Source organism: Pinus tabuliformis, chromosome 5_2 (assembly GCF_031772625.1).
Source record: "Pinus tabuliformis cultivar Carrire ecotype Pingquan chromosome 5_2, CPIR1, whole genome shotgun sequence".
Taxonomy (NCBI): Eukaryota; Viridiplantae; Streptophyta; class Pinopsida; order Pinales; family Pinaceae; genus Pinus; species Pinus tabuliformis.
In genome coordinates, this window is record NC_142306.1 from 32,778,553 (window position 1) to 32,922,731 (window position 144,179).

The following is a 144,179-nucleotide window of genomic DNA, read 5'->3' on the forward strand; positions in this document are numbered from 1 at the left end:
AACATTAGGAAGAGGAGATTTAGGCACAAACTGTATTTCATGTTGTATTCTCTACTTATGAATAAGATTTTTGGTTTTACATAGAACTGAACAAGTTTCTATCTCTTTAAACAAACCATATTTAAGTTGAGTTGCATAACTTAAACAAGAATCATGTTGATTGTTATGTTGATCCTTTACACACATGATCACAAACCTCTTGTTTGAACTTATTAATCACTTTAGCTGATTAACATTAACTGAATTCAAGTGATTTTTGTTTTGATGTGCCCTGACAATAAATTCAACCCCATATTTCTTAAGGTGATATTTATGTTCTCTCCTGTAAAATATTGCATCACGATCATAAAGATAAGGACTTCCTAAGACAACTCCACATATCTCTACTGGAACCACATCTAATTCCACTTCATCAATGTAATTAGTTGTTATGGAAAATCTTAATTGACATTGTTTGGTGACTTTTATCTGAGTTTATTTATTTAGCCATCCCAATGGGTAAGGTCTTGGATGATTTCGTGTTTCCAAACCCAAAATTTTAACTAAATATTCAGACATTAAATTCACCTGTGATCCACTGTCAAACATTGTGTCTATCTTTGTATGCTTAGAAGTTATCCTTATGTTAAACAATTCAACTCTTTTATCCTCATATGAAGGATTTATGTTTGAATATGATGCAATAGTTTTCGAACATGAACCAGTTTCAGAAGTTTTACTTGTTGTAAGCATGGCGGTTATCCTCCTATCATCACCTGAATCTAAACCTAGATCCTGCTGGACTGTTGTAATGGCCTTCTTTTCATCCTTCCACTTAAGGAACTTTTTGGGCTTAAGTTCTGGATGAAATTTCCAGCACTTCGATTCATCATGTTCGATTCTTTGGCAATGAGAACAAGTAGGTTTTTCCTTTTGAACGATCGTTGATTTCTTTCTCTTCAAAATGTTCTTTCCGTTAATGTCGCTAGAATCTTTGGTTTCCTAATCTTTGGATGACTGCGATGAAAACTTGAATGGTCTGCCACCTAATTCAATATGTATGGGCTGAACACACACCTCATGAAAATCATTATGATTAAACATCAATAAAGTATGATCCAAATATGAATGTAAATTGCTGATGTATTTTAACAAAGTTTCATGTGTATCCAATGAAATACCAAGTGCCAATGATTTCTTTCTAAACTCCTGAGTAAACTCCTGAACACTCTACCCTTTACCTTGTCTCAGATGCTACCAATCGATAACAGCTTGCTACATGTATCCTAAAGGATAGAACTATTTCCTAAGAGATTTTAAAAACTTAGACCATGACGAGATGACTTTTACTTTACACTTTACATCTAGCCAAGTTTTACTTTCCCACCAGATTAAATTTGTTCCCCCCATTCTAAGTGTAGCTAACTAAACTTTAGTTTTATCACTAGAAATTTTTTGAATGCGACAATACACTTCTAACTGCTTTATCCGGTTATCTAGCTTTTCAGGATTCATTTCGCCATCATAAACATGTAACTCAAATTTAATGTCAAGTTTCAAAACAGATGTTTTCTTAGGTTTCTTTTCCATTTCATATTCTACACTAGAAGAAGAAGAAGAAGAAGAGGATTATGGAGATGATGGAGGTGAAGGTGGTTTATCAGTATTTCCTTTACCTTTGTCCTTCTTCAATGGTTTTGAAGAAGAAGCTACATCTCTCGCCTTCTTGTCTTCGTACAATTCTCCCAACAGCTGCTGCATAGTTAAGAATTCTTGCTGAAGCTATTCTTCACTCATCTTAGATTCAGTGTTTTCACCTACATCTGATCCTAACATGGTCAATTTCTGAATGACTTGTCGCTTTCCAATCTCTGGATTGATTTGCTCAACGATTCCTTCTCCTCGTTGTGACTTTGACCTGATAAACATTCAATGGCACATTCTACAAATGAAAATTTCTTTGATACCAAATTATATGATCTGAAATTACCATAAAACTAAAAAATGATGTAGAATTGATTATCCATTAATGACTTGAGTGTTAGTTGAAAGCACGCAAATTGAGGAAAACTAATTAATACGAAAACTTTACGATAGCTGATTAAACATAAAATCAATGCATAACAGAAGTGAAAATAGTAAAAACATAGCGATACCAGACAGAAAATTGATGACAGAGTTCGTCCCTGACGGACTACGTCTCTGGGTCCGCTTTCAAGATGGGCGATCATTTTTATTAGGAATGAGAAGAAGGTGTTTATTACACAGAGAATTGATTAGTCTGAATGTGGACGTGGGCACTTCTGACCAATTTCATCAGATAGCCCTTTGAACCAGATTTCCAACGCCACTTACAGTTCCCAATTCCCACACTATATGCTCTCGTAACACTGAAAACACAAACCGTCTATGTCCTCCAGAATCTGCATACAAAAGTCAAAAACCACTCTAATGTCTTTCAATGGAAAAATATGCCTTAAAAAGGCCTACAGGTGCATGATATCCTCCACGGGCTGATTACAAGATGAATTGGTTTCTTCATGATGAGTTTACAAAATCGGTCTAGTTGCAATTTGCCACATAGCCTAGGTTTAATGACCATTGCATTAGTTTTTTAACAAAATTCTAACAAATAACCCAACAATACATTATATTAGTCATATAACCACCAGTGATTAGATAACCGGGCATAGGAGACTACCAGCTCATGTGACTGTCGTTACAAACCACGGTTAGGGCTCCAGCAGTCCGACAACTACATACCAACTACATGGTCTACCGTCGTGTGTTCACACGCCCGCGGTTAGGACATTGCTATTAGCGTAACCTCCGACATTAACTGATACCCATTTAACCATTCATGTGAACATGATTCCACTATGGTTATAACCAGCGACTAACCCCCTGTATGCGATGAAAGCCTAATCTGTTCACATGCAAAATGTTGTGGTTATTAACCTCTGATGCAGTTACCGAACTGATTGTCGATTGATGTTAACCCGACAGTTTCCCAATGCACGTTCACATGTTGGCCTTCTTCGATGCGGTTTACCTCCGTGGTTAGGGATGATTGTGTATGTTTTATAATGTTTTGAATGTAAAATGAATAGGTTGAGAGTGTTATGGATAGGGTTAGCACTTAGGAATTTAGGTTTTAATGTTGGTTTTAATACATAGAGTTGTATTTTAGTTTTTCAACTTAGATTAGGGTTTGATGTAGCATTGGGTAGGTTAGGATTAAGGTTTTGATACATGGTTTAGAGCTTAGGTATAGATTAGGGTTTAGGTAATACATTTGTCACAATGATACAAAACCCAAAAGGATATCGTCAACATAAGAGTTTACGATGACACCCTAAATACTGAGAAGGTGAACCATATCGAACCTTCGCATCTGACGACACCCATGTTGACACATCGAACCTTTGCAATGGATGACACAACCATGTCGACACCAAATCTTGCAATTCAATCAACAAAACACATGTCTTCAACCAAATCCTCGGGAACTATCGATGACCATAAGTTGATAGACAGGTACAAACCCATATCAACTGAACGGCATGAAAAACTATTACCTAAACAACCTGATCCATAACCAACACTGTCGAACTATCGAAGCTGAACTGAAGTGATGACGACACTGAACACCTATACAATTGAATCAATGGAATCCTCCTGGATCACTAGATTTATTTCACCCTACAATGTTGTTATGTGCTTGTGTTTGTGCTATTTGTAAATCTAACACCTGTTAGATTTTGTTCACCTTGAAATGTTGTTATTGGCAACATGCATATTTTGGCTCGAAGAAATCTAGCATGCACTATATTTCCTTTTCACTACAATGTGTTTGTTGGAAATATGATTTTGTTTGTGCTAGAAGTAAATATTACCATGTGCTAGATTTCTTTTATATAGAAATGTTATAATGTGTTTTGTGTTTGTGCTAGAAGGAAATCTAGCATACATTAGATTTCTTTCACCCTTCTATGAGTTTATTGACAATGTGGTTGCATATGTGTTAGAAGGAAATATAGCGTGCACTAGATTTCTTTCACATTGCAACATTGTTGTTGGCAATTCGATAATTTGTGCTAGAAGGAAATCTAATATGCATCATATTTCCTTCACCTTACAATAATTTTATTAGCAATGTGCTTGGGATTGTGCTAAAAGGAAATCTAGTATGTGCTAGATTTATTTAGCCCTAGAATGTTATTGTTAATATGTTTGTTTTCATGCCATAACAAAATCTAGCATGCGCTAGATTCTTTAGCCCTACAATGTTTTGTTTGTGTTTGTCCTATACCAAAATCTACCGCACACCGGATTTATTTTGTCTTCCATTGGTGTTTTTGATAATGTGCTTGTTTTTGCTAGAAGTAAATCTAATATGCAGTATTTTTCTTTCACCCTACAATATTGTTGTGTGCTTGTGTTTGCGAGAGAATGAAATCTAGCATGTGTTAGATTTCATTCACCTTGAAATGTTGTTATTGGTGACATTTTTTTTATTGAGATATAAGTACAAATAGCATGTTAGACCTAATCCACCTTGCAATATTTTTATTGGAAATATGCTTATGTCTATGATAGAATAAAATCTAGCATGAGATAGATTTCTTTTACCCTACAATATTGATGTTAGCAATATGTTTCTGTATGGTGGAAGGAATTCTAACATGCGCTAAATTTATTTTGCAATGCAATATTGGTGTTAGAAACGTACTTTTTTTTGTACTAGAGTAGAATCTAGTATGTAATAGATTTCTTCTTGCACTGCAATATTGCTGTTGGTAATGTACTTGTATTTGTGTTAGAATGAAATATAACCCATATTGGATTTATTTCTCAATGTAATATTGTTGGAAATGTACTTGTGTTTGTGCTAGAAGGAATTCTATCATGTGTTGGATTCTATTTTCCCTGCAATGTTATTTTTAGCAATGTGCTTGTGTTTGTGCTAGAAGTAAATCAAGTGTCTACTAGATATCTTCCACCATGCAAAGTTGTTTTTGGCAATGTGATTGTGTTTGTGCTAGAAGAAACTCTAGAATGTGTAAGATTTGTTTCACTTTGCAATGTTTTTGTGAGTAATATGCTCCTATTTATGTTAGAAGGAAATTTAGCATGTGGTGGATTTTGTTCGCCTTAGAATATTGTTATTGGCAATGTGCTTGTGTTTGTGTTAGAAGGAAATCTAGCATGCGCTAAATTTATTTAACCATGTAATGTTTCTTCTAGAAATATGCTTATGTTTGTAGTTGAAGGAATGATATTTATTTTTATCTTTCATTTTAGGTGAAATGTTCTTTTTCGAAATGGGCTTCTACTTGTGATAGAAGGAAAGCTAGCACACATTATCTTTCCTTCATAATGAATGTTATTATTAGAAATGTGTTTGTCATTATGCTAGAAGGAATGTTAGAATGTGTTAAATTTCCTTCATGTTGCAATGTTATTGTTGAAAAATTGTTTTTGTTTGTGATAGAAGTATCTTGCATGCATTTATTTTTTTTCGTAATGCAACATTATTGTTGGAAATGTGCTTGTATTTGTGTTAGAAGGAATTATAGAATGCACTAGATTTCTTTGTTCTTGTGCCAAAAGGAAAACTATCAATACCTCACCCTCACCAAGGTTAGTTGTTAGCCTCTCTCATAAAACAATAATAAATCCAAAAATAAATAAATTAATTAAATATTACAAGTTAGCAATTTGTTCCTAACTCTTGGGTTGTTCCTCTAAGATAGGAGTTAGTTTAGGTAACTCCTATATTGGTGTGTGTCTGGTGAGAAATTATCTCAACCAAAGGAGAAATTATCTCAACCAAAGGTGTCTAAGATAGCATGCACTATCTTGAGAACATTGTCTCTCATCTATTTATTTGTAACACTATACTCAACCAATCTTAATGAAAATGAGAGAGAATACCTGAGGAAGAATGAGGCTAAAGCCTTTTCCGCCAATATTTTGTGTTTGGTTTTTATGTGTGTTTTCTGTAATCTGTTTGAGTTAATTTCATTTTTCAATATGTGGTATCAGAGCAAGGTAAAGATTAAGTGTGGCAGTCAAGAGGAGTGTGTGGAATGAATAGAAGGGCCAAGGATGGCACGCCCATTTGAATGGTGTAAATCAAGCCCAGGAAGGAGCAAGACCTTCAGTAGATAAAATGCACAAATGAGGCCTAGGAAGGAGTGAGACATTCAATAGATAAAATGCACCCAGCAGAAGGTAGTATGAAATCTGAAATCAGAGCAATTATGTTTGCATCAAGAAGTTGTACAAGGGAATCCCCATCTCTTTGGTGTGGATGTTTTAGACACTCCTCATAGATTTTGGTTTCCATGGCATTTGTTGTCGCATGTCCTAGCATGTTTTCATAATTTATGCCATTAGATACTCCATTAATAGAACCATGATTGACATCCCTTCTTTGTTGTTGAACATGTCTCTGTTGCAGTAATTGAATTTGTTGCAACTGCCGTTGTTGGTGTTGTTGTTCCCTTGCTTTCATTTGCTGCGTCTCTATGTATGAAGTTGCGACTTCTGAATGTTTTTCATTTGTCCTCCCAATAAATATATCCCAAAAACCAAACCACCATTCGAATAGAAATCCTCCCGGAGCTTAGGAAATTGTGGAAAGTAGATAATTATTGAGAGTGATCGAAGAAGCATGTAAAAGAGAGGATTTTTTTTTTATACCTGCTGCCATTATGTGAAGTTTGATCGTATATCAACCTGTCTGGAGTCACCTGTGTGGGAATGTTGTGCAGTAATGTTATTGCAGCGTGGAACTATGACGAACAAGTTGAAGCAACATTGAGATTTGTGCGTGGAAATTATAGGTTGGAGAAGTCCTGTGCATGAGCATACCTACGCAAGGATGATATCATAGTATTGTAATGAGTATTCGTGGAGTAAAGCTATGGAGAATTAAAAAATTCTGATCTGGAGCAATGAAGCTGTGGAACGTTAAAAAAATTTGCGGGCAAACTGTGCATGGCCTGTAGCTCAATCTCTTTCTGCAAGGTACGATGCAAGCTGGACTTCACCATATGCTGTCTTACGTGACTTCTCAAAATACATTTTTTTTTTAAGTTTGCTTTGAAATTTTTAAAGGAGATACGCTCATTTTTAAAGTGACTCCATTCACATTTTAATTCACCTTTTTAAAAGAATTTCATAAAATTCTATTCAATGGGAGTTTAAAAGAAATTATTGGAGTGATAAGGTGTGTTTTTATTTTGAGTGATAAGTGAGTGGAATAATAAAGGTATATTTTTTAAATGAGTGATTTTTAGGAGAGATAAGGAGTGGATAAAATTATTTATTTGTAATGGAGAAATAAGGAGTATATTTTGTAATTTTGGAGTTATAAATATTTTTGTAATTGGAGTGATAAATGAATTCATTTTTAGAGAAAAATCAATCATGTACTTCAAAGTAATATTTTATTTTGAGAGACCCAGATTCAGGTGATAACTAGGCCATTAATGGCGATTATACGGACGAGGGGCGAGAGGACTAGCCACATGGCCGCCTGTGTCCCCTCCCATGCCAACCTGAAAGAAATTCATGGTGCCCCGCAAGTGACATTAAATGGGTGCTCTGGTCGAGATTTCTCCATCATATGCATAGCAATGGCCTCCAAATACCATAACCCTGCTCCTTCTCCCCTTCTCCATAGCATTTTCCCTCCTCAGGTAGCGGAGCCTTGTTCTCGCATAGTCACTGGAAGCCACTGCTAGTTGCTTAGCTGTGTAGACCTTGGTAATGGGTATCATTTCTCCCACACTAGGCTCTGTAACCTAACTCCAACTCAGACTTCCTTCACTCATCCTCTGCTCAGCCATTCAACCAATTTCCCCACTGATAGATCTGCTTCGAATATTGCCATGGCTCGCATCCACCACTGAATGCATAGCAAGAGAGGGGGATGTCATGGTGGAGGCATCCGTCCTCCTGTGACACCCAGCCCAGAATCTGCATCCCCCTCCCCTTCCCCTGACGTGCCAAATCCTTATTGCTCCTTCTCTAGCCAATATCCTGATACCTGCAGTGGCCGAGGATGAGCTCAACTCCAAGGTGCTAGCTGAAGGGACATCACTGTCCATACAGCCAATTTTCCGCTTCCCCCTCACCTTGCTCCCCAAACAACACAATTTCGCTTCCACAGCACCCTGAATAGGCATGTTATCACTGCCACAGCCAGCATTACTTTCTCTAAGGAAAACGACCCACAGTAAGCTTCGCCAGAGAACAATGGTGAGAAACAGAGGACTGCTCAAAGGAGCAGGAGTGCCCACAACCCAGGCAAGCAGCCATTGGATGAGAATGTTTCCACCCCACATGGAAAGGATTAGGGTGGCCGCCAGCAAGCTGCTGAAGGTAGAATTGGAGACATGCAGACACCAAGAGGTAGAGCGAGAGAAACGTCGGACTCGCATGCAGTTGCAGGGAGCTCCACTGGCATTCAACCCGCTCATGGACTTCAGACTGGCACGTCAACAGAGGAGGAGGAGTGGTATCAGTACGTGTGAGTCTCATCGAGGAGGATCCTGCCCCAGATGACCTCTAGAATTGACACTTGGCAACCACGTGTCGCCCTTCTACCATCTGTGTGTTTCTTCTGCTGACTGGTTATTTTCTATTGTGATTTGTTCTGTCAAAACTTTCTTGGTTTTTTTTGCCACGTTTGATATTTTTTGGTTAAAACTGATAACCCCTATGTGGGTTTTTTCTGCCTTCATGGGCTGGTTTCCCCATAGATGGGGCAGTTGAGATATTGTTTGATAAATGATGTTCAGCACTGCTGAGGCCTGTGCCTCGTTGTAATCATATTTGGTTTCATATTAATAGAATAGTTTTACTTAGAAAAAAAAATTATTTTATTTTGAGAGAGATTTTGAGAGATTGAGTCAGTGCAGGTAATTTTTGAAGACAAGTTGCTTCAAGCATTTGTGAGCGTGACATTCTCATTGCTTCAGAAATTGAAAATGATGTACTCCAGTCATTAATAAAAACATATCATTTTGTGGTGATTGTGTCCTAGATCCGCCCGAAATTGAATAAGGGGATCTTAGGTACATGAAGAGTGTGTTGATGATGGTGCATGCTTCATGTTGTTGCTTTTTTATTTGTGTCTAGTTTTGACACATAAATGATCTCATTTAACACACATAAAGTTCAATGCAAGCAAGCACAACACTTGTAACAAAATAGCTTCAAGGAAGGATAATTAAACTCAACACATGCATCTGCACAACTACAACTCATAATCAAAGATTGTCAACATCAACATTCTACCTCAACAAGAAAATTCACTTAATCAAGTTAAAGCATTTCAAAGCAAAGTCTACATCAACATTATTGCAAACAAATTTAAGAACTTGTAAATCAAATTCCAATTGCATTGAATTGTAAGGTTGTATTCTCGATTGAAACCAACACCCACATTTTTATTTGATCAGAAGTCAAGCGCCTCAATTCTCTTAAACTTATTCAAATTAAGACATGTGAATTCCTTGTTTTATGTGAGTCATTAAAATCATTGTAAGCTTCTTGGGTGCATTTTCGACAGTGTTCGACACCCTTCCTTTAAAGCACAATCAAATGAGTCCATGAGTTTTAACTCTAAATGAAACAAACAACAAGTTCACATCTCCTGCACGTGAGCGTGAGTATTCATTCAAGCAATTTGTGTCAAAACAATACAAATTTCAAAACTTCAAGCGAGCCAAAGTGAAGTTCATTGAAACAACCATCAAAGCAACTAAACAAGTTCAACTCTAACACCAATCAAGCAAGTTGAGATCAACATCAAGTGAGCGTAGCTATTCCTTCAAGTGAGAAGGAAGTCATCAAGTAAGGCAAGTGAGCATTCACGCAAACACAATCGCCATCAAGCGAGCATGAATTCTAGAGTTTAAGCAAGAAAGTTCTACAACTCTAGCAAGTGTTTCCATCAAGTACAATAAGCAAAAAATCAAGCGAGCGTGCCATTCAAGTCCCATAGAAAGCTAAGGGTCAAGGAAAAGTTCAGGAGCCACCCAAGGAAATGGTGATATGGGATGTTATAGAGGACACAAATCCATTAAAAAAATGGGATGGGTATATTTGTAATGAAAAAGATAGAAACCCAATTGATATGCATGTAACAAGGACATATAAAAGGATTAAACGAGTTATGGCTACAATAAAATCACAAAATGTCAAACAAAAATATATGAAGCGAACGAAATTCAACTTTTGGCAGTAGATGTATGTTGTAGAAAATATTGTCTTCAACATGTGGATAGGAAGGCCATTCCGGGTTCTAGAAGGGGTATGAGACAAATAAATAAAAATGTTATTAGGGAATTTGTCTTGAATTCACTCATGTCAAACACAGTCATGTCAAAGAGCCATGTTCATGGCCTACCACCTATTGCTAGAAATGTAATGAACATGAGATTTAATGGGAATATTATCTGTAATAAAGCATGGTATAAGATACATAAGATTCCTCAAAGCACATTCTATAAATATCAACATTATTTCCAACATGGAAAGATCAAATCTATTCATGATATCACCAACACATGCAAAGCACAAGCTCGCACAGAAGCAGCCATAAAAATATTGCACAAAATTGTAATGGATAATTCAGATTTATCACCAAATAAAACACGTCAAGTTGAAGAAGATGGAACATATGCTCCTTTAAAATTTCTTCCTTCGACTTACACACAAAATTATTTGTTAAAAGAGATCAATGAGGACATTCAAAAGCTCAATTACCCATCAATATCACAGTCAACAATGAGCAAGATCTAGAATACTAAGTTACAAGATGTGGAATTTTCAAAGAACACCAAATTCAGTAAATGCAGTGAATGTATTATGTTGAAAGCACAAATGAAGTCATCAACTAGAAAAGAGTTGGAAAAAAGGCACGAGGTAGGCTCAACAAACATAACAATATTGTCATGTGTGGAAGATATTGCTATTATGCCCATAGAATTAGTTCGAAGCACTTTTGAAAGGAGTATTTTGGCATTATCCATGATAAAATGGACAAAACAAAGACTTTAATCCCAAGGCTACATGTCAAATCAAAATATATTATAGGAACAAATTTAGGTTTTCCATTGACAGGTATGCTAACACATGGGCATAAGATAGGCATTTTTGGTCATTTCTTCCTACCATTTGTACATATGGGATCATAATTTACTATTTCATCCCTTGCAAAGTGCTTAAGGGACCTTGAAGACCTACAAATGGATATGTATGGTGGTCTACTTTATGAAAGTGGAAGTTCAAGAAACCCACTTACAAATGCATTACTTGACACCTCTATTTACTCAAAAAGTCAAGTGTACAAGGATTATTTTATATCTCATGGAAGATCAAAAAATTCAAAATGTTGATTTTAAACCTCTTCCTCCACATTTGTTGTTACAATTGGACAATGTAGCAACTGATAATAAGAAACGTTATCTTTACATGTTTCTATCACTTTTAATTGCACTTGGTGTCTTCATCACTATTGAGGTTGGGTTCTTGCTTATGGGGCACACCCATGAAGACATATATGGAACCTACAGAAGAATATCTTCCAACCCAAAAAGTAAAGATATATATTCTTTACCTGAAATGATGGATACATTCCGCATGATTAAAGAAAATCAAGTGTTTCCACCTACACTTATTGACAAGGTATATGACTTCAAAAGTTTCCTTAATGGATACATCAAGGAGGGAAAAGATGCACTACTTGGACATTGTAATGTCCAATACTTACAATTTCTCGTACTCAATGATGTTTGAGCACTAAGGTACAAAGAATTAATTAGAGATATTGAGTGGTCAGAACCAGTTGAGTTATGGAATATAGATGATGAAGGTAGAACTATAATTCCCATAGGGAAGCCATCTTTCTTAGCTTCCAAACAGAATGATGTTTATTTAAAAGAACTAAAGGAAGGGATAACATCATACATAAAAATATGGAAAGACACTATCAGGAATGAGGATTCACCAATTGTTATAGAGGAATGGAAAAATAAAGTAGCATAGTGGGAAAGATTTCTTGATACATTAGATGGAATATATAATGATCATAGAATAATAGATGGAATTGATTCATCTTCTAAGGATTTCTAGCCCAAGACAAGGCACATTGTTGATGTTGATCGTAATGCACTCCATGTAATCTCAATTATTAAGGATGGAGATTTTGATAATGTGATAGATGAACTAGTATATGTTGGACCCAAATGCAACAAGCCAAAGCCAACATTCAATCTGATGATTGATGTTGAGAAATGAATGTTGTTGCTAGTTAGATTAGGAAATGAGGATGAGGGAGAGATAATTTGGATGGAAAAATCCATCTCACACATATTTAGGTATATTGAAAGTGAAAATCTTCATGTAAATGTTGATTGGTGGAAGCCTACGTCAAGGAAATACAATGGAATTTTTTAGAGCAATATTGGGTATCAAATCCTAATGACACGGAACTTGGATCTATTTCAATTAATACCATAGTGCGGGCATGGATGCCAAAGAAAGAACATTGCAAGAAGACCAAGATAAATAAATATGGTGTAGAAGTCATTCTTGATCTACTTGAGCGAATATCTTAAGATTAGGTTTATATGATTCATGAGTGTAATTTTATTTTTTGAAGGATCTATTAATATAGATTTAGACACACTTGTCAATATTTGTTGTATATCAAATATTCCCTTCATATTATTTTTGAAGGAGTTTTATATTATTTATTATTTCAATGTAATCATGTGCTGATATAAATTATATGACAGTGCCATAAAATATTTAAGTTTTCAAAGCTTTATTTGACCAACGTGACTTCTCACCATATCAAATATTCATAATCAAATTCAATAATGCACTTAAAAACATCTTCTAAACTTGGTCTATTAAAACAATACTGGAGTAGCTAATTTTTATTATATTTAACATAAACCATTTAAACACTTAATGAATAAATGCTAGACACTTGTAATAATGTTTGAAGTGAGTTTTCATTAATATTCTTTATTATAATTGATACAAATCAAATTTGTTATTTTGTTGCACTCTAATTTATAAAAAAAAAATATTTTGATCATTGAAAAACACAACTAGACTTATAAAATATTTCCTCTTATATATTTTGAAGTGGTGCCAACATTGTACTAGTATAATAAATTTGTACTCAAGGTAGGAAAAGTAGTTAGTGTTAATTTAAAATGGTCAATAATAGTAAGAAAAATAATATTAATATATTGTTAAATAACTTTATAGGTAAGAATATTTTTACAAAATCTATTATTCATGAGTCAAATTTAATACATAAATATAAATATTAATGATAATAGAAATAAGGTAAGGAATCTAAGTTTTAGATGAATGTTAATATGTTCCTTTTATTATAATATCCTTAAACATTATAGGAATAAAAACTAAACATTTGTAATAAATAGCTTAGTCAATTTTCTCTCTTTCCTCTTGTATTTGAAAATAATCAAATTGTAGTACATTTTTACTATTCTAATTCATGATTTATTTTTATCATTAAAATGATTAGTAACTGATTCGAGAGACTCATTGAGCTAAGAGGCTTATTCTATAGCCCATTATGAGGGGATGTGTAAGTTTGTCTGTCTGTATATGCCCTTTTAAAATAAAATTTATGTTCTAAATAGAAAAATAAAAAAATGAATATGTTGTAAAGTAATTAGAAGTAAAAAAAAAAATGTGTGAATTAGATGTTGAAATCCTATACTTTTCAAAAATTGTTCAGCTAGAGATTCAAATAAACTATTTGAAGATCTATGTTAACTAATTTATGTCAATATCAACTTCATATATATATATATATATATATATATATATATATATATATATATATATATATATATATATATATATATATATATATATATATATATATATATATATATATATATATATATATATATATATATATATATATATATATTATGGTTAAAAGTTTTATTTGGTCTTATATATACTCTATTTAGCATTCAAAAATGCAGTTTCAACAATGAAAAATAACACATTGTATTTTTCACTCTAAAAATGTTTGCACATGAATAAATTTGATCCCTACATCCATACTTAAGATGGATCTATCCTGGTATATATTGGACACATTACTATGAATATTTTTCATTAAATAACTTTATACTTAATATATATCTTGAATATTAATATATTATTCGTTAAGTAAGCCTCAATCAACTTATTTTTTAACACAAAAGTACAAATAATAAATCAAAATAAATTATGTTGTTACTCACATTCAACATTTAATTTGATCCTAAAAAAATATTTTCTCCTTAACTCTAAAATGGTGCAAACTTCATACAATATTATGTAATAATGATGGTGATAATGATTAGTATCATTGACTATGATCAAATATGGTATTTAATATGGAAAAAATATATTACTCAAAATAATTGCGAAATTTATTGTTATGCTCAAAAAGCATTAAAAGAAGTGTTTCCAGGTCATCATAATTTGGTTTAGCTAAAAGATCAAGAAGGTTCGTAGCATCACAAATATTTTGAAATTCAAATCCAATATGAGTATAAATTGGATGATCTATGATATTTTTTTAATCTTCATCCATATTACTAGTGTTGCAAAGGTGATAGACTTTTAAATTGTGCCAACATTGTCTTAGTGATAATCGTAACTTAACACATACAAGATATTTACTATATCAGATTAGAATTAAATGGGTTAATAATAGTAACATACACATAATTATTTTCATATATTAACCTTAACAAACTTATCTTTTAATACAAACCATAAAAAATATTTAAATAGATAATGTAAGGAATTCAAGATTAAGAAGTGAAAGATTTGCTTTTGCAAGTTTATATAAATTTGTTTTATAAAGTTTATCATGATAATTTTTCACTAAAAATGGTGACTATCTACATTAAAATTAGTGAAATAAGTGAATTTCTAATACCTCATTTTGAAAAAACTTAATCTAGTTAAATTTCTAAATTCTAGATCCACTCACTACTTCCAAATTTAATGAAATATGTGTTCTATGTTCAATTATTGACACCAAAATCAAGTACTCTACAACTTTTCTCCCTTGAACCAATGAAACAATATAAGTTAACAACAAAAAAATAATCCATCTAATGTTCATGTATCACACACCCTTACAGATATGATAAAAACATGCATTTCATAAGGCATGCTTTTAACAAAGCCTAGCATAGTTTTATTCAGCATAGCCCTTTTAATACTTGTTTGTTTCCAACCTTCTAGGCTTATAGATATCTTATTCCTATGACATAAAGAATCACACTCATTGGAATGAAAAATAATAATATAAAGCCACAACTGTCATCAACAATATTTGAAAAAAAAATAGTGAATAGGTATCTCCCTTAATTTGTTACTCACAAGGTCCAAAACATCAATACAAACACTAATTCAAGGTCATACAAGCCTATTTTAGTTACTAACCTTCATTCTCCATTACATAATGATCCTTTTTGGAAGGTGTTGTGCTCTTTTTTTTTTCTATTTATGGACTATTGTAGCTGTCTGTTAGGATAGTCACAACCTCCAAACTCTTTATCCTTCTAACTCCTCAAATGTTAACCTTTAGGTTTGTCATGATTCTTATGCATTTGAAAACCTTTCCATACCGTTGATGAGATTATTTTGGCATGTTGATGTTAAAGAATGTATTTTACTACCACATTCAACACATATGGGGCACCCTTTCACTATGAATTAATTGATGTTAATGATAGGGATCTGTAATGAAGGCATAAGATTTTACATTTGTAACCCCTATATAATTAAGGCTTGCGAGGGCTAACCCATAAATTTTTTATAATTTCTTAACTTCATGTTGATTTTTGTAGAATATTTCCCTCTTCAAAACATCTCAAATTTTCCAATCAATTAGTGCCTTGTTGTTTATCATAGGTTCAATGTTGACTGTGATAACATAGGGGGAAGAACCATGATCTTAGCACCTACAAGAATGCAAGTCGTCTTGTTACATCCAAAATTCCCTTCAAACTATTACAAAGCTTCCAATAAAGGGTAGATTAGAAGGTTTTGATGTATTTTATACTATAATAGACTCTTTAAAATGCTTTTCCAAGCCATATACTGCTAACTTGATACCCTCTCAAGATCCACACCCTTTCCTTGTGGGATGCTTTGGAATACCTTGTTTAAAATTTGAAAAATATTCCACAAATAAATCTACAAGATTAATTATTTATAGAGGAATTTTGGGTTGAGATCATGCTCATATGGGATTTCCATAAGGCACCTACTATACTAGGAATTTTTTCTCAAATTTTACATAGGCCTTCCTTTCATGTCATCAAGTATTGTTATTGTATGTGAAGACACAAATTCCTTAAGGAATGTGGTTAAGTTTTCCAAATATTTACTTCAAAATCATTTCTTATTGACACTAGTGTGGGATAATGTTCCAACGGTCCTTGACCTTCATCATGGAAAATATTCTTCATGAGGATTTTGACATGATCTTAATGGCTAGATTCAATAGTTTCCCTCAAACCTAGGTAGAAAGGCTCCTTTCTCTAATGAATAAATATTTCGTCAATATTATCTATCTAACTACCACTTATAGCATAGCCACTGCGGAATTCAAAGGATTATTTAGAACCATAGAAATTCATGACTTCTTTTTTCTACTTCAAGTGCTCATACAAGTTAAACCCTTCAAATTTTCCCCAAGCATTGAAGTAATTTTCCCTCCAATTAGTACCAACTCTACCCTACATTAGCATATTTCATTTGTATTATATTATATTACTTATAAGGTCCAAAAGGAGATGATAATAATGTTTTTCTCAATATTCACATGGATCTACTTGAATCTACTCCAAATGTTGCTTAATTTCTCATGTTTGACTTATTTTTAACACTTGCAATAACTATATTCTTTGGCTCTCACAAAAATTTCTTCTAATGCTCACACCAAGGTCTCTATCACCAACTTTTTCACTTCATGAAAAATTTTAATAGGTCTCTATTTTTGGAGTCAACAATATCCATCTTGTTATTCTCCTTAATTTTAAAATTGACAAACTTTCTCTTCATATATAGACTCATGTAGTAATTGAAATTATTGGTGTCATTTGTGTCTTAGATTGTATAGTCTCCATCTAATTCTTTGAACTTCAAGAGAGGGAGCTCCTCTAAAAGATCTTCTTGTATCATATAAATATTTAAGGACTACCTAAAATTCCTCTTCAATAAGAACTAGATCTATTGTATTGCATTTAGAATCCATGTCTTTCCCTTGTATATTTCAAAATTATCACAAACCTAGAGTGCACCTATATTCACATCCCTACTTATAGATAAGAACTCTTAAATAATTCCTCTAACATGTGCGCAAATTTATGTACCCATTGTTGAATTTAATACCCATGCGCGACCTAATAGGATTTTCATTAATCCCATGTTACACTCTCTTTGAAATACCCATGAAGAAATTTATGATATAATGACATTGTCATAATTCTTAGTATCTTCATTGTCATTTCCATCTCCATAATTATCGTAGTCATCATCATCTTTATTTGATATGATAAAATTTTATGAATATTTTATTAACCATGACTTCCAAATGCATGAAAGTCATTTTAATATCATACCTTTAATTACAATGTTTACCATATCATTTATGGGTCACCATGGCAAGGACATGGTTTAACCTAAACATGTTTCCTTAAATGTCATGGCTTGCCCACAAGCCCCCCCAACCATGATAAGGGCCTTTGAGAAGAATATTTAGTCTGCAAGTGGCATATAGTTATGATTCCATGGATTAGTGGACTTTAGATGGATCTCCTCAACAAAGACATTTTTCATGCAAGTAAACTAGGACATCATGTACTATACACTATTTCGAGGGCTCATGGAAAAATAATTGGGCCTTGATGATGACATAAAACTTATAAAAGGAATCTTAGTGTCACAAGTGGCATAGAAGACTAATTATAAATTTGGGTGCACTCATAGTGCAAAAATGATAGGTCACATGGCCCAAGGAATCATCTAGGGCTAAAAAATACTTTTTTAGGCCTTAAACACCATTTTAAAGTTTTTTAATCCACAAATTCGGCCTTAAAAAATGACATAAGTTGTCTAGAAGGGATATTTTCCTCATGAGTTTGAGTTGGATTGATTCTAATGTATAACACACTAGGGATGGGTTGTTTCACGAAACATGTGGTTCAATTTAATTGTCATTACCTTAGGCATTATGCGCTACTCTTGTGGTCTATCCATAAGGTGCCTAGTTAAGACAAAGACCTATAAAATGAGTATTTATCCCACAAGTGGAATATTGGCATGAGTATAAACCTTTGCACATTGTGTCTATGCCTCTTATAACAATTTATTGTTAAGGGAAAAAACCTAGGATCATACGCCCTATATAATGAATTTAGTTTTCATGGGAAATTTTGAGAGTCTCCACCATAATGTAGGACCTCCATAAGAAATATTTTATCCCTCAAGTGGCACACAAGATGAATTTTAAGGTTTGGTGCACCAAGGGTGGTATTTTGGCCCATGGAATCACTCGTGGCTAAAAACTAAGGGATTTGGCCCAAATGCTACTCTTAGGTTATATAGGGCATGCACTAGGTCTTAAAAAATGACACAAGATCCATAAATAATATTTGAATTTTGAGTGTGAAACTAATCTGATCCTAATGTTAGTCACACCAAGGACAAGTATTCTAACTAAATAAATTATTCAGGTATGAAAAGAAGGGCCTTATGCCATACATTCTTATGAGTGGTTTACAATATTTATTCAATGGTGTGGTGCACCAAGGATAGTTCTCCTCATCCAAGTCTTTCTTTGAAGGGAAAATCAAGGGGCTTATACAACAATGTAGTTATTCTAAGGTATGTCAAGCATGAATAGGGACATGGAATTAGAAATGTTTCCTTTAGATGTCACCTTTGGCATAAGAGTGAGATAAGATACTAATTCCAAAGGCTTGATAACAAAGAATGAATCCTCACAAGCCTATAGACCATGGACGATCAACATCTTTTTTTTCTCATTTAGAGACATATGTTTATAGCTTAGTATTCCTCAAATCATAATTTGAATTATATTATCTAGAATAGTCTGAAACATAAGTTTTTCCTATTTGGTTGAATTTTCATAATCAAGTGTTGGGAGAGGCTATGTTGTCAAAATTTCAAACCACTCATTATCCACTCCCTAGGGAACTACCAAAATATGTATGTATGAGGGTTGAACTAGATTATGAGTGTTTCTCACATGAAGATAAAAATATTCTTGAATTGTACCATAACATATGAAAAATTGTTCTAAGTATAAGAGAAGAAAATAAATGGTGGGATGGTGTCATCACACAAAAAACCATGTTTTCAAGTGGTTATGGTAGGAATTTTATGCTAATATAATAAAAGAAACGCAAAGAAATCAAGGAAGAGCTCGAATGGGTAATCCAACAACTTCAACTCAATATCTTTGATGAAGAGATTCAAGTTTTGGATACCAAACTTTGACAATATTTGACAGTATATGATATTTAAGGTGTGAAATGGGCTTAATTATGAAAAAAATATATATATATATATTGACTTGATATTATTGATTGATTGGTCCCTATCAACAAGGCTAATTTTGAAACAAGAATCTTCAATGATGCCTTGGAATTTTTGTTCTAGAGTTGTTTGCATACGAGACATGGTGAAGAAACACCCTCTTGATAGGATATTGAATTTGATGGTAAGCTTAAGTAAGTTATAGAAGAAAAATTATCTTCTTATGTACTAAGAAAATCAAATCTATCCTCATATTTATCAAGTATTGCCTTGTCGTTGGAAAAGTCAATATAAGAAAATTTTGAAATTTCTTTCTCAACAAGTCAAAAAAATACACAATCTTTGTGATCATTCTATGTAGGTTTGGAGGCCATGATGGGTAGTTTCTTTTACTAAATGTTGGGTACAACCAAAATCCCATTATTTGTTTACATGAATAATTTAAACTATATTTCAGATCTCCTAGTTATGCACATGTTTTGTTGATGATATGATGCTTGATTTACTTGTGTATTTGCCTTGTTTTGAGATCATCATATGTGTACCAAATCCCCAAGAAATGAAACATAGAGTAATAAATTATAGTGAAAAATGGGGGATCATATGTGCACATTGGCATGTTACAGGCCATTAATTTTATAACTTCTTCTCTCATTCAAAGGATTGTAGGTACAACCAAACAGGTACCTATCATATTTTTCTTCGTCGAGCAAGGGAAGTTTAGGTAGAGTGGATCAAATCTAGATATCTAGTACATCTAATAGAAAGAGATCAACTATAGGTGAGAATATCATAATAAAAATCCTTAGGCACATGTAATTTTTTCTTGCTAAAGGGTGGTCATGTTCTTATGACACTGAGAGCATAGATGATATCGAGGTTCCCTTGAGGTACAAACATCTAGTGAAACAATGGGTACCCAAGGACCTTCCTCAAGTAAAAATTATTTTTTTTTGCTCAACAAAAGGATATATCGCATTACTCCATGATTGTTACATGGTTTGGGGCTATTTTCCACGGATAGCATAAAGGTTTGTTACGATGGATTAACTCAATTGATGGAGTATGTCAGACCTGTTACCACTACAAATATTGGATGCATCTCTTCCAATATAAGCGAGTTATGTAGAGATGTGAAGTGGATATAAATTAAATATACAACTAAAAGACAACGATAAGAATAAAGGAGTTCTATGTATATTTGTAAAAGGCCAAAAAAATTGGGGAATATTGGAGGGTTTATAAACAGTACACAACCCAGGACAATAAATAAGAAATGTCCCAAAGATAAATTAGATACAACTAAAAGACAATGATAAAAATAAATGAGTTTCTGTGTATATTGATAAAAGGCCAAAAACATTGGGGAATATTGGATGGTTTATAAATAGTACACAACCCAGGACAATAAATAAGAAACATTCCAATTTCATATTTGAGGGACATGAAGGAAAATGTGTATTTGTATGCACATTAAAATCAATATCTATAGGAGAAGAGTTGTTGATCAATTACAACTTGAATCAAATAGATACAAACATTGTTATTATTCAGGCTGTATGTAATCTCTCATTAATAATTCTTATATTTTATGTTTATCATTCAAAAGAATAATAATCTTATGTAAATTTGTCACACTATTCTCAATTATATGTGCAAATTGTCACCTTCGGCGTTGTCCTCATGCTTCTTCGTTTGGGGAAATTACAACTACTATTATCCAGAATCCTAGAAATAACAAGAGGAAAAACTAGGAGATGAATAAATAAATAAGGGGGAAAACCTCCAGCCTCTACTAGTCATGTTGGGAGCAAGAAAGGGAAATATTTGATGTTTGAAAAGAAACTCTTACCTAATAATTACCTTATTAGGATGAAATCAAACATGATGGATTCATACTTGCATGTATTCCATCAACTTTATTGATGTTACCTAATAAGGTATAATTTGTTGTCCAATGTTTTAGCTATTTCCTGATCAACTTTTCTTTTCCCAGTTTCAATAGAAAGAACCCCATCAATGTGGACATAATTCTTGTAAAATATTCCTTGGAAACATATAAGAGAAAATATTGACCATTGCATAGTAATACCCATCCACATGGAACATGTTTTCTTTTACTTTGCCATACCTTGGTCTAGCAAATTGTTGACTTCTCATATAAATCCAACTAGGTCCCCATTATTATTGTTCTTCATAGGACTAGCCAACTTGGAGCATTAGTCGTGACATTCTTGACATTATAGTTAGAAAGATAATTTCACATAGCTTCTTTTGTGTCAAATTCAATCCATGTATCCATGCAATTTGTCGAAATGAGAGAAATATATTTTTTCATGTCTAGATTTAATGACATCTAGGGTATGTAAACCTTCATTGATGATATAATAATGTGTGATCTTCCATGTTTTTTATCAATGAATCAAAGTAACTCTTTTGTCAAGAATGAAATAAAGCATTCATGTTATCATTTTCATTTAATGTTCAACTCAACACATAAATACCATGTTCAAAATCCATGGCATAGATAATTGTCATGGTAACCTAGACACTTAAATGAGAAAATTGGTCTATTACTAATGTGGAGGTAAACATGAGAGAAAACAAAATAAATTATATTTATATACAGATATAATTATTCTTTAGAGTCCTCCTTTGTTGAAGATATTAACAATAACAAGTTGGATAATGAACCAAAGGCTGCACCCAATGAATGTTGAAGGAATTCAACAATTGTCTCTAACATTGTGCTATCACTAAGAAAAACACCAGTTGTGGGGGAAAAAACTAATGTAACCTCTAACCGCTTTATATTGAAAGTTGGCTCTTCAATCTAGAGAGTGATTTCTCCTTAAAAATCTACCACTCACGATCACTTTAGAAATAGTTCATTAAGATCATTTCCCATATTTAATAGAGAAGAACTAAGGTTGCTTGGACTGTAGGAAAATTCACCATTGGGCATGGAGTCTGACCCAATCAGTTTTATGTTAAACACAGGTTTAGTAAGAGAGTATAAGAAAAAGCAAGATATTAACAACTCCTTTGACAAGTTTTAGAATGCATAGAGTAGCATAATATAATAGAGAACCTCAATGACAAATTATCATTGATAACTATATTAATGTTTGGATGGAAAACATGTAATAAATACTTGAATAAACAAATCTGGAGCACACACATATGAATTCCAACTCAGAAAACTAGTATTGAAATATTGAAGAACATATAAAACTTGCAAAACATACAGCGAGTCATGAAAACATGAATGTTTACCACTGCTCACATAAATTGGCGTATAATAATATTTGATCACACACACAGACAGTACAAAAGAATTATTTTTCCAAAAAATCCCAACCCTTGGTTTTTTGTCATTATCAGGTTTATAGATTAATTACAAAACCATAACCATGTTTTCATAAAAACCTTAATTACAAATTCCAAAAATAGCTAAGTAAAACTCTTCCTAAAACTACATACATTACATTGTTCAATCATAAATCCAAAACAAAAATATCATGTATTTGAAGATCATGTTGTTGCTAGAGAACTGCTTAAAACTAAGGATCAAAGCTAGAGACTGATATCCGACCCAAATTTTCTAAAAAGCCTTACTTTATCATCATGCCCGATGTGGCAATTTATCCCATAACATTTGGTCTTGATCCACAAAAAAGGACATCTAGCAGGTAGATCCTTCCTTCAGGGTTGTATTTTCTCCACCATGCTTCTTATTACCTTAAAAAAATGATTTTCCCTCAACGCTGATAGATTCACTGGCACATCTCAAATTAGGAGAAAAATTGGGATTGTTGATGAACCAATTGTTAACACTTCATAAAAACGAAGGTAAAATTGCGCTGACAAAATAACTTTCAGTGCTCATCCAAAATGAAGAGAAGAAATGCTAACGAGTTGACTATCAACACTCCATCAAAATATTCCCAAAAACTGTTGACAAAATAAACTTTGCTATTTAAATAATTAGCTAAGTCTTCTAGCTAACTCTAACAACGTATCAACCTTTGTTTCCATTTCTTGGTTTTCATGGCCTTCATAGAAGGTTTCTTATTTTTACCCTTAGGCTTCATAGAACTTGTAAGATTTTATGTGTTTATGCTCAGATCTTTTTAAGGTGTATCATCTACCTCAATGAATTGTTTTTCCAAGCTAGGGTTTTGTATAAGCTTAAATTTTAGCTTAGGCTTGTTCAATGGTCTAGTGTGCAGCCTTCTTCCTTGATATATCTAGGCTAAAGTAGGTTCCCTCTCATCTTCTATTTTATTTGTCTCGGGCTTAGAAACTTCAACCATTGCTTCCTCTATTGGCTTAATGGTTACAATATTCTCAGGAGATGGCATCTCAGAAGAATACAAGTTCTTATTTTCCCACAATATTCCACTTCTTCTCATATAAACCCTTTCCATTGTAGTGATTAGAGGAGGAGGAGGGTTTGTCATCATACTTTTCTTATGGCTTCTATTTTAAATAAATGAAGTCCCCTGCTCTAAGTTCTAGGAGGGTTCAATGGTTTTCTTTATTCTTTCCTTCTGTCGATGGCCTTGGGTTTTGATGACACAGCCTCTGGAAAACCTTGCAAAAAGAGAAAATTCTCCCATTCCTGTTGATTTTCCTTAAATGGTTCTCAAATTGATAATTTGATTAAGACTTTGTGATAGATGAAGTGGGACGATGCATAAGGTTTTTCCCCAAATCTTGTTTCCATTTGTTTGAGACTCATTAATAAAAATAATGGATAATTCATCCTTAACTATCCATCAATGTGGGAAAGAAAATGGAAATGATACCGATTGACTTTGTTGAAGTGCCCTTCACAAGTGAGATAAGGTTGTGTAATCCATAGGATCAGGTTCCCTTCATCCTTCAACCAATCCCTTTGTACCTCTGAGTGTCATGGCCTATCCTTATATTCATCCTTTAAGAAAAAAGATAGATCAATTCCAGCCAAAATGTGGCTTTTAAAACAATTCTCTCCATCAACAGAGAGTCTTGTACCCTCTATAGCCACCTCCTCTGTGACAGGGAAGGAAACACCTCCAATAGTAACCTCCTGGTCATCAAATCCTTCAGCAAAAGATTGAGTGGCATCGTCATGGTAACACCTGTACTACAAAAATAATTCATCCCATCCAACTTCCCGAGAATTCTCTTGAACCCTTGGATATGCCTCGAGGAAATTGGGTCCCTTAGGTTCCCCTTTGTGCAAATTTTATCTTTTTCCCATAACTTCCACTGTCCATAAATGTAGGCAACAAAAACAAAATTTGGATTCAATCAAAAAAGTGCAGGATAACAAACTTTTCACCTTGGCGAATAACTCAATAAAAAGGATTGAATATGAACACATAATATTATAATTACTTACACCATCTGGAAACACTTGAGATTAGTTGTGACAGTAAATCAATCATAAATAAAAATGGTCAATTACACCATTAATCTACAATGATGATTATACTTTGGCAGTGGAAATAATCCAATGTGAAATCATGACACAACATGTTACCATTTGTTTATCCAATGCTTGCTTAATCAGGGACCTTCTCCTTTGCTAACATGTGATCTATCAGATCTTTGATTTTAACATAAAAAAAATTAATTTTTACAATTGGCATTGATAATCTAGTTGTCAATCCTTTTATTTAACATATTTAAGAATTTGCACTGATAATCCTTCTGCCAATGCCTTTATTCAATCTTTTACAATTTGTGCTAACAATCCCACTGTCAATGCCTTAAATTCTTTCAAATAATAAAAAATCACATCGTTGAACTTAGAACTATGAATCAAAACTGAGATAACAAATTGAAGCATTTTTAACTAATGTTTTTTTGTAGCAGCTATAACCACCCTCCAAAATTTCACCTTAGCTTTGTTTTGGAGCCTCCCTACCAACCTTCATAGCAGCATGTCTTTCTTTTTCAAGTACACAAGCTCCAGTGATTTTCTTGTTGAAAGATAGCATGTCGATCAAACCTTGATGCATTACCCTCACAAGTTGTTGATCCGAACTTGGTCTAGTAGTAGGCTGAGCAGATCCTTCAAGAATTTGCACAAATATGGAGGGCAACAAACCTTCCCTCCAGAAATTATGGAATTTTGACTGGCAGTGAGCAAGGCCCCAGAATTGCGCAATTCTGCTGAGCAAGTTTCACCCAGAAAATTGTGCAATCCTTCCCAGTTGGGCTGCTCAACCTATAATTTGCGCAAATCTAAGTCGCAGTCAGCTTCTCTACCCATAAATTATGCAAACCTTATGAGCAACCAGCCCAGCTCCCACCCAAAAATGCGCATTTTCTCCCAACAGTTAAGCAACCTCTTGCATGTGCAGCTGAGTTGACCGATTCCCTTCGGGAACGAAAAAAACAGACTTGCATGCATCGGCTACTTCTCCCAAGGCATCATACAAAGGCATCCATTCTTTAAGGAGCTATTTTTGGCAGTTGGAGGTTACATGCAAGGATCATTTCAGAAACATCCCACCGAGTGTCGCTTTCCCTAGATTTATGGCATGCACATAACAACATTGATTTTATCAAAACTCATGAATCGGACGCTGTAGAGCTCATTCCTCACATCAACCTTGTAGCTCTGACATCCCACATCGCATCTAGGAGTTGTCGGCACATTCAGCTCAGTTGTTTTGGGGTAAGCCCACGTTCCATGTCTTATGTTTTATTTTTGGCACTTTCTATGTTTTGCTTTGTATGAATGTTGTCTACTTGATTTCAGCGAGCACTTGCTATCATTTTGATACATACTAGCCTATACTAGCACCATTTCAATTTTCATTAACATCTTACCCCTATTGCATGCATGAAAAAAATTTTCATGAACGGTCGCTAATTCGGTGACTCACCTCACCCACGTGCATGTTGTCTTTTTTTTCTGAATCTATCATTCATCGTTTGCATGCACCATCATTCACTTATGCTTACACTCAGTATCGCCACGCATTCTCATTCACATTTGCTTTCATTTTCCTGTTGACGAGTCTGGGCAGCCTTGGCCTGGACTTTTCCTCACCAAGACTGCATTGCACAATCCAAAGAGGGAAAGCTATGCCTTCCTCTCCAGAAATGTGCAGTTATGCCCTGGAGCTGTTCTCTAGGCTTTCTTTACGCAAATATGAGGGACAGTGACTACTGGCCCAGAAAATTTGCACAATGCAGTCACTTAGCCTACAACCATTACCAGTTGAGATTGCACATTGCGCAATTCTAGTAGTCAACAGCCAAACTAGAATATGTATTGTGTAATTCTAGCAGTCAATCAGCTTCCCAGGGGCCCAAATTGTTCCTTGCATAGTTTTGGCACTCAGTTTCTCGACCTCCCAGTCGACATTGCGCAACCTTCATGATCATTCACACAGGTATATTGCAAGTCAGTTCTCAAGTTCATTTTGGTTTTCGAATAACAGATTGCTTGCCATGAGTATTGTCATATCTCCAGGTATTGCAAGTGTTCATCCTCCTCTTAGTAGTACAGGTACAATGGTTTCCAGGAGAGTAGAGACAAAGATGCCATTCAAAGCATACTTGGGGATGCAGTCAATCAAGTGTCTATGAACTTGCCTACCCATGAAGACATCAAGATGTTTGTAAACAAGAACATCAAGATATGATGGCAGTTGCATCATAGCGAGCAACATCATGAACAACAGCTGAATGTAGCATACTGAATGCAACGAATGAAAGACGAAGGTTGTTGACAACACAGAGGCGGAACAAAGTTGCAAGCTCAAGAAGATCCACTGGTGATAAAAGAAACTTTGGAGACTCAAGCTATGAGGTGATGGCGTGGCATGAAGATCACGTGAAGGAGAGAATGGAACAAAGAAGGAGTTGCATGTGTTGAAGCAGCAACTCAAGGAAGAACATGGGATGCACAGACAAGCGAATGAGTTGCAGCAGAAATAGGAATAGCAGGGGTCGCAACATGCACTCATGGATGAAACTGCACCCGTACAAGTTATAGATCCATCCAAGCAGTTGGCACTGAGTAGACATGGTGAATAGTGTTGTTGAGCACATGCAAAGGATTCAACAACATGCATGTCATTGGGCACAAGTAGGCAATCCAACCCATTCATCACACTCACCAAGGCAAAGACAATAAGGAAGCCCGACTGGAGCTGAGCATGTAGTTGACATTTGATGTGCGTGACCATCAACACACACTAGAAGATCAACACGAGCAACATGCATCAGTGTGTTTTAGAACCATAGAAATTCATGACTTCTTTTTTCTCCTTCAAGCGCTGATACAAGTTAAACCCTTCAATTTTTTCCCCAAGCATTGAAGTCATTTTCCCTCCATTTAGTACCAAATCTACCCTACATTAGCATATTTCATTTGTATTATATTATAATACTTATAAGGTCCGAAAGGAGATGATAATAATGTTTTTCTAAATATTCACATGGATCTACTTGAATCTACTCCAAATGTTGCTTAATTTCTCATGTTTGACTTATTTTTAACACTTGCATTAACTATATTCTTTGGCTCTCACAAAAATTTCTTCTAATGCTCACACCAAGGTCTCTATCACCAACTTTTTCACCTCATGAAAAATTTCAATAGGTCTCTATTTTTGTAGTCAACAATATCCATGCTATTCTCCTTAATTTTAAAATTGACAAACTTTCTCTTCATATCTAGTGTTGGGTCCCTATAATATTAAGTGATTACCCCATTACTATTGTAGTTATACCCCTTATTTATATTGTTGTGCCCCTATTACCCCCATATTGTTATTTCTGTGCCCCATAGAATCCCTCTATTGTTATTTTTGTGGCTTTATATTATTATTGTTAGGTCGGCTGGATTATATTGTGACTCCTTAGACTCCTATATATAGAAAGGAGGTTTTGTCATTTGTATCATCCAAGAATTGTTCATTTATGTAATGTAAAGGAGGTTTCCCCCTCGAAGAGGCTGAATTCTAAGGCGTGGATCTCTCCTTTCTATCTTTTTGTGAGCTGGTTTCATAACATTTGGTATCAGAGCTTTGGATTCTAGGGTTTCGCTGCTCCAAACAAGTCATCGTGGCATTTTCGCTATAACTTTTTTTCTGTGACGTTTCAGAAGTTGAAAAAAAAAACCCATTTGAGAATAATTGGTGCTGAACCTTGGGTCCAAATTTCAGAGCTTTTCACGCAATATTTGCTGAGATATGATCTGAGGAAGTTGGTCTTTTTGCAGACTCCGGAATTACACTCAAAACAGGTGACCTAGGAAAAAGCGTCATAACTTTCTTTCTGAGCATCAGATTGAAATGTCATAAGAAGGTATAGAAAGAGGACAGACTGTAGTTTCTTGTGGGTGTTTTGCAGATCCAAAGGTCGAAACAGTGACTTGTGGCACGTCGTACAAGTTCGCTCTACTGAACTAGTCTATAATCATGTCACTGTGGGAGATTTCGCATAACGCTTCCTTGGAGAATCCAATTTGGGTCAGACTTGTGGCATTAGAAAGAGGACACAGAGGGCTACTTCAGGTCACAAATTCAGAACTGGATGATACGAAATTACAGAGATACGTCAGATTCAATATCAGGCTTCTATAAAGTAAAAAAAGGTGTGTAGTTTTTTTTTAAATTTTTGTGTAAGCTTGGTTTAACGGAATTCAAAGGGCATAGTAAAGCATTATTATCGGTAACTGATGCCCCGAGGAAAGAAAATGCAAACACCTAGTAAGGAACCTGAAAGCTCTAGCATGACTCATGAAGAAGAGGAAGAAATGCTACATGATATATCAAAATTACAAGAACAAGTGCAACAAATGTCACGCTCACAAAAGCTAACAGAAGCTAAGATAAGTGGCGTGGAATCTAAGATAAATGGCGTGGAATCTAAGATAAAGGGCATGGAAGATAAGATGGAGGATTCAATGGCAAATTTGAAGATAGATTTGAAGACAGACATGGAAGAATTGAAGAAGTTGCTACAAGAAAGGGTCACTAATGGTGAAAAGGTAGTAAAGGAAACTTATGATGAGAACAAAAGAAATGTTAATCATGATTCCATAGACACTAATGTTGGATCGAAGAATCACCATATTCCAAAAATCGATATGAGGAAGTTTGATGGCAAGGATCCCGCCACATGGATATTACAGATGGAGCAATTCTTCGATCTCAATAATGTGCAAAACGCACAAAAGGTACGTATGGCAACTGTATATTTGGAACCAAATCAGTTTGTATGGTATCAATGGCTTTGCTCTCGTAAACAATTTATCACTTGGGTAATTTTTACGGAAGAATTGATAGCACATTATGAAGATACAAAAAGCAACACTTTTTTTAGCCAATTGATAAGTCTCAAACAAAAGGGTTCAGTAATGGAGCACATTGAGGAGTTCCAAAAATTGAACATAAGGGTAAAAGATATTCCAGAAGAGCATAGGATTGATGTGTTCATAGGGTCTTTAAAGGATAATATCCAACATGATGTTCGCCTTTGGGAACCTGATTCATTAGAGAAGGCATTCAGGTTAGCAAGAAAAATGGAAAGCAAAATTATGGCAACCAGGAAGCATACCACTCACAACTATAAAGACGGAAGTGTTGTTGCCCCTAGTCTTCCACAACCTATAAGGTTGACACCACAACAATTGGAAGAAAAAAGAGCAAAAGGGCTTTGTTACAGTTGTGATAGCAAATACACTAAAGGTCATAAGTGTGCTGAGAAGAAATTATTCTACATAGATTGTGAAGAGGAAGAAGAAAAGGAGCAAGAAAGGTCAAAAGAAGAAGATATACTCCAGGAACAAAGCCTAGATGAAGAACAAATAAATCCGACCATATCTTGTAATGCATTGGCGGGAATTACCACTCCTCAAACCATCAAGATAGAAGGACAAATCAAGAAGAAAAAGGTAATAGTGTTGATTGATTCAGGAAGCACCCACAATTTTATTCATTGTAGGGTAGCAAAAGAATTGAATTGCTTCCTATATCCAGCACCAGAGTGTCAAGTGATGATTGCAAATGGAGGAACAATAAATTGCTCTGGAAAGTGCCATAATATCAAGCTATCCATGGGAGAATATGTATTGACTAGCCCAATGCTTTCCATTCCAATGGGAGGTGCGGATGTTGTACTAAGAGTCCAATGGCTACAATCCTTGGGTACAATAGCTTTTAATTTTCAAGAACTTTTCATCAAATTTTCTTCGGAAGGAAAGGAAGTTGAATTAAGGGGTATTGCAGGGAAACCAGGAAAGATAATCAGCTCTCATGGTATGACAAAGCTTCTAAAAAAGGAGCAAAGAGGTGTAATTGCACAATTATGCTCGCTAGATGTTTCCACATTGGAATCATCTATTTCTCCAGATCTCCAAAAAGTCTTGGACAATCATTCCAAGGTATTTGAGACTCCCAAGGGTCTCCCACCTATGCGTGATCATGATCATGCTATTCATCTGATTCCAGGAAGTGTTCCTCCAAACATCAGGCCGTAAAGATATCCCTATGTCCAAAAAAGTGAAATTGAACGTATGGTTGCAGAAATGCTAGAGGCTGGTATAATTCAACCGAGTCAAAGTTCTTTCTCAGCTCCAGTAGTATTGGTGCACAAGAAGGATGGATCATGGCGCATGTGTCGAGATTATAGGGAGCTCAACAAGCTCACTATTAAAGATAAGTTCCCCATTCCTGTTATTGATGAATTACTGGATGAATTGCATGGATCAATTTACTTCACCAAGTTGGATCTTCGTTCGGGATATCATCAAATCAGAATGAAGATTGAAGACATTCCAAAAACGGCATTTAGAACTCATGAGGGTCATTATGAATTTTTGGTCATGCCTTTTGGCCTTACCAATGCACCTTCAACATTTCAAGGTTTGATGAATTCAATTTTCAAACATTCCTTAGAAAATTTGTGTTAGTATTTTTTGATGATATACTAATCTACAGCAAGTCTTGGAAGGATCATGTTGAACATGTTGACAAGGTGCTACAACTATTGGAGGAAAAACAATTATATGCAAAAAGATCCAAATGTTTCTTTGGAGTCCAGGAGGTGGAATATTTGGGTCATATTGTATCTCATGAAGGAGTTAAGGTAGACCCTAGCAAAATTAAAGCCATTAAGGAATGGAAAATCCCCACATCCATAAAGCATCTGCGAGGATTTCTTGGGTTGACAGGGTATTATCGCAAGTTTGTTAAGAATTATGGGAGAATAGCAGCACCTCTAACAACATTATTGAAGAAAGATTCATTTTCATGGACTCCGGAAGCAACAAAGGCCTTTGAACATCTTAAAGAGGCAATGTGCCAAGCACCGGTCTTAGCTACACCGGACTTCACAAAAACCTTTATTGTGGAATGTGATGCTTCAGGAAATGGAATTGGTGCTGTTCTAATGCAAGATGAAAGACCCATTGCTTTTGAAAGTCGTCCAATCAAGGGAAAGTTTTTAAGCAAAGCTATTTATGAGAAGGAAATGTTGGCAATACTCCATGCACTTAAGAAATGGCGACCCTACCTAATGGGAAGACACTTCAAGGTAAAAACGGATCATGATAGCCTTAAATACTTTTTAGAACAAAGATTATCCTCTGAAGAGCAACAAAAGTGGGTCACAAAGATGTTGGGTTATGACTTTGAAATCATCTACAAAAAAGGGAAGCAAAATGTGGTGGCAGATGCACTCTCAAGAAAGGATGAGGATGTGGAAGCATTGTTGTGTGCCATTTCTATTATCCAACCAGATTGGATAAACGAAGCAAGGGAGGAATGGAAGAATGAAGAAGAAGTGTGGGCACTTATTCGAAATCTACAACAAGATTCCAGTACTTCTGATACATTTAGCTGGAAAAATGATTTGTTATGGTACAAAGATCACTTATACCTCTGTAAGAATTCCCAGCTAAAACAAAAGATTCTTATGGAATTGCACACTTCTCCCTTAGGAGGGCACTCAAGATTTTTAAAAACTTACCACAGGGTTAAGAAGGAATTTTTTTGGGATGGCCTTAAATCAGATATTCAAAAGTTTGTGGTGGAATGTTTGGTTTTCCAGCAAAATAAAGTTGAAACAATTAAGACACCGGGTCTATTACAACCTTTATCCATTCCAAGCCAACATTGGGAGGAGGTTTCAATGGATTTTATCACAGGTTTACCCAAGTCTGAGGGAAAGAGTGTCATCATGGTGGTAGTTGACAGACTTACCAAGTATGCACACTTTTGTGCATTATCACATCCATTTAAAGCCAGTACAGTTTCTACTGCATTTATGGAAACAATTCAAAAGCTACATGGAAACCCAAAGATTATTGTAAGTGACAGAGATCCCATTTTCACTGGAAATTTTTGGACAGAATTATTTTCTTGTCTTGGTACTCAGTTAGCTCATAGCTCATCTTATCATCCTCAATCTGATGGGCAAACTGAGATAGTAAACAAATGTTTGGAAGGATATCTTCGTTGCTTTGTATCTGATAAACAAACACAATGGGTCAAATGGTTGCCTCTGGCTGAATGGTGGTATAACACTTCCTTCCATACAGCAACAAAAATGACCCCATTTATGGCACTTTATGGGTATCAACCACCATCCATCACATCATATTTAAGAGAAAATTCTAAGGTTTAGGCAGTGGAACATCACATCGAACATCAACAACAAGTCCTCCAACTCTTAAAGGATAACCTCGTGTTGGCACAAAATAGAATGAAACAACAGGAAGATCAACATCGCAGTGAAAGAAGTTTTGATGTAGGTGATTGGGTATTCCTACGGCTACAACCATATAAGCAAATGTCCCTAAAGCAAGCTAAGAAGGATAATAAATTATCACCAAAGTATTATGGTTCGTACAAGGTGTTGCAAAATATTGGTACTATGGCATACAAATTGGAGCTTCCTGCAGCTTCTCGATTGCACCCAGTCTTCCATGTTTCATGTTTAAAGAAGGTTATAGGTGACAAGCTCCCAATTCAGACAATATTGCCAGAACTTGATGAGGAAGGAAAATTTATATTGGAACCGAAAGCAGTCACAGAAACAAGAACTCGACAGCTACGAAATCGATCAATTTCAGAGTATCTTATCAAGTGGAAGAACTTATCCGCTGAAGATTCCACATGGGAGGATGAGAATTTTATGCAGAAGTATCCAGAACTTCTCAAGCATTGAGGACAACACTTTTTTGAAGGAGAGGGGCATGTTGGGTCCCTATAATACTAAGTGATTACCCCATTACTATTGTAGTTATACCCCTTATTTATATTGTTGTGCCCCTATTACCCCCATATTGTTATTTCTGTGCCACATAGAATCCCTCTATTGTTATTTTTGTGGCTTTATATTATTATTGTTAGGTCGGCTGGATTATATTGTGACTCCTTAGACTCCTATATATAGAAAGTAGGTTTTGTCATTTGTATCATCCAAGAATTGTTCATTTATGTAATGTAAAGGAGGTTGCCCCCTCGAAGAGGCTGAATTCTAAGGCGTGGATCTCTCTTTTCTATCTTTTTGTGAGCTGGTTTCATAACATCTAGACTCATGTAGTAATTGAAATTATTGGTGTCATTTGTGTCTTAGATTGTATAGTCTCCATCTAATTCTTTGAACTTCAAGAGATGGAGCTCCTCTACAAGATCTTCTTGTATCATATAAATATTTAAAGACTACCTAAAATTCCTCTTCAATAAGAACTAGATCTATTGTATTGCATTTAGAATCCATGTCTTTCCCTTGTATATTTCAAAATTATCATAAACCTAGAGTGCACCTATATGCACATCCCTACTTGTATATAAGAACTCTTAAATAATTTCTCTAACGTGTGCGAAAATATATGTACCCATTGTTGAATTTAATATCCATGTGTGACCTAATAGGATTTTCATTAATCCCATGTTACACTCTCTTTGAAATACCTATGAAGAAATTTATGATATAATGACATTTTCATTATTCTCAGTATCTTCATTGTCATTTCCATCTCCATAATTATCGTAGTCATCATCCTCTTTATTTGATATGATAAAATTCTATGAATATTTTATTAACCATGACTTCCAAATGCATGAAAGTCATTTACATATCATACCTTTAATTACAATGTTTACCATATCATTTATGGGTCACCATGGGAAGGACAGGGTTTAACCTAAACATGTTTCCTTAAATTTCATGGCTTGCCCACAAGCCCCCCAACCATGATAAGGGCCTTTGAGAAGAATATTTAGTCTGCAAGTGGCATATAGTTATGATTCCTTGGATTGGCAGACTTTAGATGGATCTCCTCAACAAAGACATTTTTCATGCACGTAAACTAGGAAATCATGTACTATACACTATTTCGAGGGCTCATGGAAAAATAATTGGGCCTTGATGATGACATAGAACTTATAAAAGGAATCTTTGTGTCACAAGTGGCATACAAGACTAATTATAGATTTGGGTGCAATCATGGTGCACAAATGATAGGTCTCGTGGCCCAAGGAATCATCTAGGGGTAAAAATACTTTTTTAGGCCTTAAACACCTTTTTAAAGTTTTTTAATCCACAAATTGGGTCTTAAACAATGACATAAGTTATATAGAAGTAATATTTGCCTCATGAGTTTGAGTTGGATTGATTCTAATGTATAACACACTCAGGATGGTGTTACACAAAAATATCATCACCAGGACTATTTTTAGTCAGTATGGATCTATCATCACTTGTACTATCCTCCTAAGCAAGTCTCAGACCTCAGCTCTTCAAGTCAAGCTTTGAAAATGAGAGAAAGACATTGAAAATAAAAAAAGCTCTGGTTCCACACTTTCTCTCACTGTTGCCTGCGATCCCGCACCACCTGTTCACATTACCTGCGGACCTGCCCACTCTGTCCCTAAAGGAGTGGGTGTGGACCCCTGTGCAAGTCAAAAAGGCGCAAGTTTATTCTAAAAAACTCACTTTGGGTTAATTCTAGATGATTCTAGAAGGAATTTTGACGTGGATTGTTCGCTCTTAGGTGGTTCATGCATCCCAAAAGAGAAGGAGCTAATCCCTTGATGAGAGGAGCTATCCCTTTGAAGGAGGGCTTTATCCCTTTAGAGGAGGACCTAGTAAATTCCCTCCATTGCACTATAAATTAAGGCATTGGGCTGGTTGCTAAGGAGGTTAGAAGCTGAACATTTTTTAGGGTAAATGCTGGTGGAATTGAGACTTCCTAGTTAAGCTTGAGAGGAGAGATCACATACCTTTTTGGCTTCATTGGGAAGAGAGTGAAACTTGTCAAAGTAGAGGAGACTTCTTGTTGGACCCTGGGAGGAGCTTGTACAGCATCGAGGCACAGGTTGTAAATTTCTTCTTTGATTTGAATTAATACAATCAGATTCATTTTTCTCAACAAGTTGTCTTATGTCATTTGTTTCATGAATTCCTTGATCATCATGATAGGTATGCTTTATCATATTGGCTTTTTAGGTGCTATTTAATTTGTTTGCTTGTTTGTGTTTGCAAATTCGCTACAAGGGAGCTCATTTGGATCAAAGGAGCGAGGCTTCCACAAACTTGCATTGGACCCAAGGTAGGCCTAAACCACTTGTTTGCCTTGGTTTATAATTGCATATTTAGAGAAAGATAGTTTTTGATTGGCTTGCTTGTCACTAGATATTGTTAGATTCTAGGAAGGTCTATCTTGTCCACAAGATCGACTCATTCCGTGTGACAAAATGGCGACTCCACTGGGGACTTGATTTTTTCCTTGTTTTTACTTTGACCTGAGAAACTATGTTTTTGTTTCTGTTTTTGGCTTGTTGTGTGTGGAATTGGGTAGATTTAGTAGATCTAGGATTTTTTTTGTTTTTCATAACTTTGGGAGAGGACCTCACCCTCGGCTTGGAATACAGTGCGGACCTATCCGCACTTTTTCTTTTAGCACAGAGCAGTACCGCACCTGTGTGAATGGTGGGCCTGCAGAGCCTGCTAAAATTTTGAAAAACTTAAGATTTTATCTTTCAGTCAGTTTAGTTTTTGTTTAGATGTTATTATCCCCTGCCCAGACCTGCATGTAACTTGTCAGAAGCTTTTCTTATTTTAATTCCGTTGGTGTTAGGGTTTTACGTGAAATTCCTAGATGTTTTGGTTGTCGGGCTTGGTTTTAATTTTGGTCTTGTAGTAGCTCTGAGCTTAGAAGCTGTAGAAGCCTTAAATCATCTTGGTTTTTACTGGCCTTCTTATGAGTCTGACCATTTGCAAAATCTACCTTTGTTGAGGAACCCACCTTGTGTTTTCTCTTTGCGAAACTTCGAAAAATGCTTGTGTTAAAAGTTTGGATTTCATTTTTAGAAAAGAAAACAAAAATTGGTTGTTTTTTTACTGATTTGTGATTCTGAACAAATTAGTCCTTAGTTTTTTTATAGCTAAGTAAAACATCCTTGAAAAAGACACCTTGTAAGCTTTGACTTCAAATAGTTTTTTATAGTTTATAGATCTCAAGATTAGTTATTTCCAGGGTTTTGAGTGTTTTATAAAAAATAAAAAATAAATCTCTTATGGAAAAAGTTTGTTTTTGTAGTATTTGAGTGTTTGAAAGAAAAGGAAAATTTTTGTGAAAATAACTAGTTGTCTCGTTTTGAGTGCATTGGAAAAGACAAAAAGCTCTTCTTTTAATTTGTTGGTTAAGAAATATTTGTGTTTACAAGCATTTGCATTCTCAAACTCTTTCCTAGCTAGAAGTTCATTGAAGGGAAAAGATTGCTTAATCATCTTAAGTGCATTTTTTAGTGATTTTGAGTCGAGTCTTCACACCACAAGTTTCATCTCCGCACCTCTTGACTTAAACAAAAACCAATAAAAATAAACACTTAAAGTAAAATATATCTAGTAATCTTTTTGTTTCTAGAACTCTAATACACCAACATAGCTTAGGCTATTGTCATGGAGTAGGGAGTAATTAACTCTCCAAGACAGTAAAACAAACAAGTAGTTGTATCTTACGGTAGGAGAAAAATCCAATTGGTGCATCTATGCTCTGGGAAAGCTCCTCTTAAAGGAGAAGCATGAGATCGTGCCCGAACTAGTGTGGGAATCAATCCTTCCTCATTGGGAACGACGCCAGATATTCACGTATTAAAAATGGTAAACCTTGGATTAACCATTGTCGAGGAGCCTGGGATCACTTGTTGGTAAGCCTTGGATTATGTCAAGGAGCCTTCAAGGGGATTGAGCTTGTTACTCTGCCCTTGCGTGCGTATCGGATCGTATACTGTTCCCCCAGGTATATTTGTTTCCGTTGGTAACCATAGTGACCATATTCTATAGGATTATTCCTAAGGTGACAGTGGTGGAAAGATCCCACTGTACCTGGAGCAGATGTCAGCTAGACTCACTTGGATTTTCTGGGGAGTTCTCTTCACTCGAAACAGTTTAGTGGAGGAACTTGTGCCAGTCTATTCATTAAGCAGGTTGAGGGGGTAACTGTTCCAACCGCCATTTCTATATTGAACTCTGCGATGTTGGACTTCATCACCAACTAGTGTTTTCAGTACGGAAAGTTACTGTTTGTGTGTGGTTTGATCTCCTAGATTCTTTAGGCATGTGATTCAAATTTGTTTGGTTCTTTAGAGGCTTTAGGTGGTTTTCATTGAGATTTTATTTTGTTTGCGTGTGAAGTAGTTAAAATTTTTTAATCGTGGCTGAATTACCGAGGAAGTCCCGTAGACTTTGGGGCCAACCTCCTGATTTTTCACCGAGCCAGCCTAAAGGGTTAAGAGCCCTCGTAACTCCTAGAGACAGTAGAGTTGGGTCACCTGAAGAAGGAGAGTCTTCTTTAGTGGTACATTCTGATTTTCAAGCTCTAGTAGCAGATTATAATCCACAATCTATGTCTGTTTCTGAAATTACTGGTAGCTTTTCATCTACTAGTGATATAGGTGAGGAACCTGAAATATCTGAACCTGAAAGTGAATTTGCTGCTACTCCAACATCGGGATTTACCTCTCCAACTTCTAGTGGTCCTGGTTCACCCAGGGTAGAAAGAATAATTACCCAAAATCTTCCTTCTGGACTTATAGCTATTGAAGAACTTGCTACTCTGGAAGAAGAAGTAGGCATCCCTATCCCTGAAAATCAACCTGTTATAGAACTTAGGGAGCGTGAATCAATCTTTTACAGTCCACCTAGGAGCAGTGATTGGTATCTTTCATTGACTAAATTTTTGGAAAATACGGGACTAAGTTTTTCACCACCTCGTATTCCTTATCACCCAACACCTAGAGGTTACTATCCTTCGTTAAATATGTCAAGACAGTCGTCCATGTTTTCTCAATCTCCAGAATCCTTTTTGTATGGCGGTCCTTCTATTCCCTCTCGGTATCAGTCACTTACTGGTACTTTTTCGGGAGCATCTCCTCAACCCATTGAACAAGGGTTATTAACTGGAAATAATGGTACTAAGCGGTTGAGTGTAGAAGATATTCTCATGATGTTAGGTACTATTCCTAATCCTCAACCTCAAGGTGGCCAGTTACCGCCTGGGGGGAAGCCTCAAAATCCTCAATTATCGCCTGGGGGGCAACCTCAAGCTACCCAATTTTCACCTAGGGGGCAACCTCAAGGACATTAGATACCTACGGGACAATACGTTCCTCAAGGTCAACCCCAGACTCAATATGTACCTCAAGTTCAACCCAAGTATCAATATGTACCTCAAGGTCAACCCCAGTATCAGTACGTGCCTCAGGGTTATCAACCCCAAGGTCAGTACTCGAACCAAGGTTTCCAACCACCTTCCGATCAATCATATGTTCAAGGAACTGGAAATATACCTTTGAATTATCAACCCTACCCTCAACCCGGTTATGGTCCTTAATATTCTCAACCTGTTATAGGTCCGTACCCTGAAACCGAATGTACAGTTGTCATCTCAAACTGGACAACCCTTAGTTTCTGGTTCACCCCAGCAACCTCCAGTCTACTATTCAAAATTTTGTACCTTCGGTAGTTTCTCAGCCTGGGCCTAGTACGCCGTGTACTCCGCCTCAAACGGCTACTACAACTGCTGCAACATCTGTTCAATCTACCCCACCTAATTTTGGAGTATCGACAGCTCCGGTTTCTACTATTCTTGTATCAACTCCTCAGACATCTTTACCTCAGTCTAGATCCACAATTCAAACTTCGGTTCAGATGCTTGTAGGGCAACCTGGTTCAAGAACGATTGTCACAAGTCAACCTCAATTTACTTATCAATCGTACCAGGGACAGTACCAATTTGGTCCTGCTGTGCAGCATCCAGTCTATCAGTATCAACCGTACCCTGGGTATACATATCAACAACCTCAGCAACCCCAGTACGGTCCGGTTAATCCTGGTTTTCCGGGAGGATATAATATCCCAAATGCGATCCCAATTCCTAGTTATCCTGGATATCCTCCTCCTAGGGCTGGTCTCATGACCCAGAGTTTTAGGGACCCTAATCGTGAATTACCGTTTATCGCAACTTTGAACTTGCCTGACTTGTCGCGCTTAACAAACGATCCCATTAACTGTCTTTCGTTTTGGCTGCCAATGCCGAATAAGTTGCCGAGTGATATTTCTAAGTTTGAAGGCAAATCAGGAGAGGACCCATCGAACCATGTGATGACTTATCACCTCTAGTGTGCGTCTAACTCCATTTCAGATGATTCAATCCGTTTAAGGCTTTTCCAGCGCACTCTAATTGGTCTTGCGGCCAAGTGGTACATTGAGTTACCACGAGCCACTTTTTATAACTTTATTCAGTTAGCTACTTCGTTTTTAACTCATTTTCAGTTGCCAGCCAGACATGAAAATGGCACAGAATTATTAACGTCATTAAAGTAGTCAACGTCCACTTACATTTCAGATCACATTCATGAATGGAGACGTCGATGGCGTTTAGTGAAGGTTTTTATTCCGGATCAGATCTTAGCTGAATGGTTTGTAAAATCTTTATTGCCAAAGATCACTGAGGATGTAGCTAAGGCCGGAGTCGTTACTGAGGAGCAAGTAATTGCTCAAGCACAGTACCTTGACTTAGTTTATACTCAGTCAGGTACGTTACACGAGAAAATCCCCGATCTTCCTAAGCAAAATCAAATCGCTGCAACTCCTTTAGGGTCTCATGCCGCTGATGGTATGATTGGTACGGTTAATACCAAAAGTAAGAAGAAGTCTTCCAAGAATTATTCTCCTATCATAACCTTGCCAGATTCCCCGACAGGAGATTCTTCCGTGGAAATTTCCGCCGATATTCATGTTGTAGAGTCATCTACAGCCAAATCAAAATCCGGTGGTAAGAAGAAAGGGAAGAAGAAAAATAAAACAGATAAAAATTCAAAAGAGAAACCAGAAAAAGCGGAATCAAATGATGAGAAACGAAAACCTTGTTATCCTTGTCTCATTTGTGACGAAGAGCATTTTACAAGAGACTGCCCTCATCGTGCAGAGGTTGCAAAAATAGTCAAAGGTTCCCAAAAGCTTGTTGTTTTGAAGGATCCTTTTCCAAGTCAAGACAATAAGATGATAGGTTCTTCCTCAAATGCCAATGAAGAACCCATACTGAAGATGTCCCATGTTAGGATTGCAACTCGATCGCATGATTATGGTAGTAAAAGTCCTATTGATGGTAAAGAAGCAGAATCTTCTCATTCTAACCCATCAACCTCAGCTCCCGGTTCCGATCCACTATATATCGAGAAACCTAATCCAGACTTAGTAATCAAACCACCCGCGAAGGGTATACTTCCAAAGTCAGCTTTCAATCCACATGCAAGAGCAGTTCAAAACTATAACATTGTTGAAGATTTAGTTGTTTCACCTTTAGCAATGTCGGCTTTGGAAGTGCTGCAATCATGTCCAGCACAACGTAAATTACTATTGTCGGCTATAGGAGCTGTTGACGTTCAGGACTCGCACCTTATAATTTTCGATCTAGAAAATAGTAGACCGTGCTTACCTCATCAAATGGCTTTCCAGATCCCTGTGTTAGTAAAAAATAGACCTATTTACAGGACTTTGATTGATGAGGGAGCCTCAACGTGTATTATGTCGATACAGTGTTGGAGATCGCTTGGTTCTCCATCGCTAAATCAATCCCCGGTGATTCTAAAGGCCTTTGATGGCCACGGGTTTCATCCTTTTGGCATTCTATAGGATCTACCTATAGGGGTTGAAGGAAAAAACATTAATCTAGATGTGGAGGTGGTTGATGCCCCTCTAGATTATAACCTTCTCTTGGGTTGTAGTTGGTCTTACGCTATGACAGTTGTCGTTTCATCGGCCTTTCGGCTTATAAAGTTCCCTCATAATGGAAAGATCGTAACTATAGACCAGTTGACTTACTTTTCATCCGACCCATCCTCTTCTGAAAGTATTCAGCATGTCGGTAAGACGACTATCCCGTATAAGGATGTTGGAGTAGGACTACTTAAAGATTTTAGTTTACTGGGAACTTTTCCTTTTCCTCCTATCAACACATCGCCTTCTACTGCATCCATTCATATGATTTCGTCAGACACCATTGTTTATGATGAACTTGGATCGTACCTTCTGAATCTGAGATAGACTCATTTGGTGATGTTATGCCTTTGAGTCCATACGAAATTGTGTATCAGGCTGTGCAGTCATTTTCCGACCCATCTTCAACCAAAATTGACTTAATGAATGTGGTCCATGAGGAATCACTTTTCACATCAAACTCGGATTCAACAACGTTTTCTGAATTTTTTCACACTGATGAGCAAATTCGTGAAATCCTATGTGTCGATGATTTACCATGGGAAGATCTTCATCATAGATCTTCGTTTTTACCTGAGAGTGATCGTTTTAAAAATGATTTTTCATCAATTTTTATGACTGAATATGTCAAGGAACCTCAGAATCCAATGAAAAATCCTGATTCAGAGTTAAATTTGGGAAACATTTCTCGAACTATTCCTATTGACATTTCGGTTAAGCCTGGAATTGTTGAAAACATTCATATAGGTGCCTCGTGTACAGAAGATGAAATTCAAATATATAAGGCCCTATTTCAAGAATTCCGCGACATGTTTGCCTGGTCATATGAGGAAATGCTAGGAATTGACCCCGCAATTGTTGTTCATGAAATCAAAACTTACCCGGACGCTAAACTCATCCGGAAATGTTTGCATCAGATTCACCCGAGAAAAGATATTGCTATTAAAGCAGAAGTTGAAAAATTACTCAAAGCACGTTTCATTTATCTGATTCCGTTAACGAATTGGGTATCGAATATTGTTTCGGTTAACAAAAAGCAAGGGAAAATAAGAATATGTATCGATTATAGGGACATTAATCAAGCCTATCCAAAGGACAATTACCCAACTCCCTATATCGATCAAATCATTGATGATTGTGCCGGCAGAAAAATATTATCCTTCATGGATGGTTTTTCCGGATACAATCAAATCAATATTCTACCTGCCGATCAACCAAAAACGGCTTTCATTTGTCCATGGGGGACATTTGCTTATTGTAAATTACCTTTTGGGCTCAAGAATGTCGGGGAAACTTTTCAAAGGGCCATGTCTTATGCGTTTCATGACATCAAGCACATTGTGCAACCCTATCTCGATGATTTTCCTGCTCATCATTACATCGAGCTGATCATCTCATCCATTTACGAGTAATATTTATGAGGTGTAGGCATTATCGGATTAGGTTGAATCCACACAAGTGTATTTTTTGTATAGAAACGGGTCGGTTACTGGGGTTTGTTGTTTCGAAAGCCAGCATTCGCATCGACCCCTCGAAGGTTGAAGCTATTGTCAAATTGCCTCCTCCTTCGAGTCTTCGCCAACTCCAAAGTTTGCAAAGGAAAGCAAACTTTTTACGACAATTCATTCCTAACTACAGGGAGATTACAAAGGGTTTTACCTAGTTGTTAAAACAGAATACTCCATTCTATTGGGATGAGATAGCTCATAAATCTTTTGATGCACTAAAAGACACGTTGACCAATGCACCGTTATTGCATTCTCCCAACTACAACCAAGACTACTTCTTGTATCTCGCCACCTCCCATTCCACCATTGGAATGGTGTTAGTTCAGGAAGATGAGTTCGGTACTGAACATGTGATATATCACCTTAGTTGAAATTTAAATCCAACTGAGCTAAAATACTCACATGTGGAGAAATTGGCATTGGCAGCTGTTCAAGCTGTCCAACGTTTTCGTCATTACATTTTACTACGTAAAACTACAGTAATTTTTGATTGCAACCCTATGATCTATATTTTGACCAAGAAATTGCTAGGGGGAAAGTACTCCAAATGGATTGTCATCCTACAGGAGTTCGACTTGGAATTTGAAAAGTCTAAGTCGAAGAAATCTTTAGTTTTTGCGGAGTTAATGTGTGACTTCCCGCGTGCTGACACGGAAACTATGGTGGAGGAGCCCATTGCAGAGGAATCCTTGTTTCTAATCAGAACTTTAGATCCATGGTATGGGGATATCATCATTTATCTCCAGACCCAATCCTTTTGGCCAGAAATTTCAAGGTCAGAATGTCGAAAAATACGATTCCAGTCCCAACAATTCAGAATTATTGGAGATACTCTTTATCGTCGTGGGGCGGGCTCGGTTTTTCAACGTTGTTTAACTCACGAGGAAGTTGAAAGGGTTCTAAATGACTGTCACTCTGGAGCATGTGGCGGTCATATGTATGGGTATGCCACAGCCCAAAAGATATTGCGCGCTGGCTACTTCTGGCTGTCCTTGTTTAAAGATTATATTAACGTGGTCCAAAAATGCCACAACTGCCAAATTTTTGATCGAAAGATGCATGCTCCACCTGCTCCTCTCCACCCTATAATTTCCGTCAGTCCGTTTGCAAAATGGGATATCGATTTTATTACATGTAACCCTCACTCGACAGGGGGGCATGCGTATATCATCCTTGCGGTAGATTATTTTACCAAGTGGGCCAGGGCGATGCCTACATTTCAAGCAGACGGAAAAAAAAGCTGCAATTTTCGTGTTCAATCATATAATTGCTAGGTTTGGTGTTCCACAAGCGATTATCACTGATCATGGGCGTCATTTTCGAAACGTTATGATGACTGAACTTACAGGCTAGCTTGGCTTGCGTCACGATAGTTCAACTCCTTATTATCCACAAGCTAATGGTCTAGTTGAAGCCATCAACAAAGTTCTAGTCATCATGATCTGACAGATAATCGGGATTCATCGGTCGAATTGGCATAACATGCTATTTTCAGCGCTTTGGGCATATCGAACCTCAGTAAAAATGTCAACAGGGTTCACTCCTTTCTAACTAGTTTATGGTCTGGAAGTTGTGTTACCCATTGAATGCGAAATCTCGTCATTGCAAATGGCCATCGAGTTACTTCCAGCCACTTTCGAAAAGGAAAAACGTTTGTTATACTTGACTCAACTAGATGAGAATCGACGTGATGCTGCATTGGCGATCGAAACTCATGCAAAATGTATTAAAGCTCAGTATGATCAAAATGTGACCCCTCGAAATTTTTCGGAAGGAGACCTAGTCTTATTGTACGATCAAGCTAATGATAAATTAGGCGCTGGAAAATTCGTTCCTATGTGGCATGGTCCCTTTATTGTCAAGCGAAAGCTAGCAAAAGGGGCCTATGAATTGTTAGACTTTGACGGGGACTCTTTAGGTAAACCCAGAAATGGTCTTTACCTGAAGAGGTATTATGCTTAAAAATGGGTGTGGAGATTTTTAGTTAGGTAAGTTTTCTTTCTAGCTGGTGTGTTTTAGTTTTAAAAAGTGTGCTTAGCTTAGAGAGTATTTTTCGTCATTATTCCTGCTTATCTTGGTTTTACTCTTGATATTGCAGATGTCGATGCCTCTCCAAACATACATTGGTTTTGCTGATGGTGCTTGTCGTAATACATGGAACATTTTTTCCGCAACTTGGGTTATCTATTCGCCCTCTGACGAGTTGGTATCTATGCATGGGGTAAGCCTTGGTCAAACAACGAACAACATTACCGAGTACAGTGCAGTGATTGAGTTATTATCTGAATCTATTTCATTTGGGATTCGGAGTTTGATAGTGAGGTTAGATTCTGAACTCGTTGTATTACAGCTTAATAGAGTATATGCCATTAGAAATCTAGTGTTATTGAGATTATTTTGGAGAGTGCGTCTCTTGGAACGTGAATTTGATTATGTTGAATATTAGCATATTCCAAGATCTTTAAATACATTAGCAGATGCAATTTCTTCTCAAATGTTAAGTAGACATTTGCAATAATCATACATGTAAATTTAAAAGCATTTCATAACATGTTTTACAAGATAAGCTGGTAATAGTGATATAGTATAATATAGGAGTGTGTCAAAATATATGTCGCCCTCGATCATAGGTTGAAAAACACCTTTTGATCGGCAAAAATGATATACAAAAAGCAAAAATGTCATATGTGTCTAAAATAGGCGATCATCCTATCACTGGTGATGATCTCGATAAGGAACCACTGTACGGGCCACCTTACAAAGGAACCTCCTAAAAGGTCCTAGGACCCGAATCACATAGCACTGTAGTTGACGAGGAATGTCATCTATGCCGGTCTCTGGAATGTCTCCTGTCAAATGCTCTAGATGGCTCTCCAATTCGGCCGAGGTCTCTGCTGATTCGTCATGTGGGGCTAGTGCCGCTGTAGCTGGTTGTTTCCTCTCGTAAGGCCGGAGAGCGGCTAGTCGCTGTGGACCCACGTTTGCATTTGAAATTTTTACTATCAGTTTTGAGACGAGATAAAAACAAAAAAAATTAAAATAGGATAATGTTGAAAATGATTTTGCCTGAGTCATCCCATTGCTCTCCTGGTGGAAGAGCCATGTCTGGGTCACCGCGAAAATCTACCCCAGCGTAAGGGAAGTCCTGAATAGCAAAAACCTAGTTTTCCAACCAATGGAAATACTCAGGTCTGAATCGAATGACCTCTATCCCCTCATCAGGATGACGAGCCATAACTGCAACCCATCGCATCAGTTTGGGCTCTCGAGGAAGTCCAGCTCCAATAGTGAGGTGTTGCGAGACCAACATTGGGACCCTCTCCAGACCAAAGCTCACAACTAAAGCACCGTATCCAAAGGTCTTCAGTTGTCCGTTCTTGGCTCTGGTCAGTTGGCCTTTTACATTAGCCAACACAGCATCGCACTAGTTGAAGATGGTGCCTCAAAAGTAGTCAACTGCCATCTGCATCTGGGATCCAGTGGCTATATGTAGTGCAGTGCTCCCACAGAGCCTGGTAACAGTAAATGCGATCACCATGAGTTCAGGACGGGATATGGTTTTGATGTCTATCCCTTTGTCTCTAGTTTGGTTGTTGCAGAACTCTAGCCAGAGGCTATCGACAGACTGGCCACCTAGCCTAGTCCCGAATAGAGTCAAGTCTTCGCCTCTCTTAGGAAATCCAGTCAAAAAGTATATGTCTACTGGCTCAATTTCGAGCTGGTGGCCACCAATGAAGAAGCACTGGTCCTGTATGCTCCACCTGTCTACCAGCCATTGCAAGAAGTCCACCTGGGCCCTCATGCCAGGTATGGCCCAGAATTTGTACAAGCCGCATGCCTTCAATGCATCGATCGAAGGTTGGTGATTTAACGCGACAATATCTACGTCCTCATGCTGTCATTCTCACCAATCAAGCATGATGTATACTCTACATCCAACAAAAAGGCGAATTAGAATGCAAAAATTGAATTGTTTGGTTGAATTTTGAAAAATTTAGGGTTAAAAACCCTTGCTGCAGGGACTGCATCCTCTCTCTTAGAGAGTGCGTGGGTCCAAACCTTGCCTACATGGAAGGTGCAGACCCCTGACTTTTTCCCCATTGAGAAAAATTCGGGGTCCGCAGGTTACCTGTGGTGTGCCTGCGGGCCCCCGCGAGCGGGTTTCTAGCCTAAAAATCCTTTAAAAAATGAAATGAAACCCTAAAAAACGATTTGAAATGGATACAATTGAAGCGTAGGATGATGTGGATTACCTGGAAGAGACGACGCTCGATTCCGACGAATGGATTTTCCGCAATCTTCATGGGAAGTTTCTGACCAAAAGCTCTATTTTCTCACCCAAATCTCAAACGGTAAAAATGAATTGACGAAAGCCCTTTTTATAAGTTTTTTGAATAAATGAATTGTAAATTTATTTATGTTTCACTTTAGAAAGGTAATTTTTGCAACATTTTTATCCATTTTAAATAGGTATGAGTAATGTTTGAAGATTTTGTTCAGGATAATGGATTTTTCAGGCGATATCGGTCATTTTCGACCAAAAAACATTATAGTCACCTTTAAGCTCTTTTTTGACTCCTAAAACATGAAAAGATCGCCGAGTTTTTCTTTTTAAACTTATTAAAACGGAACTAAAAAAGACCGTCCACTTACAGCTCTTTTTCTGACCGTAAAAACATGAAAGGATTGCCAGATTATTATCGTTTCAAATTCGATATTGGTTATAAAACGACGTGTCATTGATCGCTTTTTTACTTTTTTGCATCAGAGGCACTAATTACGAAAAGTACTCCTTGGTCGTAATGATCAAGCGGTTCTCTCAAGTATTATTTTATACTTTTTCGGGCTTGGGAGACACAAATTTATGAAAAAGGTCAACCCTGGAGTCTTCTTAAGTTTTTTAGACTCTCTAAAATTGAAAAACACCGAGTTTCTCCTATACTGGACTCGTTAAAATTTAACAGTAAAGGACCTGTTCAATTATAAATAGGAACAGACCACTCCTTCTTAGGGTTCGAATTTAAACTAAGTTGGACTCATCCGAAGGATGAGCTTATAATCAAGCAAATGTTATCCTCCTCAAGCTTGTCAAAAATAAAGAGGTACTTGCCATAAATGGTGGGGGAAAAGAGAGAAAAATGAGCCTGTTTGTCATACTTTGTAACCACTCTTGAACACGACACTTTTATTCACCTAGGTTGGGAAATCCTTTGCCTAACAGTTAATCAAACCACATTGAAAGTCTTCAGCCAGTTTCTGGGTATTAACTTTGGGTCAATCGTAACCAAACCATCTGTTGTGTCGTTATGTGTTCAAGAGGTCAATTCCAATAAGCCATTCATCCGCAAAATATCTGTCATCCATCTTGACCATCCCTGAGTCAGTTCTTGCAACTAAATTTCTTCAAACTTGATTTATGATTTCGTGTTGTGGGCTTACCTACGATGGATCGCTTTCTATCGACTCCAGCTCATTATCTAGAAAGATGATCTAGAAATCGCCAGTACCTTGGGATCTGCATGTCTCAATGGCAGGTTTCTCGCCTTCGACGACATGTTGCATCATTGACCTTCGATCAAAGGATTCCGTGACATGTTCGACATCAACACATCTATTCACATCTCATGGATTATACTGAGTACTTTAAGAGCCATTGACATTAATGGTGGTTTCTCTCACACTTGTTAACAATTTACATCATTGACTGGTAATCAAGTGGTTTCTACCATGTTCGACTTCAACACATTCATTCACATGGTTAGAATCGTACTGTTTTGGGAAGTAGAAATGAAGACCCTGGATCTAGTTTCTACCATCCAGGCTGCGAGGAATTTTGTATTCATTATATTGAGGACTATTCATAAACAAATGGCTGCATCCATACTATGTCTACATGTGTCTATACTTGTGATGTATTACAAGATCATTCCTATATCAGAGTAGTAGTTAGTTTTCTAATCAGTTTTGATCTGAGTATGGGAATGCCTACCTCAGCGATGATATGATCTCATATATATATTTTGCATTGAATGTTTTTACAGGTTCCAACCAGGCTCTCCACAAGATGATCCTCGAATGATAAATTACTTCACTCTTCCTAAATGATAAATGAAATCCTCATCTACTACAGACTTCGCACTTTAGGGGGCAATCTGTTGCAGAAAAATATCGTCACCAGGACTATTTGCAGTCAGTATGGGTCTATCATCACTTGTACTGTCCTCCTAAGCAAGTCTCAGACCTCAGATCTTCAAGTCAAGCTTTGAAAATGAGAGAAAGACATTGAAAATCAACAAAGCTCTAGTTCCGCACTTTCTCTCACTGTTGCCTGCGATCCCGCACCACCTGTTCACATTACCTGCAGACCTGCCCACTCTGTCCCTAAAGGAGTGAGTGCAGACCCCTGTGAAAGTCAAAAAGGCGCAAGTTTATTCTAAAAAACTCACGTTGGGTTAATTCTAGTTGATTCTAAAAGGAACTTTGACGTGGATTGTTCGCTCTTAGGTTGTTCATGCATCCCAAAAGAGAAGGAGCTAATCCCTTGATGAGAGGAGCTATCCCTTTGAAGGAGGGATTTATCCCTTTGAAGGAGGACCTAGTAACTTCCCTCCATTGCACTATAAATTAAGGCATTGGGCTGGTTGCTAAGGAGGTTAGAAGCTGAACATTTTTTAGGGTAAATGCTGGTGGAATTGAGACTTCCTAGTTAAGCTTGAGAGGAGAGATCACATACCTTTTTGGCTTCATTGGGAAGAGAGTAAAACTTGTCGAAGTAGAGGAGACTTCTTGTTGGACCCTGGGAGGAGCTTATACAGCATCAAGGCACGGGTTGTAAAGTTCTTCTTTGATTTGAATTAATACAATCAAATTCATTTTTCTCAACAAATTGTCTTATGTCATTTGTTTCATGAATTCCTTGATTATCATGATAGGTATGCTTTATGATATTGGCTTTTCAGGTGCTATTTAATTTGTTTGCTTGTTTGTGTTTGCAGATTCGCTACAAGGGAGCTCATTTGGATCAAAGGAGCGAGGCTTCCACAAACTTGCATTGGACCCAAGGTAGGCCCAAACCACTTGTTTGCCTTTGTTTATAATTGCATATTTAGAGAAAGATAGTTTTTGATTGGCTTGCTTGTCACTAGATATCCTTAGATTTTAGGAAGGTCTATCTTGTCCGCAAGATGGACTCATTTCGTGTGACAGATGGGTTGTTCCATGAAACATGTGGTTCAATTTAATTGTCATCACCTTAGGCATTATTTGCTACTCTTGTGATCTATCCATAAGGTGCCTAGTTAAGACAAAGACCTCTATAATGAGTATTTATCCCAGAAGTGGAATATTGGCATGAGTATAAACCTTTACACATTGTGTCTATGCCTCTTATTTCAATTTATTGTTAAGGGACAAAACCTAGGATCATAGGCCCTATATAATGCATTTAGTTTTCATGGGAAATTTTGAGAGTCTCCACCATAATGTAGGACCTCCATAAGAAATATTTTATCCCGCAAGTGGCACACAAGATGAATTTTAAGGTTTGGTGCACCAAGGGTGGTATTTTGGCCCATGGAATCACTCGTGGTTAAAAACTAAGGGCTTTGGCCCTAAACACTGCTCTTAGGTTGTATAGGGCATGCACTAGGTCTTAAAAAATGACACAAGCTCCATAAATAATATTTGGGTTTTGAGTGTGACACTAATCTGATGCTAATGTTAGTCACACCAAGGACAAGTATTCTAACTAAATAAATTATTCAAGTATGAAAAGAAGGGCCTTATGCCATACATTCTTAGGATTGTTTACAATATTGATTCAATGGCGTGGTGCACCAAGGATAGTTCTCCTCACCCAAGTCTTTCTTTGAAAGGAAAATCAAGGGGCTTATACAACAATGTAGTTATTCTAAGGTATATCAAGCATGAATAGGGACTTTGAATAAGAAATTTTTCCTTTAGATGTCACCTTTGGCATAAGAGTGAGATAAGATACTATTTCCAAAGGCTTGATAACCAAGAATGAATCCTCACAAACCTATAGACCATGGATGATCAACCTCTTGTTTTTCTCATTTAGAGACATATGTTTATAGCTTAGTATTCCTCAAATCATAATTTGAATTATATTATCTACAATAATCTTAAACATAACTTTTTCCTATTTGGTTGATTCTTCATAATCAAGTGTTGGGAGAGGCTATGTTGCCAGAGTTTCAAACCACTCATTATCCACTCGCTAGGGAACTACCAAAATATGTATGTATTTGGGTTGAACTAGATTATGAATGTTTCTCATGTGAAGAGAAAAATATTCTTGAATTGTACCATAACATATGAAAAATTGTTCTAAGTAGAAGAGAAGAAAATAAATGGTGGGATGGTGTCATCACATAAACATCCATGTTTTCAAGTGGTTATGGTAGGAATTTTGTGCTAATATAATAAAAGAAATACAATGAAATCAAAGAAGAGCTCGAATGGGTAATCCAACAACTTCAACTCAATATCTTTGATAAAGAGCTTCAAGTTTTGGATACCAAACTTTGACAATATTTGACAGTATATGATATTTAAGGTGTGAAATGGGCTTAATTATGAAAAATAAATAAATAAATATTTACTTGATATTATTGATTGATTGATTGATTGCTCCCCATCAACAAGGCTATTTTTGAAACAAGAATCTTCAATGATGCCTTGGAATTTTTGTTCTAGAGTTGTTTGCATACGACACATGGTGAAGAAACATCCTCTTAATAGGAAATTGAATTTGATGGTAAGCTTAAGTTATAGAAGAAAAATTATCTTCTTATGTACTAAGAAAATCAAATCTATCCTCATATTTATCAAGTATTGCCTCCTTGTTGGAAAAGTCAATATAAGAAAATTTTGAAATTTCTTTCTCAACAAGTACAAAAAATACACAATCTTTTTGATCAGTCTATGTAGGTTGGGAGGCCATGATGGGTAGTTTATTTTACTAAATGTTGAGTACAACAAAAATCCCATTGTTTGTTTACATGAATAATTTAAACTATATTTCAGATCTCCTAGTTATGCACATGTTTTGTTGATGACACGATGCTTGATTTACTTGTGTATTTTCCTTGTTTTGAGATCATCATATGTGTACCAAATCCCCAAGAAATGAAACATAGAGTAATAAATTATAGTGAAAAATGGGGGATCATATGTGCACATTGGCGTGTTACAGGCCATCAATTTTATAACTTCTTCTCTCATTCAAAGGATTGTAAGTACAACCAAAGAGGTACCTATCAGATTTGTCTTCATCGAGCAAGGGAAGTTTAGGTAGAGTGGATTAAATGTAGATATCTAGTACATATAATAGATAGAGATCAACTATAGGTGAGAATATCATAATAAAACTCCTTAGGCACATGTAATTTTTTCTTGCTAAAGGGTGGTCATGTTCTTATGACACTGAGAGCAAGATGATATCGAGGTTCCATTGAGGTACAAACATCTAGTGAAACAATGGGTACCCAAGGACCTTCCTCAAGTAAACACTATTTTTTTTTCCTCAACAAAAGGATATATCACATTACTCCATCATTGTTACATGGTTTGGGGCTATTTTCCATGGATAGCATAAAGTTTTGTTACGATGGATTAACTCAATTGATGGAGTATATCAGACCTCTTACCACTAATTATATTGGATGCATCTCTTCCAATATAAGAAAGTTATGCAGAGATGTGAAGTGGATATAAATTATATACAACTAAAAGACAATGATCAAAATAAAGGAGTTTCTATGTATATTGATAAAAGGCCAAAAACCTTGGGGAACATTGGAGGGTTTATAAATAGTACACAACCCAGGACAATAAATAAGAAACGTTCCAATTTCATATTTGAGGAACATGAAGGAAAATGTGTATTTTTATGCACATTAAAATCAATATCTATAGGAGAAGAGTTGTTGATCAATTACAACTTGAATCAAATAGATACAAACATTGTTATTATGCAGGTTGTATGTAATCTATCATTAATTATTCTTATATTTTATGTTCATCATTCAGAAGAATAATAATCTTATGTAAATTTTTCACACTATTCTCAATTATATGTGAAAATTGTCACCTTCGGCGTCATCCTCATGCTTCTTCATTTGGGGAAATTACAACTACTATTATCCAGAAGCCTAGAAATAACAGGAGGAAAAACTAGGAGATGAATAAATAAATAAGGGGGAAAACCTCCACCCTCTACTAGTCATGTTGGGAGCAAGCAATGGAAATATTTGATATTTGAAAAGAAACTCTTACCTAATAATTACGTTATTAGGATGAAATAAAACATGATGGATTCATACTTGCATGTATTCCATCAACTTTATTGATGTTACCTAATAAGGTATAATTTGTTGTCCAATGTTTTAGCTATTTCTTGATCAACTTTTCTTTTCCCAGTTTCAATAGAAAGTGTTAGCTCTGCTATAAAATTAAGCTTTTGATGGGAAGAAAGTAGGATTGGCAGTGCAGGTCGTGCTTTCAAGAGGTCCGCAACAGTTGGTTTCATCTTCCCCTTCGTTCTCCTTCTTTTTCTTTTAAACCCCTTTATCTCTTTTTTTCTCTCAAAACACCATTTAAGCCACCCTCCACCTCATTCATTCTCATTTTTATTTTTCCCATGGGTCATTTGTTTAAAATCACATGCAAAGGTTTTTCATTTTTAGCTCGAGCGCAGAGTTAAAACGGCCATATGACCATTTCCTCATAACCCTAGGCTTTAACAAAATCCTGGGCCCGCGGCTTTACCTGTCACATCACATCCGCTAAACATATGATTGGATCCCACCATCCAATCGCACCTGCCTTATCATCCGACAGTGTCCGCTAGCCCTCTCTCCACAACCCGTGCACGCGACAACGTGCGGGGAAGGCGGTTTCCCACCGGACCTGCCTGCCACGTGGCGCTATTTCACTCGATCGCACCATCGCATACATAAACCACCACAGCTCCCGAAGCGGTGCGGGGAAACCACTCACCGCCCTTCCTATACATCCTCCCTGCCCACTAACTATTGCACTACTTTCGCTTCCGATAGCCATCCGATCATCCCCGCCCATGATCCGACGGTCCTCGTTCTTCCCACACACATGCCTCCCGATAACCCACATACGCTGATCTCCGCCATCCAATTTGCCAAATCTAACAGCTAATATTCCATCGCGCTTCTGTTTCCTCCCGACGCTGCCATCCAAGAGATCTCGGCTGTCCATCTGAGTTATCCAACGGTTAATATCCATGCCCAGTCCATTGTCCATTTTCAAAGAATTTTTCGTGTTTTGGGCCTGTCCTGTGTATGCGAAGAAGGAAGGAGGCCATGATCCAGCGACTGGCACATTAAATCCTCAGCTACTACATTCAAAGAGCAGCATGGCCAAGGACAAGAAGGACAGCCTTGAACAGATAAACACGACATTTCACCTATTTGTAAAGTACAACAAAGCGGCAGAAAGATCATTTTTTCCATTAAAACAATCAAATTGTATCAAAGACCATATCTAATTGTAAATGTGGTTGGTGGTCAGTTATGACCCCTCCACACATAGTTTAGCAGATATTTTTTGTGAACAAACTCTGTATACACCAAAAAGCAAGATGCAATCAAGTTGATGAGTGTTATTTTGTTGTAAGCTTCAACTTCTGGAGACTGTAACTACTGTGAGACCTGCAACTTCTGGTCTTCATTTTTAGCTAATGCAAGCTTCTTTTGCTGTTAATTGCTCATTTTCCACTTCTTCTTTGTTCCAGGCTATGCTTGTTATGCATTTATTCATGTGTTGTTGATGTTTAGCATTAGAGGGGTTGTCATCCCACCTCTGTGTTAGAATTTAGCATGTATTATTGAATATGTATGCAGGTTTATGTTGATTTAATGCCAGAGAGCTTTCATCCTATATGTGCATTAAGAAATAGATTTACAGACCTTTTAACTGGTTGCAGCTGACCATCACAGGGTCCTATGCATCTGCTAGTGTGATCGGTATTCTCCATCATCACATTTTCCTTAAAACTGTCAGTAATTAGTGGTCTAAAGCCTTGTAGTCTTGGGGTGTTCACCCATGTCTGGGTTTAAGCATAGTAGAAGTGGTTATCTGGCTTGAATATGCAGCATTTCTCTCATTCATCCACCATTTTCCAACATTTTTGTTGAGTTTTTAATGTTCCCGAGCATCTCTAATATACAACCTAGGAGAGTTTCTTGGGAATTAACATTAATTGGCGTCGTTGCCGGGGAGAGGAGAATTGAAGCTCAGCTTCCCTGGGAGAATGACACAGATTCAAGCTTTGATGATAGACAAGGTTTGAACACAATTTTGGGTTGTAATCATCTATCTGGTGACTCCACTGGAGGAAGACCATCCTTTCGTGACTCCACATTGAAGTTCTGGCTCAGTTTGTGAGACATACTCGAAGAAATCCTCAGAAATCACCTGCTGAATTAGTGCCTGACCCTAAGAGGACTGTCAAATCAAAGAAAGCTTCATAGAAAGGGGCATCAAGATCAAGTAATCCTAAGAAGTTTCATTCATCTTTGAAAGATAAAGTTATAGCTGAAGATATACAGTTTGAACATCTAAAGCACGACACTATTAGTAAGAAAATTCCTTCATAGCTTAATTTAGCCCCTTGTGCAGTTAGTTCCCCTTTGAATCTCAGTCCAAAGAAATCTTCCCATACAGTCCAAAACATCCCTTTATCTCTGTCATCCATCACATTACTTCCTACCATTCAATCTGCTAGTATTCTTCCAAATACTCCAGTCATGGCAGGCCAGCAAGCACCCACGGAGATAGAAAGAATTGTTGCTGCTAGATATGGGCCCTTGGTCTTGCCTGTTCCTTTAAATCCTATGCCTGTGGGAGAATATCAAAAATATATGCCTAAATTCACTAGAACAGAGGGAGTGACAGCAGAAGAACATCTTGAAGCTTTTTACAGTTATGCTGATAATTTAGATATAAGTGAAAATGATGTGTGGATGAGAGTTTTTATCCAGAACCTTGATGGACAGGCCAGGAAATGGTTCAGAGAATTACCCCAGAGATCTATAATAGACATTGAAGCTTTAGATGATGCGTTTTTGAAGCAATGCGGAGATAAAATGGACTTGTTGTATTACCATACTGAGTTTGGTAATCTGAAGAGGGAAAATGGTGAATCTTTGCCTGATTTTAATAAAAGATTTAACCGTGTGTATAGCAAGATACCAGGTGAGGTAAAGCCTACCCCCACCTTTGCCAAACTCACTTATGCCAATGCTTTTGACTCTGATTTCTACCTGTTGTTGAGAGAAAGAAGATGTGCCACTCTAGCTGATATGCAGGATACAACACTAGAAGTGGAATCCAATATTATGGTTGCAAAAAAGCTGAAAAATCAAGCTGACAGAAGGAGGTAGAGAGGTCAGGCTTCTACTTCTTCTGCAACATCTTAGGAGCCTAAGTTAGATAAAATGACTAAGATGATAGAGTCATTGGCTGCTGAAATTTCTAAGCTAAAGGTTGAGCAGAATTCAGGAAAAGCAAGGTAGCAGAACACATTTGCTCCAAGAAATCCAAATCCTTTCAGAAGAGAAAATGAGCAGTTACAAATTATGCAAAGGGGTGAAGAATCAAAAGAAGAACAGAAATTTAAAGCTCCTTTCCAAAACGTAGTCATGGAGGAGGAACAATTTGAGGAAGATGAGGATGAAATCCATTGCATGGAAGATAAAGGCAGCGCTGCATTCTTGACTTTGGCTGCTTATGAAGAATCTTTGTTGCAGGAACAAGACAGTCAAGAATGGGATAGAGAAGCTATCCTACAAGCTGAATAGTAGCAGAGATATAACCTAAGGTCCAATGCAAAAAATGTCAGAGAGAATTCTGCCCAAAGAGCTGTTGTCCAAGCAGAATCACAGAATACTAGGCAAAGAAGACTAGCAGTTGATCCAATTATCCTCAAAGCTCTAGTTCAAGAGGAAAAGGTTCTGATAAGTTATCTTCTTCTTTCAGATTTGAGTCAAAAGTTCAGAAATTGAAAATATTTGTGCCTCTGGTAGAGTTGGTGAAGAGTGAAGTATTTAGAAAGCCTATCCTGGAAGCTCTTGAGCTGGAAACCACACAAACCTCCACTGACTCTATCAATTTGCAAGATGACAAGCCTGCCATTGTGCTCAGCCCTATGATTGAACCTGCTGATAATAATTCTCCATCTTTTTATGTCTCATTGACCATTCATGACAAAATCCTCCACAATTGCCTACTAGACACATGGGCCAGCCACAATTTGATGCCTAAAGCTGTCATGGAAGAGTTAGGCCTTGATATCACTAGACCCTATCATGATCTATTTTCTTTTGATTCAAGGAAAGTGAAATGCCTAGGATTGATTAAAGATCTGGCCATTACCTTAACTCAGTTGCCCATGAAGAGTATGATGATGGATATTGTGGTAGCAGATGTCCCTCCCAAGTTTGGCATGCTGTTGTCCAGAGGGTGGATTAAGAGACTAGGTGGGACATTACAGAATGATCTATCTTATGCCACTATCCCAGTGTTTGGAGGATAAAGCAGGAGATTGTATAGAGAAGCACAGCTGGCATATATCATCAATGATGAGAAGAATCCTACAAATCATCCCATATATGCAGTGGAAACTGATTTTGGAGCCTGTATTCTCCAAATACAAGAATCTTAGAAGGCCTTATTGCAGCTCAAGAAGCCAGTTCAGGCCGAAGAAAAGCAACGAAGTCAAATTTGGGAGTTGTTCTTTGATGGAGCATGTTCCAAGGAGACTGCAAGAGCAGGGGTGGTGCTAGTGTCTCCAGAGAAAGAAAGCATTGAGCTGTCTTTTAAGTTGGTTTTCCAAGTCACAAACAATATAGCAGAGTATGAGGCTTTGTTGTTGGGCCTGAATGCAACAAAAGACAGAGGAATCAATAATCTAAAGGTATTTGGAGATGCTGATTTGATCATTCAACAAGTAAATAAAACATTTCAAGCAAAGCACCCAAGGCTAAAAGCATACAAAGATGAGGTATGGAGAATCAGATATTCTTTTGATTATTTCTATATTTCATACATTCCTAGAGCCCAAAATCAGCTTGTTGATTCCCTTGTTGTGTATGCTAGTCTATTTATCCCTCCAATGCCTCCCAGACTAATTTATGAAGTGCAAATGAAATACAGACCATCCTTGCCTGATAATATCCACCATTGGAAAGTTTTTGATGATGATTATGAGCTAAATAGGTTTCTTCAAGTCATTGATGAGTTCTCTGAAATTCAAATTGACCAAGAAAATGAATCCTTGGAAGAAAAGCCCCAGTCCCAGCTTAGAAATAAAATTGGCAAAAAACATCATTGTTCAGCTTCCCAGCAATCATATTCCTATGGGTTTAATTCCTTTAGAAAGACTGTTTGACTAGAATGATGTGCCTTACAAGGCTACCCAGAAAGAAGACCAATCTGTAGTCTATAAGCATGATATAGGAAGTCCAGGTCAGCCTAGATATGTAAATGTTTCCACTCATTTGTCAGCTGATCAAAGTGCTGAATACTGCAATTTGATGAGGCAATTTGCTGATGTGTTTGCCTGGGAGTATAGTGATCTAAAAATGTATGATAAGAACATAATTCAGCATAAAATTCCTCTAGAGAAAGACACCATTCCTTTCAAACAGAAGATGAGACCAATAAATCCGATGCTTCTTCCTCTAATAGAAAAAGAAATTAAAAAATTGTTGGCTGCCAAGATCATAGTCCCTCTCAGGTATTCAAAATGGGTAGCCAATCTAGTGGTGCTGAGGAAGAAGAGTGGTGAAATCAGATTGTGTGTTGATTTCACAAATTTTAACAAATGCTCAAAGAAAGATAATTATCCCTTACCGAAAATGGAGCATTTGCTGCAAAAGGTCACAGGAGCCAAAGTAATGTCTTTCTTGGATGGTTTTTCAGGCTTTAATTAGATTGTTGTGCTTCCAGATGACCAAGAAAAGACTACATTTACCACTCCTTGGGGCACTTTTATGTATTCCAAGATGCCTTTTGGATTGATGAATGTTGGAGCAACCTTTCAGAGAGCTATGGATATAGCATTTGTGGGAGAGAAGGATAGATTTGTCCTTATCTACCTTGATGACATAACAATATACTCTAGCAGCCATCAAAATCATTTGCAGCATTTGAAAAAAGTGTTTCTAAAGTGCAGGAGGTTTGGAATTTCAGTCAATCCCAAAAAATCTCAATTTTCTTTAGAAGAAGGCAAGCTGTTAGGACATGTTGTGTCTGCTGCAAGTGTTCAAATCGACCCAGAGAGAGTAAAAGAAATACAGACTTTGTCTGTTCCTAGATCAAAGAAAGATATTCAGTCCTTTCTGGGCAAAATTAATTTTGTCAGGAGATTTATACCAAATTTTGTTGAATTAGTGAAGCATGTTACCTCCATGTTGAAGAAAGGGGCAGATATCAAATGGACTGATACAACAAGACAATTTTTTGAGTCCATTAAGAAGGCTATTATGGAGGCTCCCACATTAATAAGTCCGGATTACAACAAGGAGTTCCATATATTCTCGTTTTCTTCTGAAGACACCATTGCAGCAGTTTTATTGCAGGCAGATGAAGAAGGTTCAGAACATCCAGTAGCATTTTTCAGCAATAACTTGAGGGATGTTGAACTGAGGTATGATATTATTGAAAAACATGCATATGCTCTTATCAAATCCTTGAAAGCTTTCAGAGTTTATATCTTTCATTCCAAGATAGTTGCATATGTACCCTCAGCTGCAATAAAAGATGTCTTGACACAACCTGATGTTGATGGAAAAAGGGAAAAGTGGATTGCAAAGATGATAGAATTTAATATAGAACTGAATCCAGCCAAGCTGGTCAGAGGTCAGGGGCTTTCCAAGTTATTGGCTGAGGAAAATTGCAGGTCTTTAGATATTGATTTCCTGTGCACAATTGCAGAAAATGGTCAGGCAGAAGAAGAAAGAACAACTGAACCAGAGCGAAAACAGTTAGTGGCCGAAAATCTAGCTTCATGTGGTTGGTATTTTGCAATAATTAATTTCTTGTTGAAGCTAGAAGTCCCTTCAGAACTTACTAAAAGTCAAGCTAGTACCATAAAACTTATAGCAGCTAAATATTGCATCAATGAAAATCTGCTCTACTGGAGGGATCCATCTGGGATATTTTTAAGGTGTCTGGACAAAGAACAGTCAATAGAAGTGATGCAACAGTTACATAACAACATGTGTGGAGGGCACCATTATTGGAAGACTACATCCCATAAAATTCTCAAAGCTGGGTACTATTGGCCCACTTTATTTTTTGATGTATTTGATTTTGTTAAATCTTGTGACAAGTGCCAAAGATTTGAAGGAAAACAGTAGTTGAAGTCCCTGCCCTTAAAAGCAATACTTGCAAAAGGACCTTTTCAATAGTGGGGTTTGGATTTCATTGGACAAATCAATCCACATTCCAGTGGCCAACACAAGTGGATATTAGTAGCCACTGATTATTTCACTAAGTGGATTGAAGCAGTCCCTACCAGGAAGGCTGATCATAATGTGGTCATGAAGTTTTTGACAGAAAATATTTTTAGCTGATTTGGTTGTCCACACAAATTAGTCACAGACAATGTAGCAGCCTTCAGGACAAAAGAATTGGTGGAAATGTGTGATGCAATGGGTATTAAACGTGTTCATTCCACCTCATATTATCCTCAAGGAAATGGTCTGGCAGAATCCTCTAATAAAAGCCTGATAAGGATAATTAAGAAGCTGTTAGAGGACAATAAAAAGAATTGGGATTCAAAGCTCAAGTATGCACTATGGGCTGACAGAGTGACCATTAAAAGATCCACAGGGAATTCACCTTTCAAGTTGGTATATGGCACTGAGGCAGTATTCCCAATTCAGCTAACTCTCCCTGTGGCAAAATTCCTTCAAACAGAACAGGATGAAGAAGAAGAGATGGCAAAGAGAATCACTGATTTGGCAGATGTACATCAGATTAGAGAAAATCTGGTTGAAAAGGCTGCAACACATCAGAGAAAGACCAAGGAAGCCTTTGACAAGAAGGAAAAAATAGATGATTTTCAAGTTGGAGACTTTGGTTTTGAAATGAGACGCACTTAAGAAAAATAAAGGCAATCATGGGAAATTTGATGCTCTCTAGACAAGCCCTTTTATCATTTCACATATTCAAGTGAACACCTTCATACTGAAAAGTATGGGAGGAGAAGCAGTTTTTGATGGCCCAGTTAATGGGCGTTTTCTGAAAAATTATGTTTTTTAAGGTCTTTCGGCCTTAAAAGTTGTAAATATTGTGTTTTTAATCAGTTAAGGTATAGGTACAGTAGACTCCATGCCCAATGGAACACTAGGAATTTTGGCTAATTTGTTTTCAGCTAGAAAGGCAGTGGTCTGCAGGTTCTTGAGACCTCACAGGGAGGATCTCATCCCCAAAAGGAGCCAGTGTTAGCTCTGCTATAAAATTAAGCTTTTGATGGGAAGAAAGCAGGATTGGCAGTGCAAGTCGTGCTTTCAAGAGGTCCGCAGTAGTTGGTTTCATCTTCCCCTTCATTCTCCTTCATTTTCCTTTGAACCCCTTTATCTCTGTTTTTCTCTCAAAACCCCGCTTAAGCCACCCTCCAACTCATTCATTCTCATTTTTCTTTTTCCCGCAGGTCATTTGTTTAAAATCACATGCAAAGGTTTTTTGTTTTTAGCTCGAGCGTAGAGTTAAAACGGCCATATGACCATTTCCTCATAACCCTAGGCTTTAATGAAATCCTGGGCCTACGGCTTTACCTGTCACATCACATCCGCTAAACATATGATTGGATCCCGTCGTCCGATCATGCCTGCCTTATCATCCGACGGTGTTCGCTAGCCCTCTCTCCACAAGCTGCGCATGTGATAGCTCATGGGGAAGGCGGTTTCCCGCCAGACCTGCCTGCTACGCGGCGTTATTTCACTCGATCGCACCATTGCGTATGTAAACCACCACAACTCCCAAAGTGGTGTGGGGAAAACGCTTACCACCCTTCCTGTACATCCTCCCCTCTCGTTAACTGTTGCGCTACTTCCGCTTCCGATAGCCATCCGATCATACCCACCCATGATCCAACGATCCTCGTTCTTCCCGTGCACATGCCTCCCAATAACCCACATACACCAATCTCCGCCGTCCAATTTGCCAGATCTGACGGCTAATATTCCATCGCGCTTCTGTTTCCTCCCGACGCTGCCATCTAATAGATCTCGGCCGTCCATATGAGCTATCCAATGATTAATATTCATGCCCAATCCATCGTCCATTTTCAATGCATTTTTCGTGTTTTGGGCCTATCCTGGGTACGCAAAGAAGGAAGGAGGTCGTGATCCAGCGACCTGCACATTAAATCCTCAGCTACTACATTGAAAGAGCAACATGGCCAAGGACGAGAAGGACAACCTCAAATAGATAAACACGGCATTTCACCTGTTTGTAAAGTACAATAGAGTGGCAGAAAGATCATTTTGTCCATTAAAACAATCAAATTGTATCAAAGACCATATCTAATTGTAAATGTGGTTGGTGGTCAGTTATGACCCTCCACGCATAGGTTAGAAGAGATTTTTTGTGAACAAACTCTATATATACCAAAAATCAAGATGCAATCAGGTTGATGAGTGTTATTTTGTTGTAAGCTTCAACTTATAGAGACTGTAACTACTGTGGGACCTACAGCTTCTAGTCTTCATTTTCAGCTAATGCAAGCTTATTTTGTTGTCAATTGCTCATTTTCCACTTCTTCTTTGTTCTAGGCTGTGCTTGTTATGCATTTATTCATGTGTTGTAGATGTTTAGCATTAGAGGGGCTATCATCCCACCTTTGTGTTAGAATTTAGCATGTATTATTGAATATGTATGCAGCTTTATGTTGTTTTAATGCTAGAGAGATGTCGTCCTGTCTGTGCATTAAGAAATAGATTTACAGACCTTTTAACTGGTTGCAGCTAGCCATCGCAGGGTCCTGTGCATCTGCTGGTGTGATCAGTATTCTCCATCATCACATTTTCCTTAAAACTATGAGTAATTGGTGGTCTAAATCCTTGTAGTATGGGGTTTTTCACCCATGTCTGGGGTTAAGCATAGTAGAAGTGATTATCTGGCTTGAATATGTAGCATTTCTCTCATTCATCCACCATTTTCCAACATTTTTGTTGAGTTTGTAATGTTCCCGAGCATCTCTGATATACAACCTAGGAGAGTTTCTTGGGGTGATAACAGAAAGAACCCATCAATGTGGACATAATTCTTGTAAAATACTCCTTGGAAACATATAAGAGAAAATATTCACCATTTCATAGTAATACCCATCCACATGGAACATGTTTTCTTTTACGTTTCCATGCCTTGGTCTAGCAAGTTGTTGACTTCTCATATAAATCCAACTAGGTCCCCATTCTTATTGTTCTTCATAGGACTAGCCAACTTGGAGCATTAGCCGTGACATTCTTGACATTATAATTAGAAAGATAATTTCACATAGCTTCTTTTGTGTCAAATTCAATCCATGTATCCATGCAATTTGTCGAAATGAGAGAAATATATTTTTTCATGTCTATATTTAATGACATCTAGGGTATGTAAAGCTTCATTGATGATATAAGAATGTGTGATATTCCATATTTTTTATCAATGAATCAAAGTAATTCTTTTGTCGAGAATGAAATAAAGCATTCATGTTATTATTTTCATTTAATGTTCGACTCAACACATAAATACCATGTTCAAAATCCATGGCATAGATAATTGTCATGGTAACCTAGACACTTAAATGAGAAAATTGGTCTATTACTAATGTGGAGGTAAACTTGAGAGAAAATAAAATAAATTATATTCATATACAGATATAATTCTTCTTTAGAGTCCTCCTTTATTGAAGATATTAACATTGACAAGTTGGATATTGAACCAAAGGCTGCACCTAATGAATGTTGAAGGAATTCAACGATTGTCTCTAACATTGTGTTATCACTTAGAAAAACACCAAGTTGTGGAAGGAAAAACTAAGGTAACCTCTAACCGCTTTATATTGAAAGTTGGCCCTTCAATCCAGAGAGTGATTTCTCCTTAAAACTCTACCACTCATGATCACTTTAGCAATAGGTCATTAAGATCATTGGCCATATTTAATTGAGAAGAACTAAGGTTGGTTAGACTGTAGGAAATTTCACCATTGGGCATGGAGTCTGACCCAATCAGTTTTATGTTAACCACAGGTTCAGTGAGCGAGTATAAGAAAAAGAAAGATAGTAACAACTCCTTTGACAAGTTTTAGAAAGCATGGAGTAGCATAATATAATAGAGAACCTCAAAGACAAAGTATCATTGGTAACTATAGTAATCTTTAGATGGAAAACATCTAATAAATACTTGAATAAACAAATCTTGATCACACACATATGAATTCCAACTCAAAAACTAGTATTCAAATATTGAAGAACATATAAAACTTGGAAAAAATACAGGGAGTCATAAACACATGAATTTTTACCACTGCTCACATAAATTGGTGTATAATAATATTTGATCACACACACAGATAGTACAGAAGAATTGTTTTTCCAAAAAATCCCAACCCATGGTTTTTTGTCATTATCGAATTTATAGAGTAATTACAAAACCATAACCATGTTTTCATAAAAACCTTAATTACAAAATTCCAAAAATAGTTAAGTAAAATTCTTCCTAAAACTACATACATTACATTGTTCAATCATAAATCCAAAATAAAAATATCATGTGTTTGAAGATCATGTTGTTGCTAGAGAACTGGCTAAAACTAAGGATCAAAACTAGAGACTGATATCCAGCCCAAATTTTCTAAAAAACCTTTCTTTATCATCATGCTCGATGTGGCAATTTATCCCATAACATTTGGTCTTGATCCACAAAAAAGGACATCTAGCAGGTAGATCCTTCCTTCAGGGTTGTATTTGCTCCACCATGATTCTTATTACCTTCAAAAAAAGGCTTTCTCCTCAACGCTGACAGATTCACTGACACATCTCAAATTAGGAGAAAAATTGGGATTGTTGATGAACCAATTGTTAACGCTTCATAAAAATGAAGGTAAAATTGCTTGGACAAAATAATTTTCAATGCTCATCCAAAATGAAGAGAAAAATGCTAACAAGTTGACTGTCAACACTCCATCAAAATAGTCCCAAAAACTGTTGACAAAATAAACTTTTCTATTTAAATAATTAGCTAAGTCTTATAGCTAACTCTAACAACATATCAACCTTTGTTTCCATTTCTTGGTTTGCATGGCCTACATAGAAAGTTTCTTATTTTGACCCTTAGGCTTCATAGAACTTGTAGGATTTTATGTGTTTATGCTCAGATCTTTTTAAGGTGTATCATCTACCTCAATGACTTGTTTTTCCAAGCTAGGGTTTTGTATAAGCTTAAATTTTAGCTTAGGTTTGTTCAATGGTCTAGTATGCAGCCTTCTCCCTCGATATATCTCAGCTAAAGTAGGCTCCCTCTCATATTCTATTTTATTTGTCTCGGGATTAGAAACTTCAACCTATGCTTCCTTTATTGGCTTAATGGTTACAATCTTTTCAAGAGATGGCATCTCAGAAGAAGACAAGTTCTTATTTTCCCAGAATATTCCACTTCTTCTCATATAAACCCTTTCCATTGCAGTGACTAGAGGAGGAGGAGGGTTTGTCATCATACTTATCTTATGGCTTCTATTTTAAATAGATGAAGTCCCCTGCTCTAAGTTCTAGGAGGGTTCAACGGTTTTCTTGATTCTTTCCTTCTACCAATGGAGTGTGGTTTTGATGACACAGCCTCTAGAAAACCTTGCAAAAAGAGAAAATTCTCCCATTCCTATTGATTTTCCTTAAATGGTTCTCAATTAATAATTTGATTAAGACTTTGTGATAGATGAGGTGGGATGATGCATTATATTTTTCCCCAAATCTTGTTTCCATTTGTTTGAGGCTCACTAATAAAAATAATGGATAATTCATCCCTAACCATCCATCAATGTGAGCAAGAAAACAGAAATGAAACCGATTGACTCTATTGAAGTGCCCTTCACAAGTGAGATAAGGTTGTGTAATCCAAAGGAACAGGTTCCCTTCATCCTTCAACCAATCTCTTTGTACTTCTGAATGTCATGGCCTATCCTTACATTCATCCCTTAAGAAAAAAGACACATCAATTCCAGAAAATGTGGCTTTTAAAACAATTCTCTCCATCAACAGAGAGTCTTGTACCCTCTGTAGCCACCTCCTTTGTAATAGGGAAGGAAACACCTCCAATATTAACCTCCTGGCCATCAAATCCTTCAGCAAAAGATTGAGTGGCATCATCATGGTAACGCCTATACTAGAAAAATAATTCATCCCATCCAGCTTCCTAAGAATGCTATTGAACCCCTAGATATGCTTGAGGACATTGGGTCCCTTAGGTTCCCCTTTGTGCAAATTTTCTCTTTTTCCCATAACTTCCACTATCCATAAATGTAGGCAACGGAAACAAAATTGGGGTTCAATCAAAAAAATGCAGGATAATAAACTTTTCACCTTGGCGAATAACTCAATAAAAAGGATTAACTATGAATGCATAATATTATAATTACTTACACCATCTGGAAACACTTGAGATTAGATGTGACAGTAAATCAATCATAAATAAAAATGGTCAATTACACCATTAATCTACCATGATGATTATACTTTGGCAATGGAAATAATCCAATGTGAAATCATGACACGACATGTTACCATTTGTTCATCCAATGCTCGCTTAATCGGGGACTTGCTCCTTTGCTAACATGTGATCTATCAGCGCTTTGATTTTAACATAACAAAATTAATTTTTACAATTGGCATTGATAATCTAGTTGTCAAACCTTTTATTTAACATTTTTAAGAATTGTCCTTGATAATCCATCTGCCAATGCCTTTATTCAATCTTTTACAATTGGTGCTAACAATCCCACTGTCAACGCCTTAAATTTTTTCAAATAATAAAAAATCACATTGTTGAACTTAGAACTATGAATCAAAATTGAGATAACAAATTGAAGCATTTTTAACTAATGTTTTGTTTTAGCACCTATAACCACCCTCCAAAATTTCACCTTAGCTTCATTTTGGAGCCTCCCTACCAACCTTCACAGCAGCATGTCTTGCTTTTTCAAGTACACAAGCTCTAGTGATTTTCTTGCAGAAAGATAGCATGTCGATCAAACCTTGATGCATTACTCTCACAAGTTGTTGATCCGAACTTGGTCTAGTAGTAGGCTGAGAAAATCCTTCAATAATTTACACAAATCTAGAGGGCAACCATCCTTCCCTCCAGAAATTGTGGAATTTTGATCGGCAGTGAGCTAGGCCCAGGAATTGCACAATTTTGCTGAGCAAGTTTCACCCAAAAAATTGTGCAATCCTTCCTAACTGGGCTGCTCAACCCATAATTTGCGCAAATCTGGGTAGCAGACAGCTTCTCTACCCGTAAATTGCACAAATCTTATGAGGAGCCAGCCCAGCTCCCAACCAGAAATGCGCATTTTCTCCCAACATTTAAGCAACCTCTTGCATGTGCAGCTGAGTTGACCGATTCCCTTCACGAATGAACAAAACAGACTTGCATGCATGGGCTACTTCTCCCAAGGCATCATGCAAAGGCATCCCTTGTTTAAGGAGCTATTTTTGGTAGTTGGAGGTTACATGCAAGGATCATTTCAAAAACATCCCACCAAGTGTCTCTTTCCCTAGATTTGTGGCATGCACATAACAACATTGATTTTATCAAAAATCATGAACCGGACACTATAGAGCTCATTCCTCACATCAACCTTGCAGCCCTGACATCCCACGTCGCATCTAGGAGTTGTTGGCACATTCATCTCAGTTGTTTTGGGGTAAGCCCACCTTCCATGTCTTATGTTTCATTACTGGCGCTTTCTGTGTTTCTCTTCATATGAATGTTGTCTACTTGATTTGAGTGAGCGCTTGCTATCGTTTTGATACATACTAGCTTGTACTAGCACCATTTCAATTTTCATTAACATCTTACTCCTATCGCATGCATGAATTTTTTTTTCACGAACGGTCGCTAATTCGACGACTCACCTCACCCTCGTGCATGTTGTTTTGTTTTCTAAATCTGTCACTCATCGTTTGCATGCACAATCATTCACTTATGCTTACACTCAGTATCACCACACATTCTCATTCACATTTGCTTTCATTTTCCCGTCGACGAGTATGGACAGCCTTGGCTTGGACTTTGCCTCACTGAGACTATATTGCACAATCTAGAGAGGGAAGGCTCTACCTTCCTCTCCAGAAATGTGCATTTATGCCTAGGAGCTATTCTCTAGGCCTTCTTTGCACAAATATGAGGGACAGTGACTGCTGGCCCAGAAAATTTGTACAATGCAGTCACTGAGCCTACAACCATTTCCAGTTGAGATTGCACATTGCACAATTTTAGTAGTCAGTCAGCCTCCCAGGGGCCCATACTGTGCCTTGCACAGTTTTGGAACTCAGTTTCCCGACCTCCCAGTCTACATTGCGCAACCTTCATGATCATTCACACAGGGATATTGCAAATCAATTCTCAAGTTCATTTTGGTTTTCGACTGACAGATTGCTTGCCATGAGTGTTGTCATATCTCCAGGTATCGCAAGTATTCATCTGCCTCTTAGTAGTACAGGTACAATGGTTATGAATACACTGTTCAAAGCATACTTGGGGATGCAGTCGATCAAGTGCCTAGGAACTTGCCTACCCATGAAGACATCAAGATTTTCATAGACAAGAACATCAAGATATGATGGTAGTTGCATCACAGCGAGCAACATGATGAACAGCAGCTGAAGGTAGCATACCAAATACAACGAATGAAAGAGGAAGGTTGTTGACAACACAAAGGCGGAACAAAGTTGCAAGCTCAAGAAGATCCACTAGTGATAAAAGAAACTTTGGAGGCTCAGGCTATGAGGTGATGGCGCGGCATGAAGATCACGTGAAGAAGAGAATGGAACAAAGAAGGAATTTCATGACTTGAAGTAGCAACTCAAGGAAGAACATGAGATGCATAGACAAGCGAATGAGTTGCAGCAGGAACAGGAACAGTAGGGGTCACAACATGCACTCATGGATGAAACTGCACCTGTACAAGTTATAGATCCATCCAAGCAGCTGGCACTGAGTAGACATGGTGAATAGTGTTGTTGATCACATGCAAAGGATTCAACAACATCCATGTCATTGGGCACAAGTAGGCAATCCAACCCATTCAGCACACTCACCAAGGCAAAGACAAGAAGCAAGCCTGACTGGAGCTGAGCATGTAGTTGACAGTTGATGTGCATGACCATCAACACACACTAGAAGATCAGCACGACATCAGTGTGTTTTCGGTTTGGCTGCACCCAAGAAGACCATGCGCATGTTAGAAGACAAGTGGGATGGAGGAGCCATACCAATGCACCCAGATGCAACGGAGGCAATGGTTCACTTCAGCAAGATGTCAGCATGGAGTGCATGCACACCATCACGGATGACCAGGCTTGGCATCAACTCACCACCTTCACCATCACAAGCATGTCAAAGAGTTGGTCTCAACACAATGGATCGAGTGTTAGTGATGTCTTGCATGGATTGCTCAAGCCATTTTGTCTCACATGAACACGTGCATTAATGTAACGTCTTCTCAAGTTGAAGTTCAAGTGTCGATAGTTGGATGTAAAAGTTATAGAGTAGATGAAGATTCATGAGGATAGATGAACTGTCACAAAGGGGAATGTCAAGGGTCACCCCACCCTTTACTATAAATAGAACCTCATAACTCATTGTAAAGGCTTTTGGTCAGCCAAGCTTCTAATAAGACTATCTTGGAGATAGCTTGGACAATATTGTAACGAGCCTTGGTTTCTCCACTGCACATAGCTAGTACATCTATTTGGAGGAGCATGCATTGTGGTTGTAACATTCCGCTATCAGAACTAGTGGTTGGACATGGGTGTATTTTATGATTGGAACTTGCACTTCTTAATATAACAAGAGCCAACACGTTTCATGCCTATGTTGTATTGTATTCTATGCTATCTGGTTTACTCTAAATGATATATGTATTGGTTTGCTTATGCATGCATGTATGAATCTTTCTGAAATTTGTTGTTTGTTTAACAATCACTTTGGATTGCTTGCTAACTTGCCTTCCATGTTGTGATGTATCTTTGATCGTGTGTTCCCTTCTTAACTGCGTGCTATCATAGGTTTCCAAGGGGCACACTCATCTCAACCCCCATGTGTTAGAACCTTTCATGCATCTTCCTTGGCTCACCGCAACTATCACACCCTTGATACCAACAGAGTTATCTTACTTTCCTTTGTGCGAAATTGTGGTCAAGGCATTACCATACGACCCACTGTTGGGACTCCTACACCAAACAGTCTGAGGTCTAATTGGGACATCTTACTAGGGAGATCCCCTGACATGTTGGCGGGTCTAGCACTGTCAACATGTTCCCTTAGTATTTTCATCACTCACTTATAAAAATCAGTGCATTGATCAGATTGATCCAATGCATGCTCATTGTTGATGTTGAAATCTTTAGTAATGAGTTTAGAATTTGATATAGAAATTGCATTCTTAGCAGATTTACCTTATATTCTATCATACTATTCTCCTTTCTCCATGTGCTTCCACCTAAACATGTAATCCAAATCTATATCAAATATAATTAGGGCTTGTGTCAAGCTAAATCTCAAAATGATATGGAAGGATTCCCCTTTTTGTCATGAATATGTTGTCTAGAATAATTAGATTTGTATTATATTACAACCTCTACTTAGTGCATTATATTTTTTTCTTTAATAGTTTTTTAAACATTTCACGGCTCTAATTATATTATAATGTGGTAGGTTGATTATGGAAAAGCACCAATGCAGTCAAAATAGGTAAACAATTAATAATTTTGATTTACATTTAATGTGAAATTGATTACTTGTTTATATAATTGAAATAACCTTTCTTCTATTGAAATATGCAATCAATGACCATGACGGCAATGATCAGGTTGATGAGGAGTTGTTTGATTCCCCCGACCCAATAATAACAATAAATAATCTTGTGATTAAAGAAAACAAAGACTTTTTTCACTTGATTCATAGTAAATATCAAACTCTTGAGATTAGAGATAGGATCAATAGCTTGACACAAGATCTTCAAAGATATAAAGTAATAACCATATTTTTAAGTGATTTTTTTATGTCATAACTTCAATTATGAAAGTTTTCTTTTTACTTTTACATTATCTAATAAAAAAAACATATTCTTTATTATATAGGATTTTTTGGCACCTCACTTCATGCATGAGTTGGCTTCTTAGTATGGTGTTGGTATTAGTGGCACTAGTGTAGAGACACCACAGTGTCTGAATGACATGAGTTAACATACAGCTATGAGGGTTTTCTCTTATCCACCTTCGAGTGATCATAATCCTAGTAGCCAAATGGGGTCCACACCTTTAGTTGCGACCCATGAGTACAAGCCCCTCGAGGCAAACACATAGCCAAGCTCTGGAGGTGGTGACAAAGGTGATCTTATTGATGACTATATGGGTTCATTTCCTAGATAGTCATGTGTTGTCAGCACGGGGAAAATTCCATGCACATTTTTAGTGAATGAGGAAGGAATTTCGATAAAAACACCAAAAGTATCAAGTATTTTTTAATGTTTTAATTCTTTCATGTTGTCTATCTCAAACACAAATAATCTAGATTATTTAAATTCAAACTAATGATCTTATATTTTTACATGTAGGAAACAACTTATTTCATAAAAACATGAATGAAAACTCATTAGTGATTTTTGGGCCCACCATATGCATAAGGTGGAATTCCCAAAATTCCAACCTCAAAAAAATAACTTATGGACTACCTTGAAAGTTTTTTTGGGGTAGATATCTTCAATAAAAGCAGGGTCACCTCCATATCTAGCACATATTTGAAATATGCATAGGACATGTATAGCTTTCACTTGAAAAAGAAAAATAACTATGAGCGTCCACCCATGGTTCACAAGAGTGAATGGAAGGCCCTCATCAAGGATGCAAAGGAGAATAAAATGAGAAAAGAAGGAAAAATAGCACATGGTGTAGCAAGGTAAATTACATTTTGAATTCAATAAATTTTGTTTTATTTGGTTTCAAATAAAATTTCGGTATATAACATACTTGAAACTTTTCATAGTATCCCCAAAACATTGACAGCCACCAAGACAAGACTTAAGAAACATGGGCAACACAAACTAGGCCAGGGAGGCTATTCAAAGTTATAGGCACGAGTTGTAAGTACTCAAACATCTTAACAATATTAATTTTTATATCACCTTCCGAATTTCTAGTAATTGTGCTAGCCAATAATAAAAATCAATACTCTTACGTAATGCAGGGGGATGGGTTCAAAACTAAAGCCATGGACGAATACTTCTAGTTTGGTTTCAAGTTTGGCTTTCAAGTTGTTGTTGATCGCCGAATAAGCATGGGAAAAACACTAAGATCTAGTTTGGAGGACATGGTAAATAAAAATCAATCCACAGTAACCTTTCATTACTTATAAAATACAATCATGTTTGATATTGTCCATAAATTTAATGTATTGCTTTGTTTAAAGGAGGGGAGAAGCAATATCAATGAGTCTGTGGGTATTGCACAAGAGACTGTTGATAGTGGAGTGTAGCCACAACATGGTTCTCCTATACAACCCCATGGCAGTGGGGTGCAACCCCATGATATTACTACAAATGAGGCCCACAATGATAATATGGTTCCATATTAGTCATATGCATAATAATTTCATACTTATAATTTGTCTACTTCTATTTTTTTCACTTATTCATTTACAATTGTGTACTTATAAATTTTTTGGTTTCAATGGCAAAACATGTCATACATTAGGATCCAAATAATGTACTAGGTAAATAACTACATTACAAAGGAATTTTTATTATTAATGAACTACTTAACTGATATTCAAACTAGCTATATAAATTTAATATTTTTCATCAATTAGAACACTCAATCCCCTTCTCAGGACATGTTTTCATAATGCATCAAAAACCACTGCAACCTGTTGTAGCAGCTACAACCACCCTCCAAAATTTGGACCTGCACCTAATTTCGGAGCCTCCCTTGGGAGTTTTTCTTGATGACTGCACACCCTCAGGTTCACTCTATGAGCCCTTGGGAGTCTTTGCATCCACCTTTCTTGTTCATTTCACCCGAGTTTCTACGTGTTGGTGTCTAATTCATGCTTGCAACCATGTTCTAGTCATGCTTAAATTCTTTGCTTCGTGTGTACTTATTGTGTTCATTGTGAAAGCATCTATCGCACTCACACATGGAGTCACATTCACTATCGCGCAAGTGTCATCACGGTCGATCAATGATCAATCACGAGTGTCGCGCTTGTCACTTTCACTATCAGTCAATCATGTTGAACATGTGTGTCTGGATGTTTTGAGTTGCTTCATCATCGACTCATATGAGTGTGTGTTTGCATGACCACCTATGCATCTTTCGATCTTTCATACACTTAGTCATTTTGCTGAAGTTCTAACGACTGGACTCCCCTCTAACAGCCGGACCATAACCCCGTCATCAACTCGATTGATTGTCACCCAGAACAATGCAGAAGCACCAAGAAAGTATTTCCAAGTTGCACTAAACGCAAGCAATCAATCACCTTTCATGCTGACCACCCGGACAGTCGCAATAGGCAGCCACTACGGGACTGACTCCCCTCAAAAATTGTGCAGAGGCTACTAACCTTCCCTACTCTACTGACTAAGGAAATTAGGCAGACATGCTAGGCATGCACCAAGTGTCCATCCTTGTCTCCCCAAAAAATTGTGCACTTTTCCCAGCTAGTCCACCCAACAGCTGATCGGCTACTCATCCAAGAAACTGCATAACTTTCTTGAGCAAGCCTTCTACTAGACAATAGTTTGCTCAGCTCGAAAACTACACAAAGATGATTATCAGGCCAACTGTCAACCTCAGTGTAGTTTTCCTCACCAGCAGCTCCAAGCAGCAGACTTCTAGTTCCCTCCAGGATTTGCATAGTTTCTGCTACCAAGCACCCAACAACTGACTGTCGGTTCCCTTTGGGAATTGTGTAGTTTATGTTTGTACCATCACTCACCAGTTCACGAAAGCAGTCAAACTGATCCCAGGCATACAACATCTTCCATACGCATCAAGGAAGGCAAAAGCCACTCCCACAAGAATTGTTTTATCATCGGTGGAAGAAGAAGTCCTTGCCACACTTCAAGGTCTGGCAGAAGCTATTGAAGATGGAGAGGAGCCTCCAGTCTTTCGGTAAGGCGAACAAGACACTCTTGTGAGCTTGGGAACGAACTTCAGTATTGGAGGTGAAGGGGAAGGTAGCGGAGGAGGTGGAGGTGGAGACAACCCAACAGACTCGGATCCAGAACCAACAGACTCTGAAAGAGAAGAAGAGGATGACAAAGAAGAAGAGATGGCTGACCCAAATCTTGAATGGATGACTCAGGGACCATTCACTCTCCCATCTATTATGCACAAGATTCTAAAGGGAGCAGAGAGAATGAACATCAAGTTCAACCCTGACAGTACAGTGAAGGCAAAACACCACCTAGAAAACTTCTACTTATAGTTGCAGACCCTTGAGGCACCGTTTGACGACGTGGCATGTAGATTGTTCCCATGTACCTTGGATGCTCGCGCAGCTTCATGGTATCACAGCCTTCCACTAAAATCTATACGGATCTGAGTTGCATTCAAACGCATGTTCCTTGATAAGTTTGTTGATGACAAAACCCCAGCCATGCTACTCAAAGAGTTGGGAAGCCTCAAGAAGGAGGGAAAGGAAAAGGTAAAAGACTTCAATCAAAGTTTTACACATATTCTGAAAAAGTTTGCAGCGAACACTAAACCTCATGACTCCATCACTGTTGATTAATACACGTTCATACTGCCAGCCAACATTGTGTATTTCATCAAGTGAGTTGTGAAACCAACACTCTTGGAAAGTTGCGAATAGGCTATTGATGTTGAGAAGGACCTACGTGCTATCGGAGTCATCAAGTATGAAAAATCAATGAAGGACTCCAAGGATGCGAGCAGGAAGCCCCAAGCAATGGCAAGCAAGGGCAGAGACAAGGAAGCAACGAATATTGAGACCCTTACTCACATTGTTAAGAACTTGACCATGGAAGTGTCCGAGCTCAAGCAATGGAAAACAAACACATTTTCAAGAATCCATCCACTCAGATGGAGACAGGAAAATAGCTCATTGAGTGGCTCATCAAGCAGCAACTATTTGCTTCAAAAAACTACGCAGAAGCCTGTGTTCCAACTCGAATAGTGCACAGATCCTAATTTCTATTCCTTCCATGAAGAACATCTCCCTGAGAACAACAGCCCACATCATGTCGCTCTCCACTGATAAGAAGATCAATGCGCAATGGAGTGAGACATCCATGAAAATCATCCAACTTGATTGAACATTAGTACCAGCAATCGGTGAATTGCGATACGTGATCATACGACTATCTCATGATAATCAAGTACACCAATGCATCAATATAGTTTCCGTGGACATACCAGAAGCATATGTTCTATTACTCAGCAGAGACTGGTCTAGCAAGCTAGATGGATATTTTTCTACAAACTGGTCTCACATGTGGCTTCCGTACAAGGGAAAATGCAACCAAATCTGGGTGTTATCCGAGAGGTATATGAAACACAATGTCACTCCCCTTAATGGTGAGAATGAACCATTGGCCTTCATAGAACTCATGTTTGGCAATTGCCTCCTTGAAACAACATTGGAGTGTTATCCTGCACGACCAACTCCAATCTCATCAGACACATAGTTGGGACTCCTTCCTTTCCCAGCTGATGGTAATGAAACATGTAAAGTTCATTGTACCAATAGTAGTAGTAGCAGTAGTAATAAAAGCATGTCAAACGGTCCATGTATAAACAAGTTATGGGCCATGGATTTTGATGAATCAAAGACACATGATGGCTCAAGGACCGAATATATCTCAATCGCCCAAAACAACAGAAAATGCATGATTTCAAGCTACTTGAAGTTAAAATGCACAAACAACATTGTTGAGCATGAATCACGCATGTTGGGAATCTCAAGGAAAATTTTAAGGATGGAAAATTTTCTTGAAGTTTAAAACATTGGCGAATCTCACTAATCCCTAATATGCAAATTATAAATGTTTATTGATATATTTGTAAAATTATTCAAATTTATAATTATTTTATATATAGTCTCTATATAATGTTGGCGATTTTTAAGGTAAAATAATTTTATATTCTAAAATTTGGGCGAATCATCTTTTATAAAATTGGAAATTGGCGAATCTTTTTTGTGGAAAAATCATGGAAAATTAGCCCACTGGGCGAACATTAGCCCCTAAAATTTTCCATGGTTGGGATCACCAAGAACCCTCAGCCACAACATGGTATCACTCAAAATAGTACTACACTCTGCGAACAGTGTTGATACTTTCAAGAACATAACAATTGATGAAGGTAAGCACGAGGAATCTCTGAAAACTATAGCTGAGGGCAAGAAAGGTGACCCCATCCCCGAGGGGTTGGGTTCTATCAACAAACTCTATGATTTGCAGAACTTTGGACAAGGACAAAGAAACAACAAAACCCACAAGCCCACCACTACAAACTAACAAAGCAACATGGGGATTAGTCACAATCCAAAGATGGCCAGTCTTAGTACAAACTGCACGCTACAGCAGTGGTCATCTTTTGACCACCTGATAAAATAGTACCAGGATGTTTCCAAGAGGGTAAATGGTGACCTGAGTACATACGGCACATGAATAACCCAACACGAGATTCTAGGTAAATGAGGAGCCAAACCATTGCAACAAAAGTTAGGTAAAACACATATATCGTTTGAACTCCTTATACCAAAAAAATTGACTAAATTGTTGGATGTTTGGGTTACTTGAAACTTTCCTTGCCATACGTGGGTTTCTAATTTAAATTCCACACATAAGAAATCCTGGAAAATCCGCTTATGCATTGATTTCAAGAACTTTAACTATTCCCGGAATAAAAATAACTACCCTGTGCCATCATCCGAGCCTATGTTGCACGCGATGCCCAGAGCAGTGGTGGTGTCTTCACTTTAAAAGGTTTTCTCGAATGCCACCAGGTTCCAGTAACGGATCCCAGTGGACTTACACTGGTCCATGAGAGCCTTGTCCCACACACGTATCATCTGCAATCACTTGATGGGAGGGTTGATAACCTTCCTCTCAGCGGCCAAGATCTCAACCATTACTTTTAGTAGGTCGGGCCGTGCCTGTTCCTTGTACATAGTCTGCTTGTTGCTTGTCTTTTTCATCTTGTTTTCTTTGCTTATTATCTTTGTTTTTATATTTTTTTATTATACTTACTAATTTGTTTACGTTTTTTTTGTTTGCTTGGTATATTACTATTTTTTTTTCCGAAAATAAATGATGACAACTACTACGTTCTAGATTTTGAATAGAGTATGTGGCTGAAATTTTAAGAGACTTGTGACACTACAGCACTTGGCTAGTCTTGTGTTCGTCTTCTCTTTGCTTGGTTATAACCTTCGGCCGATGAAGTCATGATGGAAAATACGAGCCGTCTGCAAGGGAAGTTTGTGTCTAACCATGAACTTGTGTCCACACTGGGAAGCACCATCCATGTACTCAGGCTTCTACCGTGTGTGTTCAAGCTCATCCAATTAGTAGAAATGGTAATGGGAAAATCCGAACGAGCAAGCCTATGTCAGAGATCTTACATGCTTCTCTGAAGGAACAACCTCTTCTACTCTCAATAAGTCAGGATCCCTCTTCCACCCCAAAAATAAATAAGTACCTATGCACAATCGTCTTGAAAAATACAAAGTCAAAAGAAGAGAAAGGCTTCCTGCATAGAGAGGTGAAGCATGCAACTCCTCGGGGTACTTACCAGGCTCGCTAGCAGTGGAGCAATGTGTGTATTCCTACGTGACTCCGTCGGGGTAATGTCCAAGCCTATTGGCAGCAGAGCAAAACCAGAGATGAAAGCTTATACTCTGAAAATCTTCAACTTGTGAGCTAAACTACCCTTCCCGGATTCGAAACACTGAGATCTAAGTTGAACTTTTAATTGTGTTTAACTGAGTTAGAAAATGGTGAACCATGCATTTCCATGGGGTAAGTGGGGAAGCCAAAGTAACCCATGCAAAAATTCAATACTCCCCGAAATACCAAGGCCCTGTGCTAGCAATGAACTAAAACAAAGAAGTTGGATTTCTACCAATGTGTCACCAAGTGTTGTAGTGACTACAACCACCCTCCAAAATTTTGGCCTGCACCTAATTTCAGAGCCTCCCTTGGGAGTTTCGCTTGATGACTGCACACTCTTAGGTTCACTCTGTGAGGCCTTGGGAGTCTTTGCATCCACCTTGCTTGTTCATTTCACCCAAGTTTCTACATGTTGGTGTCTAATTCATGTTTGCGACCATATTCTGGTCATGCTTAAAGTATTTTCTTTGTGTGTACTTTTTGTTTTTGCTATGAAAACATCTATCGCACTCACACACAGAGTCACATTCACTGTCGTACAAGCATCATCACGGTCGATCAATGATCATTCATGAGTGTTGCGCTTGTCGCTTGCACCATCGGTCAGTCATGTTGAACATGTGTGTTTGGATGTTTTTAGTCACTTCTTCATCGAGTCATATGCATGTGTGTTTGTGTGATCATCTATGCATATTTCGATCATTCATACACTTCGTCATTTTGTTGAAGTTCTGACGACCAGACTCCCCTCTGATAGCTAGACCATCACCCCAGCATCGACTCGATCGACTGTCACCCATGTTGACACCTAATCCTCAGCGGTTGGGTGTACCCGGAATGTGAACAGTCATCAAGAAGATGAACTGATCAGTCACATTCATGTATATAAACAATAGTTACCTAATGAAATATATCAATCAGTTTTTTCTGCCAAGTCTGGAGTTACCCTGGCCTGACATGGTATCAGAGCACAGGTCCCAGGTTCTAAAAATAGTTGTAACTCCCTCTGTCCTAAGCACTGCCACTGCCTCTGTCCATAACTGCGCTCTGTCCATAACGCTTGTCTCAGACCTGCTCCACCTGCGATTTAGCATTATTCATTGCCAGACCTGCTCCATCTGTGATTTTCCATATAATACGCTGCTCAATTTTCCATATAACATGCTGCGCTGCTGATGGTGTCAGCTGCCTGAAGCCGACTCCAAAACCGTTCTATTGGGTGAATATTGTTGGTCCAGGCACATTCTAGCCTGACACATACACATGCTGTTTGGTCACACTCCTGCCACAGGGACATAATCTCCAGTCTCTGCATACCAATGTATATCTTCCTGTGGGCCGTAATATTGTTCAACTGGTTTTTATCTCAGTTTCTTTTCACGGTCAAATGCCATTTCTCATGTTCAATTATTTTCCAGTGAAGCAAGTGGATTGAGCATGCAAAGAGTTATAGGATTCGTTCCATTATCGTTAACGTTCCCTGTTGGTGCTCAACGCATGCTTCTGTTAGCTCTGGCTCTCCATTCACCTTTTATACTTTCTTATTTGCTAACCTTCTGCTCTAGAATTCTCTCTATTTTCTGGGTCTTAAGGGCCATTTTGCTGAAGGCTGACAGTAACTGTAATATGGTTTTGTTCAAGTGAGATTCCATTCTGAAATTATTGCATTGTTTAAAATATAAATTTTGATGTCCAAATGTATATTTTCTCTCGCTTCTGCGCTCGTGCAAAAGTTGGATCAGGGATCAATGACAATGGAGGATTGATTGGTCTGCGAAGATGCCTGAAAACTTCTTTTACCTTTGAATGACCGAAGCTGGGACTCCACTGCGTGGGAATGTGAAAACATTGATGCGCTATTTTTGCTGATGAGCGGTGCTCCTCCTTGCTAAGATAATGGTGCTTGATTGATGCATTGTTTTTCTGATGTGTTGAAACATGGCTATCGTGCGGTGTTTTTTATTTGAGATAGAGTGTTGAATTAATGCGTATTGCTGTGGCTATATTAAAGCAGTGATTTATATGTGCGTTGAAGCTGTGTGCTATATTGATCAGTATATATATATATATATATATATATATATATATATATATATATATATATATATATATATATATATATATATATATATATATATATATATATATATCTATTATGGTTTTCATTTGAATGAGTTATGAAATGAGTTTGCAGATATGGAATATAGTGGATACATTATCCTCAGAGGGATTTGAAGAAACAGTACATAAAAGTATTTGAAATCTGTTGCCTTTTTGAATACTACTTCACTGTATATTAGCAGAAGTTTTTTTTATCAACAGAAGTTTTTTATCAGCAGAGACATTTTTTTATAGAATGCATTCAATCATCTCTATGGTAGGGATAGTTCTCACTGCCAAGGAGAACTATCCTGAATGGTCTCGGATGGTAAAACAGACCCTCATCTACAATGAGTTGTGGAAGGGAGTGTGTGTCGGAGAAGGAGACAATGACCCAGTACAGCCTACATCAGACAAAGAGCTCGTCATTTGGGAAAACAAGAACAGCAAAGCCTATGCATTAATCGCAGCATCTGTAAATGAAGAAGTAAGTCGCCATATCTCATCATATTCAACTGCCTTTGAAGCTTTACAAAAGCTGAAAGAACTTTATGACTCACATTCTGCACTTGAAGTTGTTCAGCTCATGATTAAACTCTTCACTCTTGAACTAAAAAGTAATGATCCTCTTGCTCTTGCATCTGAAGTAAAATCCATAATGCATGATATCAAATCCACTAAGGTTGAGCTGGATATCCCTCTTATTGCTTTTCTCAAGGCACTCTATCCTACTTACTCCAATTATCTTGAGTCTTTAAAAGCAAATGGAAATCTTAAAGATATAACCTTTGACTCTCTTGTGAAAAAGTTTGCTGAAAGAGAGAAAGCCTTTGGAAAGAAGACAGTCCCTGAATCTTCTGAAGAGACTGTTTGCCTTGCTCATAAAGAAAAGCATCCTGCTCAAGATTCTACAAGAGGAAGAGGTGGACGAAGAGGAAGAGGAAGATACTTCAGAGGCAGGGGGCGCAGACATTCTCAAGCAGAAAAATCAGATCTGCATTGCATTCGCTGCAAACGAAATGGATCACATGATGCTTCTACATGCAAGCTACCAAGGGACAAAATTGAGCAGAAAAGAAACCAGCAAAAAGGTAAAACTGATGATACAGACAAAGGTAAAGCACCTGAATCCGCTCACTATATTGAGGTACAATGTAACATTGGAGTAAATGAAGATTTGTTTAATGCTTCACTTGCTTCTTCGAAAAATGATTGGTTGCTTGATTCAAGAGCAACCTGTCATATGACTCATAGGAAAGATTTTTTTGAAGATTTCACTGACAATGTTGATGGAGCAGTATACTTTGCAGATCAGTCAAAAATCAAGCCATCAGGGCTTGGCACAATCAGGCTTAAACTGCCTGGTCTTCCAGGCTTTCTTCTGGATCATGTTCTATATCTCCCACAGCTCAAGAGAAACTTGCTGTCCTTGGTCCACATCCGTCAGCAAGGTCACTCCATTCATATGTTTGATGGCAAGCTTGAGGTAAGAAAAGCATCTGACCACTCACTTGTCATGAGGGGAATAGAAGAAGAAAGACTTCTCAAACTGCAAGGAACCTCTGGTCATGCACAACATTTCTCATATATTTCTCATCATGAAGAAGGTACACTTCCATCAAGTTTATTATGGCATGCTAGATTTGGACATTTAAACTATGATAGTCTCCGCTTATTGAAGAAAAATGGTGTTGCTGGTTTGCCTACAATTCCTAGAAAACATAAGCAATGTGATGCTTGCATTCTAGGAAAGCATAGCAAACAGTCTTTTCATGATTCACATTCAAGAGCACATAGGAAGCTTGAACTCATTCATTCAGATTTATGTGGTCCAATGCCTGTTCCTTCTGCAAATGGAAATAAATATATCATGACATTTATTGATGATTACACCAGAATGTGTTGGGTTTATTTATTGAAGAACAAATCTGATGCTTTTCAAACATTCAAGAATTTTCATAAATGGATTGAAAATGATGCACAATCTCATATTGGGTCTATTCGCACTGATAATGGAAAAGAATATACATCAAATGAATTTGACAACTATCTTCGCCAACATGGAATCAAACATCAAACAATTGTACCTTATAATCCCCAACAGAATGGTGTAGCAGAAAGAATGAATAGAACAATCTTTAATATGGTACGATCCATGCTTTTCTTCAAAAATGTAAAGATAATGTTTTGGGCTGATGCTGTTCTATGTGCTGCATATATAAAGAATAGATGTCCATATAGTGCTATAAGAAACAAGACTCCTTATGAATTGTGGTATGGACATGTTCCTTCGGTAAAACATCTCAGGATCTTTGGTTCCACCTGTTATGCTTTAATATCAAAGGTACATAGAAACAAACTTGGTGCTAGAAGTCATAAGTGTATCTTCCTGGGGTATTCAAACACCTCTAAAGCATACCGTCTCTATGATGAAGCAAATAAAAATTTTGTTGTATCTAGAGATGTCATTTTTCTTGAATCATCCAAATCTGACAATGTTGTTGAGCGGCAACTTGATCGCTTGGATAGATTCACAAAAATGAAATCATTTCAAGAGTTTGATAATCAGATTCCACATCTTGAAGGGGGGATTCCTATACTAGATCAACATGTGGAATCTTCTTCTGAAGAACAATCTCCCCCACATGAAACTCCAACAACGGATAATTCTTTAAGTGATGTAATTGATAGAATTGGGAGACTCAATCTTGATTCAGTCCCAACTCAATCAACAGAGCAGCCTAGACCATCTCAGAAAGGTCCCCCAAAGTGGCTGACAAAGACACTTGAAAGTGTTCATCTTGATGAAATTGGAAAAACAGGAACCAGAAATTCAAACTGACAAAATGGAGGTGATGTAGATGACTCTAATTCACCTGTTGATATGGATGTTACTTATGATTGTGAATTGAACTTGTCTACAGATTTTGAACCAACTTCCTTCAAAGAAGCTGCTTCTCATGATGAATGGAAAGAAGCAATGCAAAAGGAGTATGATGCTCTCATAAAGAATGGCACTTGGAAGCTGGTTGATCCTCCATTTGGAACCAAACCAATTGGCTGCAAGTGGGTCTACAAGAACAAGTACAAAGATGATGGCTCACTTGACAAGCACAAAGCTAGGCTTGTGGCAAAAGGTTTTGCACAGAAGGAAGGGGTCGATTATGAGGAAACTTTTGCCCCCACAGCAAAATGGGCCACCATCCGGACACTCTTTGCACTAGCAGCTCAGAACGATTGGAAAGTCCATCAAATGGATGTAAAAACTGCCTTCTTGAATGGAGATCTAAAAGAGAATGTTTTTATGTCCCAGCCTGAGGGATTTGCTGTGAAAGGACATGAACATAAAGTATGCAAACTTGTGAAATCCTTGTATGGCCTCAAACAAGCACCGCGAGCCTGGTATGAAAAACTAACTGAGCATCTTCTGAAACTCAACTTCAATCATTTTGATCTTGATGATGCAACTTTATTTGTCAAGAAAGTTGGCAAAACAGTTGTGTATCTTGTGGTATATGTAGATGATCTTTTAATGACAGGGAACAATGAAAGCTATATTGCATCCATAAATAAAGAATTAGGAAAAAGTTTTGAAATGACTGATTTGGGCTATGTTCATTACTATCTTGGCATTGAAGTAACCCAACATCCAAAATCCATATTTCTTTCTCAAAAGAAATACATTGGAGATTTGTTAAACACATTTGGCATGACAGACTGCAATCCTCTTTCTACTCCAATGGAACAAAACTTAAAGCTCACATCTATTGAAGGAAAGGAATTTGAGGATGCAACAAAGTATAGACAGCTTGTAGGAAGTCTCATCTACCTCACTACTACCAGACTAGACATTTCATTTGCTGTTGGAATCCTCTCCAGGTTTATGCAAAAGCCTTGTGAGGGACATTGGTTTTCTGCAAAAAGAGTTCTAAGGTACTTGAAGGGAACTCAAGACCTTGGAATCAAGTATACATAGGTGGACGACTTCAGCTTGATTGGATACTCTGATTCAGACTTCCATGGAGACAAAGAAACTGGGGTATCTACTTCAGGATATGCAATGAATCTTGTATCAGCAGCTGTCTCCTGGAGATCACGCAAATAATCAGTTCCAGCAGCTTCCACAACAGAAGCAGAATACATGGCAGCAGCTGAAGCAACGAAAGAAATTGTGTGGCTCAGGAAAATTCTTGAAGATTTGCAGGTAAAACAAGTACAATCAACTCCACTCATGATTGATAACACTTCTGCAATAAACTTGGCCAAGAACCCAAAGTTCCATGATCGTACTAAGCAAATCAATACTAAATATCATCTGATCCGACATCATGTTGAGGCCAAAACAATCCATCTCCGTCATTGTTCCACAAATGAGCAAATTGCAGACATCTTCACCAAAGCGCTTGGAAGAGAAAAGCTTGAACGATTCAGAACGATGCTTGGACTCACCAACATCCCTTCAGATTAAGGGGGGGAATTGTTGACACCTAATCCTCAGCGGTTGGGTGTACCCGGAATGTGAACAGTCATCAAGAAGATGAACTGATCAATCACATTCATGTATAAAAACAATAGTTACCTAATGAAATATATCAATCAGTTTTTTCTGCCAAGTCTGGAGTTACCCTGGCCTGACAACCCAAAACAATGCAGAGAACCAAGAAAGTCTTTCCAAGCTATGATGAATGTAAGAAATCCAATCAACTTTCATGCTGACCAACCGAATAGTCAGACCCGGTAGCCACCCCAGGACTAACTCCCCTTAAAAATTGCGTAGAGGCTACTGACCTTTCCCACTCTACTGACTGAGGAAATTGTGTATATAGGTTCGACAGACATCAAGTGTCTATCCCTATCTCCCCAGAAAATTGCACAGTTTTCCCAGTCATTCCTCCTGATAGCTGACCGACTTCTCATCCATGAAACTACGTAGTTTTCTTGAGCAGGCCTTCTACTAGACAACAGTCCGCTCAATTCAGAAATTGCACAGAGATGATCAGCAAGACATCCTGTCAGCCTCAATGAAGTTTTCTTCACTAGCAGCTCTAAGCAGCAGACTACGAGTTCCCTCCAGGAATTGTGCAGTTGCTACTACCAAGCACCCAGTAGTTGACTGTCAGTTCCCCTTGGTAATTACGTAGTTTTTGCTACCAATGACCCAACAGCCAACTGCTAGTTCCCTTTGGGAATTGCACAATTTTAACTGCTAGGCTCCTGGCCAGTTCCTCCAAAAAACTATGCAATTTCTACTTGCTAATCCTCCTTGCAGCCCAGCCTGTTCCTCCATAAAATTGCGCAATTTTTTTCCTTCCAGCCCCTGCTACACCCTTTTTCTGAAAACTACATATATTTTTGCTACCTTGCCTTCCTGCATCCCGCACTGTCCCTCTCAAAATTTGCACAATTTTTCCTTCCAGCTAAGCTGAACCTCACAGATAGTCACTGTCGACTTGGATTGACCATCTTCATCACTCAATGACCCTTGCATATTTTTCATCAGTAGTGCCCAGGGTCATCATCCCGCTTCGCAACCTTGCTGCCTCTCCTGGTCACCTGCATCCGAAATAATCATGTGTCATTGTAGACTAGGAGGTTTTTGGATTTGATGTCATCTCGTCATGAGTGAATGCAGGCACAGGTACACTAACAAACATGGCGTGACAACGAAAGGAGCACATGAAGAAGGACAGGTTCACTAACACAAGAATGAATGATGCATGCGAAGAGATGTGCTCGCGAATGGATAATCATGCAAAGATGTGCTCGGGGATGGATGGATGAGAAAACATGAACATGTGCTCACAGACGGACAAACAAACGAACATGCACCTTTTGTGAACAGATGAGCCTGTCAAGCCTTCCAACATGAAAGCAAGGAACAACATGCCAAAGCATCATCAAGTGAACCATTGAACATCAAAGACTCTGTGTACTTTTCCATGCAGAGGTGAAGTTGTGCTACACCATGAAGATATCCATCACCTAGCAGCATTGTAGCTCGACATGCACTCCAGAAGCAGCACGAATGTACCAACAGTGTCATGTTGAGTCATGTCATAAGTCATGTCGCCCACATCTCTACCATGTGCTATGTTGTCAATCAATGTATTGTAACATGGAAGTCCAAGAGACCCACTCATTGTACTATGATTCATGTAAAATTAGAAAAGTCATGGAAGTCAAACCATCATGAGGGTAGTCAAATAGCCACAAGGGTCAGTTTCACCCTTGGTTATAAATACCCCCTCAGTACATGCAGAGGAATTTTCACCTCATCTCCTCATACATAGCCAAGACAGACTGTAATATTTTCTTTGAGGAGTAAGTAGTGGCTCCAACGACCCACTCATGGGGTTAGTGATGTATGGTGTAATGATGTGTCTTGGAGCTTTCAATTAATTTAGAAGCCTACTAATAGGCCAGCATGTTTTCACACATGTATTGCAACTGTTGTAAGGCTAATATTGAACACTTGTAATGCATGTTGTTTTAACCTATGTTGAACCCTTGAACTATCTCACTTGTTGTAATACATAATCTGTTAATGGAAATGTGTTTTATATGTTATTAACGTTGTCTCGCCCGTGGTGGATATCTCCATGGACATCAGACAGATCTTTCACATAAATATTGTTGCAACAATCGTTGCACTCATTTGGACTCATCCATTGAGTGTTGTATGTGTTATCTTACCTTATGTGTTGTGATTGTCGCATCCGTGTGGACTTCTCCTCTGAAAGTTGTGCATGTCTTGTTGTGTTGTGTGTTCCCAATCAAGTTGGGACTTCATCCCAACCAACTTGGGACTCACTCTCACCCTCTCCCACTTAGAGTGAAATAACCATTGACACAAGTACACTAGCATTCACCAGGCACGCGAACCTCACTTCTCGAAGGCAAAGAAGACCACTCTCATGTGCTGACAAGCAAGAATTGAGGCAAATCCTTAAGACAATGGCAACCGAGCCATCATACCAGATGGGACTCCCACACCAAATGTTGTGAGGCCTAGTTGGGACTTCATACCAGGGTGATTCCCTGAACGTCGGCGGGTCCAACACTGTGAACACAACCCTACTCATAATCCCTCAAAAACAAACATGGGATATTATGAGCATGAAATAAGTACCAAAAGGGCATCGCACACCCTTGGTTACATCCATCTCTAATACTTGATCGTGCAACATCTTTTGGAATCAAATTTGGACTAATATAGAGCTAAAAAACTAAAAATAATCATATTAAACTTTAAATTGAGTTAAATTCTCAAAAAAATGCACTTTTATAGGAACCCTTCAACAAGTTGTCAGATTTTGGTAGTGGCCACCAACGACTTATTATTTGTTCTACAAAATGAACCCAATGACATAAAAAAAAAATTATTGTCCAGACTACTGTCAGGACTCAAACTAGGGTCTTAATCAATCCAACATGGGTGTGCTACCAACTGAGCTATGTATATGGCTTAAGAGCCCATGCCTTCAAATTCATTATAATGATTCTCCAAAACCATGGTCCATGGTGTCCATCATGTGCCAATTCACATTGTTTTGTTGACTTGACAACCAAAAATCACCATAGTAAACAATTCACCATGACCATATTTGAGGTTGAAGTAATGAGTTAGAATCTTGTTCAAAATGGAGTGTTGATACTACACTATTTATGAAACCATAAAAAACTTTAGAGTTATTCCGCGATAATGGATCTACAAAGTCATCAATTGCTCACATGTTGTGTTGGGTAAATTATTTGAATGCATATATATAGAGTTTCGTGGACCCAAAATGGTGGAGATTTGACCCACTGAATCATGGCTTTGTCCTACATTGATGTTCATTGATGTAATGGAGGGGTTGCACCATATGTTCCTACTCATTAAACTTTATGTTGTGTCATGGGGGGCTATGCCCTTCCTATCCAAACCCATTAAAATTTGAGCTCCATGCCACATTTTTTCATTAAACTTTAGTCTACGCCATTCCATATAACCACTCAATACATCCATGGCTTAACATAGTTCTCTTTGACCATAGATTATGCCATATGACCGGGGTTGGTCCCACCATATGACCACGCCCCATTTATTTTCCCTTTTAAGCTTAAATCCTTTGTCCCATGTGACAAGGGTCTATGACCAAGTCCTTAAAGGCACATGTTCATCCACATGATGATGTTAGCATGACATTATCATACCATGTGATAGTTTGTGATGGTGTCTCCTGTCACCCATTTTTCATCTTTTTTCCAACTAAAACTCGTCATTTTTCCATGCCACGTGGCAGCTTCAGGTTAAACCACATCACCATGCTAACATTAGCAATATATGTGTATATGTGTACAAGCAGCCACATGTTAGGTAGTCCAATCTCACCATGTGTCACTTCAGGGAAGGTCATGGTGTCAATTTAACTGTTATGTAAGTTTCCAGGTCATTCACCATTCAATTTCTTCATATGTCCATCCCATATATCAGATCTTAAAAACATGCACAATGTCTTAAAATATTAATTATCATGCATGTTCTATAGAAATCGATCGTTTATTGGGTCAATGGATGGTGGATGCGCTCAAGAGATGTAGAATGTTTAGCTCATTAATAATTTGGGTTTTATCATAAAGTTTGGACCCAAAATTATTATTGAATATTCAAACAACCATAACTTTTCATCTAGGAGGATTTTTTTTAGAGTGACATATACCATTGGAAAGGTATTAATCGTATCTACACAACCATATTGTTTGTAGGGTGTTTTGAGCATCACAACTTCACCAAAAACTCAAATAAATTTAAATACCTTCAACTTCTTTTGGTGGGAATCCTGTAAGAGATATTTCTTCATAGAGAGCCTTTCTACTTTCTTAAACATCGTGAGAGTTATTTTTGGTGTGTCATGCATCCCCTTTGACATTAATGACATCAATGACATCAAAATTGATATTTATTGATGTCAACAATTCAAAATTCAAACCCCCCACCCCTACACAACTACCTTCAAGGTCTAAATCAATGTCTACAATATCTCTCTACCTAAATGCCTTTCATGGTCAATGTCCATCAATGGATCAATGTCTGCAATCTCTCCCCCTTTGACATCAATAGAAAAGGGTCATGGATATCTATTGAAGTTTCCATGTTGATAATTCTTCCATAAGTATCATCACATAACTTGTTCCTATATGATCATGCGAACATGATTGAACCATATTTCCTTCTTGTTGTTATGATGATAAAGTCCCCCCCTTGAAACCATGTTGTACTCTAAAAATATCCCCTTAAGTCCATTTTCTTCCTAATCTAAGTCTCTTGTTGATCATGACTAATCTTCAAATTTTCCTCCTAAGACCATACTTCCTTCATCCATAGTACCTATCATTGTTGATTTTTCTAAAGTCCCCTTAAGCATGCATGCTTCATCTATCCTTTATTTATACCTGAGACATCATCATAAAATCATGTAAGAGTCATCATCCTATAGATCAAGCATGCCTACTACCAACTTCACTTATTATTTCATGTTAATCAATGTAAGAGTCATATTCTACATACTACCCTCATACATGTAGTTGCTTCGTCAAGTTTTGATTTGAAAATTGATGTTCTTGAAGAAGTTTTCTCCAAGGGATTAATCTGAGGAGTCAGGCCTAATAAAGTTCCTTCTCTATTGTACCATCTAAATTTGTGTTTGTAATCCCATGCCCTATGAGCTTCATTATGACATGTATGTCATTCAACATTGGGTTTCAATATTTGTGGAAGTGATTGGGGTATTCTCCTTATGGTCCACATATCTCCATATAAGTACCTAATCATATCCTCTATACTTGACCACATCATAGGTTTTTAAATCCTACTCTTTCTGCATAAGAAATAATATCCAAAGAATTTATTTTTGATAACTCGATATAAATGGATATCTCAACCTTCTAAAGTTACTTCTTGGAGGAACCATATTCCCTTGTTGATCGATGTTTTCTTGATTATTACTAGTGGATGCTTTGAGATTATCCATATTCATTTGTTGATCTTCAATACCTGCTTCATTGTTGCTTCTGAATGTTCTATGAGGGTCCATATTCATTGATTTATTTCCAATAACAACTCCATTTTTTATTCTATATGATTTTTGATGAGCCATATTCATTAACTTCCTTACATTATTTCAGCTTGTAAATCATTTCTCTTCGTTCGGGTTACTTGTATTTTTCGACTTCTTAGAATTGTCTTGAGTGTCATTGAAATGAACATGCTTGGCCTAGTGCACCACTTTCTTTGGATATTCAAGAGAGTTTTCTATGGATTCTAGATGCTCTTTTATCAAGCTTCTTGGGATGATCTCCATCTGATGAGTTTGGCGGACCATGGTTTTTGGATACCTCGTAATTTCTTTGATAACCAATACCTATCATAATAAGCAAGGACTTTTTCATGCTAAGAATATGATCTAGGGATTAATTCCCTTGGTTGAACTTCAAATTGACTTTCTCCAACTGTTCTCTAAAGAGGATAACTTCCTCTTCCAATATTTCACATATTTTTTCCTCCTCATTTAGTTGCTTAGACATAAACTCCTTTACCATTTGCCTTCTTCTAGTTCAACTTTCATGGAAAGAATGGTGCCTTCATTTAAACTTTTGCCTTGTAGTTGTTTCATAAACTAACCTTCCTTCTTTCTAATAATTCTTATTTTCTTCAATGTGTTTTTAATTTCACCATCATAATCAACTTCTACTTCAGGTTATTCAGCCTCAGCTATGAATAATATTCCACCCCTTTCTTCATCAATCACACTTTCATTGCTTTCGTTGTCACTTTTCTCTTTAAAGTAAAAATTATTTTTCTTACTAGCTTGCTTCTTCTTTTGATACTTGAGTTTGAACTTTTATTCATCATCACTATCATTCATCTTGGCATAAATACATTTAGATGCATAATGACCACTTCTTCTACATTCAAAACATATAAAATGAATCTTACCTTTAAACTTGTCAGCTCCTATTTTCAACTTTCGAACAAATTTTCCTTCTTCTTCATTAGAGTTGGATTCTTCTTGACCTTTTTTATTTTTCTCTTCTTTTTCTACCTTGAAAAATGCTTCCTTCACTCCCAATTTTTCCTCCTTGATTCCTTAATTCGTATGTAGTGAGGTTTCCATGAAGTTTATCCACAGACAACTTGTTTACTTTTGATAGTTCCTCAAGGACCAATACTTTTGGATTGAATCTTGATGGAAGTGATATCAATTCCTTTCAAACAACATAACTATCCGGGCTTTCTTCACCAAGACTTGCAATTGAGTTGACTATATTTTCTACTAGAAGATAATATTAAGCAATGTCCTCATCTTCATCCATCTTCAAACTTTCAAATTGGCCCTTGAGAGCTTTTAGCCTACCTTTATTGAAGTTTTCATCTCCTTCATAATAAATTTTGAGCTTATTTCATATCGCATATGCTAACTTACATTGCATTACTTTGAAAAAAAATTATTGTTCCAAGCCACTTAAGATAGTATGCTTATCTTGTGTATTATATGTGTATACTACCTTCTCTATTGCATCCGTTAGAATAACATTAGGAAATTTATATTCAGTTTCCACAATTTCCCAAACTTATGCTCCTAAGGAGATGAGATATGTCTCCATCCTTATCTTCCAAAATGGATAATTAGTTCCATCAAACATAGGGGGATTCCCCACTATTCTAGTCCTTGGCCATTTCTCCTTGATCTTTGACCTTCCAATAGTTAGATTTTTTTAAGATAACCTCCTTGATTCCACTTGTTGGCCCAAAGTTCATGCTAAGAGGGGGGCATTAATTAGTGTTATATCGATTCTACTATTTCACACCTTTTCATAATCAAAAAACCATATTACAATGAAATATAAGCATCGTTTCATTAATTATAACAACGCATCATCAAGATACCATCATATCAATAACATATCAAGGATCCATCACATCACAAAGAGACATAGGCTTATTTTAGGTAGACACCCATAAGGGAGAAAACCACCAATATTCTTCTTCTTTATCTTCAATCCTTTACATAGATTTGTAGGCTATGACCTGCTGGAGGAAACAATCCCTTAGAAATGAAATTTTCCACTTGTGATAGGCTACAACCTGATTGAGGCACTAACCTCGAAATAATGCAAGAAGATACTCATTGTAGGCTAAAACCTGATTGAGGCACCAACCTCAGTGATGAATGAGCTCCAACCTGCTCTAGTATCCAACTTGATTAAGGCACAAATCTTGATAATGAGTAGGCACCAACCTGCTCTAGGCTCTAGTGATTGAGGCTCCAACATTGCTGGAGGCATGGACCTTCTTATTCAACCTATTTGTGGACCTTATTTCATCTCATTTTTTAATTGGAGCCACTATCATCATATATCACTAAATTATAAAAGTACAATCTACAACCTATAAACTTTATCACTACATAATCATTGTCACAACTTGCAACCATTGCCACCATTATATCCTAACAGCATTATCACTGCAAATCCCTAACATAACCTACAACCACTATCATAAATGTTTCCAGTGACTATCATATAAGAAACTATCACTAGCTATCATGTTGCTGCCCATGCTTTGTGTCTATCAAATCATCAATCAGAACATTCAATCCCCATCTTGGAACCTATTTTCATAATGCATCCAAAACCACTCCAACCCTACTCATAGTCCTAAAAAACAAACATAAGAGATTTTGGGAATCAAATAAGTGTTAAAAGGGCATCACATACACTTGGTTACATCCATCTCTAATCCATGATTTCCCAACACCTTTCAGAATCACATTTGGACTAATATAGAGCCCAAAAACTCAAAATAACCATCTAAAACTTTATATTAAGTTAAATTATCTACAAAAGGCCCTTTCGTGGGTGCCCTTCAACAAGCTTCTAGATTCTATTGCTGACCTCTGATGGTATCTTATCTATTCTACAAAATGAATCTAGTGACATAAGAATAATTCGTTGACCTGACTACTGTTGAGACTTAAACCAAGGTCTCGGCTAATATAACATGGGGGTGGTACCAACTAAGCTATGTATGTGGCTTGAAATCCTCGGCCTTCAACTTCATTATATTGATTCTCCAAAACCGGGGCAAGGGTATGTCTCTCATTCCAACCTTGTTACATGGTGTTTTTCATGCGCCAATTCACATTGTCTTACCAACTTGTCAACCAAAAAGAACTGCATTCAACACCACCATTACCATAGACAAGGTCGAAGTCACGAGACTAGATCTACCAATTCATCAAGTGATTGCATTTTTTGTTGACCAAATTATTCAAAGGCATATATATATAGTTCCATGGACCTGAAATGGTGGAGATATGACCCACGAATTCATGGATTTGTCCTAGGTCGATGTTCATTCATGTAATGGAGGGGTTATGCCATATGTTTGTACTCAATAAAATTTGCATTATGTCATGGGGGACTTTTCCCTTCCCATCCAACCCCATTAAACTTTAAGCTCCATGCCATGTTTCTTAATTAAACTTCAAGCTCATCCATGCCATATAAAGACTCCATATATCTAGGGCTTAACTTCATGCTATTTAACCATAGATTCTACTATATGATCGAGGTTGATCCCACCTTATGACCACACCCTATTTATTCACCCTTTTAATCTCAACTCCTTCGTCCCATGTGACCAAGGCATATGATTGGGTCCTTATAGTCACTTGGTAATTTGCATGATGGAATTAACATGACATCATCATGCCACATGGAAACATGTGAGGGGTGTCATGTATCACCCATTTTTAAGCCTTTCTTCCAACCAAAACTCACCATTATTCCAAACCACATGGCAACTTCAAGTGAAGCTAGGTCAGCATGTTGACCTCAGCAACCCATGTACACAATTAGTCATATGTCATCCCATCTGGGATCGCCACATGTTTCTCTAAGGAAAGTCATGGCGTCAGGTTAACTAGCATCCAAGCTTCTAGGTAAACCACCATTCAATTTCTTCATTCGTCCATTACATATGTTAGATATTGAAAATGTGCATGATGTTTAGCGACATTAACCATCATGCATGTTATACAAAAATAAGTCATTCAGTAGGTCAATGGATGGTGGATGCGCGCAGAATGTGTGAACTATTTAACTCATTAATAATTCGAGTTTTGTCGTATAGTTTGGATCCATAATTAATATTGAATCTTCAAACAACCATAATTTTTAATCTGAGAGGATATTTTCAGAGAAGTATATACCATTGGAAAGGTATCAACAAGACCTGCACAACCATATGATTTATAGGGTATTTTGAGCATGACTAATTCATCAAAAACTCAAATAAAATTAAGTACCTTCAACTTCTTTAATGGGAATCATGTAAGAGATTTTGGTTCATAGAGAGTCATGTTGCTTTCATGGACATCATGAGTGGTATTTTTGTTGTGTCATACATCCCCTTTGACATCAATGACATCTTGTTGTCATCAATGACAACACTATGTGCAACACAACCCCCCTGCTTGTTGTGTAGATCATTAAACCCAATCAGAAAACTAGTGGCACATTAAATGAAGCACCTTGAGTTTGATCACTTCCCGAGAAACTCCTCAAAATTCTGAATCCATGTCCACTCCTCTCAGCCCAGTGATTATGTTTACATTTCCAAAAGATTTACATGAATTACAATGCATGTTCACAATTACAAGATGACTAGTAAAAGGTTTTTCACAAATGATTTTATTGTGAATACAGTTTATGTTGAAACCACCTTTTTATCTTGGAGTAAGAACTAAAACTATTTCTAGTTGGCTAAGATGTTTTTTTCTCTATATGCAAGAAAATTGATTAATGTTTGGAGACCTAAAGGAATCTACTAGGAATGAAAGTCTTCATCCCTATAGATGACCAATAAGTCATTTCAAGTGACATGGATTTATTTGAATGATGGTGATGAGTTAGCTCACATTTGTGGAGTACAACCAATGGTGGTTTTTAAGCCCCGAAAATCGGGCCTACAACAGGGGGGATACCCACCCGGTCCGGACTTTGGTTAGCAGCTCCTTTTCCGTTTGGTATAGTGGGTCCGACTGGGGATATGGGACCAATTTCCCAATTTATGTGTATGTGTGTGTGTGAAGAATTGATATTTCTCTTTCTAAAAGTTCCTAAGTGAGATGCTCTAATTCTAACTCTAATCTAATAACATACAAATTTTATTCTAATAAGCATAAATATCTAAGTCTACACTAACCCAGGGTGTAATCTTTCCATTATGTGATCTAAAATGATTTCAAATAACAACTGGCAATAAACATCATTCAACTATTATGAGAAAAGACTTCAATAAGGATGAACCACTTCATATAAAAAGTTAGACGAAACAGTTGTGAAAAATATATCACATAATAATCTATTCATACATTAAGCATAAATAAATAGCTATCACCATACAAAAGTGCCAAATGATAACTTAGGCATTCACGCATCAATATATAAACAACTGAACATGAATATCACTTTAACACAAAGGCAGAAATAGTTAAGAGATAGAAGTACCATTTACAACTAGTCCTACTCATGAGCTTCAAGCGATAATGATTTATCTCTTCTTGATCTAACATCCACTAAGAGTACAAAAGTACAACATCAGTAGCAGATATTAAATGCAAATATCAATAAATCATGTTCCATTCATTCATCAAAACCTCCTCAGAGGGTACAGAAGTGCATGTTCTGGGGATAAGTTTTTGACAAATTTCAGGACCCTTCTCTAAATGCATGAGAAGGGTTTAAATACTACTAAATAAATATAAAAATAACTTATTACAAAAATGTACGATGAGGTTTAAATGACCATCCTCATTTCAGGCAAAAATAAAACTAAATTAAAACTAAAATTGAATCTAAAATTAAAACTACTTCTGTATCTGCTCCTTGAAATCGCACGCATTCAGCATCTGTTTGAGAAGAGTCGGTTGGCTGACTTCCGATTTTAGCTGAGCTGAGAAAACAGAATCGGTGAGAGCTGGCGCCATGTTTTCGGCAGAATTGATGATGCACTTTAGAGTCATCCACTGACTATATGGCTTTACCAAGTATGCCCAGTAATAATCCCAGTTCAACTTGGTTAACCCTTGGATTGCTTCTGCCTTTTCTTGAGCCTTTTGTTTCCAGTCTGTCTCTATCGTTGCTTTCTTACAATTTTTTGGGGCTTGCAGGTGACTGAGAAACTAGAATCTTTCCTTTTCGAGAAGTTTTTTTCAGCGATGCACGATTAGGCACTAATCGTGCATTGGAAACTGCCTCTGTTTCTTGATCTGGGCTTCCTTGATGCATTTTTCGCCTTTTGCGCTTTTTCCTTTTAGCGGATATAAAGCTCAAAATTTGTAAAAATAATGATTCCGTAAGCTCTTGACCCTGAGTCTTAAACTGTCTGTTTCTGATATCAGCATTGTCGAGTATCCATTTAACCATGTCCATGTATGGGAGAATTTTGGGCCTTGCTGCTATCCGATGTAAGAATGAACAAGCTAGCTCTGTGATGGATTCCTCAGAAGAACTATGTGAACCCGCAGTAGCAGTAACTTCCATTACTCTTGGATTCTCCTCCTCAAGTAGATTATACATGCCTTCCCACGTAGCAATACCAGCGTCTCTGTTACAGGTTGTGTCTGTATACAAGGGCACCATTTCTTTCTCTTCAAAACTTGGAGTTTTTCTTTTCTTTCCCATAATATCCTGCGTACTTCTTTGTATCATTCTCTGTTCTCTGTTCCTGCAATTCACAAGTGAAGTGAAAATAATGATAAGGAAGGGTGATGGGAAAGTTTTAAATGCCGAAGACGTATAAAATATACCACCTTACATGAAATTATTTTTTGATAAGCACGAAACCATATTCCATTAATAACTGGAAACTAACTCATTTATTAGCATTAAAGTGCATAACCAAGTGTCGGTTTATGGAAAATACTTTTTGAACCATGAGCCCGAAAGATCTGCGATGAAGCAATTTTGTGATTTCGCAATATCGCAGATCGCAATGTCGCGGAATCACAACATCGCAAAGTTGATAGCTCGCTATATCGCATTATCGTATTGCTGCTTTATCGCAAAACTGCAATATCGCAATATCGCAATATCGCAGGAACGTAATATATGAAAATATTTGTTAATCTGTTTTCTGCGAAATGTGATTTGCGATATGCGTCATCACATATCGGCAATTTAAGGTGTTTCAATGTAAGTTGTCTTTGATGTATGCGATGCGATATTTGTTTATTATCACGTATCGCGATCTCTCAATGTTAGAATTCAGCTTGTAAGGAGGTATCCTGTTATCCTTTTGTGATGCAATATTTCCTAAGAAAAGATTTTTGTCTTACCTTATCATAGAACTTAGATTTTTGGATTTTTCAAGGGAGTCTTCCTAAGTTTATGACGGCAAGTTTTACTATAAAAGGAAATTTAAGCACTAATTGATTTTTTAAATTTTTAACTAAGGGTCCCCACTTATTTAGTATTAGGAATAACACTAAATAAGAAGGGGGGTTGTTGCTGGCCACAACAATTGGCGATTCACTTGGAAGAACCAGTTATCTCTGTTGTTCTTTTGAATTTTCAAAACTTCCAAAACATAAAATTTTCCAGAAAATTAAACTTTATTATAGAAAGATTGAGTACATTATTCTTTTACCTATCAATGGTATTTCGTTTATTCTTTTTTCAACTTTGATTATTTACTCCCTCAAGCTAGTCCTTGTATCTACATCAGTTATTACTTGGTTTATAAAGATAAAAACAAAGTCTTCTCTATAAATCAGTTTTAAATATGCTCATTTATCGTAGGTAGAGCCTCTGCTGCCAGCAAGCGTTTATAGCTTCGATAGGGTTACCTATTACCCAGCAATGATCCTGTATCCTACTTAGAGAAATTTACAAATTTTAAAGAAAAATTCATTTCCACACTTTTCGCTTTCATTTTATTTTTATCCTTAAAGAACAATGTCTTGGTTTGGTAGCCAATTCATGACACAACCATTCACTGATTTATAACTTTGCTAAACAAGTTGGCTCGTGATGAGACCCCTTGTCTTATGATTGCAACAATCTTGAGTCATTGCCCTGTTGTGGTATGCAATATTGGCAAATTTAGCAAGCTATAATATCTATGATCATGATAAGTTGGCTCGTGATGAGACCTCTTACTCTTTAAGTTAAAGTGTATCTTTGGATCATTCTCTGAATGTTGTAGTTTCCTAGGCGGGGAGGAAGACATTGTTTCCTTAAGACAACTCTGGATGGCAATGATAGATTTTTTGGAAAGAGCTTTTCTACAGAGAATCTTCATTTTTGTTATTGATATGTTTCGTTGGACTGAAATAAAACCATTTCTAACTAAAGGTATTTTTTTTCAAATTTTATACAGTTGAAACTAGTATCATTTCTCGGTCTAGAGTTTTTAACTATATCTTTCAATAGTAATGATCAATTTTTTAGAAAGAATTCTATTTATGCAAGTGAAAAAACAAAATCTAAAAGAGAATTTGTGTCTTTTTCGTGAATCTCAAATGTAACCATTTACAACCGATTTTATTATGAAAAAGAAAAACAACTACTCTACAAAAATAGAAGAATGATCTTCTATGGAAAATATTTTTTGAGTTTCTGACCATTAAGAGGTAAAGAATCTCTTTTCCCTGTTAAATCCTGTAACATGAAAGTAGATGGACCTATGACTTCTATGATTTGAAAAGGACCAAGCCACATTCTTTGAAATTTTGTATGTTTCCCTTTTTCCTCATGAGCCTTGTCCCATTTTAAAACTAGATCTCCCATCTGGAAATCTTTTCCAGATATCATGTTTGAATCAAAAGAAGCCTTCACTAACGCTTGGTGATGAGCGTGAGTTATCTTAGCCCATTCTCGTTGTTATTCTAACTTAATTAATTCCAGCTGCCTTAGTTGTAAGGAAGAAGTTGGTGCTTCATCAATATATTGAACCAAGGCTAAAGAGGGAATTGCCAGATGTGTTGGAGGAACCACTTCTTTCCCATAAACTAAATTAAAGGGAGAAGTGCCAATGGAGGCTTTCTGCATTATTCTATCTGCCCATAAAGCATATATTAAAGACTTATGCCAATTTTTATGATTTTGTCCAATGGTTCACTTAATGATTCTGATTAAATTATTATTTGTGGATTCAACTAACCCATTCCCTTGTGGGTAAAAATTGGCAGAGTATTTAAGCTTGAAACCCCTTTTGAGTGCAAATTCAGTCATTGCATTACGCGAACAATATGATGCATTATCAAACATTAAAGTGGAAGGCAACCCAAACCTGGTGATTATGAACTGATCTATGAACTCGATGATATTTTCAGCATTAACCGTCTTGAGTGGAACTGCTTCTACCCATTTAGTGAAGTAATCTGTTGTTGTAAGGATATATAAATGTTGTTTAGAAGAGTGAGGAATGATCTCACCTATTACGTCCAATCCCCATTGATCGAAAGGTTGTTCAATGTTAACTGGTTGCAGTGGCAAGGATGGTTTCTTTTGTCTCCCAGCAGCGGTTTGACAGACTTGACATTTCCTTACGTAGTTATGTGCGTCTTTGAATAATGTGGGCCAGTAATAGCCTGCGCATAAGATTTTATGAGCAGTAGCGTCTCCAGCGTAGTGTCCGCCTGCTGGCCCATCGTGGAGTTCCTGCAAGACTTTTTCAGCTTCAGATTTCTCAAGACATCTAAGGAGAACAAAATCATAATTTATTCTAAAAAGAACATCATTCACGAGCTGATATTGTTTGGCTTTTAACCTTAGAGCTCTTTTCTTGGTATGATCGAGGTTTGAAGGAGCATATCCATTCTTTAGATAATAAATAATATCAGCGTATAATGACTCAACATCGTTTAGGCTTACCTCATACACTTGTACCTCTGCAGATGGATTTTCGAACATTAGCGATGCTCCGGCCAGCATTTTGCAAAAGCCTTGACCTTTTACATACTTGCTAGTTTGATTTCTATGTCATATTCCTGTAAGGCAGTAACTCAATTGGCCCTTTTCTCACCCACATCCTTTTGTACTAGAAGATTTCTTACCGCTGGAAACGGTACTATGATTTTGGTATGTGTTTTGAGTAAAAAAGGTCTGAAATATTTAATTGCTTTGAAAACAACATAAGCTTGTTTCTCCACATCTGAATAATTCAATTTAGCTCCTTGTAAATTGGAACTGAAAAAAGCAATTGGGGCTTCCGCCTTTTCTTGATTTTCTTGAGTGAGTATCGTAGCATATGATCTATTCGAGGCAAATGTATACAAAATAAAAGGATCGGAAAAATTTGGAGTTGCCAAAGATGGAGCATTAATAATTTCTTGTTTGATTAGATTGAATGCCTCATGTTCATCTTGGCCCCATTTAAAGTTTGCGTTCTTTTTAATCATTGCTTGTAAAGGAGACACAATTCTTGAAAAGTCTGGAATAAATCTCTTTACAAAGTTAATCTGGCCAAGAAAAGATTGCATGGATTTCTTGTTGTGAGGTAGGGGTACTGTGGAAACTTCCTTGATTCTGTCAGGATCAATGTGAATTCCAAATTTTGACACTATGAATCCGAGAAGTTTTCCTTCACTTAATGCGAAAAAGGATTTTTTTGGGTTAAGTGAAATCCCGCACCTTAAACAACGTTGGAAGATTTGTTTTAAATCTCTGAGATGGTTTTTTCGTTTCTTGGAATACACAGTTATATTATCCAAATAGATTACCACTGATTTGTTAACTAACCCCTTGAATTCAATGTCCATGGCTCTCTGAAATGTGGCACCCGCGTTAATCAAACCAAATGGCATCTTTTAATATGCGTATGTGCCCCATTTAGTTCTGAATGTAGTTTTTAATTGATCATCGGGATGTACCAACACTTGATTGTATCATGAGAATCCATCCAAGAATGACATTAATTCTAAGCCCGCGACTACCTGCAGTATTTGTTCCATGGGTGGCAAAGGAAAATTAGCCTTTTGGCAGGCCTTGTTAAGATTTCGAAAGTCGATGCAGATTATAATATCTCTGTTTTTCTTTCTAACAGGTACCATATTGGAGAACCATTTAAAATTTCTAACGGGGAAAATTATTTTGGCTTTCAATAACTTATTAAGTTTAGTTTTGATCTGGTTTTCTAAATTGGGATGGATCTTTCTCAACTTTTCTTGGACAGGTTTTTCATTATCGATCATTGGAATAGTATGTTGGATGATGGAGGTGTCGTATGTTTTGAGTTCATCGTAATCCAAGCAAAGACACTTGTGTATTGTCTCAAGAGATGAATATATGCTAATTTTTCTTCAGGGGCTAGGCCAAGGCCTACGTTGATATTCTGCGGTTTGGCATCAGTTCCTAGATTACTAATTCATAATTCAAAGTTGAACTTTGGAGTTTTGAATTGGTAGATCTTTTGAATCGATATTTCAAATAATAAAGGTCTTCTAACTTGACTACTGATTTAGGTATAGCATTTTTAGTGCTATCTTGTTGCAATTGTCGGTGATGTTGGTCTTCGTCAATTATTTGATTGGTGTAGGATCCTTCAGATGTGAGGAAACTCACAATATCAGGATTGTCGTTGAAAATCCTCTAATTGGTAATGTTATCAGGAATAGATGGTCTAAAAAATAACTCAATTGAAAATCGGTCACGGCTAAAATCTTCTGAAGGAATGATCTTGGAAGCTACGTTGGCTAAGAGGTCCGCGCTAGCATTCTGGAGTCTGGGAATTGATAAAATATTAAATGCTATAAAGTGTTCAGTCAAATCTTGAACTAAAGATTGGTAATGTTTTAAATGACCTAATAAACAGTGTATAGCATTACGTACCTATCTAATTACAATTTCAGAATCTCCGAAAACTTGAAGGTATTTGACGTCTAATCCGATTGCTTTGTACAACCCTTGGACTAAAGCCTCGTATTTTGCTGTATTGTTGGTGCAATCAAATCCGAGTCTGCAAGTTAGCATAGTTTTATCTCCCTCTAGACTTATTAACACGGATCCTGCTCCTTCTCCTTCGTTAGACTTAGAACCATCAAAAAATAACTTCCAAAACAAATATTTATTTACAAGAATATCTACAAAATTAATACATTTAGAACTATCTGTTTGAGAGAAATTTTCTACTTGAGATAAAACAAAATGTTCTAAGTAAGGTGAAGCATGAGCATTAAAATTTCCTAGGGAAGAATCTACTGAATAGTTGCCAATGATATTATTGCTATATGCTACTGGTTCATTTTCTCCCTCTAGTTTTGTTACTATGTATTTCTGATGTCTTTCCCACTCAACTTTTATCTGATTTGGTTTACCATTGTAAGGGAGCCACATGTGCGACCAGTCAGTTGCAAAGTATCCATGAAGTTTTTCTGACCAATCTCTGCTAAGAATTAAGCCATAAAATTCTGAAATATCAGCAACTAAAATGTTGATAACTTGACATACCTTTGGGTTGGATGACAGCCTTATGATAACCTGATTTAATTCGCCAATCACTTCAACTTGCGATCGATCTAGCTAAACTATGCGCACAACGGATTTCTGTGGTTGAACGTTCAATTTTGCACATATTGATCTTGGTAAAATATTCGATGAAGCTCCAAAATCCATTAAGCAATTATGCACATTTTTATTAAAAATTTCATAAGGAGAAATGGGGTAGTATGAGATCTCGATCTTCCTCCAATTAAGGTGATATCATTTGGATCAACTTTATTAATCGCATTAGTTGGAGGTCTTCCCATGTCATGGGAAGCTTGAGAGATTACAACGACTGGTAAAGGTGCAACCGGTACAAGATGCAATTCTTTCAAAAGTACCTTTTGCTAGTGTTTTAACTTGCTCAATTCAAAAAAAGTAATATTGGCTCTAGTCTTTTTCATGTCTTCTATGATATTATACTCCATTTCATCCGAAACGATTAGCGTTTTAGATGGATTTGATGTGTCTGTTTGGACTGGGCTAGTTTGAGTCGCTTTAGGTGATGTTTTCTTGGCTGCGACTTTATCCTTAGTCATCAAGCTTGTGCTCTTTGGCTTAGGTGTAGGTTGAGAAGGATCAAATTGATTTCTGCTGCGAGTACTAACCGGGAATGCCTCTTGATACTCTTCATCTGGGAGGATGAAATTCCACATGCCTTGTAACTCTACAACTTCTTCTTCATCGGTATGTTCTTCAGTAGCGATTTCCTCTTCTTCTTCTTCTGATTCAGCATTTGTAATAGCATTAGGGGGTTTGGAATCGGTCGAAGGATTTCTTTTAAAAGGCTTGTATGGATTTTTAGAAGAAGTTCCTGCCACTTGTTTCTTAATGTCGACCATATCATTAGACATGGTCTTCAAAACCTTTTGTAATCCTTCTAAATCGAATGGATCTTTCGATTGTTTTTTCTTGGGATCTTCTTTGAAAGAAACCTTCTTAGATTTTCATTCTTCTATTGCGTTTTTCTTTTCTAGGGCCATAATACATTTCTCTACTACTATTGCTTCTTTCATATTTTCCACTAAGGTTGTTTTGTTAGCCCTATCAACAAAGATTGCTATGTTTGATGGTAAAGAAATGATGTACCATTCACTTCACACTTCTTCGCTAGGCTGGGAAGCAGTAGGAATTTTGTTTAAGATTTTATTGAAACGTAAATTGAAATCTTTGATAGGTTCTTTTGACTCGGCCCTAAGGTTAGACAAGTCGTTGATTAGTGTCACCATAGACCTGTCATCACCAAACTTGGTCAGGAATTGTTCTTGGAAGATGTCCCAACTAGTAATAGATCCCTATGGTAATGAGAAATGCCATGATCCAGCTGTTCCTTGCAGAGTATAAGGAAAAAATCGAAAAATAGCGTCTTCATTGGTAACTCCATTGAGATTTATGGATAGCATAAAGTTATTTATATGTTCTTCCAATAGCATGCCTACCTCAGGATTAAACTTAGGCAGCTATTTTTCAGGATGGGTCGGAAGCTGACTCAAGGGTGCAGGCATTAAGACTTCCCCTGGGTTATTCCATGGAGATTGGGCCATCGTTGAACTACTAACAGAGGAAAGTGCAGAAGATGATCCCTACGGTTGAGAAGATGAGGATATTACGACTCCAGATGGTTGAGAAGGAGTTGTAGAAGTTCCAGTGGGTTGATGGACAATGATCTGAAGTGGAGGAGTGGATGGTTGACTTCGCAGTGAAGAGGTTGAGATGGATGATGATGATGAAAGAGTCTCGCTATCGGATTCTTTAGGAGACTTTCTTGCTCTCTTCCTTGTAGGTAGAGGTAACTCGGTTGGCTGAACACCAAAATTTTCGCTCTTTAATCTGGTAAGAGAATGAGAAGGGTTATATTGCGAAGTCACGCTGCCTTGAGATTTATCAGATTTCTGAGGAATATAGAAAATCGCTGAAGTTTGTGAATCAAAGATTCAACTTCAGGAGGTTCAATAGTAGATTGTTCTGAAATGTCAGGGTTTGTAGCAGCGGCTATTTCTCTAGCAACTTTTGACTCTATACTTAAAGATTCTAAATGCAATGGAGAAGTTGGGGGAGATGGTGAGGGCGATTTACTCTCATAATGGTATTTAGATTTAGATTTTCTTGTCATTCACAGTTTATGCCCTCCTTCTAGCGCCAAATATGTTGAAGCCCCGAAAATCAGGTCTATAACAAGGGGGATACCCACCCGGTCCCGACCTTGGTTAGCAACTCCTTTTCCGTTTGGTATAGTGGGTCCGACTGGGGATATGGGACCAATTTCCCAATTTATGTGTGTGTGTGTGTGTGTGAAGAATTGATATTTCTCTTTCTAAAAGTTTCTAAGTGAGATGCTCTAATTCTAACTCTAATCTAATAACATACAAATTTTATTCTAATAAGCAGAAATATCTAAGTCTACACTAACCCAGGGTGTAATCTTTCCGTTATGCGATCTAAAATGATTTCAAATAACAGCTGGTAACAAAGATCATTCAACTGTTATGAGAAAAGAATTCAATAAGGATGAACCACTTCGTATAAAAAGTTAGACGAAACAGTTGTGAAAAATATATCGCATAATAAGCTATTCATACATTAAGCATAAATAAATAGCAATCACCGTACAAAAGTGCCAAATGATAACTTAGGCATTCACGCATCAATATATAAACAACTGAACATGAATATCACTTTAACACAAAGGCAGAAATAGTTAAGAGATAGAAGTACCATTTATAACTAGTCCTACTCATGAGCTTCAAGCGATAATGATTTATCTCTTCTTGATCTAACATCCACTAAGAGTACAAAAATGCAACATTAGTAGCACATATTAAATGCAAATATCAATAAATCCTGTTCCATTCATTCATCAAAACCTCCTTAGAGGGTACAGAAGTGCATGTTCTGGGGATAAGTTTTTGACAAATTTCAAGACCCTTCTCTAAATGCATGAGAAGGGTTTAAATACTACTAAATAAATCTAAAAATAACTTATTACAAAAATGTAAGATGCGATTTAAATGACCGTCCTCATTTTAGGCAAAAATAAAACTAAATTAAAACTAAAATTGAATCTAAAATTAAAACTACTTCTGTATCTGCTCCTTGAAATTGCACGCATTCAGCATCTGTTTGAGAAGAGTCAGCTGGCCGACTTCCAATTTTAGCTGAGCTGAGAAAACAGAATCGGTGAGAGTTGGTGCCATCTTTTCGGCAGAATTGATGATGCACTTGAGAGTCATTCACTGACTATGTGGCTTTACCAAGTATGCCCAGTAATAATCCCAGTTCAACTTGGTTAACCCTTGGATTGCTTCTGCCTTTTCTTGAGCCTTTTGTTTCCAGTCTGTCTCTATCGTTGCTTTCTTGCAATGTTTTGGGGCTTGCAGGTGATTGAGCAACTAGAATCTTTCCTTTTCGAGAAAACTTTTTCAGCGATGCGCGATTAGGCTCTAATCACTTATCAGAAACTGCCTCCATTTCTTGATCCGGGCTTCCTTGATGCATTTTTCACCTTTCGCGCTTTTTCCTTTTAGCGGATATAAAGCTCAAAATTTGTAAAAATAATGATTCTGTAAGCTCTTGACCCCGAGTCTTAAACTGTCTTTTTCTAATATCAGAATTGTCGAGTATCCATTTAACCATGTCCGTGTATGGGAGAATTTTGGGCCTTGCTGCTATCCGGTGTAAGAATGAACAAGCTAGCTCTGTGATGGATGCCTCAGAAGAACTATGTGAACCTTCAATAGCAGTAACTTCCATTACTCTGGGATTCTCCTCCTCAAGTAGATTATACATTCCTTCCCATGTAGCAATACCAGCGTCTCTGTTACAGGCTGTGTCTGTATACAAGGGAGCCATTTCTTTCTCTTCAGAACTCGGAGCTTTGCTTTTCTTTCCCATAATATCCTACATACTGCTTTGTATCATTCTCTATTCTTCATTCCTGCAATTCACAAGTGAAGTGAAAATAATGATAAGGAAGGGTGATGGGAAAGTTTTAAATGTCGAAGACATATAAAATATACCACTTTACGTGAAATGATTTTTCGATAAGCACGAAACCATATTCCATTAATAACTGGCAACTAACTCATTTATTAGCATTAAAGCGCATAACCAGGTGTCGGTTTATGGAAAATACTTTTTGAACCATGAGCCCGAAAGATATGAAATGAAGTGATTTTGCGATTTCGCAATATCGCAGATCATAACGTCGCGGAATCACAACATCGCAAAGTTGATAGCTCACTATATCGCATTATCGTATGGCCACTTTATCACAAAACTGCAATATCGCAATATCACAGGAACGTAATATATGACAATCTTCTTTAATCTATTTTCTGCGAAATGTGATTTTCAATATGCTTCATCGCATATCGGAAATTTAAGGTGTTTCAATGTAAGCTGTCTTTGATGTATGTGATGCGATATTTGTTTATTATCACGTATCGCGATCTCGCAATGTTAGAATTCGGCTTGTAATGAGGTATCCTGTTATCCTTTTGCGATGCAATATTTCCTAAGGAAAGATTTTTGTCTTACCTTATCATAGAACTTAGATTTTTGGATTTTTCGAGAGAGTCTTCGTAAGTTTATGATGGTAAGTTTTATTATAAAAGGAAATTTAAGCGCTAATTGATTTTTTAAATTTTTAACTAAGGGTCCCCACTTATTTAGTATTAGGAATAACACTAAATTAGAAGGGGGGTTGTTGCTGGCCACAACAGGTGGTAGTTCTCACTGTCAAATGACCATGAGTTATGATAGGCTTTTCCATATTTAAAGCAAAAGAGAAATAGGATTTGGAATAAGATCTAAAATTTATTTGGATTTCCTAAGAGCCCATCTTGTTTTAATGTAAGGACATAAGTTAAAAATTCAACAACCCAAGACCCAAACACTTCATTTAACTTCTTATATTTTTCTATGTTAACTTGTAGAGTAGATCTCTCCTTTTTTCCTTATTACATTAATATAAATGGATACTTTTGAAATCTACAAATGGTTGGTAATGAAAAGGTAGAAGATGTAAAATGGCAAGTGATAAAATTGCACTCAATTTCATGTATTACATATAGGTAGATAGCCCAATTCATCTCTACTTGAAGAAAACTTTCAATCCTATAAGTAAGTAAGGATTGAAGACAACCTCCAATCCTTCAAGATGGAGGAATAAGCATACAACAAAAATGGGAGATAAGTTGTAACAAGACAATAGAATTCATTACAATAAAGTTCATCATCTCACTTGATTAATAATTGAACCTAAATGGGGAGGATAACTATCATTCCTCCCAACCGCTTAATATAAACCCAATTAGTAAACTTAAATTTGTATCAAATTAATTAAAATTATTCAACTAATTGGAATCACATTAAAATAATGTATAAGATATTTTCAACCAAAATTATAACTTTATTTAAAATGATATTCTATAAAATATAAGGTAATCTTGTAGAAAGTCATTTTTCAACTTTGAATTCACTTTCTGATATATAAAGTGAAGGGGATGGGTTTTTATCCCAAGTCAATTTTGAGGGGGAATGTTGATTTAATATTGACTCAGAAATAGAGTGATTAATATAACTTTGATTCAGTCATTGATGTGTTTACAATTGATGGTTTAAGGTATAAATTCCCATGGAATTGAGTAACGTCCATAGTATTTGATGTGATGAAGTCAAAGCTCAATAATAAGACTTCGAACTTACTTTATCTAAGAATATAAAATCACATTATTCCAAAAAAAACCTTTATGTTCCAAGAGGAAAATATACATGTGGAAATATGTAAGAACTCTAGAAATAAGTCATTATAGACCTAAACATTGTACATTATTAAAAACATACATATCAGATTGATAACCTTACATGTTCATCCCTACCCTATACCAAAACTTTTCATCATCAAAATTTAATTCCAATACAACATTGCAGATCACATTCTGGATTAATATATATATATATATATATATATATATATATATATATATATATATATATATATATATATATATATATATATATATATATATAGATATATATCATTGACATAATCAAAATAGTAGCATAAGAAAAATAAAATCATATATTAGACCTCTTACTCATTCGTATTCTCAACAAGAAAGAGTGATCGCTCCCATCCCCCTTTACATTACAAGGATATCTTCAATAATTTATTGGTTGTTTGATTAACTCTCTAAGAATGTGAGAAAATAAGATGTGTTCCATTAAGAGACTTGATTGGTGAAACTAAGTTAGAAGGTGAAGGTGAAGGTGTAAAAGCACATTGCATCAACCCTTTACAAATAATATTTTAAACATGTTACCCAATAAGATGTTTATAAAATTAGTTTAAATATTATAAAAAATAATTTATTCCATTTACACTATGTACAACATTGGTCAAAACAAAATATTTAAAAACCCTAATAAAAAGACTTGGAACTTGTTAACAAATATCATGTGTACATTGGACCAAAAAAATATTTAAGAGCTAGGTAAAAAGACTTCAAACTTGTTAACTAATAGTATGTTTATAAATTGAACTTCAGTGGTATCTCTGTGGAAACCCTATCCTATGGGACATAATCCCTCACTCACGCTACTAGATTTGTGAAGCCTTCCATGGAGGGTGGCCCTCCTCCTCCTTTTGATGAAGCTACTACATTCCAAGAGCTTGTGGAGGCTCTTTCGAGAAGACCTAATAATAAAGAAGTGCAATCAAAAAATTTCAAAAAAGTTGAAATCATCCCATCAATGGCTCTTTTTTTGGGGGAAAAAGAACGACTTTTACATTCTCTGATCGAGCATTGATCAGAAATATTACAAGGATGTGGCCATATTCACTCTCGATGGAAGGATGGGTCGAAAAAAATGGAAAATGATGATGAAAAGTAGTAATAGGTTATACGCTTGTGGCAATGGGTTTTTTTATTTTCTTTTTGAACTAAAAGAGGATATGGATAGAGTCTTCAAAAATGGTATATATTTTTTCAAATCCAGAAGGATGTATTTAAATAAGTGGTCTCAAGATTTTAATCCATAGGAAGATATTCTTAATGCCATCCCTATCTGGGTTAAGCTCCCCTGATTTCTCTATTGTTGGTTTTAGAGTCATTATCATTCAACCAAGGAAGAAATTAAAACAATTAGGAAACTAGATCACACACACAATTTAACACAAGTGATTTTACGTGGTAAAACCTTGACAGTGTATCAAGGAAAAATCCATGGGGCAAGGGACTGGAAATATTTATTAATAAAAAATGATTCTCCATTGTTCTAGCCTCTCAGGCAATCCCAATTAATATGGGATACTATGTTACATAACTTCGTTACATAACTCATTTTCATTACAAAAATGATTGAACGGTAAAAAAATATTTACCTACAATCACATTATTTACATTACTTTGATGTCATTTTTCAACAATATCTACCTTGAAAACAATTTTCCTAATCCCTTGCCCATGCCCATTCATCATCTCTTTCACAAGCCAAGAGAAGCCAAACACCATTGAAGCTTCTCTACTGTAACTGGCTTCGTGAATATGTTTGAACGATTCTCCCATGTATGGACCTTATTGAGAGCTACTTTTTCGCCATCGATCACATGTCTCACAAAATGGTACCTAACATCAATGTGCTTGGTATTACTATGATAAGCTGAATTTGTATCCAAATGAATAGCACTATGGCTGTCACAAAATATATTCACTTTCTCCTGCATCCTTCCAATCTCATCAAGTAGACCTTTCAACCAGATTGATTCTTTACTGGCATTTGAAGCAGCTATATACTCTGCTTCGGTAGTGGACAAAGCAACTGTTTCTTGAAGCAATGACATCCAGCTAATTGCTCCACTTGCAAGAGTAAAGACATAACCTATAGTAGATCTCCTTTTTTCCAAATCACCTGCATAATCATCATCCACATCTCCATAGACTGATCCTTCACTACCATTAAATATGATGCTATGGTCACTTGTGCCTCTCAAATACTGAAGCACCCATTTCACTTCTCGCCAGTGTTCTTCTCCTGGATTTCCCATGAACCTACTAACAACTCCAACTACATGTGAAATGTCAAGCCTTGTAGATACCATCACATAAATTAATTTTTCTACTACATTTGCATATGGTACACAAGACATATACTTATTTTCTTTATCAATTCTAGGACTCAAAACAGAATAAAGTTTAGAATGGGATGCTAAGGGAACATTAATAGGTTTCACATTGTTCATACCAAACTTTTCAAGTACTCTTTCCACATACTTCTAATGTGATAACCAAAGCTTTCCATTTTTCCTATCTTTGTGTATCACCATGCCCAATATATGTTTTTTCGCTACAAGATCCTTCATATCAAATGTCCTAGAGAGCTGAGCCTTTAACCTGTTGATCTCTCCCATGGTTTTTCTTGTAATAAGCATATCGTCAACATACAAAACCAAGATAATGAATATGTCATTGAAACCCTTGAAGTATACACAATGATCATAATCACTTCTAGTAAAGTTCTGGCTCACCATGAAGGAGTCAAACTTCTTGTACCATTGCCTAGGCGACTACCTCAAGCCATACAATGATTTCCTAAGCTTGCAAACTAATCTTCTACTGTGACCTTTTACAAAAACTTCTGGTTGTTCCATATAAATATCTTCATTCAAATCACCATGTAGAAAGGTTTTTTTAACATATAAATGTTCTAACTCAATATCAAGTAATGCAGTTAGTACCAACAAAGTACGAATAGAAACAAGTTTTACAACTCATGAAAAAATATCATGAAAATCAATACCTTCAACCTGAGAATACCCTTTTGCAACCAGCCTCACCTTATACTTGTTGATACTGTCATTAACATTTCATTTTAATTTGAAGATCCATTTGCATCCAACAACACTTCACCATTCAGGAATTTCTACAAGATCCCAGGTTTTGTTCTTGGCTAAGGAATTCATTTCTTTGTCCATAGCCTTTTTCCACTTTTAACTATCTGCATCATCCACTACTTCCTGATGACAAGAAGGTTCCCCATCTTCAATAATCAATGCAATGATGAAGAGGAATCTTCATACCTTTTGGGTGTTTTTATTTCCCTTATAGACCTTCTTAGAGTGACTGGTTGTTGAACTGGTTCTGGAACTTCAACATTTTCCATTACATATTCTTCACCTTTTCCTTCAAAAGTCTCTCCTTCCTTTTGACTTTCTGAAAAAGATCTGGCCTCCAACTGAATTTGCTGATTTGGTGATACCTGTTCCTTCCCAACTTTTTCAACATCTGATTTTAAAAGAGAAGATTCATCAAATGTTACATCTCTACTAATGACTATCTTTTGTGAAGAAGGATCCCACAACCTGTATCCTTTCACCGCATAGTCATACCCAACAAAGACATAACATTTCGATTTTGGATCTAATTTTGAGCATTGATTTTTAGGAATAAGAGCATAGTAATCACAACCAAAAATCCTTAAATGTGAATAATCACAAGACTAACCCGACCAAATTTCTTCAGGAATTTTACAATTAATGGCAACTGAAGGTGATATGTTAACTAAATAACAAGTAATAGATAATTCTTATGTCCACAAATCCTTTTGCATGTTAGCATTGTTGATCATGCTTCTGGCTCTTTCCATAAGAGTCTAATTCATACATTCAGCTGAGGAGTATAAACAACAATTTTATGTCTAACAATTCCTTCATCCTTACAATATTGTTCAAATTATAGAGAAGTAAATTCACCGCCATTGTTAGTTCTTAAACATTTAATTCATTTTCTTGTTTTCTTTTCCACCATAGCTTTAAATTGTTTAAAAACATTAAATACATCGGATTTATTTTCCAACATATAGACCCAGACTTTCTGAGAGAAATCATCAATAAATGTTAAGAAGTATAATGAACCTCCATTAGATACAATAGGATATGGTCCCCAAAGATTAGAATGGATATATTCCAAAATTTCTTTACTATTATGACTTCCAGTTTTAAATTTACATTGTTTACTATATACACAACGTTTACAAAAATCCAATTTCAAGGATTTCATATCAGGAAGCAACTTGTGATTCATCAGTACCTGAAAACCCTGCTTGTTCATGTGACCCAACTGATGATGCCATAGACAAGTACCATCTTCTGCCTTCTCTAATATAGTTGTTGCCTCACTGACCTTAGTACTTCCTTTAAGCCTGTAAAGATTTATGATATTATCTACCTTCATAACAATCATGGCACCTTTTGAAACTTACAAAACTCCATTCTTACCTGTAAACTTGTAACCATCCGAGTCCAACACTCCCAAAGAAATCAATTTTTTTCTCAATTCAGGTACACGTCTAACATTAGTTAATGTCCTAATTGTATCATCATACATTTTAATTTTGATATTTCTCATCCCAACAGTATGACAAGATACATTATTACCCATAAACATAGAACTACCATTCATAGCTTCATATGATGTGAACCAATTTCTGTGCAGACTCATGTGATGAGAAGCAGTAAAATCTAAAAACCAATTATCATAACTCTGAGATACATTACAAACAGGTAAAGCTTCATCTACCATACTCAATTCAGCATATAAAACTTCATCAATCATACCTGACTCAACTTGATTTGCTTCCTTCTTTGGGTTTTCAGACTCCTTTCATTTCCAACAGTCTTTTTTGAGGTGTCCAATTTTGTTGCAGTACCAGCATTTGGCTTTACATTTTTTTCCCTTTGATTTTGGCCTCGAAGAGCCCCTTGCTTTCTCCCCTCTTTCCTTTGACCAGCCTCTTGCTATCATGGCTTCTAATGCAGAGGTTTCAATACTAGACTTCTTCCTTACTTCTTCAGCTAACAGAGCTCCCACAACTGAATCAAATTCCAAAGACTTAGTTGTGCTCAAACTGATAGAGATTATGAAGTGGTCCCATGACTCAGGCAGAGAACACAGCAAAGTGATAACTTTTTCTTCTTCCTGAAATTTAACTTCCATATCTGACAATTGGAAAATAAGTGTATTAAAAAAAATTAAATGTTCTGCAATTTTTTTTAACTTCCTTCATTCGAATATTGTATAGTTGCCTCTTTAGATAAATTTTGTTGGTTAAATATTTGGTCATATACAAGGTTTCCATCTTTCCCCATAAACCTGATGTCGATGTTTCTTCAACAATATTGAAGAGAAATTCATCCTCTAGGCACAACCTAATGGTACTAAGAGCTCGGGCATCCAAGTCCTCCGAGTCCAAATATGTCATGCCAACAGGTTTCTTCTTCACCCCATCTAATGCTTTGTGCAACCCTTCTTTCTCCAGCAAGTCCCTATATTTCAGTTTCCGCAATGCGAAAGTGTTCTTGCTGGTGAACTTCTCCAACTCGAACTTTGCATTCGTCATTTTTTCCATTTCTTCCTACAAATCCTCCAACTAGGGTTTCCTTCCTTCAACTAGGGTTTAAAAAAAATGGTTTCCTTTCTTTCATCTAGGGTTTCTTTTTTTTTAAACATGATTTCCCTTCTTACCCCAATTTTCCTCTACTTAACAAACCCTACTCCATTTCTTCCATAAATATTCACAATTCTTTTTTCTATTCCAGAAAATTAAAAAAAAAAAAAATTCTCTTTTCTTCAATTAAATAAACCCTACTCCATTTCTATCATCAAAAAATCTGAGAATTTTCACTTGTCTTTTAGCCCAAAAAAATTCTGAAAATTTTACTTTCAATCAATAATTATTTTGCTGTAAAAAACACAAATTACCCAGACTTTACAGGGCTTTCTAGGCTTTCTATTGATTGAAGTCTCAATATGACTTACGTTCAACTCTCTTCCCTCCTTTCTCTTTGATAGTGGCAAGGTCTTGCTCGTCTCGCTGGGGTTTCTAGCAACATGGTTTATTCAACCGACGGTGTGTCTCTCCTCCTGAATTTCGACTCTTCACAGTCGAGTTTCCATAGGTGAATTCCCACAAGCAGACCAGCATGGACCACAGCTCCTCCTCCTGAATCCAATCCTCTCGGACTTCATTAAAATGGCTGGCAAGTTTTTTACCAATCTGCTCTTTCTCAATAAAAAAAAAATGTGGCTTTCTACCTCTTTGTGAATTGTTATGGATCGACTTCTTCCTCTTCACGATGGCAGCAGGGTCTCTTCCACCTTTGACCAAGGAGATAGGTGGCTCGACGGCTGCGTGGCTTTCTCTCCCTCAAACAGGCTTTGTGTGCTCAATGTTTTAGGCGGCCTCGATTCCCTTCCAGCGTGCTCAGCGTTTCAGGTGGCAGGCTCCTCTAGCGGACTTCAGTGGACTCCTTTTCTCACTTTTGGCTTCAACTGATGGGCAAAAAAAATTCAATAAAGAAAGAAGTTATGTCTAAGGCTCTGATACCACTTGTTGGTTTTAGAGTCGTTATCATTCAACCAAGAAAGAAATGAACAAAATTAGGAAATTGATTCACTCACACAATTTAACACAAGTGATTTTACATGGTAAAACCTTAACAGTGCACCAAGGAAACCTCCACGAGCAAATGGATTGGAAATATTTATTAATCAAAGATGGTTCTCCATGATTCCAGCCTCTCAGGCAAACCCAATTAATATGGACTACTTCGTTACATAACTCCTTTTCGTTACAAAACTGATTGAATGGTAAAAACAGAGTTACCTACAATTACATTATTTACATTACTTTGTTGTCATTTTTCAACATATATCTTATTGGAGTGATGACTTCCTGAGAATGATTGGTAATGGTGTTGGAAATTATTTGGATAGAGCATAAACAAAGTGATCTCATTTTGCTTGTGCAAAAATTTGTGTGGAGGTGGATTTCGAAAAGTGTTTGCACTCTGAAATTAACTTCACCATTGGAGGATGGACTCATTCTCAAACCCTAGATTATGAGAAATTCCCATTTAAGTGTTGATTCTTCCATGAATACAAGCATTTTTCAAGGGAATATAAAAATCCCCCAGCCAGCAAAGGGCCAGATCCCCCTACTAATCAAGGTGAACTATGGTAGACTCAAAAGAGGGGTGTTAATAAAATCATATCTACAGGAGACAAGAATCAATCTGCCTAAAATAAAAATTGGGCATGATATTCTACAAATCCATTCAATGTATTTTAGAATAAAGTAGGTAATGAAGAAGACGATCCCTAATCATCCCACAGAAACCTTAGGCGAGGAAGCTCTAATAGTGGAGCTGAAAAAAGGGGAAATAAATTATTCAGAGGAGGCCCTAATAATAAAGCCAATTAAGATCCCCCCAGCCTAAATCGATCCATGAAGAACCATCAAATAATTCCCCCCCCCCCCTACATGCAATGGAGTCTTCCCCACCAAGATTTGGAAACGTTAGAGAATCCCCCCTTGGATCTGGGGTGATTACTCGAAATATGGTGCATTATCTTGTTTGAGTAGATGATGGAAGTGGTCATGAAACCAAAAGTAGAAGGAAAAGGAAAGGAAGGCCACTGGAGAAGATAGTTCACAAAAAATAAGCCTGGAAAAACAACAAATTAGGCAATCATCCATTCATTTTAGGAATTTTGAAATTAAAACTCCCAAAGGAGCAGAAATACCAAAGGAAGAAGGATCTTCTCATCAAAAACCTCCAAGGAAATGATGAAAGTTCTTTCATGGAACATAATTAGGGGTATGGGAACCCCCCTAAAAACCTAGGTAGTAAAGGATTTGGTCAAGCAATAAATCCAATGGGTATTTATTTTACAAGAGACCAAGCTTGAGGACAAATATGTCAACAAGGAAACTAAGTCTTTTCGTAAGGAGAGTAGTGGAATAACACAAGATTCAAAAAGAGCTTCTAGCATATTTGGAATGTTTTGGTTTGAATCTCGATTCAAATTAATTGACAGTGTGATGATAAAGTTTTGGATCACAAACCTTCTAGAGTAGAGGCAATCAAGCAATCAAATTCGCGTTATTAACATATATTCCCCTATACAATATGGAAAAAATGGAATTCTAGGATTCCTTGAATTTGATTAAAGACGGGGGGTGGTACATTGATTGCATAATGGGGGGTGATCTTAATACAATTTTAAGGTCTAGAGAAAAGTGTGATGGGTGTCTAGTAAGGGATACTTTTCGTGAGCATATCGAATATTTCCTAATTGATTGAGACTTAGTGGATACTTCTCCTAAAGTTGTAAAATACACTTGGTTGAATCGCAGATGCAGTGAAAGCCAAATTTCATCTCGATTTGATAGGTTCCTCGCCCATATCGTTTGGTTATTAAAAGGTCTAGAATTTTCCTCCTCAATCAAGGCTCGGGGATAATATGACCATAGGCTAATCTCCATATTCGTAGATAGAATGGAGAACCTAGGCCCGATTCGTTTTAGATACACCTTTGCCTAGATAGAAGAAGGACAATTTATAGAGTTGGTTAGGCAAGCATGGAGCACTCCTATGACAGGGCCGCCTGCTTATGTGTGGGAATAAAATCTTAAATTTGTCAAGAAATCTCAGAGGAAATGGCTAAAGGAGAGTTATCAACCCCCAAGTTAGAAGAAAAAATAGTTGATCAACCAATTGGAGCTTCACGAAACTTCGATGGAGGAAAGAACTATTGAATCATGGCACTATGAAAAGGAAAGAGATCTTACAAAACAAATCTTTGCAATTAGCAGACAAGAGGAAGAAATATGGCGCTTAAAGTCCCAGAGCCTATGGCTCCAAGTGGGGGACGAGAATACCTTTTATTTTCACAAGTAGGAAAAATCTTGTGAAATAACAAATAGAATCAAGGAGATAATTCTTGAGGGATGACCGAAGATATCCACCTTTGAGGACATCAAACAAGAAGCTTTTCATCATTTTTAAGAGTTATATAGTGAGGATGGTGAGGTTGACAGATTTCTTGCTCGAGAATTTCTTGAGTGCATCCCTCATGTTGCTTCAGACTCAACCCAATTAGTTCCTTGTGAAGGAATTTGAGGAGGCAAAAGTTCTACATGCAATAAGGGAGTTAGAACCAAATAAAGCTCTCGGTCCATATGGTTTCTTTATCATTTTCTATAGGAAATTATGGGTGATGATTAAGAATGACCTATTACGGTTGTTGAACAATTCAAGAAGAAAAGATAAGATAAGAGGCAATATGAACTCCTCCTTTCTGGCTTGTATTCCCAAAGAATTGAACCCAATGAATTTTTCTAGATTCCACCTAATTTATTTGTTCAATTCATCTTCAAAAAAAAATTATAAAGATCATAACTTCTAAATTGAGAAAGTTGCTTCTAGAGCTCATTTCAAAGGATTAGGGAGGTTTTATATTGGATATATAATCCTTGTTAAAGAAGCAATCCACTTGAGCAATGAAATAGGTGAGGTCGGAATTGCGATTAAATTGGATATGGAAAATGCTTTTGATCAGGTAAGGAACTCTTTCCTTTTCTTAATGCTAGAGAAATTGGGTTTCTATAATGATTTTATAAGATGGATCAAAACTTGTATCGGCTCCTCCAAGATATGTATATTAGTTAATAGCCATCCCAATCCTTTTTTTGTACCTTCAAGAGGTTTGAGACAGGGATGTCCCTTGTCTCCTCTCCTTTATATTTTAATGTTTTAAAGTTTGAGTAGAAATATGGAAATTGCGAGACAAGAAGGAATATTGGTTGGCTTGAGTATAGCTTGAAATGTTAAAAGGGTAAATCATTCTCAATTCACGGATGAAACTCTTCTTCTCAGAGGGGTACATCTAAAATAATAGTGGTTTGATTTAAGAAGACTATGAACACATATCTAGATTTGTCTGGAGAAAAGTTCAATAAAAATAAGCACCAAGTGTATGGATGGAATTTTTTAGACAATATCTTAAATGAGATCTCAAGGATCCTTGAATTCCTTGTTGTATTGGAGAGGAAATCATTTACATATATAGGAATTCATATCTCACTCAGAACATCCAATGCATATGATTAGGGGGATTTTTTTGCAAAAAATAAAGAGAAGAATTAAATCTTTGGGTGCCCAATGGTTGAATGTGCCAAGTAAGGTTGTATTGATTAAATCGATGCTCTCTTATTTACCTGTGTATATGGCTTTAGAGCTATTAGCACCAAAGGAAATAACTCATTAAATAGGAGGTTTTTTGAAGAAGTTACTTTAGCAACGAGGTAATGATAATGCACGGGAGCTTCACTCAATAAACCTCTAACATAGCACGTGCATTCGTGGCATACTAAACAATACCCTTTATTGGAATACATATTGGTAAATACCTCTAAAAATCACATTATTTAACCCCCTACCAATACGAATCCAATACATGTTCCCTATTTTAAAAGCCCCTACTTCACTAGATATTGTGGGTATCCTTTTTTCATTAATATTTTTTATACCCCCTATCATATGTTCAATATATTATGTCATTTTTCCTCAATATATATCCCCCAATATGAATGCACCGGGGTATGGTATTGCTCCACCATATGAATGCACAGGGTATGATATTGCTCCACTAGTGAAGCCCCATAGGATAGTAACAACAGATTTCATCTTGTCAACTAAAATATTATTTGTTTGCGAAAAAATTATGGAAGATGAGCTATTAAGAGTATTGCATTAATGAATTTATCCTTGGAGCCACGATAGTATGGTGCCTTCTTGACTCCAAGGAGTGGTGAAAGATAGCCATCATTCGAAAATACTTTCACATAAACCGTCTCTTGAGACCAGAAAAGGAAATTTGGAGGCGAGAGCAAGGATCCAAGATATAAATTATTGCAAGGTCGCAGCCCGAAATATGATTGATAAGTTGGGATGCCAATCTGGAAATAGAGTGTGTATTCATCTGTGGAACGATCAAGGACCATCGGCAATGTTGGAAAATGTAAATTTGGAGTGAAGGAGCTGGCATCATGGGTGGAAGCAAAGGATATACAAATATTTACGATATATTGTTGTCGGACCAAAATGGACAGTGCAAATCTCCAGCCTCGTTGGATCGAAAAGCTCTGAAGGGATATGCTCCAATTATCACCACCACCAGGTTGGATAGGCAAACATGGGCGGGAAATAAGAAGAACATATACACAGTGCGAGAAGGTTATGATCTGCTGGACCAAAACTTTCCTCATCCTCCACTAGATCGACTATGGAGGAGAATTTGGAATAAAGATGGACTGCCCATTGTCAATCTCTTTTGTTGGGATCTAGTTCACGTTCACGGGAAAGTGTTGACGACAGAAAACCTTAGAAAATGTAACATTCATGGGCCCTCTCGATGTGTCCTGTGTGAGAAAGCTCGTCTTCTGACAATGACAATGCCCATTTGCAGCAGAGGTTTGGAAACTCGTTCCGGAAAAGGCGTTGAATATCGGCTTGGCAGGAAGTGTGTGAACAGTGGAGTTAAAAAATTCCCTAGCAATGTAAAGCAGACTCAGTAGTTATGAGGAGTTGGGTGGCACTTTCGAAGTATTTGTGCTTTGCCCGAAGCCAACCAATCTTTATCGACTCTCGCCCAAACTCAGTTTCTCTCCGAGGCAGTCTTGGGTCATGGATTCAACCCAGAGGATTTAAATGCATTGTCATCATCCGAACAAGATTGTCTTCAATTGAGTCAAACATCAAATCATGTTGGCAACTTTAGATTTAAGCCCTCCATAGTTAAATCTTTCCTAATAAGAATGGAACCGATTAAGTTTCAGGAAGAAAGAATAAGTATTTACTTCTTTTGATGCATCAAAGGATAATCCCTGGAAGTTAGAGCATGAGGGGTTATTTTTCACCTCGACAAAGAACAAGAGATACAGTATGCTTTGGGCCAGGATCTCTAATTAACAATTAGAATGAATATTTAGCGCTATGGCTAAGTCTTGATCTGGCCATAGAAAAGGAAATTTGGCATATCTCTGTCGATGGGGATTCCTTGATTATAATTCAGTAAATGGTCAGGTTAAAACCGAGCCCTAAAAATATTCAGCGCTATGGCTCAGCGAAATTTGGCATATCTCTGTTTATGGGGATTCCTTGATTGTAATTCAGTAAATGGTCAGGTTAAAACCGAACCCTAGAAATATTCAGCGCTATGGCTAAGTCTTGATCTGGCAATAGAAAGGGAAATTTGGCATCTCTATCTCTGTCTATAGGAATTCCTGGATTGTAATTCATTAAATGGTCAGGTTAAAAGCAAGCCATAGAAGATCCAACCTCCCATTCTTCACAGGATAAGCCTGCAAATAGAAAAAATTGATAGTGTGGATTTCTATCAAGTAAGGAGAAATCTCAATTAATCAGCGGACTCGTTGGCAAATAAAGAGTTCCTTATGGAAAAAGGAATGTTAGCGATGGATGGTACTTCCTTCTACAAGTTTTCTCAATGATAAGTATACATATATCTCTGATATACATGTCATAGTTGGATCCATTATTCAAATTAAAGGAAGGGATGTCAGCAGTCCCATTGTCACAATGATTCCAGGCAATTTGTTAAATATTCTGTCATTTGTAAGGTTTTGGCGGCCCTCCCCTTAAAAAGTGGCATGGATTCATGTACCAAATTGGAGCTCCCATGCATCTCCGACCTTGTCAGGGTATATATGGAGGCTCAATCCCATTACTATTAAAATTGAGCTGAAGTTTAATATTAGCACCTTCTCAATAAACACCCAGGAAGCACGCTTGAACAAGTAGGCATTAATGGGGAAAGAGTTAGAATTCGGGTTTGAAATCATGACTGTGGATTTGCATGTCTAACAGTTCCAGAGAAATCAATGTGTCATTCTTGGGGCAGGAACAACAGTTGCCCCGAAAAAAAAGCAGAAGTCTCTGGCTATAAAAAAAGAGAAGGATTTCTCTCGCAAGTTCAGAGAGGCATGTTCGGTATTTAATCTGATTGCAAGAAGTAACAGGAAGAGTTGCATCTGTCACAATGGAGAATCGGCGTAGCTCAAAGCAGGAGGAAAATAGTTATTATATAGCTCACTTGGCAGCTTCAATGGAATTCATAATCAGTTTAATATCCAACCATGGTGATATGATTCTATCAGAGTCGAGAGCTCATGCTGAGTTCGTAATTCGAAAGTTAGATCAGCTGGAGTCTAAATTAGCATGCTTACAGGTGGCAACTGACTAATTGAATTGAAATTTTGGCACCATGGTTATTCCTTCCAAATTTGAAGAAGTTGGAGATAACAGCAAAGAAGAAGCCTCTGGAGCACAGCAGGAGATGACTGTGGAATCTCAGGTGGTGGAGCTCTCTCCTTCAGGTCTAGATAACCTTGGAAATGAATACCTCTCTGCTCAAGAGGTGAATTCTACACAATAGTTTTATCTTTATAATTTTTAAGTTATGTTTTGTAAGTTCATAGTTTTCGCAGTTGTGTTCTGGAAAATATATAAGGGCATTACTCTTAGAATAGTGGCTTGTAGTAGAAGAAGTGTCAGAAGCAATGTGTTGTTTTGAACCTATTGAATCTTGGAGATGAAAACAGTGTCTTTAATGTACAAATTTCTAGCTTTCAAATTAGATATAATATATATATATATATATATATATATATATATATATAATTTAAATAGTACAAAAAAAAATTATATTATTGGTTTTATATATTAATTTAGATCTATTTTAACTCTAGATCAGATTTGCATTTCAAAATATTTGGTCTCTCTATGTGTTTGGTAGATGGAGATTTAAAATAGATCTAGATTGGTTTAATTATTAATTATAATAATAATTATAAATATATGTATTCTCCATGGGGCATAGAGAAGATGGTAACAAGGTGTCCCATCAAGACATTTTGTGATGTAAAGGTCACTGGTTGGAAACTCTATGGGTAAAAATTCATCCATGCTAAGGGTTGGTGTAGCCCAAGCATGGTAGGATCCCTATGAGACTTTGATGGCTTAGATGCCCCTAAGAAGGGACTACTGAAACCAAGAGCTAGGTAGGGGCTACTCAAACCTAGTAAACAAACAAAAAATCATAAATTTAATTATTAATTTTATATTGTTGATTTTATTTTATTTTATTTTATTTTTGACCTAGTCAAAATGTTAAAAAAGACATTATAACATCTTTAGTTTGGGTAGTAAGGAAAAGTCACCATTATGCTCTCCACTTAGGTTTAAGTAATTGGGAATAATTCATTTAGATTGATATACCTATTTCTTAAAAATATTTTCTACCTAATAAATCACATAATTTTTCACAAATGAAATAATTTTAATAAATATTAATAAATTATATCTATATTTTTAAACAAAACAAATAATTTCACTAAATATATTAATAAATGGTTTTCATAAAATTGTAATGATGTAATCTTAACCTTTAATAAATACTAATAAGTAAAACAATATAATACAAATGAAATAATTTTAATAAATATTAATAAATTGTATTTATATTTTTAAACAAAAGAAATAATTTCAATAAATATTAATAAATGGTTTTTATAAAATTGTAATGATGTAATATTAACCTTTAATAAATACTAATAAGTAAAACAATATAATACAAATGAAATAATTTTAATAAATATTAATAAATTGTATTTATATTTTTAAACAAAAGAAATAATTTCATACATATTAATAAATAGTCTTTATAAAATTGTAATGATGTAATCTTAATCTTTAATGATGTTGATGATGGTTAATGTCCATTCAGACTAAACTCTGGTCTATCGGACCTAAAGAAACGAATTATTTAGTTTGATTTAAGATTTTATTCTAATACTCAAAAAGCTTGGAGAGTAGCCTCCTGAGTTCACTATAATGTTGACATTGTAAAAGGCTAGGAAGGTCAGTATTCCAACAAAGATTATGAAACTAAGATCTAATGTGGTTGTACGTGGGGCATTCTAAGAGGAAGTGATTTTCATCCTCGATGTTCATATTCTCACAGAGATGGCAGATCCTTTCCATCCATGGTGTTTTAGGAACTCCCCAACAACCCGTTTCACTATGGAGCTCATGAGAGTTCGTTCTAATCTTGGCTGTATTAATTTTCTTCTTTGAGCTAGTTAAAACAGAGAGATACTTTTGATCTTCTAGGGTGGAGTTGATGACCTCCTCATAATATCTTAATTTTCTTTTAGCTCCTAAATATTTCTCACACCACATTTTTTCTTTGAACTTAGAAGTAACAATATTTGTATTGTTATTAATGTTTTGAAATGCAACATTCTCGTCGATCTCCCAATGGTTTAACTAGGCCCTAGTGTATTTATACCAACCTCGTTTGAGCCTTAGGTGGTTTTCGCTAGAATTTAAATCTAGCTTAAGAAGTCTATGGTCTCCTATGTTAATGAGTTTATTCTTGTACAACAGAAGTCGAGTCATAGCTAGGCTCTTGATAGGGGAAAGACCCACTTCTATAAGGAGAATAGGATAAGGTGTATTTCTTTTAGTTTTGAGGTTATACGTTATAAAATGCTTCTCGATTTGCTCAATATTTCTCCAGGATACTCTAGAGATGTTGCAACCCCAAACCTCACATCCATATAAGATAAAAGGAGTGACTAAAGTTTCAAAGAAGAACTTCTTTCTATCCCACATTACAAGGATTGTCGTTTTACAATTATTTTCAAGACCGAAATAAGGTTTCCACCCCCCATCAATCATTTTCTCAATGTTATAGTTCCAATTGAACTTGTGATGAATATCAATTCCTAGGTACTTGTAAGAAGACACTTCCTCCAAGTTACTATTGTCATACATAAAATTACTGCAAGTGTCCTTCATGGATTTGATAATCATAACTTTTGTTTTGTTAGTGTTAACAGTCATACCTATGGTAGAGCAGAAATCCTTAAGAAGTCTAAGTTTCTTATCAAGATTAGATGGGCACTTTGCAAGAAGAATAATATCATCAACATATAGAAGAAGGATGATAACTATCCCAGCTAAGATTGTGCTAGCACAACCTGCTTCCTCTAAACAACCTTCTAGCTTGTTGATGTAAATACCAAATAGGGTAGGGGAGAGGGGGAAACCTTGTTTAACTCCAATATTACACTTAATATCTTTCGACCACCCCTCATTGCTCTTTAACTTGGCAATTACATTCTCATATAACCTTATAGGAGCAGCTCTCAACTCGAAAGGAACCTTTAGCTCTTCTAATCTATTCCATAGTTCGTTTTTAGGAACTGTATCGAATGCGTTTCTAAAATCAACAAAGCAACAAAAGAGATTGGATTTATCATTGTGGAATTCCTCCACAATGATCCTAAGCGTAACGAGGTGGTCCATTGTTGAGTGTTTCCTTCTAAAACCCACTTGGCCTTTAGCCCGCTTACCTTCACTTTCAAGCCATATGCTCAACTTCTTTTCTAAAATAATACCATATAACTTGGCTAAGAGAGGGTTGACCATAATTGTTCGATAATAAGAGGGGTTATTTGTATCCCCACTTTTAAAAATATGGATAATGAGGCTCTGAGTCCATGGTTTAGGGAATCCTTGCTTGACCACTTGATTGAAAAGCTTGTGGATGTGGGGGATGAGGACAAGACCTCCAATTTTTAACATTTTCTCCTGGTAACCTCCAATATCCTTAGCTTTCCCATTTGCAAGGTGTTTAACCTCAAAATAAATGTCTTCTAATGAGAAAACTTCTTTCATTGTGAGCAGGGATTCAAAGTTATCCATGACATTTGGAGATGCATAAAGCTTTCTAAGATAGGAATTTGAGTCGTGTAAAGCAATTTTATTATTATCTTTATTTTTCCTAGTTAGAATCTGCCTCCAGAATTTCTTAGGAGCTACCTTAGAGAGGTGTAAGAGGTTCTCTTGTCTTTTATGGATATACTGCCTTTTTTTCCTTTTAGTTAGGGCTTTTTATATTTTTATCTTGCCAATTTTAAGAGATTCATCGACAGCGTCCTTAATTGCTCTCCCCACGTTTTTACAACCTTTATCATACCATGGGTTGGTTTTTCTATTTCTTTTATTACTTGGAACTTCAATTGAGAACCTGTTAATAGAATATGATAAGGTTATAGTAAAATTATGAGAGAGGTCTTCTATGTTGTCTATACTAGATAAAGGAAGAAAATTAGTTTATAATTCATTTAGAAAGAGATCACTTTTATTTCTATCAAAGATTAAGTTCTTTTGGCTATAAGGATTATCTTCTATGGGATTTCTATGCATGAAAAAATTGAGAGTTATAAGTAAAGGCCTATGATCAGAGTCAGGTTCGTGGTCATTTAAGATGTCAAAATTTATTATTTCATTGTATAAAGGGAGATCAAAAATAACATAGTCTACCACGTTGCTACCAAGCCCATGGATGCAGGTCATTTGGCTAGAATTGTGCCACTTCTTTAGATCGTTGCAAATTATGAGATCCTGAGCACTAAAAAGCTTGACTAGCTCCAACCTAAACAAGTTCTCCCCAAGGTCTTCAGAGCTCCTTTTGTACTGGCTAGCTAGAGTAAGGTCTTTGTCTAACCAAAGAGGATTAGGGTTGGAATGATTTCTTATAAGAATAGCTTGGTTTCTTGAAGTTCGAGCATTAAAGTCACCCATTAAAAGGATATTACCTTCATTCCTTTTGCTAGAAATATCATTCTCTAAACCATTGTAAGAACTATTTTTATCTAGATTCTTTTTCTTATAGAAGTTAGAATTGATGGGAGGGGAATAACAGATTTCTATCTAGGTATTTTTATCATTAATGTCAGTAATCTCTATCCAACTATATTGGTTGTAAGGGTCATTTTTATAAATCCTAGCATGGGGGGAGATGTTCTTCTTAATGTAACAAGTTATACCCCCAATGCCTCTACGAGAGGATCACTTGTTCCAGGTAGACCATAGTATAAAACCATCTATGTTAGGGACCTTAGATTCATTGTGCTTCCAAGTTTCAATAAGCAATATAATATCAACTGCTGGGTTGTGTTATATTCTTTCCACGACTAGCCCACGTAGTTAACCAGGGGGTTAGAAGGGGGCGCAGAGCCCCTCTTCATTGCACCGATTGTGTAGCGGCGGGGCATCACAGGAGGTTTGAGGCATACCCGTAACCCCACTTTATGGGGTCCGGGGCAGCGCCCCAGAAAATTTTGGTTTTGGACCCTATGTTAGGATGGGCGGACCCACCCGTGGTTTTGTGCATGATTTTTGCACATGTTTTTGGACACGATGGTTTTCGGTCCATGGTATTGGACGCAATTCTTTTCGGTCCATGGTATTGGATGCTTCGGCATGTATAAATATGTATTATAACATTGAAAGGAACATAATGAAAAATCAAGCTGGTAGTACCGGTTTTGGGATCCAGGGGAAAATCTCTGTGTATATGTGTTTTATGTGTTATGCTCTCGCATTGTTTATTTTCTGTGTTTTAGAATTTGTATGCAGGTAATTTTTGTACAGGGTTAAAACCTACATCAACATCATTCAAGATCCAACTTATCTTGGGGTGTTTGTTCCATGGAAATCCCTCACAATTCCAAGAAAGAATCTGGAGCATGTTGAATTGCTATTTATTAGTATCTTTTTGGTTTCTATCTCGAATAATGGCTTTTCTATTTTTTATTATTGCCAATTTTTCTTCCTTCCTAGCTTCTTTTACCTTTTGAACCTCCTTTCTTAATTCTACTTGATTTTCTGGAATAAGATCTTCATTTATAAATATTCTCGTTCCTTTTAGACTTGAGGTTTTACTAATTATGTCATACTTAAGGTCAATAGAGCTCACCTTTATTCGGTAGAACAATATAATTCTTTACTGTTGGAAATTAAAATACCTAACCCACATTTTTATCAAAAAAAAAAAAATCAATAAATAATAAAATTGCCTTCATATTTTTAGACAAAGGAAATAATTGCAGTAAATATTAATACATGGTTTTATTAAATTATCGAATTCTTTTTGTTAAATTTTGACACAGGGATACCCCTGCTTACGCACAGTATGCATGTCAAACATGCATAAACTAATTTTCCCCAGGAATTTTAAGTCACTATCGAGTCAAAATCTTCAACCATCAATGATTTAGCTTTATTGAACTCTACGGAATCATTCATTACAATAGTCCAGTCTTTATTAATTCACCTTTCTATCGGACTTAATCACCCCTTATAAACCTTCGTTAATCTTTTATTAAGTCCTTAAAGCCCACATATATAAATCAAACCCCACACTTAACCTTTGGTAATCTTGGACTTACATAGAAACCTCATATAGATGCTTTATTCTATTATAAACCCTTTATAATAGAATTCCATTGCAAACATACCTTTTCCACCTAAAATACGATCGTTACACATTTAATGAGGATTACCTTTATCGCTATCGCAATTTTCCATCTCCACGGTCACATTAACACACGACTCCATCTCCTCCGATGTGTGATTAACATAACGGACTTCAATTTATATAAGTCGTGCTCAATAACCTTATCAGGTCTGCCATATCACTTGTTGCATTTGTTTTTGGTTGATACAACACCCCTGAATGTTTGCAATGCGATCACTTCGTTGATCGCATCGGAGATCGCTTGTTGCAATTCTTTATGGCCAAGGTTAATTCCTCCACATTTAAATGTTGCGATGCGATATTTACTAATAATCTCCACTGTTGATCCTCCTTCCAATCCGACGGCCGATGTCCTTTCCTGCTTAATCAAACTTGCACGATAGTCCCCCATCGTTGATCTGTACTCAATGGATCCGACGATCCACAGCGATTTCGGGTGAATAACTTGCCCGACACTTAACCAGCTTTACGGACCCGATGGGAATTATAAACTCCCAACCTATTAAAGTTTGGTTACTTTAGCACCCGATATCCGTTGGATGATGAAATCTCTCGATCCTACGGTCTGTGGGTATTCAACATACACACGTTTTAACTTCCCTTCAAACCCCGCAGTTGACTTCGATCTCAACATTAAATCTGATATCGATGGTTTATGTGGTTTCGGGTTTTTCAAAGGTTTTGTCCTTTCGTTGTTTGCTGCACACTCTCTCCTGAGCTTAACCTCTATGAGCTCTTAAATCACTGTCATTCTAGAGCATTAATTTGATCCTTCGAATGGATCAACAACCCGTTACGAGCCTCTGTCTCGTCTCTCTTCCTCTCTGTGCATTCGTTGAACTCCGTCTGCATATATAGATTATGCAAATCTCTGATTCATTGTAATTTATCATTCAATATTCAATCACACATTTATACAAGTTCGAATCACTCCTTGTATATATATAGATATAGATATAGATATAGATATATATATATATATATATATATATATATATATATATATATATATATATATATATATATATATATATATATATATAGATATATATATATATATATATATATATATATATATATATATATATATATATATATATATAACAATGACTACATATCGAGACTATATCTCTCTCACCTAATTTTCTGATTACAATGGCATCTGGGTACAATCGTTGCCCGTAGGCTTACAATCAAACATATCTCACCTATCTATCTAGCCTCTAACTTCTAACCTCTGATCATGCCTTTTAAGCTTACATTTATACAACAGGGATTCTAAAACCAATTCCTCGTTTAAATCCATAAGTTTCTCAATAGAATCATAAAATCTCTTTCTCATACCTAAAGATTTTCTTAAATCCACAAAATCATGAACTAATTCCTAATCTGGATTTTACAATCAATTCTCAATCCTCTCATCACTCAACTATCCTAAATCTCTCATGTTCTCCTACATTCTAGAACATTTACAATTATGCTTCCCAATATTCAACTATTTCCTATTCTCATTAAAATCACTCAAAGCATTAAATAATTACATAAATTTAATACTTAGGAAACTAACTTCCTTGAAACACAAGACCCCTTATGTCTACTAGAACACAATGATAATGTTGAGCTGAATACTTCTGCATCAAATTTATTAATAAATAATTATTTTAATCAAAAAATAATAATTATATTATATTATTTTTATATAATTAATTATTTTGATAATAAAATATTTACTTTAAAATTATGACTAAATTTTATATTTTATTTTATATATAAAATATAAAATTGATATTTGAACTATTGATGTATAAGATTTTTTTTCCGAAGAAAAAAGGGAACTTTTTTATAAGCAATAAAAAAGTTACAATCAGATGAGTAAACATTCAGCAAAGCACTGCAAAAAAGGAGAGACACCTCCTCTGTGTGTCATCAGCAAGCATATAAACCAGCTATGTTTCTCCTGTACCCGGCTCAGGACAATTACCAATCCCAAAACAGCCAAATCAAAAAAATATGAACAAGTCCATCTCAAAGAAAACGTGGGTCTCCTTTCAAAGGAAAACAACCCACAGTGGAAACGTAAACAGAAATCTTTGTATGCTCTTGTCCAAAGTTGAGCATATCAGAAATAAAACCATAGATTTACATAAACTACCAAGATCAGATAAAGAGAAAAGTCCACTGATATCTAGAACATTACGAGATAAACCAAAAACATTAAGAGTATGGGGGGAGATCCGACACACGAGTCTGGTCCTGAATCTGTTCTGTTATACTCCACGAGCCCACAGCTTGCTGCAGACCTGTTTTAGAAAGCCTATCTGCCTCTTCATTCCGGTCCCTGTAAATATGTTCAATGGAAAACACATTAAAATAATGCTTTAGATTTTGGATTTCTTCAAATAGCGGCATCAACATATAATTCTGGCATCTATATTTCCCATTGACCCAATTAACAACATTTAAAGAATCTCCAAAAATCTGAACTGCGAGTATATTCCTGTGAATGAGCCAGCATAAAAGTAGCTTTAAGGCTGAAAGTTCGGCAAAGTTATTTGAACCTGTCCCAAGGCCCACCGAGGCTTTTAAAGAATTGGAGGAACTTAAATGGATAATAAACCCAGCTCCAGTAATATTATTTGGGGTTGCCCCATCAAAGAAAGCCCAAGGGATCCCATCTCTGATTTGTACGTCCTTCCGCTGGGCTGATTTTATATGTTCTTCTGGTTCCGGGATGCTAGCAAGAATGGCAGAGCTTTGAATAGCAATTACTTCCACTGGAGTGGATTTTTCTCTAAAAATGCTTCAATTCCTAGCAATCCATATGCCCCAGCAAAGTATGGGAGGAAGGTTCCTCAAATTCCTCTCAGAGTGATGTGTCCACAGTATTCCCAAGCTAAAATAAGATTTTCCCCCTCCCATCTTACATTAATGTTCAATAGATTTTTCGATTCTTCCCATACTTGCCTTGTGAAAGGACAGGCAAGGAACAAATGAGGAATGGTTTCTGAGTCTGCCAAGCATAAGGGGCATCTTCCAGGGCCTTGCTTAAATCGAGATTGAAGAATATCCCAAGAAGGAATTCTTTTTTTTAATACACACCAGAAGAAAAGTCTATCTTTTTTGGGACACTTCAGCTTAAACAAAGGCTTTGCCCACCATACTGGAGGGTCCCACCACTTTCTCTTCATTAGGAAGCTGTAACCAGCCTTTGGGGAATAGGATCCTGACTCAGCATGTGCCCATACCAGGGAGTCCGACTTGTCCTTTATTCTAACATTTGATCTTTTAAGCTCCTGAAGGTATTGCTACCACTCGTTCCTCCATATGGGATCAATTCCTAGTTCTGCTTCTGATTTCCAAGATTGTCCCCAGATGGAGGACTGCCCCACATTTGCTATCTGATTTAAACATTTGATTCCTTTTGAGTCCAAATGGGCGATCAGGCCAGGGGGTAAAGCAAAAGACTCGTTACATCCCACCCAAGGATCCCTGCCTATCCTCAGATTTTCGCCATTTCCTACCTGCCAAGCCAAGCCTTGTTCAATTACTTTAAAAGCCTCTGTAGTGGCTTTCCAAATCACAGAACAGTTCCTTCCTTTTTTATTTGGACTCCTAATCCAGTCTTCAAGAGGAACAGGATCAATATATTTACACTTTACCACTCTAGTCCAGAGGGACTCCGAACTTATTATTCTCCAACCCGATTTTGCTGCCAAAGAGATACTGAAATCAAAAGGATTTTTTAAGCCCCAACCGCCCCAATCTTTTGGTCTTGCAATTTTGTCCCAAGCCACCCAAGGAAGAACTGTGTCCTCCTTTGATCCTGACCACGGGAACCTGCTGCAGATCTGCTTAATTTTATGGAGAATCCCTTTAGGGATCCAAGTCAAAGCTACCCAAAAAACAGGTATAGCCTGCAGAACAGAGTTCACCAGAGTAAGTCTACCTACCCGAGATAGCCACTTGAAGCTCCAGTGGGATATTATTTGTTCAATTTTTGCCACCAACCAGTTCCAGTCCTGCTTTCTGTATGATGACGGTTTCAACCAAAAACCAAGGTATTTGAAAGGACACTCCATATTGCAGATCTCGAAAGGCAGATATGATGAAATCAGGATCTCTTCTTGTCTATTGAAGCCTTCCAAAATTAATTGGGACTTCCTAGAGTTAATTTGAAGCCCTGTAGCTTTCAAGAACAGATCAAGAATGGTTTTAAGCTCTTTAATTTCATTTAAACTCCCATTTGTGAATAATAAAATATCATCAACAAATAGGAGATGAGTAATGAACAAATTTACAGCAACTTCCAAACCTTTAACCAAACCTGTTCTTTTGGCATTTGAAATCAACCTACTGAGGCCTTCTGCTGCTAAGAGGAAAAGAAAAGGAGAAAGAGGGCATCCTTGCCTCAGCCCTCTTTGACCTTTGAAGAATTGAGAGGCGGCCCCATTTATTAGAACAACAAAACTTGCACTCGAAATGCACCCCATGATCCAGTTAATAAACTCCACTTTAAAGCCCAGGTGAGTCAATAACATCCTGAGATACAACCAGCTAATTATGTCATAGGCTTTTGATATATCTATTTTTAGCACAACCCCTTTTTTGTTCGCTTGCCTGATACTGTGAATAGTTTCCTGGGCCACCCCTATAGCTTCATGGATTTGATGACCATCCAAAAAACCAAATTGTTCATTTGAGATACAAGATGATAGGATCGGTTTCAGGCGAACCGCAATGATTTTTGCAATAATCTTGTAGATAGAATTGCATAGGGAAATTGGCCTGAAATCTTTGAAAGTTTCTGGATCCTCCTTTTTCGGAATAAGAGCGATGAAAGTTGCATTAAAGGGGGCATATATCTCTCCTTTCTTCCTAGATTCCTCCACTACTTCAGTAAGCTCAGCTCCAATCGAATCAAAAAAGTGGATGAAAAACTCGATGGTCCAACCATCCGGCCCCTGGCTTTTATCTTTTGCCATTGATTTAACTATACTTTCTACTTCCTCCATAGTCACTTCTCTAAAAAGATTTTCAACTTCCTCCCCCTCCACAAAACGAGGAAAAGCTTGGGCTGTTCTGATGATCTCAGCTAAAGAAAGCCCCCCTGGGTCAGAAAAAAGGGATTGGAAGTGAGCCTTTCCCATGATTGATAAGGCCTCAAATGATGAGGCTTCCCTACCTTCAGCATCCTTCAACTTCCATATAGTGTTTGCATTTTTCCGGCCTTTTGCATAGTTATGGAAAAATTTTGTATTTTCATCCCCCGCTTTCAGCCAGATAGCCCTGCTTTTCAGTCTCCACTCCTCTTCTCTGTCCAGCAAGATCTTTGCTCTACTCTTTTCTAGGGCCAAGATTCTTTCTTTCGACTCCTGGGTGGCATAAGCATCAGCCACAGGATCTTCTAGAGCACGTAGAGCATCATCAATAATGGCCAAATCCTCGATTTGTTTTCTCCTTCTGGCAGAGGCCCATTCAATGGTTGCTTTCTTAAGCCTTTTTAAGTTTTCCATAAAGAGTGCTCCTTTATTCTCCGAGGGTCTGATACCTAGATGTCTCCAGGTATTCCTGAAAAGCTTATTAAAAGAATCCTCTTGAAGCCAAGAGGCATTGAATTTGAACGGAGCAACAGGTTTTGGAGGGGGCTTGGAAAATTCAAGAAGAATGGGAAAGTGATCTGAGTTTCCCCCTTCTCCCACCCATTTCCTGAACAATGGGATATTGGAGGCCATCATTTCACTGATGAGAAAACGATCCAACCTTTTTGCAATTCTCTCCTCCCCAGTTCTTATATTCCGCCAAGTAGGTTTTGCTTTAATAATGTTTACATCAATCAGATTATGAGAATGGAGAGCATTTGCGAAGAAATCTGACAAAGGATCTTCCCTAGCTGAGGGCCCCCACGCTTCCGCGATCCCCAAAGAAAAATTAAGGTCTCCCCCGATTATCAGGTTTTTGTCTTTCAGCAAGTCTTTTGAAAGGAGATCATTCCAGAAGGAAACCCTTCCCTGACATGGCCCGTAAACATTAATGAACAGAAGAGGAATATCAAATTCAGGGGAAAAAATATCCATACCCAGAACATGAGATAAACCCCAAAGATTTAAGATCTTCAATCTTCCTTCCTTGAAGCCGACAGTTAGTCCACCCGAGTGTCTTGAAGCATCTAAAGCTATAAAAACCCATCCCGGAAAAGAGGGCCGAAGGACGGATTCAATGTCAGCACTTCTGCCTAAGGTTTCTTGAAGAAAAACAATATCTGGGTTGTGACGAGAGATTAGATCCTTCAACGCCAGTTTTTTTGGCTTACTGGCTAAGCCCCTGCAGTTCCAGGACAGGCAAATCATTTTATAACCGCCTCAGGGGTTAAAGCTGCTCTAAGCGCCCCAGGGATCGACATTTGTTTGCCATCAGCCACATCAAATTTTGCTTTAACTTGAGCTTTTGAGAGATTTGATTTTCGACCTCTAACCTTTTTAATGAAACTCTTAGACGACTCAGCACCTAGCCTACCCACAGACTCCAAGGTTTCAAGATTGCAATCAGATTTCTTACTGCGATATCTAAGGTTATAATGGTAGGCAGGAGGGGAAAGACCGGCACCCTGACTCTTCTGGGAAAAATCTTCACAGTCCAGATTAATGGAAGGGATAGCAGCCGAGAGATTATCAATATTTAGGAGGGCATCATTACATCTATTTAACAGTGGGGACCCCATAGACATGCAATCGATTTTAGATTCAGAATTAAAAGAAAGATTGTTTTGGACAGGCTGCATACCGGATGAATCAGATACAGGAATATCGGCCGGGTCTTCAGAGGTCTTTTCCATGTGAGGCGGATCTTCTGTCGCTTTTACTGGATCCCCTTCCTCCCGTAGCAGTCCCTCTTCTATCTGAAAGTTGAGCTCTTCTGTAGACTTTACTTCTGGGAAGATCTCCTCCATCGGCTCCTCTGCTTTCCTCAAGAAACCCTCCCACTCATCTTCTTTATTTTGGGTCCTCCTTCTACGTTCCCCCAGCGGGCAGTCCCTTGCCGGGTGCACATACTCATGACAGCAGTGACACCGAAAAGGAAGGTGTTCATAATCCAGAGGCTGTTCGAAGACGAAGTCCTTGTACTGCAACGTTATTGATTCTGCAAGTCCATCTTTTGGAATGAGCCTAACTAAGATCCTAGCCACTGCTCTTTCATAGGTATGGAGAAAAGATCTATCCGCATCCAAGTAAGTACCCAGAAGGTTCCTAATGGATTTGAATACAGAATCCACCCAAAGGAAAGGGGGCAGGCTGGGAGCCCTGACCCAGACTGGGAATTCTTCAACCTTCTCCTTAGAGGCATCAAAAAGGGGAGACCATCTTTTGAAGAAGACTGTACGGTTCCCAAAAGCCCAGTTCCTCCCTTCGACCCATTCCATTGCTTCCTTGCTGTCAAATCTGACCATAAACCAACCCTTAACCAACGTAGCAGTCTTGAAGGAATTTGTCGGGGTCTCTTTCCATTGACTCTCCACCCACTGTTTTAAGAATTTACCAGATACGAACCTCCCTCTAGCTCTGCCCACTAGAGTACACTCTGCCACTTCCAGAGCTTCCTCAACCTGAACATCCATGCCTAGTACCAAATTCCCATCAATCTGCTTCTTCTTTAATGGTTTTGCCTTCTTCCTTTTATCCCCAACCTTTTCCCGTTCCGGGTCCAAGTCTCTGCCTCCAGATTCAGGGACTGTATTTCCTACAACCCTTTGAAACACAGTCTCGTTTATAGCGGAAAGGTAAACTTCTTCACCAGGTAGGGTTTCCAGCAAACCCCCTACGGGGGTCCCAGATTCACCTTCTGCCAAGTTCCCACCCTTTGCCGCCTTGCCAGGGACGATTTGGACAATGTTCCCATGTTTCGAAGATTTACAATGTCCGGCAGAAACCCTCTCCGCCCCCAATTCGATCTGAGGGGAAACGTTTGAGAATGAAAGCCTGTTAACAGCTGAGTGGCTGCTTTTGTCACCCAATTCTTTCCCTGCAATTTGAATGCCCCCTACAGGCCTCCCTATCCCTTTGTTTGAAGAAAAATTTATTATGTCCTCGAGGCCACCAGAAGGACAGAAAACTTTAGAGTGGGAGAGTGACTTACTATCAGGGGAACCGATATTCTTGTCTCTCAGAACGCCTGTCTTTGCTTGAAGGACTGCCTCCCATATCTCTGCCGATTTTGCTGAAACCACCAGCAAGTTCCAAGCTTTCTTCCAGTAGACCTTTTGCAGTTTTGGTGCTCCACGAACCTCCGCCCGAGAACAATGCGGACGCATGGTTGCCTACTTGCCCAAAAAACTTATCGATATTCTGCTCGTTTACCTCCTTCCCCCAGACCGAGAGGATATCTTCTGGAGCTGGGTCAAGTTCCAGTGCCTCGTTTTGATTCACCATGGTAAAACAACCGCCGTAAAACTGACAGCTCCGAGCAGCCGTTACCCGGGAGCAAACTGAAACCGCCTGAGGATAGTAAGAGTTTGACCTCCTCTGAAAAAACAGATGTGAAATGTTAGGATATTCCGACACATAGGATATAGTTAAGTTCAACTTGGTCTAGCATAGAGTTAGGTTAGAGTTAGGTAAAGTGTGTTTCTTTACCGTTGTACATTTTGTAACTTACAATCCGACGGTCACGATATGTAGTGATCCGACGGTTCACTCTCACCTCGGTATTACCGACACTTGATCTGTGGCTTGACACCCGATTGGTCCATGAGTTCTATTTAAAGCGCATGGAGGGTCATTGTTCGGGTAATCCGTGCATGAGAGAAGCTTATGTAAATTTTCATTCTTTGATTAATAAATTGTCTGTACCCACGTTGGGACAGGCCGTGGACTGTTTCCCTCCTTGCACTCTGAGGGTTTTAACCACGTCAAAAATACTGGTGTATTGATTTGAGATCTGGTTGTGAGCGGTGTCCTTTTGGTATTCTTTCTGAGGAACTTACCCTGTAAATTCCTACATGGTATCAGAGCTATTTGAGGGCCGCGTCCGTTGGTGATCCAAATCTGAAGCCGGTAGAACTGCATGCGGCTGTCGTTTCCTAGATCTGCTGTTTCTGACTGCTTTCGGGCCGAGAGGACTGCTCTGTTGCGTTTGGAGCATCTGTTTCAGTGAGGAACCCCTTTCGTTTCACGCGAAAAGGTTTCCGGTAGCCCTAGCTGCGTCATTTTTCAGATCGGGAGGTATACAGTGTTTTTTTTTGCAGTTTACTGTCATTTTCTCTCTGCTTATTTCGGTTTCGGTTTATTTAGCCTTTTTTTTTTTCCCGGATCTATACCTTTCATTTCTGCGTATGCTCTTTGCCCTGCGACTCTGTGCGATCTGGGCAAATCAGAAACAGAAAGAAAGGATTTTTCTCATGCGTATGCTCTTTTCCCTGCACCTTAGTGTGATCTTGGAAAATCAGAAACATTGAGAAAAATATTTAGTTTTTCGGTTAAAAGCTAACTTTGAGATTTTTTTTTAAAATTCTAGTTTTTTGGCTAAAGCTAACTTTGAGCCGTAAGGTTCGTTTTTCTTTGCATATTCGTGTTGGGTTTTGTGTTTTGTAGGGGAAAAGAGCCTTCCCAAGGCAAGCACGCAAATCGAGGCCCCCCCCCTCTCTCTCTCTCTCTCTCTCTCTCTCTCAAATATTTTGTATAGATCAATTGGTTCAAAGACTTTTTAAGAGAGTAGAGGTCTTGGGTTCAAGTCTCCATTTTGTGGGGGCGGATTTTTTCATTCCCGCACATTCGCGCACTTTGCCGGCAACGTCAACAATTTTTTTTCAAAAAGCCATATCTTCTTCATCCGGAAGCCTTTTTCAGAGCCGTTTTTTTTAAAACCGCCTATTTTTTCGAGATCTATCCATTGGACCACTTACTTTCAGCATCTTCAGCTTCAGTTTTTTTTTCAAAAAATGGAAAGTCCATGCCAAGTCATTCTTGACAGCACTAACTACTTCCAATGGGTAGCCTACATGGGAGATTTACTTAGAAGTAAAGGTCTCTTCAGAATAGCCACAGACCAAGAGAAGAAACCCAAAGATGAAGACAAGGCCGAAAAATGGGAAAATAGACAAGATCAAGCACGTGGTTTGATAGGAATGTCTGTTTCTCCTGATCTTAGATTCCACATTGCAGAAATTGAAACTCCTCATGAAGCATTAGAAAAACTTGCTAAAGTTTTTGGGATTAAAAATGAAATTAGAGCCCATCAACTTGAGAATGAGTTGCTTACTTTGGATCCTAATAATTTTTCTTGCATTGAAGATTTCTTGTCCAAATTCAAGACCCTTAGATATCTCTTGGAAGGTGTTAAAGTTAAGAAAGAAGATGGTAACCTTATTTATTCCATCCTTACTAAGTTGGGACCAGCCTACTCTGTATTTGTTTCCACTTTCCATTCTACAAGGGAAGCTTTCATTTGTCAAGGCAAAGACTACAAACCCCCTTCCTTTGACTCCTTTTGTGATTCCTTAATAAGAGAACAAGAAAAACTCTTACACCTTGGTCTTCTTAATCTTGGAAACTCTTCCTCGAAAGCGTTAGCCGCCCAGCAGCAACCAAATTCAAAGAATCCTAAGAAGTCTTATCCTCAAAGGAATGGTCCTAAACCAACTCAGCCTCAAGATGAAAGATCATTTCAGCAAAATGACAAGACCAATAAAAACAAATGGAAGAGGACTGACAGACATTGTAACTTTTGTAATCGAGATGGCCACTTAGAATCTAAATGCTTTAAGAAGATGGAAGCCTTGGAAGCCGCAATGAAGAAACATAACATCCATCTGGAGCCTACTTCAACTTCAACTTCCGGAACGGCACTTTCTGCATGTCATCGTCAATCATCTCAGTCTGGTTATGCATTAAATGTATCTTCTTCTTCTTCTCATTCTCATGAGTGGCTCATTGATTCTGGAGCCTCTTGTCACATGGCCAAAAACCAAGCCATGTTTTCTTCTTTAAATGATTGTAACACCAAAAATATATATGTTGGTGATGATAGATCTCTTAATGTTGTAGGGACTGGAACTGTTCATCTAGACAATGGTCAGTTCAATGATGTATTATGTGTTCCAAACTTATCCTGCAACCTTCTATCTGTCTATCAGATAACTCATTCAGGTGAAGGTAAAATTGTTGAATTTTCACCTCATGATGTTGTAATCAAGGATCTAAAAGATCCTAAACAGATTCTAGCTACTGGTCTTGCTGATGATTCCAAAAGGTTGTATAAGTTTCACAACTTTGGGTCATCCCATCTTCCCTCAGTGTTTGTTGCTCATAATGATGAAGTGAGCAAACTTTGGCATGAGTGGTTTGGTCACTTAAACTATCGCTCCCTTCAGCATCTATGTAAAGAAAATATGGTGACAGGTCTTCCTATGGTATCTTGCAAAGATGGTGTTTGTTCCGGATGTGTACTCGGAAAACATCATCGGGACAGTTTTGACAAACGTGCCTCTTGGCACGCCTCAGCCCCTTTACAGCTTGTGCACAGTGATTTATGTGGTCCTCTTCCTGTTGCTTCATTCTCTGGCTGCAAGTACTTCTTAACTTTCATTGATGATTTCTCTAGACGCACTTGGGTATACTTCTTAAAACTCAAGAGCGAAGTATTTAGCACTTTTTTGGCCTTCAAAGCATTTGTTGAAAAACAATCTGGACATCAAATTCTTAAGCTAAGAACTGATAATGGTGGAGAATATGTTAAAAACACATTCATCAACTTTTGCACCGAAAATGGAATTCAAATGCAACATACTGTTCCATACACTCCACAACAAAATGGTGTAGCTGAAAGGAAAAATCGCACCTTAAAGGAAATGGCTAATTGTATGCTGCAATCTAAAGGACTCAGTCTTAGTTTTTGGGCCGAAGCAATTAATTGTGCAAATTATATAATCAATCGCACTCCTACTAAGGTTCTAGAGAATATCACTCCAGAAGAAGCTTGGAGTTCCATTAAACCAGATGTAAGTCACTTTCGTGTGTTTGGAAGTGAAGCATGGGCCCATATTCCAGATGAAAAGCATAAAGCTTTAGAACCTAAGAGTGAGAAATGTACTTTTGTTGGATATTCTGAAGATGTAAAAGGTTATAGACTTATTCCATTTAAGTCCAAAAATGTTATCATTAGAAGAGATGTAAAATTTGATGAAAATAAATCGGCCTGCGAGCCTAGTCCGGCGGATGTGCCACCTCTTCCTATCTCTTCTATCTTTGAAAACATTTCTTCTTCTGATGATGAAAGCGAGGATGATAATCCTCCCCCACCTTCTCAGGATCCTCAACTTCCAAGATGGGTCCGTGCTACTCGGGATGCAGCAGGTGATCTTGCCGGTGATCCTACAGATCAGCGACGTACACGTTCTCAGTTTGCAAGAGCCTCTTCTTTACTGGCTGAAGCTCCAGTAAATCATGATCCTGACACTTTTGCAGAAGCTTCAGGCCATCCACATTGGGAAGCAGCTATGAATGAAGAATATCATTCATTGATGACAAATGATACATGGGATCTTGTTCCTCTACCAAAGGGACGCAAACTTGTTAGATGCAAATGGGTTTACAGAACCAAGTATGGACCAGATGGGAAAGTTGATAAACATAAGGCTCGTCTAGTTGCTAAGGGCTTTTCACAGGTTGAAGGCATTGACTACACTGAAACCTTCTCTCTAGTTGCCAAAATGAACTCTATCCGCCTTGTTCTTTCCCTTGCTGCCTCTTTAAAATGGGAAGTCCATCAAATGGATGTTAAATCTGCCTTCTTGCATGGGGACTTGCAGGAAGAAATCTATATGGAACAACCCATTGGCTTCATACAAACAGACTCCAGCCTCGTTTGTCGACTTAAGAAATCCCTTTATGGCCTCAAACAAGCTCCTCGGGCTTGGTATGCCAAAATGGATAGCTTTCTTTTAGAATCTGGCTTTTCTAGGTGTCATTCTGACAATACTGTCTACACCAAGAAAGTGGGCAACTCTCTTATCATCCTTGTTCTTTATGTTGATGATCTTATTCTTACTGGTAGTGATCCCAACCTTATAAACCATGTGAAGTCCAGCCTTAAAAAGAAATTTGAAATGACAGACTTAGGACACTTACACTATTTTCTCGGTCTTCAAGTCTTGCAATCCCAAGAAGGTATTTTCCTTTCCCAGTCCAAGTATGCTTGTGATATTCTTCGTCATTTTCACATGGAAGACTGTAAGCCAGCCCCTTCTCCCTTTCAGTCTGGAGTCAAACTTTCAGTCTCTTGTACTTCTCCTGAAGTTGATGCTACCTTATACCGTCAACTTGTCGGAAAACTCTTGTATTTAACCCATACTCGTCCTGATCTTTCCTTTGCTGTTGGCCTTGTTGCTCGTTTTATGCAAAACCCCCGTGAAAGTCATTGGAAAGCAGCTAAAAGAATACTTCGTTATGTTCGAGGTACAGTACAGTTTGGGATTCATTACAGTGCCAAAGCAGCTCCTCTGTTAGTTGGTTTCACTGATTCTGATTGGGCTGGTGACCTTGATGATCGGAAGTCTACTGCCGGTTATGTCTTCACTCTTGGTTCAGGACCTATTACATGGGCTTGTAAGAAACAGGCTGCCATTTCTCTTTCGTCAGCAGAAGCAGAGTATCGTGGTGCCGTGGAAGCTAGTAAGGAAGCCTTGTGGCTTCGTCAGATCCTATCCGAATTTGGCTTTGAGCAGCAGCATCCAACCACACTTTGGTGTGATAATCAAAGTGCCATTCAGCTATGCAAAGATCCAGTCCAGCATCAGCGCAGCAAACACATTGAACTACACATGCACTTCATCAGAAAGCTCATTCATGACCATGTTCTTGAAGTGCAATATTGTCCAACGGATGATCAGGTTGCAGACATCTTCACAAAGGCTCTCACAGAGGCGAAGTTCACTAAACTTCGATATATGCTTGGAGTTCAGGAAGTTGTCACTAAGGGGGGATAGGCTCTAGTGCCTCCTTCCTTCTCCTATTGTGTCATATTTGTAAATCCTTCAATCCTATCCCAAGTTGTTCTTAAGGGGGGATGTTAGGATATTCCGACACATAGGATATAGTTAAGTTCAACTTGGTCTAGCATAGAGTTAGGTTAGAGTTAGGTAAAGTGTGTTTCTTTACCGTTGTACATTTTGTAACTTACAATCCGACGGTCACGATATGTAGTGATCCGACGGTTCACTCTCACCTCGGTATTACCGACACTTGATCCGTGGCTTGACACCCGATTGGTCCATGAGTTCTATTTAAAGCGCATGGAGGGTCATTGTTCGGGTAATCCGTGCATGAGAGAAGCTTATGTAAATTTTCATTCTTTGATTAATAAATTGTCTGTACCCACGTTGGGACAGGCCGTGGACTGTTTCCCTCCTTGCACTCTGAGGGTTTTAACCACGTCAAAAATACTGGTGTATTGATTTGAGATCTGGTTGTGAGCGGTGTCCTTTTGGTATTCTTTCTGAGGAACTTACCCTGTAAATTCCTACATGAAACCGCCTGGGGACAAAAAGAGTTGAACCTCCTCCGAAAAAACAGATGTGAAACCGCCTAGGATATTTCTGCTGGAAGATACCACCGAGGAGAGAAAAACAAAACTCAAACCGTCACAGTTCCCCGAGACCTAACCGAAAGCGATGCCTTCACCCAGCTGTCTCCTTCTCATCTTATCCAAGACAATCGACCTCGGTGGATCTGCCAACAACAAACCCCCGTACATGCGTGTCCTTAGCTGCACTGTCTGCGTCACATAGGCCTACGGCCTAGGGTTCCAGGATCGAACCCTACACCCTTCATCCTTTAGTGAGTTGATACTTATTCTCAACCCTATAGAAAATAGCTTTCCTATCATACAAGTATTTGATGTATAAGATGAGAAATGTATTTAATATAATAATTGATTTTACCACTTATTTTAGATAAGTATGCATACTATACTCTTTCTAGGATCTTTAAAATATATTTATTTTTTAAAGAATAATTATTTATCCTAAAAAAAATTAGTTACAAAATAACAGTTTATATAGATATAACCTAGCTCATATAATTTAGATGATACTTTTAAATATACCATGGAATTTCTTAGGCGCTTTCTCGTGTATCCATAATATCCAATCATAATCACTGAATGCCTTACCATGGTTCATTAATTATCTTGAGAATCAAATCGTCCCTCCGTTGGAACATTTTGGTTGATATCAATAATAATTGTCTACACTCCTAAATTGAATTGCATTCAACTTTCCACTTACTCACTCCTCAAAATTTCGATCGATCTCACCACTGCCAACTTTGTAGTGAAATGTCAAAATACTGTTTTTTTATAAATATTTAAACGGAACGTCCGGTTTGGTTTATATGGGAATTGGGTTGAGGATTTTTAATTCTTTATAAATTAAAAATTCAATTATTTGGATGGTTAGCATTTGATATAATCAGAATATTTTTAGTCTCCTACATATTAAGACGAATTAAATTAAAGGTTTGGAAAATTAAATTACAATCAGACTGATTAAACTAAAGGTTGGGAAAATGAAAAATCATAGAAAAAATAGAAAATATTTTGCCACCATTTCCATTACCTTTGGCCATGACCAGTCTTGGGCTACCTGTGGCCGCTTCCGCATTACCTTTCGCCGGTCTTCAGTGACATATTTCAATTCGCATTTCAATCCACGTGGTGATTCGATTGGTTTTTTAATTCAATTCT